General features: G+C 44.9%; 1 protein-coding gene across 3 annotated transcripts; it reads left to right on the top strand.

Annotated features, from left to right (window-relative positions):
* Positions 1 to 1011: 1011 nt before the first annotated feature.
* LOC147683784 (uncharacterized) lies at positions 1012 to 100244 on the top strand. Of its 3 annotated transcripts, none has more exons than XR_015300970.1 (5): positions 1012 to 1238; positions 49884 to 49934; positions 51674 to 51894; positions 60644 to 60761; positions 97797 to 100244. XR_015300970.1 is itself a non-coding variant. In XM_086944147.1 (5 exons), exon 5 carries the CDS (start codon positions 61885 to 61887, stop codon positions 64354 to 64356), a length of 2472 nt encoding a protein of 823 aa, XP_086800273.1. In that variant the 5' UTR covers positions 1186 to 1238; positions 49884 to 49934; positions 51775 to 51894; positions 60644 to 60761; positions 60940 to 61884; the 3' UTR covers positions 64357 to 64449. The 3 variants fall into 3 exon arrangements, 1 of the variants encoding a protein (XP_086800273.1); XR_015300969.1 differs by having other exon boundaries at positions 1186 to 1238; positions 51775 to 51894; XM_086944147.1 differs by lacking the exon at positions 97797 to 100244 and adding an exon at positions 60940 to 64449 and having other exon boundaries at positions 1186 to 1238; positions 51775 to 51894.
* The last annotated feature ends 43935 nt before the right edge of the window (positions 100245 to 144179 follow it).

The raw sequence follows: 144179 nt of genomic DNA on the forward strand, positions 1-144179 counted from the left end.
ACTATGATATAGAGGCCTATGTGAAGAAGTAGAATATTTTCGAGTAATGAAATGCCTCTCCCCTGTTCTTTAGGCCAGTAATACCCACTCATGTTTATGATACAATGCAAACTGTGTGAGACATTTCTGGTTCATACTTGGTTGCCCTATCTTAGGAATGAATTGTTTCAAAGATTTATTGCTTTATTTTTTGTCAGTGAATCTTTGTTGAGAGAGGATGGTGGTTACTGTAAACAAAAAAACAAAGCCTGGAAGAGACCGCTATCTTAATATTTTAGGAGACAGTTGTGCTCTTAAACCAGAAACTCAAAACCTAATTAGAACCTACAATTTAGTCTTGTTCAAGGATATAAAACCGTATTAAATATAAGGAATAAGCCGCAGACGGAGGAAAATTAAAAATAAGCTGTTCCTTCAATTGTCGCTTTGACACATGATCTATGCCTCATTGTCACTGATCTGGTGTTTAAAACTCCATGGTATTTACCTCTGTTTACTTTGCTATCTAGCACGTTGTGGATTTGAAAAACTGAAAATAAAGTATTTAAAAGAATAAATAAGCTGCCCAGTTTAAATGGAAAACTGACTGATATTCTGATATATTCTTTGAAATACAGATATATTCATTGAAATACAGATATATTCTTTGAAATACAGACTGCCACATCCAGTTGTCGCCTTTCTGTAAATACTCTTAAGTCCTTTACGTTGGTGTTTGGAAGATGCAATCTAAAGTGAAGGTGAAGCTATGAATACTTTTTCTATAGCAGCAAAGTGTGAGGCCCTGTGCTTGAACTGTCAGACCCTTAAAAACATTCACGTCTGTGACATCTGAAATCCCAGGTCTTTACAGGTATATATGCTTGTTTGTGTGAAATGTATTTACTGATGGAGCCTGGAGGTGGCGGTTCCATCAGCGGCCACGAGAGGGCGCTCCTCGCCTGCTGATGAAACCCACCAAGCTGCACATTGGATGAAAGGGAGAAGAGTTTCCTTTTCCGGGTCAGCGGTGGCAGAGACAGCACCAGCAGCGGATGCTGACATCACTTCCTCCCTCTGCTTCGTGTCCAGCCTGCTGCAGAGGAGGAAGGACCCCTGTCTGGTGGGCAGTTACCTCCATCTACAGATCCTCACAGACCCCCCCCCCCTCAGACCCCAGATCTGCCCCCTCAGACCCCAGATCTGCCCCCCCCCCCCTCCCCAGGAGGAGGAGAGAGCCTGGACAGGTTTCTGATCAGGTAGGAGAGTGCTAACCCACTTGGCTGCAATGTATTAATTCTATTCCTGGCATTCATGGTGACTGGAGAGCTCTGTCCAGGGATGCAGAGGAGGTGAGGCCTGTCCAGGGGTGCAGAGGAGGTGAGGCCTGTCCAGGGGTGCAGAGGAGGTGAGGCCTGTCTAGGGGGGCAGAGGAGGTGAGGCCTGTCTAGGGGGGCAGAGGAGGAGAGGCCTGTCCAGGGAGCAGAAGAGGAGAGGCCTCTCCAGAGGAGGGGCAGAGGAGTAGAGGCCTGTCCAGGGGGCAGAGGAGGAGAGGCCTGTCCAGGGGTGCAGAGGAGGAGAGGCCTGTCCAGGGATGCAGAGGAGGAGAGGCCTGTCCAGGTGTGCAGACGAGGCTAGCCCTGTCCAAGGGAGCAGAGGAGGTGAGGCCTGTCCAGATGAGCAGAGAAGGAGAGGCCTGTCCAGGGGTGCAGAGGAGGTGAGGCCTGTCCAGGGGGGCAGAGGAGAAGAGGCCTGTCCAGGGGTGCAGAGGAGGTGAGGCCTGTCCAGGGGGCAGAGGAGGAGAGGCCTATCCAGGGGTGCAGAGGAGTAGAGGCCTGTCCAGAGGAGGGGTGGAGGAGGAGAGGCCTGTCCAGAGGGCAGAGGAGGAGAGGCCTGTCCAGAGGGCAGAGGAGGAGAGGCCTGTCCAGGGGTGCAGAGGAGTAGAGGACTGTCCAGATGAGGGGCAGAGGAGAGAGGCCTGTCCAGGGGTGCTGAGGACGTTAGGCCTGTCCCGGGTGCAGAGGAGGAGAGGCCTGTCCAGGGGTGCAGAGGAGGAGAGGCCTGTCCAGGGGTGCAGAGGAGGTGAGGCATTTCCAGGGTGCTGATGAGGAGAGGGTTGTCCAGGTGTGCAGAGGAGGAGAGGCCTGTCGAGGGGGGCAGAGGAGGAGAGGCCTATCCAGGGGTGCAGAGGAGGTGAGGCCTGTCCAGGGGCAGAGGAGGAGAGACCTGTCCAGGGGTGCAGAGGAGTAGAGGCCTGTCCAGAGGAGGGGCAGAGGAGGAGAGGCCTGTCCAGGGGGCAGAGGAGGAGAGGCCTGTCCAGAGGTGCAGAGGAGTAGAGGCCTGTCCAGAGGAGGGGCAGAGGAGGAGAGGCCTGTCCAGGTGTGCAGAGGAGGAGAGGCCTGTCCAGGGGTGCTGAGGACGTGAGGCCTGTCCAGGGTGCAGAGGAGGAGAGGCCTGTCCAGGGGTGCAGAGGAGGAGAGGCCTGTCCAGAGGAGGGGCAGAGGAGGAGAGGCCTTTCCAGGGGTGCAGAGGAGGAGAGGCCTGTCTAGGGGTGCTGAGGACGTGAGGCCTGTCCATGGGTGCAGAGGAGGAGAGACCTGTCCAGGGGTGCAGAGGAGGTGAGGCCTGTCCAGGTGTGTAGAAGAGTAAGCCTGTCCATGGGTGCAGAGGAGGTGAGGCCTGTCCAGGGGAGCAGACGAGGAGAGGCCTATCCAGGGGTGCAGAGGAGGTGAGGCCTGTCCAGGGGTGCAGAGGAGGTGAGCCAGTCCAGGGGTGCAGCGTGAGGGTGATAGATAGAGTGAGGGTGATAGATAGATAGATAGATAGAGTGAGGCAGATAGATAGCTAGATAGATAGATAGATAGATTGATAGCTAGAGAGTGATAGATAGATAGATAGAGTGAGGGCGATAGATAGAGTGAGGGCGACAGATAGATAGAGTGAGGGTGACAGATAGAGTGAGGGCGACAGATAGAGTGAGGGCGACAGATAGATAGAGTGAGGGCGACAGATAGAGTGAGGGCAACAGATAGATAGAGTAAGGGTGACAGATAGATAGAGTGAGGGCGACAGATAGATAGAGTAAGGGCGACAGTTAGATAGAATGAGGGCAATAGATAGATGTGTGTGGTTGTGTCTGTGTGGTTGTGTGGGTTTGGTTGTGCTTGTGGTTGTATGTGTGTGGTTGTATGTGTGTGTTGTTGTATGTGTGGTTGTGTGTATGGTTGGGTGTGATTGTGTGTGTGGTTGTGTGTGCGATTGTGTGTGTGGTGTGCTTGTGTGTGTTCGTGTGGTTGTGTGTGTGTGGTTGTATATGTGTGTGTGTGCGTGGCTGTATGAATGTGTGTGTGCAGTTAGAGAAGGATGCATGTGGAAGAGAGAAGCAGATCAGCACAGCAGAAGAGAACAGGGAGTTAAAGAAGGAGGCGGGAGGAAGAGAGCAGCAGATCAGCACAGGAGAAGAGAACAGGGAGTTAACCCCTTCCATGCTCATGACGAGCTCAGCTCCTCATGAGGCACGGTTGAGCTGTGCTTATGACGAGCTGAGCTTGTCATGAATAAAGGAGCTTTCAAAAAAGTCAGCACCGGAGGGGAAAACCCTTAGCAGCCAAGGTGTTAAAGAAGGAGGCGGGTGGAATTGAGCAGCAGATCAGCACAGGAGAAGAGAACAGGGAGTTAAAGAAGGAGGCGGGTGGAAGAGAAAAGCAGATCGGCACAGGAGAAGAGAACAGGGAGTTAGAGAAGGGGGCAGGGTGGAAGAGAGCAGCAGATCCGCACAGGATAAGAGAACAGGGAGTTAGAGAATGAGGTGGGTGGAAGAGAGCAGCAGATCAGCACAGGAAAAGAGAACAGGGAGTTAGAGAAGGAGGCGAGGTGGAAGAGAGCAGCGGATCAGCACAGGAGAGGGCGATAGATAGATAGATAGATAGATAGATAGATAGATAGATAGATAGATAGATAGATAGAGTGAGTACGATAGATAGACAGATAGATAGATAGAGTGAGGCAGATAGATAGATAGATTGATAGATAGAGTGAGGCAGATAGATAGATAGATAGATTGATAGATAGAGAGTGAGGGTGATAGAGTAAGGGCAATAGATAGATAGAGTGAGGGAGACAGATAGATAGAGTGAGGGTGATAGATACAGTGAGGGCGACAGATAGAGTGAGGGCGACAGATAGAGTGAGGGCGACAGATAGAGTGAGGGCGACAGATAGACTGATGGCGACAGATAGATAGAGTGAGGGTGACAGATAGATAGAGTGAGGGCGACAGATAGAAAGATAGAGTGAGGGCGACAGATAGAAAGATAGAGTGAGGGCGATAGATAGATAGAGGGAGGGCAATAGATAGATGTGTGTGGTTGTGCATGTGGTTGTATGTGTCTGGTTGTATGTGTGGTTGTGTGTGTGGTTGTGTGTGTGCGATTGTGTGTGTGGTGTGGTTGTGTGTGTGTGGTTGTATGTGTGTGTGTGCGTGGTTGTATGTATGTGTGTGTGTGTGTGCGGTTAGAGAAAGATGCATGTGGAAGAGAGCAGCAGATCTGCACAGCAGAAGAGAACAGGGAGTTAGAGAAAGAGGTGGGTGGAAGAGAGCAGCAGATCAACACGGGAGAAGAAAACAGGGAGTTAGAGAAGGAGACGGTGGAAGAGAGCAGCAGGCCAGCACGGGAGAAGGGAACAGGGAGGTAGAGAAGGAGGCGGGTTGAAGAGAGCAGCAGATCAGCTCTGGAGAAGAGAAGTGAACAGGGAGTTAGAGAAGGAGGTGGTTGGAAGAGAGCAGCATAACAACTCAGCAGAAGAGAACATGGAGTTAAAGAAGGAGGTGGGTGGAAGATAGCAGCAGATCAGCACAGGAGAAGAGAACAGGGAGTTAGAGAAAGAGGCAGGTGGAAGAGAACAGCAGATTAGCACAGGAGAAGAAAACAGGGAGTTAAAGAAGGAGGTGGGGTGGAAGAGAGCAGCAGAAGAGAACAGGGAGTTAAAGAAGGAGGCGGGGTGGAAGAGAGCAGCAGATCATCAGAGGGAGAAAAGAAGAGAACAGGGAGTTAGAGAAGGAGGTGGGTGGAAGAGAGCAGCAGATCAGCACAGCAGAAGAGAACAGGGAGTTGAAGAAGGAGGTGGGGTGGAAGACAGCAGCAGATTACCACAGGAGAAGAGAACAGGGAGTTAAAGAAGGAGGTGGGGTGGAAGAGAGAAGCAGATCCGCTTTGGAGAAGAGAAGTGAACAGGGAGTTACAGAAGGAGGTGGGTGGAAGAGAGCAGCATAACAGCACAGCAGAATAGAACATGGAGTTAAAGAAGGAGGCAGGTGGAAGAGAGTAGCAGATCAGCACAGGAGAAGAGAACAGGGAGTTAGAGGAAGAGGCGGTTGGAAGAGAACAGCTGATTAGCACAGGAGCAGAAAACAGGGAGATAAAGAAGGAGGCCGGGTGGAAGAGAGCAGCAGATCAGCACAGGAGAAGAGAACAGGGAGTTAAAAAAGGAGGCGGGTGGAAGAGAGCAGCAGATCAGTACAGGAGAAGAGAACAGGGAGTTAAAGAAGGAGGCGGGTGGAAGAGAACAGCATATAGGCACAAGAGAAGAGAACGGGGAGTTAGAGAAGGAGGCAGGGTGGAGGAGAGCAGCAGATCAGCACGAGAGAAGAGAAGAGAACAGGGAGTTAGATAAGGAGGTGGTTGGAAGAGAGGAACAGATCAGCACTGCAGAAGAGAACAGGGAGTTAAAAAAGGAGGTGGGGTAGAAGAGAGCAGCAGAATAGCACGGGAGAAGAGAACAGGGAGGTAGAGAAGGAGGCGGGTTGCAGAGAGCAGCAGATCAGCTCTGGAGAAGAGAAGTGAACAGGGAGTTAGAGAAGGAGGTGGGTGGAAGGGAGCAGCATAACAGCGCAGCAGAAAACAGCGAGTTAAAGAAGGAGGTGGGGTGGAAGAGAGCAGCAGATCAGCAGAAGTTAATAGCGAGTTAGAGAAGGAGGCGGGTGGAAGAGAGCAACAGATCAGCACAAGAGAAGAGAAGAGAACAGGGAGTTAGAGAAGGAGGTGCGGTGGAAGAGAGCAGCAGATTAGAACAGCAAAAGAGAACAGGGAGTTAAATAAGGAGATGGGTGGAAGAGAGCAGCAGATCAGCACAGGAGAAGATAACAGGGAGTTGAAGAAGGAGGCGGGTGGAAGAGAGCAGCAGATCAGCCCAGGAGAAGAGAACAGGTAGTTAAATAAGGAGATGGGTGGAAGAGAGCAGCAGATCAGCACAGGAGAAGATAACAGGGAGTTAAAGAAGGAGGCGGTGGAAGAGAACAGCTGATCGGCACAGGAGAAGAGAACAGGGAGTTAGAGAAGGAGGCAGGGTGGAAGAGAGCAGCAGATCAGCGCGAGAGAAGAGAAGAAAACAGGGAGTTAGAGAAGGAGGTGGGTGGAAGAGAGGAACAGATCAGCACAGCAGAAGAGAACAGGGAGTTAAAAAGGAGGCGGGTGGAAGAGAACAGCAGATCAGCACAGGAGAGGAGAACAGGCAGTTAGAGATAGGTGGGTGGAAGAGAGCAGCAGATCACCACAGCAGAAGAGAACAGGGAGTTGAAGAAGGAGGTGGGGTGGAAGAGAGCGGCAGATCAGCAGAGGAGAAGAGAACAGGGAGTTAGAGAAAGAGGCGGTTGGAAGAGAACAGCTGATTAGCACAGGAGCAGAAAACATGGAGTTAAAGAAGGAGGCGGGGTGGAAGAGAGCAGCAGATTAGCACAGGAGAAGGGAACAGGAAGTTAAACAAGAAGGTGGGGTGGAAGAGACCAGCAGAATAGCACAGGGGAAGAGAACAGGGAGGTAGAGAAGGAGGCGGGTTGAAGAGAGCAGAAGATCAGCTCTGGAGAAGAGATGTGAACAGGGAGAAAGAGAAGGAGGTGGGTGGAAGAGAGCAGCATAACAGCACAGCAGAAGAGAACATGGAGATAAAGAAGGAGGCGGGTGGAAGAGAGCAGCAGATCAGCGCAGGAGAAGAGAACAGGCAGTTAGAGAAAGAGGTGAATGGAAGATTACAGCAGATTAGCACAGGAGAAGAAAACACAGAGTTAAAGAAGGAGGTGGGGTGGAAGAGAGCAGCAGATTAGCACAGTACAAGAGAACAGGGAGTTAGAGAAGGAGGCGAAGTGGAAGAGAGCAGCAGATCATCAGAGGGAGAAAAGAAGAGAACAGGGAGTTAGAGACGGAGGTGGGTGGAAGAGAGCAGCAGATCAGCACAGGAGAAGAGAACAGGGAGTTAGAGAAGGAGGCGGGTGGAAGAGAACAGCATATCGGCACAGGAGAAGCGAACAGGGAGTTAGAGAAGGAGGCGGGTGGAAGAGAGCAGCAGATTAGCACAGGAGAGGAGAACAGGGAGTTAAAGAATGAGGTGGGGTGGAAGAGAGCAGCAGATTAGCACAGGAGAAGAGAACAGGGAGTTAAAGAAGAAGGTGGGGTGGAAAAGACCAGCAGAATAGAACGGGAGAAGAGAACAGGGTGGTAGAGAAGGAGGCGGGTTGAAGAGAGCAGTAAATCAGCTCTGGAGAAGAGAAGTGAACAGGGAGTTAGAGAAGGAGGTGGGTGGAAGAGAGCAGCCGATCAGCACAGCAGAAGAGAACAGGGAGTGTGTCAAAGGAGATATGACAAAGGTGGTACAGAAATTGGCCATAGCCAAGGCAGCAGTAGGGGAAGTATTTGCATCAAAGGTAGCTGAAAAATATTTAGCTTGGAAACAAGACCAGTACGAGTATAGCGAACAAATTGGGCGCATTCTTGCTGTTAGAACTAGGCAGGCAGCCACTAAAGGAGAAATATTAGAGCTCGTATCGGAAGCAGGCATAACAGCTACCACACCAAAGGAGATTTGCTCAGTATTTCAGGATTATTAGCAAAAACTATACAATCAGGATAAGGGGGCGGGCTGAAATATAGAAATAGAACAGTATCTGGAGGCCGCACTAATAGAGAGGCTAACAATAGAAGATAAAAATGATCTGGAAGTCAATTTTACTTTAGAAGAAATACAGGGGGCTATTAAAGATCTCCCCTCTGGGAAAGCAGGTGGGCCTGACTGTATTCCACTTGAGTTGTATAAGACATTCCTCCCAACCTTACAAATAGACATCATGAATCTTATGGTTTTAACTCAAAGGGGGGTTGTACCGCCTAGCTCTTGGGGCGAAGCCTCAATGGTGGTCTTTTTAAAAAAAAAATAAAGATCCCACGGATCCAGGGTCATATAGACCAATAAGTCTTATGAACAGCGACACCAAGATATACTCTAAGATCTTGGCTAATCGTTTGAGTCTGATAATCTGCAAGGTCATCTCCCCCTGCCAACATGGGTTCATCCCTGGGAGGGGCACCGCAGACCATATAAGGAGGGTATTTACACTTTTTGATGGTATGGCAGCCTCACGAGACCCTATGGCTTTAATACTTCTGGACGCTGAGAAAGCGTTTGATAGGATCTCGTGGGGCTTCCTATGGGCTGCATTAAGCAAAGTTAATATCGGCAAAGTCTGCACAGGGGCCCTGAAGGCTTTATATAAGAATCCTACGATTAGGCTCAAAGTAATGGGGGAGCAGAGTGAGATAATCAACATCAAGCGTGGAACGAGGCAAGGGTGTCCCTGCTCCCCGCTACTCTTTGCCTTTTATATTGACCCTTTCATAAGAAGAATTGAGCTAAATAGGAGTATCCCGCCAATCATTCTGAACGGATATGAGACTAAAATATTAGGGTATGCAGATGACCTAGCTGTTACATCGCCTGATCCTGCCCCTGCATTAGTTGAAATAGAAAAGGAAGCTAAAGTTTATGGGTCCTTATCAGGATATAAATTGAATCAAGGAAAAACACAAATCATTACAGGTCATGAATGTTGATCAGCGAGTTACAGATGCCGCAGTGTTTCTAGGAATTACTATAACATCGGAGTTATTGAAGGTTGTGGAATAAAATCTGGGCCCTGTGATTAAATAGACTAAAGATCTAGACAGGATGAATAATCTGCATTTAACAACAATAGGCAGGTGTAACGTAATAAAAATGTTGTTCCTGCCAAAGGTTTTATATTAATTTCGGACTATTCCGCTAAAAATTAACAATAGCTGGTTTAAGGAAATTGAGGGATTGAGCAACCGCTTTATATGGGCAAAAGGCAAAACACGAAGGGCTATCAAATTCCTGTCATTATCTAGAGACCGCAGTGGTTTGGCGGTACCGGATTTTAAGGTTTACTATTTGGCAGCAGCCCTGCAAATTATCAGAGGATTATTAGGTGGGAATACGAAGGACAGGTGGAGGGATAATGAATGTATTCCAGATATATTTGAATTATTAATAGTGGACTCTAATAGGCGATTGCTCACATTCCACGAACCGAATTACTACAAAAAAACAAAATTTAAGCTATTAGGGGCCGCATTTTCAGTATGGTCAAAGGCCCGGAATAAATTAATCTTAGGAGGATGAATTTCTATACTCCTTTATATAAGAATAGTTCATTGCCAGAAGTGTTTCATGACCAGGTGATGAACCGGTGGGATATCCTCGGGGTTAACATGATAGGAGACCTTATTGATCATACAGGATTAATTACTTATGACAAAGCCCAGCAGCTATATAACCTTGAGCGTAGAGACTTTTATAAATATTTACAGATCAGGTCAGTCTTGCTAAAAAAACAGGCTGGTAACATGAAATTTAAAAGGGAAGAGGAGTCATGGAGCAATTGAGAGATGAGGAGGGCTGCTCAATCTCACAACTGTATGATGCAATATGCCAGTATAAGAAGGATGATCGATTGAAAGTATTTGACAAGTGGAGAACGAAATTAAACTTAACAGGGAATGAGGGGGAAAGATAGCTCAATTTTGCTAATACAGTATTAAAAGTAGCAAATCTAGAAGTACAGCATTATAAGACCCTGTTTGAGCTGTATTACACACCGCACAGAATAGCTCGCTGGGGCGGAACAAGTGGGATAACTTGCCCGAAATGCCAAAGCTTACAAGCAGATACAATTCACACGTTTGCCTCATGCCCCAATTTAGATCCATTTAAAAGATCGCTGGAACAATTCATGGATAGCGCATTAGGGATTTCCATCAGCTTAACAGACGAAGTAATGGTGCTTGGCATAGTGAGAGAGGGGCTTGTAATACCTCATCAAGAATTTATATTTTTGGCAATGACCTTACGTCGGTTGTGCATAGCATCTTCATGAAAGGATCCTAATCCTCCAACAGTCCAACAGTGGTTGGCTAGGCTTCTAGCCTTATATTCCTTAGAGAAAGCTCTGTATGATAAAAAAAAGGGTGGAAGGCAAACCAACTGGGGAAGCGGGTTTGGGCACCAGTGGCAGAATGGAAATTAAGAATTGATGAAAATTAGATTGGATGAAGCTGAAGGAGCTTATATCTATGCTGAGAGGGCAAATTCCCCTATATGAATGTCTAATATTATCTCTGGTTTTCTTTTTTTGTGTTTACTCTCTAATCTGCTTTCTCTTCTTTTCTCATCTCATTTGTTAAAAAAGTTTTTTCCGCATGTGCATTTGTATTGTGTTATTCTCTTGAAGACTACAAAAAGAGTTTGTTTATTTTGTTATATCAATCTTGTGGAAGATCTAATTGTTAAAGCTTAATACCTGATGATGAATAATAAAAAACAAAAAAATAAAAAAAAGAAGAGAACAGGGAGTTAAAGAAGGAGGTGGGGTGGAAGAGAGCAGCAAATCAGCACAGGAGAAGAGAACAGGGAGTTAAAGAAGGAAGTGGGGTGGAAGAGAGCAGCAGAATAGCACTGTGGGAGGGCAGGTCAGATATACAGACGCGGAGGCTGAATATATTGTCGAACAGGGACCTCTTTATTGTCAGATGGTACAAACTTAGGTTTAACCACGGGTTCAAAAGTTCCTTCTTCTGTAGATGTCTTCTTATCTAAAGGAGGGTCAGCTGATAGTATCGCGTTTTCCTCTTCACTTTGAAGATGAAGGTCTTGAAGGGATATGGATTCCGTGGTGGTGGTTTAACCCGGAGGTACCGAGAAGAAAGAAATGGGAACCCGTCAGTATATCAGTCTTGTACTTCCCTTTTAGTTCCACACTCGATAGTGCACAGAATTGGGAATAAGTGAGGGTTAAAGATAAGGGTATGGGTGGTGAAGGGTTTAGGCATGAATAAAGGCCTGAGTGGATTAAGGATAGCAAAGGGTCTAAACCAGGACCGCCAATATTCTCAATAAAGCCTGTCCCAAAACCGGTGTACTCCAGTGCCAAGGAATCAAAGAAAACGTGTCTCTTCAGGGTATTCAGTGCAAGATATTCGTGCTAATGCAGCAATTGTCCTCAATCTTAGCAACATGCAACAAATTAATTGCGCACCCTTGCAGATACAGCAACCAACACTTTTCTCCCCCCCTTTGTACTCTCCCTCCCGTAATAAAGCTCTAAACCACCTCCTCCCACAACAGTCCAAGAACAATGCCCCGTTCCGGTTTCACTCACCGGACCCGCCGTAACTCTCGAGAGTCACGGCACGCTCTCCAGCCTCCTCCGGGGGACACCACCACTCCTCCGTCCAGCGGTCCTCGGTTTCCCCCGCCTCTTCACCGACAGGAACGCGGTCTTGACTCTCGGTGTGCAGACCCAGCTCCGAGATTCGGCGTCCTTCCTCGCGTGGTCGTGTACTTCCGATCGTGGCTCCTCCTTCACGATGTTCTGCAACCCTGTTTCCTGGTTGGCGTCCGCTTTCACTGGTCCCGCGTCTGTTGCTCCTCCCCTTGCCTTTTGACCTGGCTGTGGAAAGAGACGAGAGGTGGGTGTCTCTTTCATCACATCCAGCTGGACGTGATCACTTCGGCGATAACCTAGGCGCGTAAGGGATTCTGGGTATTGTAGTCCGGGCAACTGCTGAGTCCCGCTAGCTCCCCTCTCACATCCCCTTTCCCTTGCTGTCTTGATACTGGGGTCTCTCTGGATTCTCTCTTGTGAATACCTGGATAGAAAGTCTACGTTTCCTTGCTCCGACCCCTTCCGATGTTGTGTGCGGAACCTATATGGCTGTTATGCTAGGAACCACCTCAATACTCTGTCATTATTTCCTTTGTTACGAGATAGCCATTCTAAAGGCGCATGGTCAGTGAATAGAGTGAACTCTCTCCCTTCCAAGTAATACCTCAAAGTTTCAATGGCCCATTTCATGGCCAGGGCTACCTGTTCGATGACTGCATAATTCTGTTCCCTTGGGAATAATTTATGACTTATGTACAGGATGGGTTGTTCCTGTCCTTGTCGAGTCACTTGAGAGAGTACCGCACCCATACCCTGATCCGATGCATCTGTTTGTAGAAGAAAGGGTAAAGAATAGTCAGGGCTGGCTAATACTGTCTCTGATGTAAGCGACTCTTTCAAAGTATGAAAGGCTTTTAGGATGTCAGGTGTGGGCCATTTTAAGCGTTCTTCAGCGTTGGATGCTTTCTGTAAGAGATTAGTGAGGGGTGAGGCAGTCTGAGAAAAATGTGGGATGAATCTCCGATAGTATCCAAGGAGTCCCAGGAAGGCCCTAAGGTCTTTCTTTGTCTTGGGTAAGGGTATCTGAGAGATGGCTGCTATTTTAGAATCTTGTGGTCTAATCATTCCCTCTCCTAGTAAGTATCACAGATATTTTACGGTTTGGGCTGCTAGATGACTTTTTGCTGGATTTATTTTCAAACCATATCGTCCTAATGTCTCAATGACTTGGGATAAATGAGTCGCGTGTTGGTCCCATGTATCACTGTAGATGACTATATCATCAATGTATGCTCCTGCATATTCCTCATGTGGACGCAGAATGTGATTGATGGCCCTTTGAAAAGTTGCTGGAGCCCCATGCAACCCAAAAGGTAGAACCTTAAATTGATACAACCCATTGGGTGTGGAAAAAGCAGGTTTCTCTTTATCTTGGGGCCGTAAAGGGATTTGCCAATACCCTTTACAAAGGTCAAGGGTACTGATGTATTTGGCCCTTCCTATTTTTTCCACCATCTCGTCTACCCTAGGCAATGGATAGGTATCAAATTCAGATATTTTGTTCGCTTCTCTGAAATCGATGCAGAACCGAACCGTCCGGTTTCGGTACCAAGACTATGGGTGAATTCCACTCGCTATTAGAGGGCTCTATAATGTCCATTTGCATCATCTTTTGTATTTCCTTGCGTATAATGAGGAGACGAGCCTCTGGTATACGATATGGTCGAAGTCGGACCATTTCCCCTACTGGAGTTCTGATGGCATGTTCTACCAAAGTAGTTCTTCCCGGAGTCAAGGAGAACACCTCTTGAAGTGGCATTAGTCTGTGAGTCAGCCTTTCTTTCAAAAGGGAAGAAAGGGCAGGATCTATACATTGAACAAACAAGGGAACCTCAGTCTCTACCTTTGCAGTCAGCGTAGGTATAGGTCCTTCCCATTTTTTCAAAAGATTGATGTGGTAGATTTGGGAAGTATCTCTAGCATGGTCTAATTCTATACGATAAGTGACCGGGGTAACTTGTTCTGTAACTTTGTAGGGGCCCTGCCACTGACCTAGCAACTTGTGATCAGAAGAGGCCATCATCAATAGTACCTGATCTCCTACCTCAAACTTTCTTTCCTTCGCCTTTTTGTCATATTGTTTTTTCTGAGCAGTTTGAGCTTCTTCCAGATTCATGCGGACAATAGTCCGAATCTGTCCCAGATGGGTTTTCAGGTTAGACACATAATCCACTAAGGGTTTGGTGTTGTCTGGCTCGCTCTCCCATTTCTCCTGGGCCATTTCTAGTAGGGTTCTGGGTTGGTGACCATACAATAGTTCAAATGGGGAATACCCTGTACTTTTCTGAGTTTTACAAAGTATAGCAAACAGTGCTAGTGGTAGCATATCTTCCCATTTCCTGGTTTCTAGCTCTAACAATTTTTTCAAAGTGGTTTTAAGAGTGGCATTGTATTGCTCTACCAACCACTCAGTCTGGGGGTGGTAGGCTGCAGTTCTAATTTGATGTATTCCCAGTTGTGCACATACTTGTTTCATAACCTTGGATATGAAAGGGGTCCCCTGGTCAGTCAATATTTCTTTGGGGAACCCTACTCTTGAGAACACGGTTATCATGGCCTTCGCAATATTAACGGCATCGGGACGACGTAGAGCTATAGCTTCAGGGAAACGTGTGGCATAATCTACCAGCACCAACACGTATCTACACCGACTCCTAGATGGCAGTAAAGGTCCTATTATGTCCATTCCTACTCTATTGAAAGGCTCTTCTATGATGGGAAGAGGTCGTAAGGGAGCATGTGGTGGAATATACCTGCTATGTCGCTGGCATATGGGGCATTCCCTACAGTATCTTTTAACTTGTTGAACTATGCCCGGCCATTAGAAACGCTCCATGATTTGTTTTTCTGTTTTCTCGGGTCCAAAGTGTCCCCCTAATAGATGGCTATGGGCCAGAAACAAAACTTTCTCTCTAAAGGGCATAGGCATTAGCAGCTGTGGGGTCTGATTAGGATGTCCTTTCCTATAGAGTAACCTGTTTTTTTTATAAAGAAATAGGGACCTACATGAAGAGGGTCTTCGTGATCCAAAGCATTTTTCCAAGCTTCCTGCAATACAGGGTCTTCTCTTTGGGTGGCACGAAAGCTTCTGTCGGTTTCCCATGGGTTCTCTTCGGGGATAGCCGGAAAAACATTAGGGATCTTTCCTTTCTCAGCTCTCCTCTGTTTTCGACTTTTCCTGATTTCATAGGTAGGCCATTCAGGTTTTTCTTCTCCCGAGAAGGGTGCCTCAGCCCACCAGTCTTCATTCTTTTTTTGGTCAAGCAATACCATTTGGGGAAGATGGGGATAGTCATTTCCTAGGATAACTGTTTCAGGCAAATTAGGAATGAGACCCACCTTCAAGGAATTACCAGGATCATTGTCATGTTGGATGTGGACCTGAGTAGTCGGGTATTGTTTAACATCCCCATGGACACATCGAATAGCCACCATGCCATTACTAGGTCCGATCCATGGTTCAAAATCCTGAGGGCGTACTACACTCTGATGACATCCTGTATCAGCTAATGCCTGAGTTGATTGTCCATTGACTTTTACCTCACAATGATAGGGTGGAAGTGGGTCTTCGGATGAAGAGCAGTAATAATTCCTGGCTAACCCTATTTCCATTGGTTGTTCTTTCTGTGGACAAAACCTGGCAATGTGTCCCAGACCCCCACAATGGAAGCATTGGGGTCCGGGAGTCGGGGTCCTAAAGACTGGTGTCGGGGTGGCCCCTCCGGGGAAAAGAGTTACAGGTTCAGGGTTCTTGGGAATCGGGACTCGGGGAGGCCTATGACCTCCTGTCCCACTGGGCTTCCTTGCAGTATCATCCCTTCCTTTTTGGATTTCCTGAGCCCGGTTATAAGCACTCGCTATTTCCACCGCAGCTTCCAATGTCAGATGTGCCTGTTGTCTAACCCACCTCTGGATAGGTGGATGAAGCGATGCCAGATACTGTTCCAAATAGATCTTGGACATGATGCCATCTTTATCGGTAGTAGCTGGTTTCAACCACCAATCAGTCATGTCCTTCACCCTAAAATGCAAGGTGCGGGGTGTTTCCTGAGGACCTTCTTTCATCTGTCTCAGTTTTTTTCTATAGGATTCGTCATCCACCCCAACCTTTCCATGATGCATCTTTTGATGTCCGCATATGGCACAGTCCCTTGTATGGTGGCTGCCTGATAGGCGGCTTGTAGATCTCCTGATAGAAGAGGGCCCAAATATTGGCCCCACTTATCTACTGGCCAGGCTGCGGCTGTGGCTATGCGTTCAAAGTTATTAAAGAAGAAGTCGGGGTCTTCTCCACTGACATACTTTTGCATCACCATAGAGGGTAGGGTAGTGGGTCCTCTTTGGTTCCACAGAATTTCAGGCAATTTATCCATAGCGGCTCCATGTGTTTGACTTTGTCCGGATATGGCCTTCTGAGTTTTCTCTCGGTCTTCTTCTACTACATGCAGGAACATTTCCATTACTTTGCCCAGGTGTTCCTGGTGTTCACCCATTTTTGCAAGGGCAGTCTCCATGTCTCCGCGAGATCCCACTTCTGACACCACTTGTGGGAGGGCAGGTCGGATATACAGGCGCGGAGGCTGAATATATTGTCGAACAGGGACCTCTTTATTGTCAGATGGTACAAACTTAGGTTTAACCACGGGTTCAAAAGTTCCTTCTTCTGTAGATGTCTTCTTATCCAAAGGAGGGTCAGCTGATAGTATCTGTCGAGATTGGCAGTAGTGTAAGCACCAAGAACACCACTAACCTTGTCCTGTGGCCAAGCAGAGACGATATCTGACGCTAAGTCCCTTATTTCCTCACAATACGGAACCCAGCAGAGAATATATACTACTCTGTCAGACTCCGCACCCCAGAGGAAAAAAGGGAAAGAGGATGAAGGTGTGTTCCCCCGACTTCTCTCTGGGACTTGATTTACTCTTTGGGCTGTGTCTAGTATACCTTCAAGGCTGCAAGTGGGATGACAAAACACACAATTACTCATATACTCACTGACCCCTGTTTTTCCTCTATTGTGCGTGTGCCTTTCTTCACTCACCAGGATTCCTCTATTCCCTTCCTTTATTTCCAGTGTAATCCCAGACTTATCTCACTGATGCCGATAAAAGAAAGTCCAAAACAAATGCAGGTTCAGGAGGCTAATACCAAAACACGTGCCTCTTCACAGCACTAGTCCCCTTCAAGAAAGTTACTTCTTTTTCACTCGTGCTCCCTTCTTATTGTTTCCTTCACAATACTGGGGCAGGATTATCCACAAAAAGATACAGTGTCTCTGGCACAAAGAAATAATAACGTTGGCTTTGCAGCGCTACAAATGTCTCGAATACAAAGAGCAGGCGATTATACTCCGGAGATTCAGTACCTGCTTAACTACACAAAAACCTTGCTACAAACTAACAGCGTTTTTCCATGAGCGTCCAAAATCCGGTCGCTTACAGAAATAGAAACACTGTTACATTTCTCGCGTGTTAAATCAGAAGCGTCTCGCGCCTCACAATAACATCGCGGCTACACTTACTATTTAGCAGAAACAAAGTATCCAGTTTCCAAAGCTTTCAGGACAAGTAGAGAAAAGGCGAGCCCGCGCTTTTCTCACAAACAATCAGAATGGGGTTACAATACCAGCCGGTATTCAGGCACTTGAAGTCAGGACAAACAGGCTTCCAAAAAGGCTGTGCTCTTCTCGCTGGGATCCGGCGGGGAATACCATCCGCCCTCCTTGATTCTCCAACAGGATTAATTGACAAGCACTTTCCCCTTGGAAAGGAAGTGCTTATATCCGACTAGAAAATCCCAGGGCAGTCTGGGACTTGTAGTTACCATGATTCTTCCTGATTTCTCTGCATACCTGGAATACTGTCCTCGTGATCTCAAAATCGCCACAGAACCCCCTCTCGAGGACTGCCGTCCCGGCGGTCGTCCGGGCTTCCCAGGATACTTTTCATGGAATTGCGCGACCAACTCAGGACAATTCAGATTGGCCAAAGGCTCCCACGTTCTTTCCTCAGGTCCGTAACCCTTCCACCCAACCAAGTATTGGATCCTACCCCTAACCATACGGGAGTCAAGGATAGCCTGCACCTCATATTCCTCCTGCCCATCAATGTCAATAGGAAGTGGCCTATCCAGTAGTCTTGCACCATCAGGACAAGGAAGGAGGAGGGAAACATGAAATACGGGATGTATCTTCCAGGAATCAGGGAGGGACAATCTCATAGCCATAGGGTTAATAACCTCCACTATGCTGTAAGGCCCCACATACTTAGGTTTCAGCTTGTTTTCCCCTTTCAAATGTATGTGCCTAGTGGAAAGCCACACCCTGTCTCCCACCCCATATTCAGGTGCTGGTGATCTCTTCCTATCAGCAAAGCGTTTCTGGGAAGATTGAGCACTCGCCAAGCTGTTACGGGCTGCCACCAACACCGCCTTGAGATGGGCATGATGTTCATGAATGCTGGGTACAGGGGAATGCACGGGTACCTCAAAGGGAAGGGCATTGGGATGATAACCATACAAACAAAAGAAAGGAGAACAACCCAAGGTGGAGTGTATGGCATTATTATATGCAAACTCAGCCATCCAAATTAACATTGTCCAGTCCATATCATTTTGCAGAGCAAAGCAGCGTAGATACTGTTCCAACGTCTGGTTCAGACGTTCTGTTTTGCCATCAGTCTGGGGGTGATAGGAGGAAGAGAGATGAGCATCGACGTCCATGGTCTTACAAAGAGCCTTCCAGAATCGGGAAGTGAATTGGGTTCCTCGATCCGTAATGAGCACGCAAGGAATGCCATGTGCTCTAACGATATGTTGCAGAAACACCTGCGCCAGTTCAGCTGAAGTAGGAAGACTCGTCAACGGAATGAAATGACCCATTTTTGTCAAATGGTCGACGACCACGAGGATCACGGTCTTTTCATTACAGGGTGGCATTTCAACTATGAAGTCCATAGACAATGTGTGCCAGGGTTTTGGAGGAATAGGCAGAGGCCTCAGAAGTCCCATGGGTTTGACATGGACGGATTTCCCTTGCATGCAGACAGTACAGTTTTTGACATACTGTCTCACATCATCTCTAAGGTTGGACCACCAGAACTCGCGTTCCACACCTACTATGGTCTTGTAGATTCCCAAATGGCCTCCTAGGGGGGAGTCGTGTATCCATTTCAGGACTTGCAGCTGTAAGATCTCAGTGGGTACATAGATAGCGGACCCATGGTAAGCAAGATCATCTTTTTCCATTCGATGTTCCGGATCTTCTTGTATCCATGCTTGTACATCTGACTCTGCCAGGGCTATCTTCACGTCGTCCAGAAAGTCCTGTGTAGCCAACAAGGCTATAGCGGGTAGACAACCACTTGCTTCTTTCAGGATTAGTGGGGGTTCTTCCGTGGTTCCTGCATGTTGGTCTTCAGTTTCACCTAGGCGAGACAGGGCATCCGCTTTACCATTCTGTGGTCCAGGTCTGTACTTGATAATAAAATCATAATCCGAGAAGAACAATGTCCATCTCAACTGCCGAGGCGTAAGCGCCTTCGCGGTTTTCAAGAACAGAAGATTTCGATGGTCTGTGTAGATTTCAACTGTGTGAACAGCTCCCAATAGGTAGTGACGCCATTCTTCACATGCCCTTTTAATTGCCAGGAGTTCTTTATCCGAGATGGAATAGTTGATCTCGCAAGGCGTCAATTTCTTGGAGAAAAAGGCAACAGGATGCAGTTGACCAGTGTCAGGATGGCGTTGTGATAGTATACCCCCTATTTCATATTGCAAAGCATCCGTTTCCAACACGAAGGGTATTTGAGGATCCGGATGGCGAAGGATGGGAGCTTGGGTAAACTGATCTTTCAGATACTGGAAGGAGATAGCAGCTTCTTGGTTCCATACAAACGGTGTGTTTTTTCTCAACAAGCTGGAGATGGGATGGATTATCTTTGAAAAATCCTTGATGAACCGTCTATAGTAATTTGCAAAGCCAAGGAAACTTTGAACGGATTTCACATTTGTAGGCGTACTCCATCCGATAATCGCCTCGATCTTACTAGTATCCATTTGGAATCCTTTGGCGTTGATGACATATCCAAGGAATGCGACCTCCGTGACATGAAACAGGCATTTTTCAAGCTTGGCATACAAGGAATGATGTTGCAACTTCCTGAGAACGATCTTCACATGCTCCACATGTTCATGAAGGGTCGACGAATAGATCAAAATGTCATCGATATACACGATACAAAAGGTTTCTAGACAACCTCTCAATACTTCATCCATGAAATATTGGAAGGCGGCAGGGGCGTTACAGAGCCCGAATGGCATCACTCTATATTCGAACAACCCGAACTTTGTTCGAAACGCCGTCTTCCACTCGTCTCCCTTCTGGACTCTGACCAGATGATACGCCCCTCTAAGATCGAGCTTGGTAAAGAAACGGGCACCCTTCAACTGATCCAACAGCACCTGTATAAGAGGGAGCGGATATCGATTCTTGATGGTCATTCTATTGATGGATCTGTAATCGATGCATGGTCGTAATTCGTCGCAGTCCTTCTTCGGGATGGAAAAACATGGGGGATGAGGCAGGCGATGTAGAATGCCGAATAAATCCTGTAGCCAAATTCTCATCGAGGTAATTCCTCAGATACCGCGTCTCTTTTTCAGTCAAGGCATATACTCGACTACACGGTATGTCTGCTCCCGGAATGAGATCAATACGGCAATCATACACTCGATGTGGAGGTAACTCCGTTGCCTTCTGTTTGTCGAACAATGATCGGTAAGCCTTGTATTCTTCAGGAAGAACCGTGGCGCAACAATAGTGTCCTCGGGTACACTCTGTTGCCAAACACACAGAGGGCGTGATGTTATTCTTTTCCAGGTCAGGCAAAGCTTGCCTACAATTCTCTTTACAAAAATCCGATGATAGAGTGATGGTTCGCGCCGCCCAACTAACCTTAGGATCGTGAAGGGTCAACCACGGCATTCCAAGGATGAGCCGGAACTGTGGCGCGTCAATCAGATCGAATTGTATATGTTCCTGATGATTCTGGTTCGTCTGCATCAATAACGCACGTGTATGATAGGACACAGGGCCCGATGACAAGACAGTCCCATCGACTGCTTTCACTAACTCCGGTTTGTCCTTCTTCTCGCAGACGATTCCTATCTTCATCGCATATTCTTGATCGATGTAGTTGCCTGTAGCACCTGAATCCAGTAATGCAACGATTTCCATAGCTTCACGAGAATTAACCCACAGGGTGACCTTCAGGTTCATATGAGCTACTGCGGGATGCAAGGTGTTTGCAAGTGTTGGTGAGATCGTTTGTAATTGACAACCCAAGGCAGAGACCTCTTCCTGATTTGGGCGTTCTAGTTTTCCGCCGGTCTTCCTGCTTGAATCATCGCTTGGGTATTTGGCCCTTGGAATCTTCCTGGCAAGGCATTCCTCGCCCTACAATCCTTAATGAAATGGCCTCCCTTGCCACAATACAGGCATTGCTTCAGTCTTCTTCTCTTCTCCTTCTCTTCCTTTGAGAGGGGTCCCCTTATACCTCCGATCTGCATAGGCTCTACCCCATCAGGCGATTTTGGATGCTCCTCTGTGGTATTCTTGAACCGGGGATAGAAGAAACGTCCTTCTCCTCTGTACCTATCACCCCTTCTTTCCAGAAGTTGGTGGTCCAATTGGACCGTCAGGTCGATCAACTCTTCACAGGTAGAAGGGAGCTGCACTACTTGTGCCAACACGTCTTTAAGCTCCCCTCTTAGTCCTTGATAGAAGATAGATATTCTTTTCGCCGTGGGCCACTCTGTTTCAACCACTAGACGATTAAACAAAGTGATGTAAGAAAGCAAGTCTTGAGACCCTTGGCGCAATGTTAATAGCTCTCTATCCAAGGACAACATGTGTAGCTTCCTATCAAAAAGTCTTCGTAGTTCTAAACAAAAGTCCTCGAAATTGTGCAACACAGGATCATTTCTCTCCACCAAGGGTATCGACCAACTAGATGCATTGCCTCCCATATACGACATCATGAACGCCGTTTTCGCACCATCTTCCTGGAACACCCCTGGTTTACACAAAAAGTGTAATCTACACTGGTTCAGGAAGGTCTCAAACTTACGGGGATCCCCATAGAACCTTTCAGGGGGCGCAAGAGGAATACCCGTGCTTTGTATCACATGCACGGTGGGTACAGTGTCAGGAGGTGAAGAAGTGTCTGAGGAGGACAGAGAAAACCCCCCCCCCTTCAGCTCCCTGAGAGACCGTAGATGCAGGGGGTTGTAATGTGGCTGGCTTGATGTAAGACGCCCCTCCTGTATGTTTACGTGCTAACCCTGCTACTTCTGTCCGAAGCACCCCCACTTCCTTATATAACACCTGATTCTCCGTTCTAGAAGTAGTGACCTCCTGTTGCAGAGCAGCAAGGCTGTCTACCACAGACTTCAACACACTTTCTATATTCATCGTCTAGGCCGGGCTCGTACACTTGGGCTTGTCAATCTGTCGAGATTGGCAGTAGTGTAAGCACCAAGAACACCACTAACCTTGTCCTGTGGCCAAGCAGAGACGATATCTGACGCTAAGTCCCTTATTTCCTCACAATACGGAACCCAGCAGAGAATATATACTACTCTGTCAGACTCCGCACCCCAGAGGAAAAAAGGGAAAGAGGATGAAGGTGTGTTCCCCCGACTTCTCTCTGGGACTTGATTTACTCTTTGGGCTGGGTCTAGTATACCTTCAAGGCTGCAAGTGGGATGACAAAACACACAATTACTCATATACTCACTGACCCCTGTTTTTCCTCTATTGTGCGTGTGCCTTTCTTCACTCACCAGGATTCCTCTATTCCCTTCCTTTATTTCCAGTGTAATCCCAGACTTATCTCACTGATGCCGATAAAAGAAAGTCCAAAACAAATGCAGGTTCAGGAGGCTAATACCAAAACACGTGCCTCTTCACAGCACTAGTCCCCTTCAAGAAAGTTACTTCTTTTTCACTCGTGCTCCCTTCTTATTGTTTCCTTCACAATACTGGGGCAGGATTATCCACAAAAAGATACAGTGTCTCTGGCACAAAGAAATAATAACATTGGCTTTGCAGCGCTACAAATGTCTCGAATACAAAGAGCAGGCGATTATACTCCGGAGATTCAGTACCTGCTTAACTACACAAAAACCTTGCTACAAACTAACAGCGTTTTTCCATGAGCGTCCAAAATCCGGTCGCTTACAGAAATAGAAACACTGTTACATTTCTCGCGTGTTAAATCAGAAGCGTCTCGCGCCTCACAATAACATCGCGGCTACACTTACTATTTAGCAGAAACAAAGTATCCAGTTTCCAAAGCTTTCAGGACAAGTAGAGAAAAGGCGAGCCCGCGCTTTTCTCACAAACAATCAGAATGGGGTTACAATACCAGCCGGTATTCAGGCACTTGAAGTCAGGACAAACAGGCTTCCAAAAAGGCTGTGCTCTTCTCGCTGGGATCCGGCGGGGAATACCATCCGCCCTCCTTGATTCTCCAACAGGATTAATTGACAAGCACTTTCCCCTTGGAAAGGAAGTGCTTATATCCGACTAGAAAATCCCAGGGCAGTCTGGGACTTGTAGTTACCATGATTCTTCCTGATTTCTCTGCATACCTGGAATACTGTCCTCGTGATCTCAAAATCGCCACAGTATCGCGTTTTCCTCTTAACTTTGAAGATGAAGGTCTTGAAGGTATATGGACTCCGTGGCGGTAGTTTAGCCCGGAGGTACCGAGAAGAAAGAAATGGGAACCCGTCAGTATATCAGTCTTGTACTTCCCTTTTAGTTCGACACCCGATAGTGCACAGAATTGGGAATAAGTGAGGGTTAAAGATAAGGGTATGGGTGGTGAAGGGTTTAGGCATGAATAAAGGCTTGAGTGGATTAAGGATAGCAAAGGGTCTAAACCAGGACCGCTAATATTCTAAATAAAGCCTGTCCCAAAACCGGTGTACTCCAGTGCCAAGGAATCGAAGAAAACGTGTCTCTTCAGGGTATTCAGTGCAAGATATCCGTGCTAATGCAGCAATTGTCCTCAATCTTAGCAACATGCAACAGATTATATGCGCACCCTTGCAGATACAGCAACCGACTCTTTACCCCCCTTCTTTGTACTCTCCCTCCCGCAATAAAGCTCTAAACCACCCTCCTCCCACAACAGTCCAAGAACAATGCCCCGTTCCGGTTTCACTCACCGGACCCGCCGTAACTCTCCAGAGTCACGGCACGCTCTCCAGCCTCCTCCGGGGGACACCATCACTCCTCCGTCCAGCGGTCCTCGGTTTCCCCCGCCTCTTCACCGACAGGAACGCGGTCTTGACTCTCGCCGTGCAGACCCAACTCCCGGCTCCGAGATTTGGCGTCCTTCCTCGCGTGGTTGTCTTCTTCCGATTGTGGCTCCTCCTTCACGATGTTCTGCGACCCTGTTTCCTGGTTGGCATCCGCTTTCACTGGTCCCACGTCTGTTGCTCCTCCCCTTGCCTTTTGACCTGGCTGTGGAAAGAGACGAGAGGTGGGTGTCTCTTTCCTCGCATCCAGCTGGACGTGATCACTTCGGCGATAACCTAGGCGCGTAAGGGATTCTGGGTATTGTAGTCCGGGCAAGTGCTGAGTCCCGCTAGCTCCCCTCTCACAAGCAAGGGAGAAGAGAACGGGGAGGTAGAGAAGGAGGCGGGTTGAAGAGAACAGCAAATCAGCTCTGGAGAAGAGAAGTGACCAGGGAGTTAGAGAAGGAGGTGGGTGGAAGAGAGCAGCAACAGCACAGAAGAAGAGAACATGGAGTTAAAGAAGGAGGCGGGTGGAAGAGAGCAGCAGATCAGCACAGGAGAAGATAACAGGGAATTAGAGAAAGAGGCGGATGGAAGAGAACAGCTGATTAGCACAGGAGCAGAAAACAGGGAGTTAAAGAAGGAGGCGGGGTGGAAGAGAGCAGCAGATCAGCACAGGAGAAGAGAACAGGGAGTTAAAGAAGGAGGCAGGTGGAAGAGAGCAGCAGATCAGCACAGGAGAAGAGAACAGGGAGTTAAAGAAGGAGGCCGGTGGAAGAGAACAGCATATCAGCACAGGAGAAGAGAACAGGGAGTTAGAGAAGGAGGCAGGGTGGAAGAGAGCAGCAGCTCAGCACGAGAGAAGAGAAGAGAAGAGAAGAGAAGAGAAGAGAAGAGAACAGGGAGTTAGATAAGGAGGTGGGTGGAAGAGAGGAACAGATCAGCACAGCAGAAGAGAAGAGGGAGTTAAAGAAGGAGGTGGGGTGGAAGAGAGCAGCAGATCAGCAGAAGTTAACAGGGAGTTAAAAAAGGAGGCAAGTGGAAGAGAGCAACAGATCTGCACAGGAGAAGAGAAGAGAACAGGGAGTTCGAGAAGGAGGTGAGGTGGAAGAGAGCTGCACATTAGCACAGCAAAAGAGAACAGGGAGTTAAAGAAGGAGGCGGGTGGAAGAGAGCAGCAGATCAGCCCAGGAGGAGAGAACAGGGAGTTAAAGAAGGAGGCGGTGGAAGAGAACAGCAGATCGGCACAGGAGAAGAGAACAGGGAGTTAGAGAAGGAGACAGGGTGGAAGAGAGCAGCAGATCAGCACGAGAGAAGAGAGAAGAGAAGAAAACGGAGTTAGAGAAGGAGGTGGGTGGAAGAGAGGAACAGATCAGCACAGCAGACGAGAACAGGGAGTTAAAAAGGAGGCGGGTGGAAGAGAACAGCATATCGGCACAGGAGAAGAGAACAGGGAGTTGAAGAAGGAGGTGGGGTGGAAGAGAGCAGCAGATTAGCACAGGAGAAGAGAACACTGGAGTTAAAGAAGGAGGTGGGGTGGAAGAGATCAGCAGAATAGCGCGGGAGAAGAGAACAGGGAGGTAGAGAAGGAGGCGGGTTGAAGAGAGCAGCAGATCAGCTCTGGAGAAGAGAAGTGAACAGGGAGTTAGAGAAGGAGGTGGGTGGAAGAGAGCAACCGATCAGCACAGCAGAAAAGAACAGGGAGTGTGTCAAAGGAGATTTGACAAAGGTGGTACAGAAATTGGCCATAGCCAAGGCAGCAGTAGGGGAAGTATTTGCATCAAAGGCAGCTGGAAAATATTTAGCTTGGAAACAAGACCAGTACGAATATAGCGAACAAATTGGGTGTATTCTTGCTGTTAGAACTAGGCAGGTAGCCACTAAGGGAGAAATATTAGAGCTCGTATCAGAAGCAGGCAAAACAGCTACCACACCAAAGGAGATTTGCTCAGTATTTCAGGATTATTATAAAAAACTATACAATCAGGATAAGGGGGCAGGCGGAAATATAGAAATAGAACAGTATCTGGAGGCCGCACTAATAGAGAGGTTAACAATAGAAGATAAAAATGATCTGGAAGTCAATTTTACTTCAGTAGAAATACAGGGGGCTATTAAAGACCTCCACTCTGGGAAAGCAGTGGGGCCTAACTGTATTCCGCTTGAGTTTTATAAGAAATTCCTCCCAACCTTACAAATAGACATCATGAATCTTATGGTTTTAACTCAAAGGGGGGTTGTACCGCCTAGCTCTTGGGGCGAAGCCTCAATGGTGGTCTTTTAAAAAAAAAAATAAAGATCCCACGGATCCAGGGTCATATAGACCAATAAGTGTTATGAACAGCGACACCAAGATATACTCTAAGATCTTGGCTAATCGTTTCAGTCTGATAATCGGCAAGGTCATCTCCCCCCGCCAACATGGGTTCATCCCTGGGAGGAGCACCGCAGACCATATAAGGAGGGTATTTACACTGTTTGATGGTACGGCAGCCTCACGAGACCCTATGGCTTTAATACTTCTGGACGCTGAGAAAGCGTTTGATTGGGTCTTGTGGGGCTTCCTATGAGCTGCGTTAAGCAAAGTTAATATCGGCAAAGTCTACACAGGGGCCCTGAAGCCTTTATATAAGAATCCTACGATTAGGCTCAAAGTAATGGGGGAGCAGAGTGAGATAATTGAGCGTGGAACAAGGCAAGGGTGTCCCTGCTCCCTGCTACTCCCTGCTACTCTTTGCCTTTTACATTGACCCTTTCATAAGAAGAATTGAGCTAAATAGGAGGATCTCGCCAATCATTCTGAACGGATATGAGACTAAAATATTAGGGTATGCAAAGAGATCCATCAAAAACAGATTCCACCGTTCCTGCAATTGCCGAAAGAGGAGGATGCAAATTTCAGAGGCTGACATCTCTCCAGTGACAAGAGTGCCAATCCACCACCTAATTGGAGCTGCCTGGAAGATGTTACCCTGACAGAGAAATCTGATTGGCCAAGCAGTACTCTCATAGTGTCCACGCGAAGCCCGACAGGGTCTTGGACTGTGCCCCCACCAGATGGTTGACATAGCAGACCTCCGCCTCATTGTCCATCTTCAAGAGAACCGAACATTGGACTTTCTCCTTTGTCCAAAATCTGGGGCGAAGGAGCCTGCCAACAATTTGAGGTGATTGATGGGCAGAGATTGTTCTGCGGAGGACCATTTTCCTCCGGTTGAGAAACCTATACACAGAGCGTCCCATCTGGAACTGCTGAGTTGGGACTCGATTTCCAGGTCAGGTTGGAAGCCGAAGATGGCCCGACCATTCCACACTTGGGCAATCCACCATTGCATTTCATCCTTTGCCTCTTCTGAGAGTGGCACCAACTGAGAGTATGAGAGTCCCTTCTGTAGATGAGAGAATTTTAGGCATTGTAGCATCGGGTAGTGGAGGGGTCCAGAGAAGATCGTTTGTATGGAGGATGAGATGAGCCCCACTATCCGTGCTAACTGTTGAAGGGAAAGCTGAGATTTGGAGATTGTCCTCCTGAGCTCATGTCTGATCCAGGTCAGCTTCCGTGCCAGGGGCCTGAGGATGGCCTTGACCGAGTGAGGAATCCTAGAAACTGCAAAGATTGGGTAGGGATAAGAGCATATTTCTCTGTGTTGATCACAAACCCCAAAGATTCTAGAAGGTTGATGAACATCTACAAGTGGAAGGAGTGGCTCCGTGGGCATTGGTTCATGATCTGAATTTCATTGATATACACAATCAGACGCACCCCTTGCACCTGCAAGTGTTCGACCACTGGTCTCAGCAGCTTGGTGAAGCACCAAGGGGCCGATGAGAGACCGAAAGGTAAGGATGCAATTTGAATACTCAGGAACCCCAATGGAATTGTAAAAAGCATCTGTGAGGCAGAAAAATAGGGACCGTCATATAGGTAATTCAGATCCAGACGCACCATCCAATCCAATGTCTGCAAAAGATCTCTCACACGATGGATACCTTCTATCTTTAAGTGCTGGTATAGAAGCCATCCATTGAACTTCTTCCAGTTGATAACTGGGCGTTGTCCGCCATCCCTCTTTTCTACCAGGAAAAAGCTGCTGAGGAAACTATTGGGATAGACCGTCATTTGGACTAGCACTCCCTTTTCTATCAGACCGGTTACCTCCTGATCGACCACCCTTCTCCCCCTCCGCCTTGCACCCTTTTCTACCTTGCACCATTCTCTCCTCTGCCTTGCACTCTTCTCCTCTCTGCATTGCACCCTTCTCACTTCTGCCTTGCACCCTTCTCCCTTCTGCCTTGCACCCTTCTCCCCTCTGCCTTGCACCCTTCTCCCCTCTGCCTTGCACCCTTCTCCCCCTCCGCCTTACACCCTTCTTCCCCTCCGCCTTGCACCCTTCTCCCCCCCCGCCTTGCACCCTTCTCCTCTCCTCCTTACACCCTTCTCCCCTATGCCTTGCATCCTTCTCCTCTCTGCCTTGCACCCTTCTCCCCTCTGCCTTGCACCCTTCTCCCCTCTGCCTTTCACCCTTCTCCTCTCTACCTTGCACCCTTCTCCCCTCTGCCTTGCACCCTTCTCCTCTCTGCCTTGCACACTTCTCCCCTCTGCCTTGCACCCTTCTCCCCTCTGCCTTGCACCCTTCTCCCCTCTGCCTTGCACCCTTCTCCCCTCTGCCTTTCACCCTTCTCCTCTCTACCTAGCACCCTTCTCTCCTCTGCCTTGCACCCTTCTCCTCTCTGCCTTGCACACTTATCCCCTCTGCCTTGCATCCTTCTCCCCTCTGCCTTGCATCCTTCTCCTCTCTACCTTGCACCCTTCTCCTCTCTACCTTGCACCCTTCTCCCCTCTGCCTTGCACCCTTCTCGGCCCCCCTTAATCCCCCCTGCGGACGCCCACATGGTGCTTCTAACAAGAGTGCTTCCTGGTACCTTCCTGGTCACTGGCAAGTGACCCAGACTCTGTCCCCTCTGCTTTCAGGTTCTTCAGATCTTCGATCCACCCTTGGATCCACCCGGACACTTCTCCTCTGGTCGCCTGCAGCACTTCTTTACAGGTCTCCATAGAAAACGACGACGAGACTTGACACGAAAAGGCACCTATGCACCCAGCTTCCCTGGGTGAGGTAACACGAGTACTCCGGTGCTCCCGTGGGTCTTGACTCTCGAAGTATCCTAGTCTAAAGGGGTTTTGTTGAAGTCCATCCGGAAGTGCCCTTAAACAGTAACTTTGTAACTTCTTCGTTCTCCATTATAAGTCAAAGGTAACCCCCGACTGTGTTTAGACACTGCACACGTCTCCAGTGGGCCTCCTACTTCCTAACCTTTGGTTGTTTAGTGTAGCCCCAGCGATTCCACTGGCCCCAGGCCTGCTTTCTAATCCTCTCGAGGCTCTTATACCACTATTTTAAGTATATGGTTAGTGAGGCCCCTAGGGCGTAACTGTATTTGTGCAACTTATCGTATCCTGATTGAGAATCTTGTAATGTACTTTTACTTCTGACCTCATAAAGAGTGCAGATGGGTTGTGTTTAGAATAAATACATATATATTTGATATATACCCTGTGTGGTGAGCTATCATTTCGTTCTCAAGAGATTATATATGGTAAAACAACTCGCTTAATTCGCCTACAGAACTCTTAGCCTGATGACTGCTGGTCCATGCTACCACTAGGATAGCTTGTCTATAAGGTTGACTTTACAACCCCCATCAATAAGAGTCGATTGGAGTGGTGCAAGTTGTCTCACTAGAATAGTGGACATCATATACCAGGCCAACTTCTCACATGCCTCATCTGTCATTGTATCCAGATCTATAATCAGCAAGTGACATAGCACATATAGCAAGTCAGGACTATTGGCTTTGTCAATAATTGTTAATTTCCTACGGTAATAAACAACAACTTAAGACTTTGTTTTAAGGATGTACCTCCCCGGCCCTCGCTAAAGAGTCAGAGGAACAACACCATGTGCACAAGAGAGGCCCTTACATGGAACACGTATGCCCAAGAACCTGGCACCAACAGAGCTGAGGAGGCCATGATCAAGCTTCAGGAGCGCTACACCAACAGAGCTAAGGAGGCCATGATCAAGCTTTGGGAGCGCTACAGCAACAGAGCTGAGGAGGCCACGATCAAGCTTCGAAAACGCTACACCAACAGAGCTAACGAGGCCATGATCAAGCTTCAGGAGCGCTACAGCAACAGAGCAGAGGAGGCCACGATCAAGCTTCGGAAACGCTACACCAACAGAGCTAATGAGGCCATGATCAAGCTTCAGTAGCGCTACAGCAACAGAGCTGAGGAGGCCACGATCAAGCTTCGGAAACGCTACACCAAGAGAGCTAAGGAGGCCAGTATTGGATACGAAACCGAACATACACCAAAGCATACTTCACTGTACCACCAATGAACTACATCATGCATTCACCCCACTGCTCAAGCATCCCCCTGGCAGCTTGCAACAAGACTTGGCCGATGACCTGTGTGAGGTAAAACCCATCTTGGCACCTGCCTTTTAGCACACCTGATGCCCAGAACCAGCAGGACATGGCCCTCTCCAAGCCTAGCCAGTAGACCTCTCTCGCGTGAGACAAATGCCGTCCACTGGCACCGCACAGGTGAGGGGTGCATCCTCCGGACATTTCATTCGCTTAATTTGTGTGCTAAATGATCACCCAGTGTTACTCTAAAGACCCTTGAATGTCACATGAACACACGGAAACCACAGGTCCGCAGTGCAGGACCCCAGAAACAAACCTGTCCCAAGGCCATACCCGAGACAAGTGACTTCTTCCTTCATCCTCAACCCTGGACCCTTGGAAACATGGCGAGGATGGCGAACCCCGGGTCAGAGGCCTCACCCAAGTGCTCTGGCCCTCAGGCCCGCACTAAGGGCCCTGCAGCGAGGGGCCCCATGAGGTACCATGGGGCATCCCAGAGAGAGGCAATGATGTGTGTCCCACTTGCTGGCATGACCCATGGTGCAACAAGTGACTGCTTCAAATATACTGACTCAAGAGGAGGCTGGGGCTCTTAGAACTTCTTACATCTTCGGTCAGACTGATTTGCATATGGCCATGTCTGAACTGGGGTGGCAGAGTGGGCTAAAGAACGTTGATGGATTAAACCCAGATCTCTTGACTGGGTGCGAGTGTTTGATTGGTTCAGATGCTCCGTCCATCACCACCCCCCTTTTTGTACCACTTTGGCCGCCATAAGTGTGGCAGGGTATGCTCAGACGTGAGTCCCTTGCTCACTTTGCCACTGGATTCAAGCAAGCCGGGCTGATGAACGGCTGAAATGCCAGAAACCAGTCCTCAGAAGCTTGTTTCTGGTCCAGGGAAGGCATGGCTTGGTAGTTCGGGCTGGACTGTTCCCATGAGGCACAGGGCCAGACTGATTTGCATATGGCCATGTCTGAACTGGGGTGGCAGAGTGGGCTAAAGAACGGTGATGGATTAAACCCAGATCTCTTGACTGGGTGCGAGTGTTTGATTGGTTCAGATGCTCCGTCCATCACCACCCCCCTTTTTGTACCACTTTGGCCGCCATAAGTGTGGCAGGGTATGCTCAGACGTGAGTCCCTTGCTCACTTTGCCACTGGATTCAAGCAAGCTGGGCTGATGAACTGCTGAAATGCCAGAAACCGGTCCTCGGAAGCTTGTTTCCGGTCCAGGGAAGGCATGGCTTGGTAGTTCGGGCTGGACTGTTCCCATGAGGCACAGGGTCAGACTGATTTGCATATGGCCATGTCTGTACTGGGGTGGCAGAGTGGGCTAAAAAACGGTGATGGATTAAACCCAGATCTCTTGACTGGGTGTGAGTGTTTGATTGGTTCAGATGCTCCGTCCATCACCACCCTCCTTTTTGTACCACTTTGGCCGCCATAAGTGTGGCAGGGTATGCTCAGACGTGAGTCCCTTGCTCACTTTGCCACTGGATTCAAGCAAGCCGGGCTGATGAACGGCTGAAATGCCAGAAACCGGTCCTCGGAAGCTTGTTTCCGGTCCAGGGAGGGCATGGCTTGGTAGTTCGGGCTGGGCTGTTCCCATGAGGCACAGGGTCAGACTGATTTGCATATGGCCATGTCTGAACTGGGGTGGCAGAGTGGGCTAAAGAACGGTGATGGATTAAACCCAGATCTCTTGACTGGGTGTGAGTGTTTGATTGGTTCAGATGCTCCGTCCATCACCACCCCCCTTTTTGTACCACTTTGGCCGCCATAAGTGTGGCAGGGTATGCTCAGACGTGAGTCCCTTGCTCATTTTGCCACTGGATTCAAGCAAGCCGGGCGGATGAACGGCTGAAATGCCAGAAACCGGTCCTCGGAAGCTTGTTTCCGGTCCAGGGAAGGCATGGCTTGGTAGTTCGGGCTGGACTGTTCCCATGAGGCACAGGGTCAGACTGATTTGCATATGGCCATGTCTGAACTGGGGTGGCAGAGTGGGCTAAAGAACGGTGATGGATTAAACCCAGATCTCTTGACTGGGTGTGAGTGTTTGATTGGTTCAGATGCTCCGTCCATCACCACCCCCCTTTTTGAACCACTTTGGCCGCCATAAGTGTGGCAGGGTATGCTCAGACGTGAGTCCCTTGCTCACTTTGCCACTGGATTCAAGCAAGCCGGGCTGATGAACGGCTGAAATGCCAGAAACCAGTCCTCAGAAGCTTGTTTCTGGTCCAGGGAAGGCATGGCTTGGTAGTTCGGGCTGGACTGTTCCCATGAGGCACAGGGCCAGACTGATTTGCATATGGCCATGTCTGAACTGGGGTGGCAGAGTGGGCTAAACAACGGTGATGGATTAAACCCAGATCTCTTGACTGGGTGTGAGTGTTTGATTGGTTCAGTGCTCCGTCCATCACCACCCCCCTTTTTGTACCACTTTGGCCGCCATAAGTGTGGCAGGGTATGCTCAGACCTGAGTCCCTTGCTCACTTTGCCACTGGATTCAAGCAAGCCGCGCTGATGAACGGCTGAAATGCCAGAAACTGGTCCTCGGAAGCTTGTTTCCGGTCCAGGGAAGGCATGGCTTGGTAGTTCGGGCTGGACTGTTTTCATGAGGCACAGGGTCAGACTGATTTGCATATGGCCATGTCTGAAGTGGGGTGGCAGAGTGGGCTAAAGAACGGTGATGGATTAAACCCAGATCTCTTGACTGGGTGTGAGTGTTTGATTGGTTCAGATGCTCCGTCCATCACCACCCCCCTTTTTGTACCACTTGGGCCGCCATAAGTGTGGCAGGGTATGCTCAGACGTGATTCCCTTGTTCACTTTGCCACTGGATTCAAGCAAGCCGGGCTGATGAACAGCTGAAATGCCAGAAACCGGTCCTCGGAAGCTTGTTTCCAGTCCTGGGAAGGCATGGCTTGGTAGTTCGGCCTGGACTGTTCCCATGAGGCACAGGGTCAGACTGATTTGCATATGTATTCTGAGGAAGGTTGCCAGCAAGGGATTTGTTTGGCACTTAGAATTTAACAGTGTAGCGCAGTCTATGTTGCTTAGACTTGGCAGCTGAGTGGAACAGCGACTGTTCAATTTATTATGAACCTGTTCTCCCAGATCTATGGTAACTACCACACTAGCCCCATAGAGCTAACAGATTCCGTGAAAAACTTGTAGTTTCAAACAGTAAATGAGGTATTAATTAATACCTCATTTACTGTTTGAAACTACAAGTTTTTAACGGAATCTGTTAGCTCTATGGGGCTAGTGTGGTAGTTACCATAGATCTGGGAGAACAGGTTCATAATAAATTGAACAGTCGCTATTCCACTCAGCTGCCAAGTCTAAGCAACATAGACTGCGCTACACTGTCTACCACACTAGCCCCATAGAGCTAACAAATTCCGTGAAAAACTTGTAGTTTCAAACAGTAAATGAGGTATTAATTAATACCTCATTTACTGTTTGAAACTACAAGTTTTTAACGGAATCTGTTAGCTCTATGGGGCTAGTGTGGTAGTTACCATAGATCTGGGAGAACAGGTTCATAATAAATTGAACAGTCGCTATTCCACTCAGCTGCCAAGTCTAAGCAACATAGACTGCGCTACACTGTTAAATTCTAAGTGCCAAACAAATCCCTTGCTGGCATCCTTCCTCAGAATACTTTGACTGCCCAAGCCCGCAAGGGTATATTGGGTCACCCACCACTATCACTGATTTGCATATGGCCATTTCTGAACTGGAGTGGCAGAGTGGGCTAAAGAACGGTGATGGATTAAACCCAGATCTCTTGACTGGGTGTGAGTGTTTGATTGGTTCAGATGCTCTGTCCATCACCACCCCCTTTTTTGTACAAGCTTTGGGAGCGCTACATCAACAGAGCTAACGAGGCCATGATCAAGATTCAGGAGCGCTACAGCAACAGAGCTGAGCAGGCCAGGATCAAGCTTCGGAAACGCTACACCAAGAGAGATAAGGAGGCCATGATCAAGCTTCAGGAGTGCTACTCCAACCGATCCTTAACAAGTATTGGATACGAAACCGAACATACACCAAAGCATACTTCACAGTACCACCAATGAACTACATCATGCATTCATCCCACTGCTCAAGCATCCCCCTGGCAGCTTGCAACAAGACTTGGCCGATGACCTGTGCGAGGTAAAACCCATCTTGGCACCTGCCTTTTAGCACACCTGATGCCCAGAACCAGCAGGACATGGCCCTCTCCAAGCCTAGCCAGTAGACCTCTCTCGCGTGAGACAAATGCCGTCCAATGGCACCGCACAGGTGAGGGGTGCATCATCCGGTCATTTAATTCGCTTAATTTGTGTGCTAAATGATCACCCAGTGTTACTCTAAAGACCCTTGAATGTCACATGAACACACGGAAACCACAGGTCCGCAGTGCAGGACCCCAGAAACAAACCTGTCCCATGGCGTGAGAAGGCCGTACCCGATACAAGTGACTGCTTCCTTCATCCTTCACCCTGGACCCCTGGAAACATGGCGAGGATGGCGAACCCCGGGTCAGAGGCCTCAGCCAAGTGCTGCCCCTCAGGCCCGCACTAAGGGCCCTGCAGCGAGGGGCCCCATGAGGTACCATGGGGCATCCCAGAGAGAGGCAATGACGTGTGTCCCACTTGCTGGCATGACCCATGGTGCAACAAGTGACTGCTTCAAATATACTGACTCAAGAGGAGGCTGGGGCTCTTAGAACTTCTTACATCTTCGATAAGTTTCAGAAATTGGGAGCGGGCCCATGTCACTACATCACGGCCCGAAGCACAGTGATGGTTTATCGCGAAGGGTAGGGCTTTAACATGCTCTGCTAGCAGAGTATATACATTTCACCAAACAAAACATGTAGCATGTTCAAAAGCTGAGATGTGGCCCTTTGAGGATGAAGTCATCCACACGCCCCCTCTATAGTGGACCCATTAGTCCACTAAGCCACCAGACCCGACGAGCCCTGTGGGTGCCACAGCAAGCTTGGAGCTTCCAATATTGCACCCCTCGCACAACCTCTGCAGTGACGCTGTAACCACTCAGACACGCGACTCCACTGACACAACTATCTAAGGCCAACGACCCGGCCCTGCCTGCACATCACCAGGGCGATGTGTCCTCAAACCTCAGAGCCCCGTCTGTGCCTACCAAAGTTGAAGTGTGATGCCTTCATCACACCTCAGAGCCTCGTCTTTGCCTCCGAAAGTTGAGGAGCGATGTCTCCGTCACACCTCAGAGCCCCGTCTGTACCTCCAAATGTTTAGGTGTGATGCCTCTGCCAAACCTCAGAGCCTCGTCTGTGCCTCCCAAGGTTTATGTGCGATGTCTCCGTACCACCTCAGAGCCTCGTCAGTACCTCCCAAGGTTGAGGTGCAATGTCTGCCACACCTCACAGCCTCGTCTGTGCCTCCCATAGTTAAGGTGCGAGGTGTCCGTCACACCTGAGAGCCTCGTCTGTACCTCCCGAAGTTGAGGTGCGATGCCTCCGCCACACCTCAGAGCCTCGTCTGAGCCTCCCAAAGTTGAGGTGCGATGTCTCCGTACCACCTCAGAGCCTTGTCAATGCCTCCCAAAGTTGAGGTGTGATGTCTCCGTCACACCTCAGAGCCTCGTCTGTGCCTCTCAAAGTTGAGGTGCGATGCCTCCGTCACACCTCAGAGCCTCATCTGTGCCCTCCAAATATGACGTGCGGTGCCTCCGCCACATGTACATCAGGTACGTACATCAGGTATGTATGTGTAAGGCTTATTTATTAAAAGTCAGGTCTCCCACGAACTCGCATTGAAAGAGAGACACGTTTTGCCTGCACAGCAGGCTTTATCAATATAATTGGCGCCAAAGAGTTTCAGATATATATAGACCTCCTCCTTCCTTCAGGCATGTATAGACATAAAAGATAGACTGTGCAAAATAAAAATAAAACTTGTAACAACACATGCTTATCAAAACATATGCCTTCAGTGCAAAGTGCAAATAATTAATCAAAACGAGTAACAGCCTAATGCATAGTCAGCATGTTATACCAGCAATAGAACAAAATCAGCTTCATGATATATACACAGTAGATATATTTGTATGCCATTTGCCTCTTAATATAAGCATGTCGTAATGACCAGCCAAGGTGCATACATTTTTGTCTAAATGATGGCGCCAATACTCTCAGAACATGCTGCCTTCCTGTTGATAAATCAGATTACATAAAAGAAAACTGCAAAAGTTAAAACTGTTTCAAATACAAAACATGCTGCCAATATTGTTAATATAAGTTTGCATCCACCACCACAGAGCAAAACCTGTCCGGTTTGAACAATAATGGCACACAGAGCAAATTTAAATTGTGCTCCCAAATGCGCGCAAGAACAGATACGTCAGGTAAACAAATGTTGGGCCTGTAACAAAGCCACGGGGCTCTAATTACACAGGATGTGCATAATTTCCACATAAGTGCCGGTGTTCTATCGATAGCCTCCCCCCATCTGTCTGTACACCCCCGCGTTTCCACGCGTGCGTAGGGTGTGCACAGCCAGACGGGGGAGCACAAATAGATGGGCAGAACCTGCATGTATCGCCAATGTAGGGGGTGTACAAAACGACGGGGTGAGAATATAGTTAGAACACCGGCAGAGGAGGCCCGAATCCAGCAGGGAGCAGAGGACCCCCTTGAAACCCCGGGTGAGGTCATGAGATACAAAATTTGTCTGGTGCTGGGAGGGTCTCAACCTGCTGTCCGGGATTCATTTTTGTTGTTGTTGTCTGCATCGATCGATGATTATTTTGTATCAACAATGCTCATTGCTGGAGTTGGGTCACTCTTTTGAAGGCCTCAGCAAACGTTGACATTTTTTTCACCTGAAAAGTCTGTGATGAAAAGATTGACTTGAATTCCGTTTTTGGCTTTCACCAGACTAAAGGGGGGCAGCCCCGTCAATTGAAAGTGAAAGAACACACACACACCGACTGCGCCTCATTGTACCTGGGCCTGGGCGTGCACAGCATCATCTGATGAGGCTAAAACTCCCCCAAATATGTCTCAACCTCACTAGGGCCTCAGTAACCAGGCAGCGGTCAGCCGATGCCCATCGGGTTAGCAACCATTGGCATCGCCAGTAGGTCTCGCCTTTGGGACCTTATAAGTGTTTAGTTATGCAGCACAATATCCTTGGTGCAACAACAACTGTTGCGTGGCTTAACACTTATAAGGTCCCAATGGCACGACCTATTGGCTATGCCAATGCTTGTTTCAAATGACCCTAAGCTAAAAGGAGGGACCACTATACCAATTCCATGGTCGGATCATTATTTCATCCCGTTTACACTGGAAAATCCACAGGCTCGACACACCAGTCACACAGTAACCTGGATTAAGAATAAATGGCCAAAATATCTACCTGACAACGTAAGGATTCAATTAGAGGAACAAGTACCAAGCCTGACAGATGACGTAGAAGAGGCCAACAAGATTTGGGCTGACTGGCTCAACAAAGTTGCAGCCCAACACCCACAGAAAACCAGACAAAGTAAACTTGATGTTAAGATTAAAGCCCTATGGTTCAATGATCAATTAATTCTGACAAAAAAATCATGTAAATGAATGGAAAGGTTGTGGAGAGAAAAAACTATGATCCCGCCATCAAAAGTCCATATAAGGCAGCTATTAGACAATATCATAGGGAGATGATCCAAGCACAGACCAAATTCTTTAATACGGCACACAACACACAATGCAACCTCTTACAGGGATTGTACAAGAATTTGGTCTATCCATAGTGTTGAACGCGGACGATACACAACTTGTATTATCAGTGACGAACGACCCCCACTTCCTACACAACAACCTAGGGCATTGCATGACATGAATAGCTGAATGGATGTGTAAATAGTCCCTTAAATTGAATGGGGATAAAACTGAACTTATGTTCCTGGGAAACAAAACAGTCCCCAGGAATCTTATAAGCTGGCCTACTAAGTTGGAAGAACCACCAACCCCCAAGACTGCCACCAAAAACCTGTGAATCTGGCTAGACAAAAATGTAAGCATGGAGACCCAAGCAAAGAAACTTTCAGCCAAATGTTTCAGCTTACTCCATATGCTTCGTAAAGTTCTCCCCATCCTACCTCAACAATCTCGTAGAATTGTGATCCAAGCATTAATCGTGTCACAGCTGGACTACGGGAACTCACTGTATCTGGGCCAGGGCCCGAAAAATCCCCAAAATTGTACTAGTCCTGCAGGTCTAGTACCCTGAAAAATCTCCTCGACCTAACTGCAACCTACTTGACCTCCGTCTATGAAAGCGGAGCAAATGTGACAAGATAACAAGATTTAAAGGCATTGTTATTGTCCAGTCTCGGACGGGCACAGGTGGGCCGGCCTATGTCCCGGTCTTTGCCCAGGCGCAGCCCGGGCATGCCTGCGTGTGTCCCGTGCTGCAGGAGTGCAGGTGCGCCTTTACGGCGTCAGGTGTGTGTGGCCCGCCCCTTTCCAGGAGGCATGTTGCACTAGGGGACCGAGTCCCCCCCCAGCGATGGAGGCATTGTTTGGCGGGCTAATATGGAGGGACAAAGGAAAGGGAGTTCAGCCCACAGGTGTTGGCAGCACCGAAGGTGAGTGCTTCAGTCAGCCTCTGCTCCACAGAACTGAAATTAACAATACCGTCTCATCTCACACAGGCGGCTTCCTCACCCTCACTGTAGACATGCCGCCTGCATTATGAGTCAACAGTTACCCAAGCTCTGCAAAAATTACTGGATCAAGGGGCTCCCTCCCAGGCTTGCCACAGTTGTTTTCCCTTCAGTAACGGAGTGTGTGAGGCAGACTGTGCTGGGCCCTGAACAAGTCTTCAAGGAAGTGTGAGTGTGACGAGGCTCGTTTATCAATTCACCACTTAACTAATCAGTCTCCTGCCCCTCCGTCCTAACTTAAGCCACAATTTGTAACACATTTGCTATTTTAAGGCTTGTAATAACATCACTTTTGTATATTTAAGTCCATACAGATACTGAAAACAGCAAACCTCAAGTACGAAAATGCAAAGTACAGGGGGCACGAGCCCTAAACAAAACAAAAAATTGGTTTTAGAGGGGCAGGGTTTGCAAATTAGCATAGGCAGTGACCAGTTACGTCATAGAGAGGGACATTGCACGTCTATTATGCCTCTCTTTAACCCTCTCCATGCGCGGGCGGCCCCAGGCCGTCCGACGTCAAGGTCGGCGTGTGCGGAGGACGGCCGGGGGCCGTCCTGACCACGCCCATTCATAAATCACCCGCACTGCGGCAGAATTCCGGCCGCGGTCAACGGGTTAATGGTAATGAACCGTGATTCACGTAATATAAGCACGCCCTTGAGCAGCGCATACCCTCATGTACATAAACAAAGAAGGCTTAAGTATATTTTGGTACAACAATGTGGGAGAGTTTTAATGAAACTTAAGGGGATATGTTAACATTAACCTTTATTGGGCAGAGCTAGTTTCTGGTGGGTGAAAGCTAAAATATTGTAATGCATGATATAGAATGAATATAGTCCTCTCTGAATCTGACTTGCATATCTATGCATTGCCCAGATATTATAAGCAGTAGTCTGTTATTCTTTTCCTTTTGCATGATAGCGTGCATTACAATTAGCTTATAGATGCCACTTCTTCAGCTATTTAATTCACTAATGGTGAGCATTTTTATTTTGGTGCCCATAAATATTCTCTATCTCAGTGCGACCCTGATAGTTGGCAGCCCACTAGCGATTCATTTGATATTTACTAAATACCAGGCAATTGGGGTATACCTGCTACTTGATTCCAAATGGGTGTTTGGATGCACAACAAACTGGAACAAGCATTTGCAATGCAATTGGTCTCGCATTTACGCAAGTTTGAGCTATTGGCATTGTAAATGACAATGCCTTTTATGTTTTGGTTTTCAAAACATAAATAAAATGCTTTGTCATTTACAATCTCAATAGCTTAAACTAGTGTAAATGCGCGACCTGTTGCATTGCAAATGCTTTTATCTTTTGTCTTGTGGTCTTTTTAGTAACATTAGAAAACTTAAATTTGAAGCTTTTGTGTGGGCCCTTATGGCCTAGGGCGCTGTACACACAACCATAAATTTCTAATTCGTTGTCAACAAAGTTTGAATTTGAATGATTCTGCCCAGGGTTAACCAAAAGCTGTCAGTTACTGAAACATTTTGCATAGTGTATTTTCCTGTCAACAAATAAACATGTGTGTGGCATAAATGCCTTGGTGCATGCTTACTTCCTTGAAGTACTAGTGTCCTTATAGTAAAGCCACCAATTTAATTATATTCAATATGGTGGTGGTGGATGTGGTGGTGGTGGTTGTGGGGGTAGACATGGTGGTGGACGTGGATGTGATGGTGGTGGACGTGGTGGTGGTAGACATGGTGGTGGACGTGGTGGTGGCTGTGGTTGTAGTAGTGGACATGGTGGTGGTTGCGGTGGACATGGTGGTGGTGGACGTGGTGGTGGATGTGATGGACATGGAGGTGGACGTAGTGGTGGTGGAGGTGGTGGTTGTGGAGGTGGTGGTGGTGGTGGTTGTAGAGGTGGATGAGGTGGTGGTGGTGAATGTGTTGGTGGTGGTGAATGTGTTGGTGGTGGTGTATGTAGTGGTGGGTGTGGTGGTGGACGTGGTGTTAGTGGATGTGGTTGTGGTGGACGTGGTGGTGGTGGACATGGTGGTGGTGGACGCGGTGGTGGTGGACGTGGTGGTGGTGGACGTGGTGGTGGACATGGTGGTGGTGGACGTGGTAGTGGTGGACGTGGTGATGGTGGACGTGGTAGTAGTGGACATGGTGGTGGTGGACGTGGTGGTGGTGGATGTAGTGGTGGATGTGGTGGTGGTAGTGGATGTGGTGGACGTGGTGGTGGTGGATGTGGTGGTGGATGTGGTGGTGGTGGTGGTAGTGGTGGTGGATCTGGAGGTGGTGGGTGTGGTGGTGATGGACGTGGTGGGGGTGGTGGTGGTGGACATGGTGGTGGTGAATGTGGTGGTGGTGGACATGGTGGTGGTGAATGTGGTGGTGGTGGTGGACGTGGTGGTGGATGTGGTGGTGGTGGTGGACATGATGGTGGTGGTGGACAGGGTGGTGGTGGACGTGGTAGTGGTGGACATGGTTGTGGTGGTTGTGGTGGTGGACATGGTGGTGGTGGTGGACATGGAGGTGGACGTGGTGACGGTGGTGGACGTGGTGGTGGTGGACGTGGTGATGGTGGTGGACATGGTGGTGGTGGTGGACATGGTGGATGTGGTGGTGATGGTAGATGTGGTGGAGGTGGGTGTGGTGGTGGATGTATGTGGTGGTGGTGGACATGGTGGTGATGGACGTGGTGTTGATGGACGTGGTGTTGATGGACGTGGTGGTGGTGGACGTGGTGGTGGTGGACGTGATGGTGGTTGATGTGATGGTGGTGGATGTGGTGATGGTAGTGGTGGACGTAGTGGTGGTGAACATGGTGGTGGACGTGGTGGTTGTGGACATGGTGGTGATGGACGTGGTGGTGGCGGATGTTGTGGTGGTGGACGTGGTGATGATGGTGGTGGATGTGGTGATGATGGTGGTGGATGTGGTGCACATGGTGGTGGTGGACTTGGTGATGGATGTGGTGCACATGGTGGTAGTGGACGTGGTGGTGGTCGGTGTGGTGGTGGTGGATGTGATGGTGGTGGTGGATGTGGTGTTTGTGGACATGGTGGTGGTGGACGTAGTGGTGGTGGACATGGTGGTGGGGGTGGTGGTGGTGGATGTGGTGGTGGTAGTGAATGTGTTGGTGTTGGACATGGTAGTGGTGGATGTGGTGATGGTGGACATGGTGGTGGTGGACGTGGTGATGGTGGTGGACATGGTGGTGGTGGACATGGTGGTGGTGGTGGTGGTTGTGGTGGTGGTAGTGGTGGTGGACGTGGTGATGGTGGAGGTGGATGTGGTGGTGGTGGTGGACGTGGTGGTGGTGGACATGGTAGTGGTGGACGTAGCGGTGGTGATGTGGTGGTGGTGGATGTGGTGGTGGACATGGACATGGTAGTGATGGACGTGGTGGTGATGGACGTGGTGGTGATGGACGTGGTGGTGATGGATCTGGGGGTTGTGGACGTGGTGGTGGTGGATGTGGTGATGGTGGTGGTGGATGTGGTGGTGGTGGTAGTGGTTACCTATTTACAGTATTACAAAAAATGGGACTACCCCCCATTTTTCTACAATGGATTAAAATACTATACACAAGACGGTAGCTAGGATACGGGTCAATCAATATGTGTTGGACACGTTAAGCATTACACGGGGCACTCGACAGGGATGCCCATTATCCCAGTTTCTATTTGCCATAGCATTGGAACCCCTGGTGTGTAAAATAAGGCAATGACACAAGACCACAGCCTTGCAATTTCCTCAACGCCCCTTGAATATTTCACTATATGCTGATGATATGGTGTTATATGTCCGAGATCCTGCGTTTAACCCATCACCCCATATTAGGGAATATATTAAATTCGGAGGATATTCAGGACTCCAGATAAATTGGAGTAAATCAACAATCCTACCTTTAACTGACGCTACAAGGTCCTGTCCGACGGAATTCCCATTGGAATGACAGACAGATTCCATTAAATATTTGGGGATCTGGCATCTCCGGCACCCTGCTGTGGTTGTGTGTGAAAACTGTGATGTGGTTATTAGTAAGCTAAAGGAAAAACTAGAGAGGTGGATTAATCTGCCTCTATCACTGGAAGACCGCATGGCTGTTGTTAAGATGGTTATACTTACCTCTTCAACAACATTCCCATCACACCACCGTCGTCTTTATTTCGTAGGTTGTCATCCATGATTACCTGACTTATATGGGCTGGTAAACCAGCGCGGATCAACCTATCTACACTAACTCTGCCCTACTCAGAGAGCGGCTTCAAAGTTCCTAATTTTTTAACTAAACTACCTGTGTACACAAACGCACTATGCAGACTACTGGTACCACCCAATTAGGTATCTACCACGCACAGCAGTTGAGGATGGTGACACATACCCCGTACCACTACATAATATACCACTACATAATATTCTACCACACCTACTTACACATGTGGAAAAACACGAGATAAACACAATCCGCATCACCAATCTGGCCTGGCAGAAGATGGGCAAATTAGCGAATAGATTGCCGCTATATGCACCAGCACTACCACTGCAACACCATCCAGAGTTATCTGTCACCCAAGACTAGGTGGGAATGGAAGTACTTCATAAAATGGAAATAGACAAGATGGAAGATCTATTCGACGATTTCGTCTTTATAGACCTTGATAAACTTGACTATATAAGCAACCCCACACTGCTTTTTAGATTCACATATCATAGGCTACAGGGAGCTCCCAAACAATTATACCCTACGTTCCCAGATGAACCACCCACCCTACAGGCTTTGCAAATGATCATCCACAATCTACATAATGTGCACCTTGTTAAGAAACTGTACGTCTTGCTGATATAGGCGGAAAGGTATCTAAAGCACTTGATGGGTGGAATACACACCTGGACGTACACCTTACTGAGGAGGAATGGCATGCATGCTGCTCCCCAACAGACATGCTCACTCCGAATGGTAACTTAAGAGTTATACATTAAATACATTATAAATATTTGCATCAAACATACTATACCCCGCTAAAAGTTACATACATTTTTGCTTCGAACAAATGCATACTGCCAACACTGTGGTATTAACAATGCACATTTTCTCCACCTAACGTGGCAATGCCCTGATATTGGAGTATACTGGGAAAATGTCGTAAACCTGCTTAGTAAGATGCTAGAGACATGGATAGAATGTACGGTCCGGGTTTGTCTCCTTGGATTAGTAACAAGTCTGAGATCCCTTAAATGGAAAGATGGTGTAATTGCATTGCTTTTAGATAAAAGGAGGGTATCCTTGCATTAGGGAGGAGGGGAGGGCTAAAGTTATCCTACCGTTAAACAGTGGCTTCGAGACATGGCATAATGAAGGGACACCTTACAGACTTATGAGGAGGAACTACCTTCTGGCTGCAGGCCCAGAAACTTGTGGGGACCTCTATCTGAATCGACCACACTGTGAATTGATGTGAAATGCTGTACTGTACAAGATTAATCTGTATTCATGCCTGCACTGTTTTGTTTTTGTAAGATTGTATGTATGCTTTCTACAAAAAACAATAAAAAAAGAAAAAAAAATATTTACAATTTAAATTTTTTTTGTTTGCCAGACTCTTATGCTAGTTTCCAACAGGACGTTTTTGGCACATGAAGTAACAGTAGATGGTGTAGCACCCAGGACCTCATCCTAAACCATCTGCGCCCAAAACGGATGTCAAACTTTTTCATCATTGAACGGGCACACAGAGCCCCGGTCCCAAAAAGTAAAGCTAAACCTCCTACAAAAAGGAGACTGTAGGAAATTAGCGTTTTCTGGATTTCTCATCTTTTGCTGTAATGCTATATTTTTACTCGCTTTAAATCTCTGTGCAATTTAACCCTGCCGTCCAGTGGTAAAGTGTCTGTGTTCCCCTTTTAAACATGGTCAAATTCGTATAGTCCTAAATGGAGATTTACCTTGTCTATAAGTTGCTAAAAAATTATTAAGCAACTATTTTTAACAGCCATTAAAAATTCAATCCATTGGTGAAGTTGGATTTTTAATTAATATTTATGAAAACTAACTTTTAGTTTGAACTCTTTTTTTATTGTTATTAGATTCTTCAGTATACACGCAGTTGCAGTTCTACATCGTAATGCGTGGTTAACATCATAACGTTTGTATATTTCAAATACAGCTAGCACTGCAGTGACATGTGCAATCAGCATATTGCACCCAGAGCTTGTGAAACACTCCGTAGTCGTGAACATAACCCATGGAGGTGGAACTTTCCCGCAGAAAATTGAACGATAACCCCCCCTTCCTTCCCCGCAACTGGTATGCATAGTTCTTACGTCCTTGATATATTGACTTGAAAGCAAGTACACCCGGTTAGCGTTCAAGTTCCCTCTGGAGAATCATCCGTTGCTGTCAGGCGCAGGAGGCAGAGGTATTTCGGGCAGGTAATTTCATTGAATTTGGTGGACAACAGAGACATAAGGGGCCTCCAAACCTCTTTAAATCCGGATACAGAGCCTGAGAGGGGGGCATGAATGCGATCCGTACCCAAAATGTACCACAGCCTATGGAGACATCCTACATAGGTGGGGGTTGTGTGCGTACCCCAGTGTGTTAAAATGTTTTGAATCGCCGCCCCTAGTGCTAAGCCCATCTGTTTTCCTTTGCGAGACTTCAGTGGGAACGTTAGAGGGCTGGGTAAACCTAATATAACATAGACCGGGAATCTTGGGATCCGTGTCTCGAACAGCCCATCGATGTCATTCAAGACTTTGGGCCAATATTTGGACAGTGCAGGGCAATCTCACAACAACTCTAGCAAGGTCCCAACCTCCCCGCACCCCCGCCAGCATGTGGGACTGCGGTCAGGGTTTCCTTTGTTTAGGCGCACAGGTGTCAGGTCCAATAAGTAGCAATCTTGAAAGCTGTTTCCTTGCTGGCTGTGTTTTACACAGTGTGCTTGCCCCTTTAATTAATGTCCCCCCATTCTTTCTTTGGGAGATCCCTCCCAAGCTCCGCCATCCAGCGTCTCTGACCAGGGCTAGGCTGTGTAGGGGCTGGTAAGCGCAGCATTTACTTTAGTTTCGGAAATCAACTTTTTATCTGGTACCTTTGTGACCAACCATTTTTCATATTTTGTTAACATCCTATTAACTTTGGGGCGGATGTTGGGGTGTAGAAGTCAGTGTCTAAACTGCGTGTAATGAAACCTTTACCTCTCTGGAAGTGTATAGTCCTGTCGTAGTTGTGTGGAAGGGAATAATCCCATCCACATCAAACAGGTGGCACTGCTGTACAGCTTGCCAGGCTGTGAAAGCCCCAACCTCTAACCCCGGCTTTAAGTCCTTGTTCTCCAGTAAGGGCATCATTGGCGAGGGGAATGCCATGAGCTCCCTTTTCGTCACCACCTCCTCCCATACGACCATCACCGCCCTAGTAATTGGTGACCCCTGTAGGCCCAGTGGCCTGTCAGCTTTTTAAAAAAATGGTGCTTTCCACAATGTTTTGTGTGTATGAGAGTAATGCGAGGATTGTGATGTGTGAGGGTGCACCTCTCTCCACAAATCCACTAACCCGTAGACTGGAGCCATTCTCTACCTACTTGTGAAATCGCTCCAGCCTGTGAGTATCTATTGGTCCTTGGTTCCGTCCATAACCATGTTTAGGTCCCCTCCTATGATCGTCCTACGCTCATGTCTGTGCTATATCCCGGATACAGCCAACCTCAGGGCTTTCTCCTGCCCTGTGTTTGGTGCGTATTTGGATCCTATCACTAGGGTATGTCCACCTATCTTGAATACGTGGGCTAAAAGTCTTCCTTTGATTTCGGCCACCTTTTAACCCACTGTCCCCTTAAACTGTTTGGCTACTAAAATAGCCACCCGCCTTCTTTTCCAGGGTAGATGAAAGAACTGCTAGGGAAAGAGTCATGACCTCATTCCATGCCAATCTTTGGAGAGGAGCTGTGTCTCCTGGAGGAGGCACACATCTGCCTCCATGTTATCCAGGTAGGAAAGGATGGATCTCCTCTTATTGGGATTGTTGAGACCTCTCGCATTGAGAGTGAGAATTTTCAGTGTGGGCTGGGAAATAGCGTGTCATAGTGAGTGCACCAGCTTTGGCCTGTATTTAAATCCCTGTGATCCCTCTTCCACCTGAGCTCCCAACCTCTGCCCGGCCTCCATTGCCTTTTGATCCTCTCTTCAACGCCTTTAACCTGCATACCAGTTCTCCACCCTCCCCTCCCTAACCCCAACTTAGAAACCCATTGACCTCAAATTGGCCAGGGCCCACCATTCGTGCGTGTATGTCCTTGGAAGTCGAAATAGTTGGGAATGTGTGTGGACACTTGAATTGAATTGAATTAAGCACTTATATAGCGCAACTGACACCCTCCGAGTATCCTGGTGCTTGGATTGTCGGATAGACACCACAAAACAGAATCAATTGTCAATAAGACAATCTAAAGACCACCTTTGGGAAATAGCCACGTTTTCAGGCTCTTCCTAAAACAAGTCAGGGAGGTCCAGAGGTAGCTCATTCCATGCACGCAAGGCAGTCACACCAAAGGTCCTGCCCCCATCCCAGATTTCTTAAATCTAATGTTAGTTATCAGATTTGCATTTGAAGAACGGAGCTGCCTCCCAAGGCTGTACCAGTTGAACATCTCCTATAGGGGGACAGGACCCTGACCACTTCCCCCTGTCTCTATGCTCCCCATGTCTCTACACTCCCCATGTCTCTACACTCCCCATGTCTCTACGCTCCCCGCAGACTTCTTCGCCGGCCACCCGGCCTTACAAATGTCACTTGCCGGTCCCTCAGTCGTTCACGGTGTCATCATGGGGGAATGTCTCCTTCGACAATGTCTCCAGCACTGCTAGTCTTTCTTGTGCCATGGTCTTGGGGTCCGGTCTCGTCGCTCGCTCTGTGTTACGCCTCCCGTAGACCTTATGCCATCTTTCCCGAAGAGTTTTCGTCTGCGGGCCCTCAGTCTCCTCCTGGATTGGTTTCTCAATACCCAGCACCTGGCAAGGGTCCTGCATGGATCTGAGCTGGAGGAGTTTGCCCTGACATATGAAAATCAGCCGGAAAGGGCGACCCAAAGAATACGGTATTCCTTGATTTCTAAGAAGCGTGGTTGCCACTCGGAACTCCCTACACTTTTGAAGGGGTATTAGAGTCAGGTCCTGGTACAAAGCTATGGAGAGGTCCTGATAAGTGGTTGATTGCCCCTGGCAGCACATAGTATATACTCTTTTAGTTGAAAGTCTGGAATGTAAGCCAAAATATCCGGTTGGGGCGCCTAGTATGCTCCTGAAGAGACCCTGCAGGTATTGTGTGATGTCTGGCCCTTCTTCTTTAGGTAGAACTCCCTTAACGCGGATGTTGTTTTGCCGAGACTGATTCTCCAGGTCTTCTGTGTGTGCCTGGAGATCGATCTGTTGAGCCTTGAGCCAGAGTATCTCTTGCTGTAGATGCTCCACCTCCTCTTCCTGGGATTGCTCCTGATCCTCAATAGAGGCCACACGTTCCCCAACTGCATCGACGTCCTGCCTTATCATAAGGAGGATGTTGGTGTCGTTGGGGAACGTGTGCCCTCCATCGGTTATCTCCTTCATCTCCCCCGCTATTTCACTTTTCAGCATCTGCAAGTCGCCTCGTAATGCGCCGAATAGCGACTCTAAAAAGGCGTGGGTAATTAGGGCTTCATAGGTGTCCGCATCTTGGCTGATTTGTGTCTAGGGGAGAGCCTCCCTTCTCCGCTGCTGGTCATCGGGAGCTTGGTCAGCATCTCTTTTAGATTCTGATCCTTATTGCTTCTCGCTGATTACATGGCTGCTATATCTCTTACCACATCACCAGACCAGCCTGCCTTGTTGTGGGGGTCCCAGCTCCAGTGGGTGGCTATCACCGGGTTGTCCTTCTGCTGAGCTCCACTATGCTGTTGCATGATGGTGAGGGCCAGAGGTGTCACTCCCTTTCAGTCTCGTCCGGGCCTTGCTGCCTTTGACCGTCTGCTATATCCCTGCGGAGTGTCTGCTGCTTGTTGTCAATACTCTAAGCACTTTGCGCACGAACCTGCCGCGAATCCCCCTGAAGGCCAGCAGGCCTATCTGAACCTGGACCACTGCGTCTAATTCCTGAACTATGTGCTTGCAGGCCGTGGCCTCTGGTTTCCTCTGACTTGGCAGTCAGCTCCAGAGAGACTAGTCCATGCCCGGGCCCCTCATCCATTGGCACCTTGTGATTCTTACAGCGTTACAGTTCGTATCTCATTCCCCTTATTGGATTTAGTCATTTTAGTGTCATTTTGTCCAATACATTTTACTTTATTTTTCTATTTTGGTTTGGGTTTTTTACTGTTTTGCATTTTGACTTTCACTTTTTTGGTTTCTGCATAAATATTTGACATATTATCTTAAGTTAAGCCTGCCTGTTCCGTGCTTAGGTACCAGAGGGGTTGATCCTAGGTTAATTGAATTGCTTTGAAAGTACATTCTGACAACATTTATAATTGTTCCTGGAATACGGGAATAGTATTGTGTTGCAATTGAACCTCTTAAAAAATTCAGCTTGGAGATGAACCTAGAATCACGCTTGAATGTCACAACTTTTTAAAACAAGGTAGTCAGGAAAGTGTGAGGAATATATTGCAGCTCTTTGCATTTTGGCAGCCCCAAGCAAATTTGAGAACAGAGTGGATGTATGTAGCAGAGACGAGTCTGTTCACCCAATGTGAGTGGTGATATCTGCATTGCTGGTCTGCCTGAAGTTGGGATGCTGCTGACAGTAGGGTGTCTGCTAATAGCGATGGCATGACTCGTGGATTTAGGAAGCCAAATAAGAGAAAGTTATCTCCCGACACCACAGTCTTCGTGACTGAGACCAGTAACACTGAAGACTCTTGAGACTCACAGCAGTAATTTCTCTTTTCAGAGCATTATTGCTGCAGATGGAGTGACGCCCAGAAGTAAGCACATTACTAAGGTACCAACAACGTTTAGTATTGTTCATTTATATTAACAGCTTCTCTTTTGCAGCATTTAGAAATGCATTTTCTAGTTTTGTTGCTTTTTGTTTAGTTTTTTTATTGTAGGCTGTTATCTTTGGTTTAAAGGGAAATATGTTGTAGTGTGTGACCTTAATGCTGCAGTATGCATTTCATTACCATCATTTGCTTACCCTGGAGAATCTCCAGGGTGTAGGCGGTTTGCTGTTTCAGAGTTCTTCCACTTCTGGGCAGTTGTCGCTCTGTGGTGATCTGTGGTCCTGTTTCTCTGCTCTTCTTGTAGCAGCTCCTATCAGAGCTTCATCCTCCCGCCAACGATAATAAGATGCCAGGCATCACCCAGCACAAACACAGCCTTTGATGGGCTACGTCTATCTGCTCGGCGCAGTTCGAGATTGGATAAAGTTCTCCGGACCCATCAGGCTGTGAATGTAACCTAAGGACTTCAGATGAAATGAAGAGCTTACCTCCTTCCTGAGTGGCTCCAGACTGCTGTGTGCAGACCCGATAGCTGGCAGCACCCTGGAGTATGTATGTATAAATCAGATTATGTTGGAAGTAACCTGCAATATACTGGCAGGCAGCACCCTGCCAACAAGTAGGATTTTTCATGGAATTTTATTTCCTGACACATTAATGGAGATTGTCTTTTAAAAGGCAGAAGAACAACACTGACCATACATTTTATTGGGTTTGTCTTTAAAATGACGTACACATTAGGAATGGCATTTCGTTATGCTGGAATAATAACACAAGTTATCTTGCACTCTATGTTGTTGCATGGATTTTTGGCTGCAATGCATTCCATGTTTCATTCAAACGTGCTTTCTACAGGGCACATACATGATTTGTTGCTGTTGAGAAATAATGCTCCTGTGTACTGTGGCAGACTGCGAAATATTGAAAAACTTCATGATTTCTCTTTCAGCACTTCATAGTAAAACCTTTCAATTTTTGACTCAATCATTTGGCAGAAACATAACTTAGTACCATTAAAATAGCTGTGATGGGGAACATTCATGTGGGGTTAGGACTGGCTCGACCAGAGTGATTGCTGACTTGGAGGACTAAGGAGCTGACCACCTTGCCTGGTCAGGTGTGGAACCAAGCCAGCGATGCTTTGCTGCAGTCTCATTTGCCCTGATAGCTGGTCAACAGTTTGAGGCGGAGGAGCTGAAGAGCTGGCTAAGTGTGCCATGACGCTGGCAGTTCAGTACATCCCTGAGAAGTGAGCTTTGAGTCGATGTAGTGCTCCTCTTATACCACGTGCAATTCACCCTCTCCAAAGCCTCAAGAATTCCTGGGTGAAAAGGACGGCTGATTCTGATTGAGTGCCTGATAGTTTTCCAGAAACTCATGTTTTTGATTGTTCATGTTTGTCAGTAGTTAATGAAACATGCACAGGCGTTTTATCTTTTCAGTTGACAAAAGCTGCAATAAAAGTTTCTTTGTCGTTGCAAAAAAATATGAACGGCCAACGAGCCTCTGTAGGTCAAAGAATGGAAGGGCTGGGAACTGTCAGTCATCTCACTGCTTAGCAGAGCAGTGTCATGCTTCATCCTCCGTCAGGCCTCTGATTTTGACCAACATCGCGTAGAACACTGGGACTTTAGAGACCATCCTTTTAATGAGAAAAACAAAACTACAAGTCCCATAAGCAATAGTGGTGGAAGGTGTCACGCATGACCTGGGAAAACATCCGATTCAGCACATCCAGTTCCATTTTTTAAGTATTTGACACAATATTGAATTTATAATCTTTGTTTTTTTATGGTCATGAGTCACCAGAATACTAAAAATGTGTCTTTTATTTTCAAGGTCAATTAAGTAATGGTCACCAGCTTGGAAGCTCTGTTAATTCTTCAGTATTTGTCATTGATCTCCATGTGTGGCTGATTTGGGTCTGCCCCCCTGCATCATTCCTGATAACTCGCACAGGTAAGGAGCTTGTAGCAGCAACATGATAACCCCATTTTCGTCTGTAAGAAGTGCGCTCCGAGGCAGGTATCGGATCATTTTTGTGAAACAAGCAAGCGCCAATACCTGCTATGTACATTTGTTAAAATAAAACACAATCAAATCACAGTATACTGTTCCGGAGGTTCAGTCCCAGAAATATTAACTGCAACTGAACGCAGTCACCCTAGGAAGCATGTGCTTTTAATACAAGTTACGTTCACTCACCTGAAGGTGACATGCTCCATCATTGGGCTATACACCTCACCAGGCTGGCGCTACAGTGCCTGGTTGGCACCACAACGGGGCACTTTGTCGGAGATCTTTTAATAAGTACGCCGGATGCGCATAGTAGGACAGAGGATGTTGTGTCATAAGATGTGAGATTGGTGAAAGTCTGAATATAAGATCAACTAGTGACCATTTGCTACAATATAGTTAATGTGATCTTCCTGGTCCATGTTGAGATTAAAAACGGTGGCAGAGAAATTGAGGAACTAATGACCCCTATCACTGTGTGAAAGTATCGTTCACCTATGGACCTGCTGGTAAGCTGGGGTCTATCATTCAGGTCAACCTTTTTCATGCCTTCTGTAGTCATGGAGCAATCTATTGGCATTTCATCAGGACCAAATATGGGAAAATGGGTAAATGTGACCTAATCTTCTCCAACGCGTGAGGAGCTCTGTAACTCAAAGCCCTGCACTGTGCATAGGTGATAAGGTGCCTCTTAACATCTTACTACCACAGGTGAGCACTCTCTATCAGAGTGCACTGGATACGGTAACCACCCTAATATTCAGGCCGCATCAGAGGACAACTGGTTTGAAAAGCACATGCTTCCTAGGGTGCCTGCGTTCAGTTAGAGATAATGTCTGTGGGACTGAACCTCCAGAACAGTATACTGTGAGTTGATTTATATGAAGAATGTGTATACTGGACTGTCATTTTCCTCAGCATCTCTTGTGCTATGTAAAATAATACACAACACACCTGGAGGCCAACAAATCTATCATACATTTAATGCAAAAATAGCAAAAGGCCAAGCAAACTAACAAGTGACAATTGTCTTTGCAATGGACGAGAGCATCCACCCTAAAGCAAGTTGGAGTATATAATGCTAATGCTAATGCTACACAATGTATTTTTATACACTTTTCTCCTAACACAAGTCAATGAAACATGAACACGTGATAGAAACAGTTACTGAAACGACACTAATGAGTAGGAGGCAGGATCTTCTCTCGAAAGGAATGTGAGGAGCCCGTGAGGTGCAGATAAAAGATACACAGAAAAGCTGCAGAATTCAATATTCAGTTTACTACAAGATGCAGGAAAGAGTGCAGATGGACTTCACTAAATAAAATAGTTCTGGGCCCTAATAGAATCATATAACTTTGCAGGCATATTAAGGCGAAAAGTCACATCAAATTAATATAAGAATATTGTAATTTGGTAATGTAATATATTAATGCACGTTGTGGCATTCATGTGTAACCAATTATCGGTATTAAGGAAGCCAGTACATCCAGTTATGCTTTCTCAATTCCTCCTGCGTCCGGTACTGATACCCTCTTCTTCTCTAGGGGCATTTAGGAGTATAATGAATATAGTATAGGTGCAGTTCTGTCACTCCAATCACCCCAATGCATGTACAGGTTGATAATCTATTCTAGACCTATGATCCCCTGCTTGAAAAGTCCATGCTGGTGGCGAATATTGAGGAAATCGCTCATTTATCACTCGTAGACGTATGGTTTCTAATTCTAATTATGGTTATTTCGAATTCTTTTACAAGAGTCTTGACGATGTTTTCATTCTTTTATTCCCTCATGCCCAGTGTTGATGAAAGACTTGGAATTGACCATAAGTAATTTTGCCTTTGTATTTCAACATTTCTATCGTAAGACCATAGCAATATCATAATTATCAAATTTATCAAACTGGTCGCCATTGTTCTTCGTAATTATATACGTTGATTACTACAAGAGATTTAATTATACTTTTTTTCTTGTATCGTATTTTGACAATTAGATAATCCTTTTGACTTGGGACGTCCATTTCACTTTCCATTTTTAGCTCAGTTGATATAAAAATAGCCAAACCCCCACAAGGTCTGCCATAGTTACTTGTTCTCTTAGCTAATGAGTAATAACCCTATACCCTTCCAATCTAAAAGGAACTAAAGCCCAAGTCTCTTGTAAACAAATGATTTGAAAACAGCACAGAGTAGCTAATTCGTTATTCTGAATCTTTGCAGGAACCCCATTTATATTCGACAAACATAATCTGACCCTTTCATTCATAATTGTTGGCCCCCTTAAAGGAACTTCAGATTGTAGATGTCAATCCTGCCTGACAATATGGAGGGCTGCTGTTAGCCAACCTAATTTGACAGTGTCAAATAATAGGTCTCCTATTTTTACGTCCAATGATTTTAAAAGATCCCCGTTGGTCATACCTATGGGGTTTTTAATATGGAGTATTTCTTATTATTGGTTCTCATTTGGTTATGATTTTGTAATTTTGATGAAACAAAAGGGCTAGTATAGGAAGGTTGCAGGGGAGTTGTTATTTTTATTCCCCAGTCCTGAAAGAGATTATGTTCTTGCATAATAAGGCTGGCGGCAGTAGAAGATGTCCAAATTACTAATGTCGATTTGCGATAATTATTCTTGATGTGTCTAATTCAATTGATTCTATGTCGGTACATTTAATTTTCTTTAATGAGGGTACTGCATTACACAATTTATTTTAATATGTTCCCACAAGTCAAGATATCATTATTACTCCTAGATTTATATTCCGGCGTAAAAATTACCTGCACCACTCCTTCTTTTTGATCTGGGTTATTTTATTTAATTTGTTGCAGGCTATTTTCACCTTGAGCATGCTCAGTTAACCTTCCATTATGATTACTAACAGTTTGAGACCATGATTGTCGATGTTTATGTAACTGCTTTGTTTCGGTTCCCAGATCTTGTGGTAATTTAATATCCTTCCAGGTTTTTAACAAACCTCTATTCGTTTCATCCCCTCTGATACTCTCCCTCTTTGCTCTATTTGCTTCCAATTGTGATGGAGAAGTGTGGATCACTGGTTAGAGGAGGCAGACCTGGAAGCAGAGGTCAGCCCGGGACCAGGGTTCAATTCCCGGCTCGGCGGGTCTTGAGTCCTAAAATATCCACGGACTCGACAATTCTCGCTCCGGTGCCTACTCGATTCATGGGTTCACACTCTGCGGCTCTGGGCAATAGCTTGCTTAATCTCCACAACGGCCCCTCGCGGTGGGATGCCTGGCTTTCACCTTGTGAATACCCTGCCGGGGTATCTCACAGGGGAATACCAGGACGGGTTCCCTAAGCAAGCGCTTAGATACCGGGTCGGTGATTTGTGCTATATAAATACATGTACATTTACATGGCTTATTTTCCACCAGTTTATTAATTTCCTCCACTTGCAGCATTTCTAAGGACTGAATTTTCCCATTCTCTATCATTTTTATACTATCAGCTTGATTGTTTAGGTCAGTGGTTCCCAAACTTTTTTGACCCGTGGCTCCCTTGACCTAATCGGCAGTTGGCCGTGGCTCCCCTCCGTTTATTTTTTTTTACCAGTGGGCGGGATGTAAGCCCGACCTCGGGAGTACTTCCTGTTGTCTTCCGTAAAGTAATTGGGACGCAATGAAGGTATTATAATGATATTAGTAACAAAATATGCATGCAGGCGCCCTGGGACATGGTGGTCCCTGGATCAGCCACACTCCGTTTACCCGTCACTAGTTTCACCAGGGAGTGACAAACTCGCCCTGCTTGGGGCCTTTTTCTCAGAGAAAACCATTTTTTTCTGCATGTGTTCGGGAGCCACCACCTCCTCCCAGGCCTCAAAACTGACCTCAAAGTTTGCCTCCTTCAAAGACACTTCCAAATGTAACTCACGCCCTCTCTATTATCTTAAGGAAGACCTTCCAGTACAGAAAATTATTTTCTCCATGACTATGGAAGTGCCTTCCCAATGTGTTCTTGTGCTCGAGTGTCTGCCATTTATTGCAGTATTATACCTCTACTTGTAGTTTGTACGTTTTTGCAACTTGCACACATGTCACTTTAACCCCCTGTAATGTACCTTTTGCTACCTCTTGTATTTTGTTTGCTCATGCAACTTAACTTTTGCTTTTGTAATTTGGTCACTTGTAATTTTCTCATGTATCATGACTGTTCCTATTGTGAAGCGCTCTGACATCTTCGGGCATTCCACGTAGGTCCACAAGTGCCTGACCTGTGCAGCACTTTCACGATAGCCATGTGAGGTGAAATTACATATAATGATGCCCTGATTTTGAGCAGGGTGGCATAGGATGGGGCACTTAATGCACCTGCAAATACTGGAAGATGAGGATCGGGTATTTACTGGAAGTGGTAAATACCTCCAAATTCTGAGCTCCACTCCATGAAGGTAGCATTAAAGCACCAGACTGTTGTTTTGCCTTTTTACCCGGAGTTTTTGCAAATACATTTTTGGAAACCCATCAGTGGAAAGCTGCAAGGGTGCAGTCATGACTGCAAAATACAGATGTTTCATTTGTGTGTGCTTTGCTTTGTTCCCACCTGTCCTGGTTAATTTCGGACTATTTAACACCCCCCCCCCCTAGAGCTGCCACCGTGCGCCCCCTATAATGTACCTTTTGCTACCTCTTGTATTTTGTTTGCTCATATTACTGCCTCATGTAACTTAACGTTTGGTTTTGTAATTTGGTCACTTGTAATTTTCACATTTATCATTACTGTTCCTATTGTGAAGCGCTCTGACACCTCCGGGCTTCCCACGAATAACTCCCTTCACACTATCTCTCACTGAAAAGCCGGGAACACACGGGTACAAGGAAGACAATCTGGAAAAAGACTTTGAAAAGCCACGGTTCTGATCATCTGGCTCGCTTTTAAAGCTTGGCATGAATCTCGCGTTACCAGCAAAATCGAATGGCTTTCATGCGGAGCTCAGTGAAATCGCGCGCCACTACACTACTGTTCGTTCAAACGATTGAAAAACTAAAAAGCATTATGATGAGACATTCCTACATTCATGCATTCGTCTGCGACACTTACTTACCGATTTGAACAGGGTCAAGCGAGGCACGGCAGCGCAGGGCAGGGCAGGGCACAACACGGGGTCACCAGCAACGTTTCTCCGACGCTCCAAGCTTGCTAAGGCAGTAATGGTGAGCCTACACAGCTTATGTACAACGTGTAAATGCGTGCATACGTACGGAAGCGTATGGCCGCAGTGTGCTGGGCAAAACCTTTCCGAAGGTGGTATTTTAAACCCCCCTCCGCATGTTGGGCTGCAATTTATATCACCTACTTCCTGCATGGCGGCGCGGCGCCCCTGGCTGCTCATCACGGCGCACCAGGGCGCCGCGGCGCACACTTTGGGAACCACAGGTTTAGGTATTTATTTTTCATAACTAAAAGGGTTTTGTTGGAGACATTTGTTTACCCTCACCTTCACTATATGATATTTGGTCATGATTGTTTCCAGTGTTCAATCTCACTATATCTGATGCATTTGTATTTTTTATACTTTTAAAATCTTTATTTCTTGCTACTGTTGTTTTTTCGTTTCTCTTTTTGATAGATGAACTTCCGGAGCTGCGTCTGTCATTGTTGATTGTGTCGAGCATAGGTTTATCACTTCTTGATCCTTTGTTTTGTCATCTATTTTTTCTTTAACAACAACAATATTGTCTTTACATTTTATTGTATCTTTAGCGGGGCAGTCGGTCTTGATGGGTTGAATTCCCACATTAGGAAAATTCCCTTTTACATCGTCAATTATTGTTTTTAAAATATCCGGAATGGTAGCTAGTTTGTTAGTTAGTAGGGCACAACTACACTCTGCACACGTAGATATTGGCTGAGATTGCACCCTTACTATTAGATTATTTTGCGTTGTTATCTTCTGCTCAATTCTGGTAACAGAGGATGCCATAGCGCTCGAGATCTATTTGGACCTCCATTTTGTTGGACTGATATGTTAAAGCTTCCAGAGTTAATTGCGAGGTTTTGAAGAATAAATCCCAAATTGTTCCTGCGTTCCCACTTCCTGGTGCCTGAGTACCTGGGCTACGGTGTTGCCCATTTTTGAATGATAGGTCCTTATACTCCTCTTTTTGTGGTCCATGAAAATCATGTCCCTCTTCACAAGAATTAATGAATTGTGGACTACTATTCAAAACTTTTGATACAGAGTACTCCAGCGCTGCAGAGTTTCTGGGTTGCAGTTGTATTCGTCCTTATTAATTTGAGATGCATTATTTTGATTACATTTCAGCTGGTCCTGTTTTTTAGCTGAATTTATTTTAGACAGAGTAAGATCCGATTTCAGTGAGGTATTGGCTTCCCTTATGATTTTCACCCCACCATTTAGTTAATTTGGAGCTTCTTGCTCTCGTTGATTTATTTGGCCCAAATTAGATGGTTCCCCTATCCCGTTAGCTTTTCTGATTTTTACTTGCACTTCTATTGGCCTTGGCTGCCTAGTTTGTAGTAAGTGCTGAGTATCTCCCATTGTTAGATTCGTGCATTTTGCGTCCTCTTACTGTGAACAACCAGTAAGTGGAATAGTTAACATCTCTAGGTCTTTTATTTGACCCCAATGGTTGACTTGGTCCTTAGTTGAATTTGACATTCGTTCGACTTCAGCTTCAGACGTAGGGTGGCCTGGTTCACTTACTCCTTGCTTAGGGGATATAATATTTGTTCTACTCAGTGGTTTAATTGGAATTTGAAGATTACATGGGTTAGTTAGCAATGTTAGCATAGCACCAGTTGGATCTTTCATAAAATCAAACTTTGACCGCGACTTTCCCAGTATCCTAAATGTATGGACCTTAGATGATTCAAAGGATTATATGTCTCCTGCCTGTTTTTATTTTAAACGTATCTAGTATTAGTGTTTGTTGTATTTTTCTTTTCCTTTTGATAGGAGGGAAAGGTGGCCGCTCCTTTCTTGGCCTCATAATACACCCTCTAAGGTGAAGAAGTCTTGCTTCTTTCAGAGAATCAAAGGGGCCGGTGACAAGACCAAAGGGTGCTTTGATAGGACAAAAACACCACCAAATAACTCCAAAGGAAAATACCCCCAAAGCACACCTCGGTGCAGAATCCGCTGGTACTGCTGGTTTCTTAATTAATTAATTAATTAATTAGCCGATTCATTAATATCCGGGCTCCGGGTAGGGCTGTAGTCTAGGCATCCAGAGTATTTCAGGGGTCGAGGGGTGCTTCAAGAGGGTCAAAGACTATTGTCACTTTCCCCTTTGCATACTTTCTCAGATTTTGTATTACAGACTTATTACAGACTCCAATGGCTCAGCGACTTACGGACCGATCAACTTTAGCTACCCGCCACATACCTCTTGCCACTCACCACTAACTGTTCATTGCTTGTTCGTTGCTATTCATCGCTGACCAGAGTACAAGGGAGAATCCTGGCAATCGTTTAGGAGCAAGAACGGGATCCAGAGCCAGTCCCTCTACAGACGGCAAATGTAGGCACTTCCCTCAACTCCTCGACTCAGCTCTGCTCTGCTCAATGCTTAGTAAATACGTAAAATCAGATGGCAGGCAAAGGCTCCTCTGTGCCCTCTGCGCTCCTCTGTTCTCCTCTGTGCCCTGCTGCAGCCGCCGCACCAGCAGCACCGCAGGCCAAGGATCCTTTAACCCTTGCAGCGGCCGCCGCACGAGCAGCCCTAGCAGCGCCTTAGCACCGCGGCGCTGGCAGCGGCCGTTCCTGCCCCCACAGCAGATCTGTAGAACTTAAAGCGCCCGTATAACAAGACGCGGGTGAAGCGGGAGAAACTTTCGGGAGCGGGAACTGGTCACAAAACAAACCCGGGCAGTCGTCCCAGGCTCCGCTTGCTCATCAACTCCTGCTCGGCTCTGCCCCTCAGCTCTACTCGGTACGCTCTGCACTCAATGCCGAATCACAGGCCGACAACGACTTTGAACACCAACAGAGGGAAGAATTATGTGTTTCCCCCAGTTAGTAAAAATGACAGCATAAGTCTTGGCTGCTTCTGCTGCACCCAGAGTATTATGCGTCTTTGCAATCTAATTTTTCTGTCTGGAAAAAAATTGTGCAGAAAAGCACCCAGTAAGTCCAGGTGCAGAAAAACCTAACAACTGATAATCAGGTGGAATAAAATGAACACATGAAAGTACGCCTTAATTTCACTGCCCATGATTCATACTCTGGACCATAGTTGAGGTATTGGTCTAGGCATAGTCCTCGCTGCACACAATAGATTTGCTTGTGGCAGAGGCCAAAACTCAAGTCAGGATGCCAGATACAAGTAGGTGGTCACTCAGGGCAGGGGAAAACACCTTTTGTCCGTGGACGAGTAATTCCCGTCCCAGAAATCTACATTACAAATTAATTAATAGTATTCTTTTTTTAATATTTGTTTGGTGCCAGTCCATATGACTTCAATATCTGCCTTTGGGATTCTATGTTACAAGTCCATAGGGTACATGTATCCTTTGTGAGCTTAATAAAATGTTGAACATTCTACAAATCCTCACTCCTACATCCAAGTACTCTCATGCTACCATTCTACACTCTGCTGTGTCTGAAACACAGCTCAACATTTTCAAAATTCTGCATTGATTTGGCTTGTAAATTATATTTTTGGAAATGTACATGTATTAACTATTTAATTTTAATACTATAGGTAATTGAAATTACGGACGAAGAAAGCAAGATTTAGCACTAGGCAACTGAATGTCAGTGCCATAAGAAGGATTATTTTGAAAAACTGAAGGAAATCCAGCGAGGAAAGTACAATACCTGTAAGTGAAGTCTCTAATTTTGCATTTTATTAACCCAGAGCAAAGCCATATCTGTGCACACAGCATCAGAAATAATGTTGAAAGACCACTTCAGCATCCTCATCTGAAATATTATCAGAAAGACAAATTACCTCAGCATGACAGAATAACGTTCATCTAAAGCATCATGTAATTCCAGAGAGGAAGCACACACTGCATAAAAGAAAGTTATAAGAAAAGGTATCTTCTACATATCATCAAAGAAAAGACGCTGAAAGAAGACTCCGAAGCTGACACGTTAACAAGCTAAAGATTGGAAAATCACCTTTGTTCAACAACCGCTTTTAACCAGTTACGCAAGTTTGAGACTATATGCCTCGAGATATATCACCTCGACCCACTCTGCTCACTCTTGCGAAAACCTTAAAAATTCACCACTTTATTGTGTTCATGACCATCTCAGAATGTTTCCTTTTTCCTTTTTATTGTGTACTGTTCTGTAATTCTATGTAAATCGCCTCAACATTATCTGTTGTGCATGAGTGATATGTAAAACTGTTAAATATAAAAATGGATTACATGAGCACCGTTGCGCTATAGGTAATGTAAATAAATCCTTGTCTTCAGAACTACAAACCTTAACCTTACACCAAACATAGAAAGGGTAAAAGGAACTGATGTTCTGCGACTGGTGAGCCACAATAGTACTGTGCACATTCTAACTCCCTCAGTTACTGCCTTTACATCAGTGCAAAAAGGTACTTATCAGTTCAATCATTAAATTTCAGACCAACACCTTATTACTGCATTGCTAAGAATCTATATAAATTGATTGGAGAAAAACTTCAGTCACAAAATAATTTGCTGCCGGAGAGGCTATTACCTAAAGACTATTATCTGCTAGAACAATTTCAACAGGTGTTTGCTCAATTCAAGTGTTAAGAAGATTACACACAGTTTATTTTAGAGAAAAATGCTGAACATTATCTAAACAAGCCCGACTCTAAAATCAGGTTCACTCTTACCGTGGTATATAAGTAAGAGAACCCGCCTCAATTGAGGCAAAATAACCGAATTTGGGGACAAAGGTTGCTTGTGCCAAAAAAGATACAGCCATAAATCGTATCTCACAGAATTTGACAGAATGCATACTGGGGGAAACCACTCTCAGTGCAATGTATGCCGAAAAAGTTTCAAGCGTAAATCTTATCTCACTGATCATATGAGAATCCACACTGAGGGAAACCACTCTGCGTGCAAAGTATGCAAAAAAAGTTTCAGGCGTAAATCTTATCTCACTAAGCATATGAGAATCCACACTGGAGAAAAACTTTATCAGTGCTCTGAATGCCAGAAAAGGTTTAGTACCAAACCGAGTCTTTATCAACATGCATTAACCCACTCTATGGAAAAACCTTATAAGTGCGCTGAATGCCCAAAAAGTTTCAGCCGTAAATCTCATTTCACTGAACATATGAAAGTCCACTCTGGGGAAAAACCTTATCAGTGCACCGAATGCCAGAAATGTTTCAGTCAAAAAAACAATCTCAATCATCATATAAGAACCCACACTGGGGAAAAACCGTATAAGTGCTCTGAATGCCAGATATGTTTCATTACAAAAAAAAGTCTCACTGAGCATATAATAACCCACACTGGGGAAAAACCTTATCAGTGCTCTGAATGCCAGAAATCTTTCATTTACAGAAACAATCTCACTCAGCATAGAAAAACCCACACTGGGGATAAACCTTATCAGTGCTCTGAATGCAAGAAATCTTTCATTTACAAATACAATCTCACTCAGCATAGAAAAATCCACACTGGGGAAAAACCTTATCAGTGCTCTGAATGCCAGGCAAGGTTTTGTTACAAAGACAGTCTTTCTCGACATGCAATAACCCACACTGGGGAAAAACCTTATCAGTGCTCTGAATGCCAGCAATGTTTCAGATACAAACAAAGTCTTTCTCAACATGCAATAATCCACACTGGGGAAAAACCTTATCAGTGCTCTGAATGCCAGCAATGTTTCAGATACAAACAAAGTCTTTCTCAACATGCAATAATCCACACTAGGGAAAAACCTTATCAGTGCACTGAATGCCACAAATGTTTCAGTCTTAAAAACAGTCTCAATCATCATATAAGAACCCACACTGGGGAAAAACCTTATCAGTGCTCTGAATGCCAGATATGTTTCAGTCATAAAAACAGTCTCAATCATCATATAAGAACCCACACTGGGGAAAAACCTTATCAGTGCTCTGAATGCCAGATATGTTTCAGTCATAAAAACAGTCTCAATCATCATATAAGAACCCACACTGGGGAAAAACCTTATCAGTGCTCTGAATGCCAGAAATCTTTCATTTACAAAAAGAGTCTCACTCATCATATAAGAACCCACACTGGGGAAAAACCTTATCAGTGCTCTGAATGCCAGGAAAGGTTTTGTAACAAAGAAAGTCTTTCTCGACATGCAGTAACCCACACTGGGGAAAACCCTTATCAGTGCTCTGAATGCCAGAAATGTTTCAGAGACAAACAAAGTCTTTCTCGACATGCAATAACCCACACTGGGGAAAAACCTCATCAGTGCACTGAATGCGACAAATGTTTCATTAAAAAAGACAATCTCACTAAGCATATAAGAACCCACACTGGGGAAAAACCTTATCAGTGCTCTGAATGCCAGATATGTTTCAGTCATAAAAACAGTCTCAATCATCATATAAGAACCCACTCTGGGGAAAAACCTTATAAGTGCTCTGAATGCCAGATATGTTTCAGTCAGAAAAACAGTCTCAATCATCATATAAGAACCCACTCTGGGGAAAAACCTTATAAGTGCTCTGAATGCCAGATATGTTTCAGTCAGAAAAACAGTCTCAATCATCATATAAGAACCCACACTGGGGAAAAACCTTATCAGTGCTCTGAATGCCAGAAATCTTTCATTTACAAAAAGAGTCTCACTCATCATATAAGAACCCACACTGGGGAAAAACCTTATCAGTGCTCTGAATGCCAGGAAAGGTTTTGTAACAAAGAAAGTCTTTCTCGACATGCAATAACCCACACTGGGGAAAAACCTAATCAGTGCTCTGAATGCCAGAAATGTTTCAGAGACAAACACAGTCTTTCTCAACATGCAATAACCCACACTGGGGAAAAACCTTATCAGTGCACTGAATGCCACAAATGTTTCAGTCAAAAAAACAATCTCACTAAGCATATAAGAACCCACACTGGGGAAAAACCTTATAAGTGCTCTGAATGCCACAAATGTTTCAGTCAAAAAAACAATCTCACTAAGCATATAAGAACCCACACTGGGGAAAAACCTTATAAGTGCTCTGAATGCCAGATATGTTTCATTACAAAAAAAAGTCTCACTCAGCATATAAGAACCCACACTGGGGAAAAACCTTATCAGTGCTCTGAATGCCAGAAATCTTTCATTAACAAAAAGTATCTCACTCATCATATAAGAACCCACACTGGTGAAAAACCTTATCAGTGCTCCGAATGCCAAAAATGTTTCAGCCATGAATCTCATCTCACTGAACATGTGAGAGACCACACTGGAGAAAAAAAATTATCAGTGCTCTAAATGTCAGAAAAGTTTCAGAGGTAGATATGGTTACAAGCGCCATAAGAAAACACACCATCAAAATAATTCAGTTCTCCGAATGCCAGAAAAGCATAAATTTTAAACTAAATCTCACTCTACATGAGCAGACGCACACAGGGGAAAAACATTACCAACGCTGTGAATTCCCGAAATTCCTATTTGATAGGCACAACCTCACTAACCATAAGCGACTCATACTGATGAAAACCTTATGAGTGCTCTGAATGCCAGAAAAGCTGCAGAGAAAAACGCTATCCCACCATGAGAAACTTCACACTGGAGAAAATCCTTATGCCATAAAAACTTTAATCTGAAAGACAGTGTTATGCTTCATGAGAGAACCCACTCTGGAGAAAAACCTTATGAGTGCTAGAAATGCAGGGAAAGCTTACAAATTACTTCTCACTTGACATGAGCAAACTCACACGGGTTGAAAAAAGCCTTTTGTGTGCTCTGAATGTCAGATAAGGTTTAGTCTTGAATACAATGTCATTTCACATGAGAGAATTCACACTGGACTAAAGCCTTATACAGGAGGGGAAAGCCAGAAACGTTTTACTCAGAAAGGAGATCTAACTAAACATGAGATATGCATCTTCTGTGTCTGTTTGGCGCTGAGGCTGCTGTCCTTTTCCCTGTTGCCTGCTGAATTGCTGGGGCTGTTGTTGCCCGCTCGCCGGACCCGCTGCGCGGGTCCCGCTTCGCGGATTGTGAAGTGGAACTGTCAGGACCTGTGGAGTGCGAGGGCTGATGTACGGGCTGCTGCAGGGCTGCGAGCGTTAACAGGGACTCCGAATCCCAGGAGTCCCTGTGGAGACCAATTCGAACCACCTGGTCTGCTCTCCCTGCCTGACACGCCCCCCGCCCTCGAACACTGAAAGGCGGGGACACCTGGAGTTACAGCGGGAATCTTCTGTGTCTGTTTGGCGCTGAGGCTGCTGCCCTTTTCCCTGTTGCCTTCTGAATTGCTGGGGCTGTTGTTGCCCACTCGCCGGACCCGCTGCGCGGGTCCCGCTTCGCGGATTGTGAAGTGGAACTGTCAGGACCTGTGGAGTGCGAGGGCTGAGGTACGGGCTGCTGCAGGGCTGAGAGCGTTAACAGGGACTCCGAATCCCAGGAGTCCCTGTGGAGACCAATTCGAACCACCTGTTCCGCTCTCCCTGCCTGACACGCCCCCGCCCTCGAACACTGAAAGGCGGGGACACCTGGAGTTACAGCGGGAATCTTCTGTGTCTGTTTGGCGCTGAGGCTGCTGCCCTTTTCCCTGTTGCCTGCTGAATTGCTGGGGCTGTTGTTGCCCGCTCGCCGGACCCGCTGCGCGGGTCCCGCTTCGCGGATTGTGAAGTGGAACTGTCAGGACCTGTGGAGTGCGAGGGCTGAGGTACGGGCTGCTGCAGGGCTGCGAGCGTTAACAGGGACTTCGAATCCCAGGAGCCCCTGTGGAGACCAATTCAAACCACCTGGTCCGCTCTCCCTGCCTGACACGCCCCCCGCCCTCGAACGCTGAAAGGCGGGGACACCTGGAGTTACAGCGGGGATCTTCTGTGTCTGTTTGGCGCTGAGGCTGCTGCCCTTTTCCCTGTTGCCTGCTGAATTGCTGGGGCTGTTGTTGCCCGCTCGCCGGACCCGCTGCGCGGGTCCCGCTTCACGGATTGTGAAGTGGAACTGTCAGGACCTGTGGAGTGCGAGGGCTGAGGTACGGGCTGCTGCAGGGCTGCGAGCGTTAACAGGGACTCCGAATCCCAGGAGTCCCTGTGGAGACCAATTCGAACCACCTGGTCCGCTCTCCCTGCCTGACCCGCCCCCCGCCCTCGAACACTGAAAGGCGGGGACACCTGGAGTTACAGCGGGAATCTTCTGTGTCTGTTTGGCGCTGAGGCTGCTGCCCTTTTCCCTGTTGCCTGCTGAATTGCTGGGGCTGTTGTTGCCCGCTCGCCGGACCCGCTGCGCGGGTCCCGCTTCGCGGATTGTGAAGTGGAACTGTCAGGACCTGTGGAGTGCGAGGGCTGAGGTACGGGCTGCTGCAGGGCTGCGAGCGTTAACAGGGACTCCGAATCCCAGGAGTCCCTGTGGAGACCAATTCGAACCACCTGGTCCGCTCTCCCTGCCTGACACGCCCCCGCCCTCGAACACTGAAAGGCGGGGACACCTGGAGTTACAGCGGGAATCTTCTGTGTCTGTTTGGCGCTGAGGCTGCTGCCCTTTTCCCTGTTGCCTGCTGAATTGCTGGGGCTGTTGTTGCCCGCTCGCCGGACCCGCTGCGCGGGTCCCGCTTCGCGGATTGTGAAGTGGAACTGTCAGGACCTGTGGAGTGCGAGGGCTAAGGTACGGGCTGCTGCAGGGCTGCGAGCGTTAACAGGGACTCCGAATCCCAGGAGTCCCTGTGGAGACCAATTCGAACCACCTGGTCCGCTCTCCCTGCCTGACACGCCCCCTGCCCTCTCCACGCCCTATTTAGCAAGACCAGTTTACCGCTGCACGGGAGTGCGCCGGGAGAAGCCCGGGACAAGGGCGGGACCGTCTGTGGCTGTCCGAGGCCGGAAGAGACTGGACTGGGCCTAGGCTCTTTACTCTCGGTTTTCCCCTGAAACTATTGTGTCAGTACCCTTTGTGTGTCTTAGTTGTTAGATCAGCGCGGGGGTGTTATTGACCAGCCCAGTTGTTATCTCGATATAATTTATTTGTATAATAGTGCCTGTGGCTCCCGCCACTCCTGCTCTTTGTTTTGGCAAGGATTATGGAGTGTCGTGAAACCAGAAGCATGGCAGCTGCGGGAGGGAAAAAATTGACCGGTACGCTAGATAATTTCATCGTGCGCACCAATTCTTTGATTAATGAGGGTATTGTACTGTGGAAAGAAGGGTGTCTCACGAACTGGCATTAGCTAAGAGATCGTCGTTGGGTCTTATTGGCTCAGCCCGCACCCCAGACAAATCCTTACATATACCTAACCCAGTCCAGGTTCTGGTTGATATTCATAACACGAACAGCAGTCAGCAAGACCCACTAGATTTATTGCTCCTTAATCCCCAGGCTGAGTCTTTTATCCCTACGGAGACCAGCACAGGGCAAATTCAGACAATACCTCAGGTAGTCCCACAGTCGGTATGCACAGATGAACAAAGAAGGGGGAAGAGGGAGGGGGCAATTCCTAAACGAAAGCAACCATTTGTTAGTGCATCTAAAGCCAAGAAAGCTCGTTTTACTCAAGCTAGGAAAACTAGCGAGGACATAAGCAACACGGGCGGCTCAGTAGAGGTAAGAGACCCTGTAACGGAGCCTACCGGACAGACAAGTGGGGCAGATCAAAATGGCTCTGACACTGTCAGTTTACCTTTGACCATTATTGATGACACTATTTTGGACGATTCCCTGGCGGATATTCTTGAGGACAGCACCATAGTTGATTTGTTAAAGGCTGATACACCCGGGGTAATTAACGGGGAGGAGGAATCTATAGGCTGCACCATAACTAAAATCATCAAAAGCTTACTTGCACCCCTAGAAGCCAAACTGCATGGCATTGAAAAAGTGCTTCATGACATACACAAAGACATCAGGTTTTATGATAGCAGCTACGCTAATAGGGCCACCAATGTCACTACTGCAGCCACTAAACCCCGGTCTGCGGCTAAGAGTATAGTAACAGAAAATAAGAAAACGACAAAGAATCAGAACCCGAATCCACCTATCCCTGTGACTAACAAAGTAAGTTCCCAAGCTCAATTTCAAACAGCAAATAAGCCTACTGTTCAAGCTAATCCTAAAACTCCCACAATTCCTGCCCCACAAACTGACCTTGCCACTACCGAAAAAAACCAAACACGGCGTAATATTCACCTCCCGCCAGACGCCTGCCCGTATGTGATGATCCTGACGGGGGTAACAGAACTGGTCCCCTCACATTCAGAAACCTTTCAGGCACTTAAAAATAAGGTATGTCATTGGCTTATGAATAATTACCCTCTACCACCAAATTTTTGTGGTAACATCTTAATGGTTGAGAGAACGCCATGGGTAGGTCATAACCGGAAAACAATACAGGGTGATTGCATAGTAGTGACCTTTGAAGATCCACATGTTGTAGAATATATTTGTAGGGGGAATCCCCGTAATCACAACGGGTCTTTGGTCACGGCCAGACCCCAGTCCTATTTTTATACGGCCAAAGACCAACAGGATAATAGATGGAGTTGGCTTAAAAAGCCAACCTATCATAAAGGAGGTATGAGGCAAGAAGTTCCCAGGGAAAGGAACCCCTATGGCTGGGATAGGGCCAGTGAGGAGGGGTGGAACCTAGTTCAGCGTAGAGGAGGCAGGCATAATCAAGACCCTAGATTCCAAGTAGATAGGCGTAGGGGCAATGGCGTGATTGCCGGTTACAATTATAATTATGCCGAGGTCCCTCATTCTTTAAATTACCCCTACAATGTTCCGATGGCAAATCAGTATGAGTGCCTGACTGACCTAGATTGGGTTGATTGACAGCAGGTGGCTACTATATCAGACTTGGATAAGCGAAATAAGGATAATCCAGTTTCCCTGATCAATATGGGCTCGGAGGCCAGGGCTACAGACATAGATAATCGGGTATTAGCCCCAATCGCCCACGAGCCTGGCACTTGCAAGGCCTCAAAAGCTAGCTCAGTAAATCAACCTGAGTGCAGGAATGTCCTTAGAGATAGAAGATATACTAAGGTAGGAACTTGGAACATTGCCGGGCTTAGGAATAAAATCGATGATCCTATCTGGAGGAAATTTGTAGGTTCCGTCGACATCATTGCTCTCCAAGAGACTTGGGACACTAACAACATACTTACTTTGGATGGTTATACCACCTATTTTCTCCCTGCGGTCACCACTACTAGAGGTAGAGCAAGGGGAGGTCTGGTAACTTTAGTGGCAACTAATATTACAGGTAAACACACAATGATTGACTCAGGTTCTCCCTACTGTTTGGCAGTTCAAATCATTTGTAAAGGTGCCCAAAATGTGTTAATTGTGAATTTTTATAATTCTTTCGATAGAGCTACCTCAACGAGTAAACTGACAGCATTACATTCCTTTTTAGCAGACTATAAGGAGCTTTCAGACAATGAATGTTATGTAATTCTATTGGGGGTTTCAATATTCACAGATGCCCAGATAAATGTCCGCCTAACGATCCTTTTGCCCCCCTTGAACAAGCTGACTCTCACTTTGAGCACACGGAACAGGGGACATTATTGGAATACATCTTGGCGGAAAATGGGCTGATGCTGCCTATGGGGGATGACATCAATATACCAACTTTCAAGGGTAATGGCAGCGGGTCCACTATTGATTATAACTTTACAAGCCTAACACTAGGGCGTAATATTGTAGACTACTCCCCGGTATGGTCCCACTTTAGTGATCATAATCCTGTCTTTTTACGAGTCAGTGGAGTCCTCAGCAGATCTCAGATGAAATCAAACCGTGGGAACAAACTGGATATCCGGGCCTCGAGATCAGGCCCGGAGAATTAAATGGTGTAAAATCATCCCGAGGATTTCCTAGGCAACCTTTTCCACCGTAGAGGTGAGGAGATGCGTATCTGTATGGATAAGGAAGCAGGGGATAGGTAGGTAGTGGAGGCATACTAAATGGTTTGCCGCCAGATCATGATTGATCTAACAAATAATGGTAAAGTTAAAGAACCGGGATCCGTTGGCTGGTTTGATCGCAACTGCTCAACCTGTAATCGTAAATTGAAGGAGGCCCTGAAATGTAAGCCCCTTGATAGGAAACGAGTGGCATTATTAAGGAAAGCTTATAAAGGAGCAGTAGAATAGAGGAGGCGGGAGATCAGGGAAGATGCTTGGGCAGAACTGACCTCTATAGACGTCATAAAAAATATCGCAAAATTTTGGGCAGTGATCAATCAACCCTATTTTCCAGATTCATGTAATAATGTTTTAGATTGTGGTATTCAAGAGGACAAGTGGTGCTCCCATTTTAAATCAGTCTATGAACACATGTCCGTAGAGGGTGATAATTCAAGTATGGGGGTTACCCATTCTTACACCTTAGTGGTGAATGAGGCTGAGGTGGCTGAAGCCATCAGTAAAATGACTAGCAATAAGGCCCCTGGACCGGATGGCGTACCAGCCGACCTCTTCAAGTCCGACATAGCAACATGGTCCAAAGTTTTATCTAATATTTTTAATAGAATTTCGACAACTGGTATCCCAAAGACCTGGTCGCAGTCGGTAATTGTACCCATTTTCAAAAAAGGCAATAGAGGAGAGCCGAGCAATTACCGCCCAATTTCTCTCATAGATTCCGCAGTGAAGGTCCTTGGCAGAGTGGTACTGTGTAAACTATCCGACTGGCTCGAGGATACCATTTCCCTGTCGGCTGTACAGTACGGTTTTAGAAAGGGACGTAGCACCATAGATCAGAGCCTTAATCTTCAATTGTTAATTGGAAACTATACCTTAGCGAAGCAAGGTTGCTTGTACATAGCTTTTATGGACCTGTCCTCGGCCTTTGACCGAGTAAACAGGTCCAAGCTATGGGAACTGCTTCTTAAAATGGGCATTGACGAGAATATAGTATACTTTCTTGCGTAACTTCACCGGGATCTCACTGCTACAGTGAGATATGATCGGAAGGGGAACTGCACGGGCAAAATAGGAATATCCAACGGGGTCAGGCAAGGTTGTATTTTAGCTCCATTATTATTTACTATATATATTAATGAGTTAGCAAGCGTTCTGGGAACAGTTTGTAAAGATATACCAAAGGCAGGCAAGTTTTCTCTACCCGCTTTGTTATATGCGAATGATGCCGCACTTATATCACGTACACCAGTGGGCCTACAAAGTCTCTTAAATTCATTTCACAAGTTTATGTCTGCATTGGATCTTGGCATTAATTACACCAAATCTCACATCATTGGTGTGGGCACAAAGGGCAGGAATAGGAAGCTGATGACCTTACACTGCAATGGAAAAAGGTTATCTAGGGTAACCAAATTTCCATACGTAGGGGTGGTTTTTGACGAAAATTCCACCTGGCTTCCCCAATTGTCCGAGAAAAGAAATGCCTTTGTAAGGTCCATCTCCGCTGTTTTGAGTTTTTCTCGTAAATTGGGGGTAAAACCATTAGAAGCAGTGTTAAAAGTTTACGACGCCAAATGTGTTTCCATAGCAATGCACGGTGCAGATCTATGGGGTTTTAAGAATGTCAAGCTGTTACAGGTGGCTGAGTATAAATTTTTAAAGTCTATTCTTTCTGTACCACAATCAACTTCAGGTTTTATTATTCACCAAGAATGGGGGGTGGGTTATTTAGAAGACCGAATTGCCATTGCCCCCCTCTTAAAGTGGATCATGGTGTGGTGAAACCCAGAGGTTGAGGTAAACCACGAGATCCTGATGGATTGCCTTAGACTAGTACATTGGGGTTCTATACCATGGTTAAGTTATGTGAGAAATATTGCAGTCTCATTGGGACGGCCAGAATTATTTGAGGAGCCATCTAAACTGGTTAAAGAAGATATAAAATGGGTCAAGACTAATTTTAAACTACATAGAGAGATGGAAAGAGAGGGTTCCGAGTTGACTAAGCCAACTGTGAGAGCCCATCAGTTAGTCGTAACATCAGAAAATGACCTAGAATTATATCTGAAAGTTGTTAATAATGCCAACCATAGATATCTATTAACAAAGTTTAGATTAAATAAAATTCATCTACTCATATCTGGGAGCCCATGCTGGACTAAGGATATAGACTTGAAATTATGTACTTGTGATGGCTTTTCAATAATGGATACTGTCCACTTTATGTTCTTTTGTGGTCACTTTAAAGAGATACGGAAAAAATGTATTGTACCGCTACCAAAGGACAAAGGGTTTAAACAAGTGAAACCTGCGCTTTTATATCCCCAACTGTTGTCCAACACGTGGGAAATTTTTAATGTTGCTACTTTTTTAAATATAGCTATGAGATTGAGGGAAAAATCAGTTAGTTTGAGATGATACCCTGGAAATTGTTAATTAATGATTTCTTGTTTTTCAACCTAGAAGAATTGCTCCTGTTTAAAAATTCTTCTGACATTTTTTTTTCCCCTGTCTAATGTATTGTTGCTGTTGGTTAATCATATTGTATTGTGAATGTTTTTCCCCTTTTTTTGACATGTATACTTTTGTGGTTTTTGTTATGAACCGAATAAAGTATTTTGACTGACTGACTGAGATATGCATCCACATGAGGTGAAAAGTAAGGCGTATCTTGAGTTGCAGAAAAGCTTCTAACAACCTGACTTTACATGAGAAAGCACATATTGTAGTTGCAATAGGATTCATCAAGTAACTCTTTCAGGATAACTTAGGCTGCCCACATGCAACCTCCAAAGAAATTTCAGGCCTGGAAATATTTTTAATTGCAATTGAATCCACAATTTGAGTATCTGAAAGTTACAAAACTCTCAAGGTCTTTACTTTACATAAAGAAGTGTTAGTGCTTGCATAAATCAACTAATTGCCAAAAAAATCACAATAATAATGTCTTAAATTTTACTCCACCCAAAAGGTATCTATTCAACCTTGTATGACTGATATCTTTATTTTCATGATAAGATTAAGCCTATGTGGAGTTCCTCAATGAGGAACGGCGCACAGTGACAAAAAAACTCTGGCGGTCTACGCGGAGTTCAGCGAGCAGCGGAGTGCGTAAGGGTCATGCCGTTTGTAGTGATTTTGATCTCCTGGTGTTTGTCCCGCCCTGTAAAAATAATCGCGAATGGCACCATGTGCAGCACAAGAGGGTGCAGCTGCTTCTTCAATGCGAAGGAAGTTTTTCTCAACGCAAGAGGTTGTGACCTGCTGCGACCCTCCCCAGGAGGTTGATTTTGCTCGCCAACTAGACTACGGCGAGCGCGAGCAAGGAAAAATCTCATTAGGAGGTAGATTTTCCCCGCTCAGGCACATGACGTTGAAGAGCGCGAGCGTAGAAAAAAACCTCGCTACGCTCCTTGGAGCAGATTTTTTAGGAGCTATGCGTGCTCCGCAAGCAGAGTTCACCACCCAGAATGAGATAATATACGACAGCAGGAAAACATAACAAACCAGTTTCTTGCCTTCGATAACGCTCTTTCTGGTGGATACTCCTTTACCTGCAGATTCCTTACCGTGTGAATATTCCCCACACACCAGACTGGATCATCAAACTTTAAAGCAGTCCTGCTGCACGCAGTAGGAGATATCATGCAGCTCAGTGTCGACGTCATTCTGCTCCAGAAGTGACAAGCGTAGATGAATAGAAGCGCTTCCCATGCGCAGTGTGAACAACTACAGAGGTCTCTGAGTTCATTATCTCACTGGTCTGTATCCCATATGGAGGCCCTGGGCAGATATTAATTCACCATTTTTATCATGATTGGAATTCAGATGAGGCCTTTTCATTTCCAAAAATTCTAATTGTATTCTCAGCAGCAAGTGTATATATTAATCGTTGAGTGATGACTGTGCAGTGCTCAAGATGAAAGTGATATGATGATAAAATAGTCCGATCCACATTTTGTTCACAAAAACGGCTGTAAATTACTTTTGTACAATTCAAGTTAAGCAAAGGCGATTCTTAGAAGACATAATTTATATGAAATAGTCCCTGTTTAGTCAATGTTTCAACCATTCCAGTTAATTAACGTGGACTCATCAGGACGGTAGATCACCGTCTCCCCCATATGCTTCTCAAACTATATTCAATACAACCCAGTAAGGATTCTTCTGTATCTCTGGGCAGCATACCCAGGAGCCAGTGAATCCTCAGCTCGCTGTCAAACACGTTTGTGTGACATTTCCTGATGAGACCACTGTCATTGACTGCCTTGTCTGTGAGAAGCTGCACCCACCCTCCTGTGATGGTGGGCAGGAAGACCTTCACCGCCAAGGGAAATGCTTGCAACTCTAACAGCTTGATGTGGAGTTGGGTCTCTGCTGGTGATGAGGGTTCCCTAATCTGTCTCCCATACGGCCTTCCCATCCCAGACGTGATACATCCGTCGCCACTGTTAACTCTGGGTGGAATAGGGAGATGGGTCTGCCACTGGCATAATCTAATTCACTGGAGAATATGTTGGATATTGCCTATAATAGAGTGAGTCAGTGACTGGCAGGACACAAAGAGGTTGTACAGCTGCACCAGGTCACGCAGTGGCATGATGTCCTGGACGTTGCCTTTGTATACCATGGCCATGAAAGAACTGGAAGACCTGCTGGGTTTGCAGCAGGGTCTGGCGCTGGCAGTGTTGAAAAACCCTACTGTAGCCAAAAGGGGACGAGATTTGTGATGAAATTGCGTGGCGGTGGCTGACAGACCCAAGGAATCTGTCTGGGGCGTAGTCTGCTTTCTTGCTTAAAAGGTGAGAGCCATCGAATAGCTTGTACATTAACGATGCTCGGGTATCTTTAGAGAAGCATATAGACCTAATCCAGGCAATGCACTGAAGTTCCACACTCATGTTATGTTATGTTATGTTATGTTATATTATGTTATGTTATGTTATGTTATGTTATGTTATGTTATGTTAGGCTAAACTTGTAAAGCGCACTGACACCATAAGTTTCCTGGCGCTGATGTCAATCGCCTGACCAAAGCAATTGGCTGTGTCCAAGTCACATCATATTACAAGCTTTACTGCAACACATCTATCCTGAATAGCTTGTGTTCACCGGCAGATTTTAGGCCACTGTTTCCCACGGGGCATGATTATATTTGGGAGCATTGTCATTCATATCCTCCAGGATTTAGCGATGTGCAAAAAGAAATTGCCAGTTTTGTAACAAGCCTGCACTTTTCATAAAAATGCCAGTGAATGCTACCTCATCCTTGCATTGAGCCAGCGCTCGCCAATGGGCCAATAAAAGGAGAAGTTTCAGCAGCAGGCAAGTGATGTGTTCTTTGTTTATTTACTCCTCACCGGCCTGCCTGCTGTTTTGCATTCATCTGAAGGGCTTCGGACTCCACCACCTGCCGCCTGACCGGAGGACCTTCCTGGCTGCAGCATGGACTCTTCTCCAGGCAGAGGAGAGAACAGACTGTACGTCGGAGAACGGGGCACCAAAAAGAAGATCAGGTAGGTTATACTGGCATGCTGCAGCAGTGTGCATCTGTCTCCTCCACTCCTACAGCTTGCCCGTTCTTCCTTATCCTCGCCCAGGGCTGTGGGTGCCCTAGGCAAGGAAATGGAAGGGGGCATGGGCTACCCAGTGTGGTGGCCCCTGAGAGGGGGCAGTATATTACTGCAGGGTTCCACCTCCCATGGGGGATGTGGTGGGACCTGGGACAAGGCAAGATTTAAATGTAGTGGAACACCGGGTCCAGTGGGCCAATATTTTCCTGAAGGGGCCCACCAAACGCGCCAGTGCCCCGTCCACTGCTTTAAAACTGATTGAGCCCTCTGGTCTTTCTTTGATGGCTCCCACTCACCCCTTCTCATCCAGCTTTCCCTCACTAGTGTTTTGGTGCTGAGGGTCCAGTGTTTTCAGGATACAATGGTGAGGGTCGTGTTTGGCAATAGGGACAATGGTAGGGTAGGGGTCAGTTTGGGTGGGGGTGGCAGGATAGAGGGCAGTGTTATGGAAAAAGCAGACAGTGTAGCCATGTAGTGTTTTGAGGGTAGGTTGCAGTGTTGGGGGAGTAGCTTTAGGGCAAGCAGAAAGGGCCAGTGTTTTGTGGGAACGGATGATGGCAGTGTTTTGGGGAAAGGAGCTATGGTTTTCAAGCTATTGTGGTGGGGTTGGTGGCAGTGCTGTGGGGTAGGGTGACATGGAAAAGGACTAGGCTATTCTAACTTCTTTTTGTTCTTGTGTAGAGTTTTGGAGGGTAGATTCTGATGGTTTTAGATCTCTTGGGCTGTCTGGTAACTACAATATACTCTTGCTGTTTCAAGGCTCCGGTCGGTCTGGGGTTCAGTACACTTCTGAGAAACTCAGAACCTTGTGGGTTGGATCCATATTTTTGAACTCCAACTTGAAAAGGGTGGAGGTAACATATGTGCCCATGTCCCTTTCATAATTTGCATCATGCCTGTCCTATATCCTAGACAATTATTGCAAGTGTAAAAACGAGAGCCCCTTTCACAGAACTGGCCCAACGGAAACTTTGTTTTGTAGCACATTTTGTTTGCATTTTTCAAATTATTTGATTTTGGGGATATTAAGTGTTTACAACAGGCGTCTTCAACCTTTTCTGAAGTGAAAGCCACTTCTGATCAGTGAAAATCTTGAGCTGCTTAAGGCTAATCATCTTGCACATTGTTACCAGACAGTTTGTCAAGTAGGGCCTTTTAGATTGAAGACTAACCGTCTGTCTGCACCTTCCATGCCATGGTACTCCTATGATCTCAAGAAATGCCAAAGAAAATGTAGGCACCAATAACAATTTTGGAGGAAGAGTTACAGCCTATTGTTTAACACAGTTAAATCACTTTCATCCTTTGGTTATAAAAATGTAGCAACTCACAGCCGAAAAGCTGTGACGAACTAACCAAATTCTTTTTGCCAAATTACATAAAATATTCCTGAATTTTAAGATAATACCAGATAATCTTTAGGGACAGATACAGTGGTGTAATGTACGGTGAATAAACTAACTTACCATTTCCTGGTAATGTGTACATTCACCCCACTTTCTGAAGAGAAAGTCTCTAATCTTATCAACACTATGAAATGTGGAGCCTTGCAGATTCTTGCCCTCCATTCAGTTTCAGCTACCATTTCTGCTCATCTCACTTTGTTAATACAATGGTGCTCAAATCCGGCTTTTTCCAGAGGCTTGGAAAAAGGCATCGATTTTGCCACTTCTAAAGAATCTTTCCCTCAATCCTTCAGATCTAAAGAACTACAGATCCAAATTAGTCCTTCAACTTCCTGCTAACATTTTAAAAAAGGCCTACTGTCTGGATCCTGCTCAACATGGGTTTAGACCCTACTACTGTACAGAGTCAACCTATCAGCAGCAACTGAAGAGATCAGATCCATTATGAATTGAGGAGATTAATGCAGCCTTGATCTTATTGGATCTTTTGGCCACATTTGATACGGTTAACCATTTCTCTTTGTTAAGCCGTTTAGAAAAAATAAGCATCAACTGTACTGCTCTCAAACTGACCAGGTTCTTTTTGTCAAACAGAGGGCAATTGGTATCTTTGGAAGATTTTACCTCTGCCCCATTTTCACTTCCTTGTGGGGTTTCGGGGATCTTCAATACGTCTGACTTTGCCTAATGCATACATCACTCCATTCATTGAACTAGTTCGATCCTGATGGTTCTCTGCATTCTTTTATGCCAATGATACCCAAATAGTGGTATTGGTTACTGCAGAACCTGAAAAAGTGGCAAAAGATTTTAGAACAAGTATGACTAGCATATGATATGACTATCATGCAGGTCGGAGACCTGCTGTAATCCTACCATTGACCATTTTTTCGAGGCCTCCAGCCCCTTCGGCGGGCATGATAGGAGGAACGTCCTACATTCATCAAATCATTTCTTATGTAATTAACCCTTTCGCTGCGGCGGCTATTCCGCCGCAGCGCTAAGTGGGCGGGGCGGCCGCTCGGCGGTCGCATGCTGGTGACAGAACCGCTCCGTCACCAGCCGCGGTTGAGCTGTGCTGGTGACGGAGCGGTTCCGTCATGACCCGCCCCGCTCATTAAAACTGCCGCGCAGGCGCGAAATCAGCGCCACGCAGGCGCGGCGGCCGGGCCATGACAGAACCGCTCCGTCATCAGCACAGCCCAACCGTAGCTGATGACGGAGCGGTTCCGTCATCAGCAGGGGAGGGGTTTATGATTGCGCTCCTTGGGGTCCTGATGATGTTAATGATAGTTGGTACCACTGCTACGGTCTGGATTGATTACTGTACAACTTTGTAATGTGATAAAATCCAATAAAAAGGTTTATCAAAAAAATAAGTCGCTAATTGGATGCAGAAGGATTTCTTAAAATTGGATGCAGAAAAAACAGAGTTAGTGCTATTTGGTAAGGATTCCTCTTCTGGAACACCTTTTGGTGGCCACACAGTCTCCGAACCCCTTCTACTCCCAGTACAGAAGGCTAGAAATGTGGGTAGTTGTCTTTGACTCAAAACTCACTTTTATTGATTACTCCAATCAGGTAACCTCTTCCTGTTTCCTTATGTTAAAACATTCAAAGAAAATCTTGGCCTTCTTTCCCATGGAGCCTAAGAAAAGTGTTATCCTGGCTCTTGATGTATCTAAAATTGATTATTTTATTGATCTTTATATGGGCTCCCAGTTGTCTTCTCAATAAGTTGCAAACAGTCCAAAATGTGGCAGCAAGAGTGCTGAAGAACATCCCCAGGTTCTGCTCAGCCTTTGAAGCCATTTAAGACCTCCATCGGCTGCCTATTAAGGAAATAATTAAATTCAAAGCCTTATGCTGTGCCCATAAGGCACTGCATTAGGTTGGCCCTCGCTTCCTACAAGATGCGCAAATGATATGCCCCTTCTCGTACTCTATGGTCCAGCAATACTAGGTATGTGTACCCAGAATAGAAAGTGTCCATTGGGGAGGAAGACGTTTCTCCTACTCCGCCTCCAAATGGTGGAAATCTATCCAATCATTTGAGGTCAGCCTAATCTATTGGAGTTCAGGAAGGAACTGAAGCCTTTTCTTTTCAGACCATAGTTTAATGTTCGCATCTAACTGCTAGGCAAATGTTTAGGTATTTTTATATCCCATAGTGTCAGGTTTCAAATGACACTAGTGCCAAGATGCCTTTTTGGTAATCATGCGCTTGGTAAAAAAGATTGCATTTACATTATCAGACCCTGCTAGCTGCAGCCTGATGATAATAATATAAAATAAGAGTTACTGCCGTCTTTCTTCCTCACATTCTTTCTTAGCCCAAGCATGGGCCCTTTTATACCTCTCTCCGTCCAAACTGATTTCTGAGATGTCCTTCGTGAAGGATATCGACGTGAAAGTCTGAATTCCGTATTAAACCAATTATTTACTTTATGAAAATTCTGTTTATGGCCATTAATAGGGACTATAAGGTAGTACAATATTTTCTTGAAGTTGTTGTAGAAGCAGTCATTGGCATGCCACACTCTTAGTTCTAGCAAATAGATTTCCCGAAGGTAGTGATAGATTGATCTTCCCCTCGCCAGATGACCAAAATATCGCTGATACACACATATAACTGAAATCCCAATTGGCACATACAAACCCTGGGAACAAAAGCAGTGATTGGGATAGGACAGGGCCTGAACACCATTTTCCCTTGTCCATGTAGGATAGTCCCAAATCTCCATTGGTTGCAAAAGGAACAGGGGAGTTGTCCCTTCTCAGATGAAGGGGGGCCCTTTAGATTTGACCTTTTCCACGTGAGCGATTTTTCAGGGTGTGTGGTGAAGTGCCACCGGTCACCTAACATACAAGAGAATACGTATGGCTAACCATATAGAACTATGACTCCTGATAACCAGGTGCCTTAGAATTAGTGCGAGGGACACTGCCTGTTCTTTTCTATGTTTTCAAATATATCTTTATTTTTATTATATTCTCATAAGCTCAGAAGAAGATTACCTCCACCAGATACCTGTAACAGGCAGTCCATTGGAAATGGTCCAAACATCCTACACTTATCCATACAAGATTGAGCACTCTGATTCGGGTGCACTGACCTCTCTATACCCTTAGACATATGGGGCTGACCGCTTGCAACAGGATACATGCGTAGTACAAGGGGCATGGTTTACACACAAATCACTAATTTCTACTATGGGCAATCTGGTTTTCGGGTGTGCTGATTTAACTAATGGGTCTTTTGCCCTTGGGTATACAGCGCTGACTCTTTAAAAACACATGCCAGTACATCGTGGTATTTGCATTTAACTTCGATGGAGGTCCGTCTTTAGTGGTTCTATTCCACGTGAAAAAGCGGCTGTCTGTGACAGAGGCAAGAAAGACTTCAGCATTTAGAGCGCGTTCATTCAGATTCATGCTGCCTACATGGGACTACATTTCCCAAGTACTCGTGGTCACGTGACTGCATCAGAGTAATGCGATTATACAACCTGAGTGAGTAGCCACACACCAAATTCGGCTAGCCAAATTAGCTAGCCCCAGATCCTCTATTCGAGCAACAGCAATTACTCCGGACACTGTCCTCCATCTGCTGTGGTATAACGGATTGCTGGCTCCCCGTATACAGGTATGAGTCTCTGACATTACGTTTGTTATACCTGTAATTTTTTCTGCACTGAGGCAGCGTGTTCCCTGTATACAGGAATGGATCCCGGAACCTACCTTTTTCTTTAACTTGAATCTTTTGTGCATTGAGCCCGTCTTTTCTTTTTTCCTTATTACGAAAACGTAAAGAATGCTGCATTCATGTTAAAGATATGGAAGTTTCAAAGCACACTCTCTCATGTCGTAGGAAAGTTCTCAGTGCACATGTGGCAGGTGTTTTGAAAATAAAGCACTCTGCACCCATGCGGAGATCAACTATTTTAAGCCCATTTCCTTCACTGTATCACAGCTTTGTTATTGTAATGCACATCAAACGCGTCCGCAGTTTTCAACTTGAAGAATGCTGCATCTATGTTTAAACTAGGCAGTGTTATCATGTGCCTTACCGCTGCATAGTTTAATGGGGCAGTTGCTTCTGAAATCTAAGCACGCTGTACTTATGTGTTAGGCCAACTAGCTCTAAGAGTCTTTTTTTTCCCCATAACACCACGTTTTCTTTGGAAGTTACTGCACTAGGTTCTGCCTTTGTTCACCCTGTGCTGCCGCAACACACACCTGTTATGAGGCATGAGCCATCAAAAGCATTGATACACGAACTTCAAGGCAGACACACAACTGCCTCCAGGGATTTGGCTTGTCTCTCCCTAGTGTTAAACACCATTACGCTGCCCGCTTGTCTCGATAAACCTTAGTGACATCTGAATACATGATTGGGGAAACTATTAGGGACTTCACAGCCATACGAAAATACCTCAGTCACTATTGCAGACACCGCCTATGAGTATATGGACAGTTTTTAATCTACATGGGCACATTTTATCTTTACACTTGTTCTGAAATGCTTAGAACTGTTACAGCCTTCCAGAAGATTTATTTTCTTACCATGCACACCTTCCTATAATTCTTTATTAGGGCGGAGAGTCACCCTGAGCAGCATGCCACGGTGAGTTGAGGCACATTTCCTGATGTCAGCGGATTAACCTTTCTACAGTATATTGTTATTGAGGTGAATCTTGTTGTCTATAAATTAATTTATTTTTCACCTATACTAAGAATAACAGACATTGACTATACAGTATATGGTTGTGTCCCGTTTGGACGGGTTTGTATGTCCTGGACTGAATAGCTTTGAAATGTAACGCTAGCACAGTTGTTCAAATGTCTGACCTAGATTTTTTCAAATCATTCTTATTCTTCCTATGTATGTATTCTTTTAGGTACCACCAGTGAATTCACCACTCTATGAAGATTAATATGATCACTAGATAGTTTTGTATATTAAAACCTTTCTTTATACTTATATTTGTTCGAACACCATTTTTAGGTCTCGCCTGAGCTAGCGCGCATGCGCTGCTCTGCGAGGCTTTTAGTAAGGGCTTTAAACTCTGAACACACGCTGGGGTGTGTGCCTATTTATCCTTGCTGTCTCTCTTTATCTGTAAACCATAACATCCTACTGCACCCATTCAGCGGGAAGGGGATGTCAGGAATGGCAATCACCTGGTTTAGGTCCTTTCTCTCCGACCGCTCATTCCAGGTATTCGAGAGTGAAAGTACCTCCCCCAGCAAACCCCTGAATTGTGGGGTACCGCAGGGCTCCTCTCTAAGCCCTACCCTTGTTAATGTTTACATGAGCCCACTAGCTGAGATCGCCCGCCCCTTCGGAGTAAAAATCGTCACTTATGTGGACGATACTCAGCTAGTGGTGACTCTAAATCCCTCCCCTAACTCACCCCATGGCCTGAAAAACTGTCTGGAAGCAGTCACCAAATGGATGACATCCTCCTGCCTCAAATTTAATGGGGACAAAACAGAGCTCATGCTCCTTGGGAGCTCCATTAATAAGACCATTGATCCACTCTGGCTCCCCTGTCTGGGACCACCCCCTGCACCCAAAGATTCGATCAAAAGCTTGGACATCTGGCTAGACGAGTCACTCGACTTTAACCACCAGGCGACCGAACTATCAGCCACTTGCTTCGGCCTTCTAAGACTCCTGTGCAAAATCCTCCCTCTCCTACCTTTTCACGCCAGACGGATAATGGTCCAAGGTCTCATTCTGTCCCGCTTAGATTTTGGGAATGCCCTATACCTTGGGGCTCCCCAGCCCACCCTAAACAAGCTACAGATAATCCAGAACTGTGCCGCTAGAACCCTCCTTCAAATCCCCCGGTGAGTCTCGGTCAAATCCAGACTGAAGGACCTTCACTGGCTCCCAGTAAGGGCAAGGATAGAATTCAAGGCTTTGTGCATTGCACATCGATCCTACTGGGGAACAGGCCCCATTATCAATCGCCCCCTGATAACCATCCCACCAGACAGCTCAGATCAGGGTCCTCCTTCCTTGCCGTAATACCCAGGTTCAAGATAGCTAGGTGTGGAGGCCGCTCATTCTCCCATTATCTCGCTAAGCTCTGGATTGCCCTCCCTCTCTCACTTAGATCAGAGCCCAAACTGCTCGCCTTTCACAAGCTCCTAAAAACCCTGCTCTTTAACAAACCAGAGTAACTCTTATCGGCTCTGTCACAGGCGTGACCTCTGCAGCGCTGGGACGCCTAAGGGTAGCCACCACGCTTTACAAATGGTCTTTTCATTTCATTCATTTATCACCTTCTCCTTTTCTGCCTTTCCCTCTCTTTCTTTGGGACCTGTTCAATGTTTAACAAAAAGCTGTAAAACCTGTTGACCGATCTTTGTTGTTTTAATAAGGCGCTTTTTTTTATCACCCTGTACCTGGAAGCTGTGGCAGATTGGAGTACGACAAACCCATGAAAAATGGACCTTGTCTGCCGGTTTCTGAGCTTTAACCAAGGAGAAATGTATTGCGTGATAGCTTGGAGAGATGAACTGACCAGTCAGAGATCCCATGGCAGCTCTGTGGAGACTCAAATTAACGAGCTCCTTCTTGCAGGGAGTTATGGGAACCAAATCATGCACGCCATGCCCTCTGCCCTTTTGCAGGCGACATAGTTAATTTTAAATCCCTCCTTGCACAAAAAATTTCTGAATGCCTAAGAACCTATTCTTTTAAGGTATGGAGCATGGGTCTGTCTTCTATATCTATGCGTTTTAATACAAAATCATGAAAGCGCCTAGATTTTTGCACCATATAAGTCAAGCTAGTTTATGAGAACTCTGCATGCCCCTTGCATCTGTTCCCTGTGGCACGTGCATCATTCCAGGAATCCGACCCAGAGCTGGAGACTTCCACCGCATTCCTGTGCTTTGGTAGCCTAGTTCATCGAATTGTTGCCTTCTGAAACATTTAACCCCGGTTTGTCCAAAATGCCTTCATTATTGATACGGAGCCTATTTATTCCTTTGCATTTACTTTCCAGTTGGCCCAGTAACATTTTCTTTTTGGGAGGGGGTATGTTTTTGATAATTCAAATGTAACTCCTGTAGAGGCACACATTTCCACAAAGGATATCGCATTCACAGTGTATCCTTCCTGCTACATGGGATATGGGTGTGGACCGGAGCATTTATCAAAATCATCCTATTTTGTTTAGTATTTTTAGAAAGCTTTTTTCCTATCCTTGTGCTTGCGAACATTAATTGTATTAAAAATACAAGACTTGACTGAGCCAATAGACTCTTCAATAGATATTGTTTGCTGTGTTTTTCTCTGCCAGGCGCGCAACATATAGACTGTTCACAGACTTTCTGTAGTACGCTTCATTCTGGGCAGATCAACTCTAAGCCCCACTCTACTTCTATCCTCGTGTCAGTGCATCCTGATATAAACAGTAGTTGTAATGTATTTGCATTTATATAACGCTTACTACCCCTGACGAACATTGAAGCGATTTTTTGGCGAGTAGCACGCTACTTCAGTACCCAAAAATGGTTAGTGATGAATTAGTATAGAGAAATATAAACTACATTTGAGAGCTGACATGTTGGGCTATTAGTTTGGTTGAAAAAGATAGTGAAGGGATAGAAGAGGGAAGGTTTTGCATTTATATAGCGCTTGCTACCCCTGATGAAGTGTTGAAGCGCCTTTCGGCGAGTAGCATGCTACTCCAGAACCCCAAAAGATTAAAAGATAGATCAATTATGGTGGGTAGGTTGTTTTATTATATACACACAACTGTACGAAAATTAATAAAATTCCGTTTTAAAGTTGTATCCAAGAGACCAGTATAGTCTCTTATAATAATGTATACAATACTGATAAGTGTTAAGTTGGCTTGCCATCAAGACTGATGCCCGTAATGTTGATGCAAAGTCATCTGTGCTGGAGTATCTTAGACTCTTGTTGAATTGTAACATTCACCTTGTAGGTATTGCTATTTGTATCAGGTCCACGTCGTAGGCAGACACAAACACCTAAATTGTGCACTATTTATATTAAGCATAATGTAGGTGAGCAGATGACAGTAGCCACTGTATACGCTGTATTAGGTGCTTAAAAGTAGAGTGACATAAAGGGCAATAAACACTCCACTAACACTCTCACTCGCTTAGTACAGACGAACACCAAAGGCCCTCGTACATAATGAAGCATCAGAGTGCCCCCTCTTTCTGCGTTCTATGGGCATTCTGGCTTTTGTTTTACAGAAGAGGCTGCAGACACTTCCATAGCCCTTTATGTAGTGTGGATCACGTAGGAGAGATTCTAAGCCGGCATGCTTTCCTTTGTATTGGGCATGGCCACATTCAAATGTGAAAAACCTTTTGTCTTGCGACTGCACTGTATTATTATTTTTTTGGGACATCTTTTTTATTATTAACAGTGCTCATAAGACCATACAATTCAATACTAAGTACAAATAGCCCATTACGGAACAGTTCAGGCATCATCTGGGATTACACATCAGGGAAACACAAGTGTCTTTCATGAATACAAATTGACTCCTCCCCAAGGACTGCACTGTATTATTGACACAGGCGAAAAGGCAAACAAGCAGCCAGGAGGCGCACCGATTGTATACCCCCCACTTGACAGGATGGTGACAGCCCCAGCCACCTGCAGGGGAAACGTGCCACCTCATTTAATAGCTGCCAGACGCCTTACTATGTAAGCAGACTGGTGGTTTACAACTGCGCCTATGTTAGGGCACCACATGTTTTTTCCAGCATGATCTGGTGTACTCCCCCTGTGTGGAATGATAGCACCCACTGAAAACTACACTGTGTGTAGTCTGGGACAGTCCACCTTCCATGTAATTCTGAACTGGGCCTTTAAATAGGGTACTATATTGTGTGCCTATTTAATTCAGGTATACAAAGAATGTTGTACTATTTGTATACTAGGGAAGGAAAGGAAGATTGAATTTCTAAGATGGCGGAAATGTTTTTGTCAAAGTGCTTTATCCCCTAATCACTCTCCCCTACCCTGAACATAATGAGATTACAACTCTGCGTGCCTAATGCTGCCATTTGCATTTCAAGACCAGTGATTAATGTGGCCTTATCAAGTTCAAAGCCATTAGGCGTTACCAACCTGTCTTATACTCGCATATGGAAAAGATGGGTCATTTGTAACCTAAAGATAAACATATTCCTAGGTCACGATTTAAGTCTGCATCTAAAATAAAACTGTAAATTAGGAGAGGTTAAAAGGCAGCCGCTAATCGAGCAGCATTTGTACATAAGCCTTCCTATATTATGAGATCTATTCCTGCTTCAGTCTTTAACCTCATCATTGCTATTGTATATTCCCGTGCTGTGCTGCAATTTTTAAAATCTCATGTTATGTGACAAGGTCAACTCGTCATAAGCACAGCGCAGGTAACACCCAAGACGAGTTGACCTTGTCACAAGCATCGAAGGGGTTAATTGTGATGAATACTTTAATACCCAGGCATGAAGTCATCATCGAGCTGTTTAAATAATCCACCTGTCTCGCCACCTCTTCCCCACTGCATCCTTAACTAGTGGCCTAGCCAGTGTGCCCTGGGCCCCAAGGCAAGAAAGGAAATGTGACCCCTGCCCTTTATTTGGGCTGTGGAAAACAGCAATAATCATTGCTCTGTGGGCCCGTCAGGCCTCTGTTTGAACTGTGACAAACAGCAATTATCAGGGTTCAGTGGGCCTTTAGTCGCATGAAAGCAGCATGCGGGAAACAACTATTTTCTGAGGCAAAGTCAACCAACTCCTTGTCTGTTCCAACCTTAATCCATTTAAAACCAGGGACAAAAAACAGTTCATCGGCATTCCTTGCTTATCAGAAAGGAAAAACAGATTCATCTAACATTACAGTGTACCACATACAACATTGTGATTGTGTTTACAAATTAAAACTAGCATGCATATTGAAAGGGGAGCCTTTGGCCAAAATAGGCATTTTCCCTACCTATACTTCTAACACATCTTATACAAAAAATGCTAATTACATTGTCATCCGGAAATAGTCATTATCGCCTACTCATAAGCAAATGCCGCTTAGAATTGTCTTTCACTTCAAGCTTTCAAAAGTAAATTTATATAAAAGCAGTATGAATTTTTTGACATTGTGTACTCTTACCATAATTTAGAGCATCAATTTTATGACACACCATAGAAAAAAGGAGCTGTTTATATATACTAAACCTCTAGAAACGTTCGATTAACCAGTTATAAAGTCACGTCTAGCTTAGTTTATAGTCTTTTTTTAATAGAAATTATTTCACATTGTTAATTGGATCTGCATGGCTAAACACTTATAAGGTCCCAAAGGCAAGTCCTATTGGCTATGACAATGCTTGTTATTGATTGAGTACATTGAGCAGTAGAACTTTGGATTAAGTCCTAAAGAATGCCGTAAACACCTCTTTGGAGGGTTAATAGGCTGAAACATGTTGACCTCTTATTGACTCTAAAAGTGAATATATATTTCTCCCACAGTGCCCTATTTTTGATCCTGGCCCAGGGGCGTACAAATAATGTAAACCACATACCCTTTAGCAAGTTTTAACTTTCACTCTGCTGCCCCCACTACCCTGAGCTCATTATTGTGGTATTTAGTATACCTTTCTCAATAACAAAACATGCCTGAACTCCTCCCTCTCAGTGAGGGGGTTGTATCACGGTGCAAGGAGATTCCCAATAAGGAAGCATGTCAACTATGGTGGGTGAGTGAAATCGTCCTTTTAAAGGGATATTTCATCTTAGCTAGGTCTTCATTTGCAACAGTAATCCTCAGAGACCCAAGGGTTTCTTGATTATGGTAGAAATACATTTTTAGCCTTTCATTGTTTGTTGTTTGTTCAAGCACAGACCATTGCATGAAATGTTGTGATCTATGTAGGGAAAATACTCTGTGCACCGAGAAAATGTGTTAAAGTAACAGAAAGTTGATAATCGCATTTAACACCTTCTCAAACCTGGATTTATCTAGAAGAGAATTCTGTTAATTCTAGAAGATTTTTGATACCACAAGGTATAAGCAATTAAGGGATCTTTATCTGATATCTTTATCAGTAAATTATCTGAAATTATTGAACATAAACTTTTGCAAGTATTATTTCTAAAGATTAAGGAAGTTCTATGTTGGTCTTTCCTAAACTAACCCCAGTGCGTATGACTACAATAACCACCGCTCTCAAATCAATATTGTGCTTGTTTTAGTGAGAAAGCTAAATGATCAAGGAGAAACCAGGAACTGGCGTCAGTGTTTTTCTTAGGAAGCTTCAAGTTAGAGAGTGAAAACACTTTTTAGAATGCCCCAAAAATTGTGATAAAGATATTTCAATATGTTTGACAAAAAGAATAGGTACATTTCATGACAATATTGAAATGGGAAATACCAGGAACAAATATTTACACAACATTGCAAAAATATTAGAGACTACATTTCAGCAATATAGGAAATACTGAGGTTCATTTACTAATAATCCATTTGGTAAAACGTGGTTGCTTGTAGAGTCAGCACACGACTTTGTCTGTAATTGCTTTTAAATAAAGGCATTTTTCAATGCACCCCATTTTACTTTCAGATTCACAAATGTCCCCTTGGGTTACTAACTCCTGTTACTGTTTTTCAGCCCACATATGGTTTCAAAGCTCAATACATACCTTAACGATGTATTAAATATTCAGAATGGAAACTATTAACATTCCCCTTCCAAATTCTGAATTGTTAAATGGGTTTAGTACAAAAAGGGGTGTAGCATTTGCAAACCGTGTGAATTACTGAACCAGTGGATTTTTTTAACAATAAAACATGAGGCCATTTTTCTCAAATCCCTCCAAATTAAGTTTGCTAATAATGTTAGTTGAATGATAACCGGTGCATGTACCTATTTAGTGTTAGTGTTGCATCAGCTCAAATAATAACCATCACACATAACTCTTACACAATAATTAAAGACAGAATTACTGACATCCAGCTTTCAACTTTTAAAAATAGGTTTATGAATTTATTGTGCATACTCCATATTGCGTCATGTTCACTGCATTGTTTAAAGACTATGGTCATAATAAACATACATTTGACTTGACTTGACATCCAGCTTTAATGTTTTGTTAAATATATTTGCAAATGTTGTCACCTAAACAGGAAAGCAGCTAAAGCAGTCTCTGGACATAAAATAGGATGTAATCATAATCTTTAGATACATTTTCTGAGTTTCACGAACAATGTGTGTCTTCTGGGTTTACTCTAAAACGCTATAATAAACATATTCAATGCTTTTAGATTTAATCTGTTTGTCCTGGTTTCTATTGCTGACAATAATCTAGATTTAGACCAAGAATCAATTCCACCCATGGCTTTTAAAATCTATTTATCATTGATCTCTATTGGTGTTAACGCAACTAAAACTATAATAGAACTGATCTGAGAGACGGGCCTTCAAGTATTATGCTCAGTCAATTTATTGAACACACTGTGGAGTTAAAATCTGAATATATTAGATCCACAAGCATTGCCTTACCACTGTATTTCACACCAATAGATTACTTATCAGCACATTTTCTCTAAGTACAATTCACTCATCTTCTATTTTCACGGAGTTCGTGCTGGGTCTATTTAAACTCTTTTAAAATATGACATTTAAATGTCCAAAAGTTCCGGAATTCTAGTTTCTAGCCTTGTAAAACCAAATGAATGCTACACCAAAAGATGCCCTTCTGTTCCTACATTTTATTGTGCACCATGATTCAGAAATGGCATGTTTTTGCTTTCGGAGGTAAAATTCTAAACATATTTATTGTTGTTGCAAACCAAAACATTATTACTTATAGGTAAGGTAACAAAAATTGATCTTGTGATGCTTGCTGGAATGGGAAGTGTTTAATCAAAAATTTGATTGAATTCAAGTTTAGGTGACAATTGTTTAAAAGTGTATGGATTTTGTATATATTTAAAATTGTTGATCTCCAAAATGTCCTAAATCAATAATTTGAATTGAAATTCAAGTTTATCGTTTTAATCCTATTGTTGGAAAATATGTCATTTTGAACCCCATGAGGTGGTTCCTTTCCAGAAAGCATTCAGGTTGTAATCATGAGTCAAATAATGCGGAGGAGGTTAAAATATTCAAATTGAATTCAAATTACATATGAAATGTTCATTGTTCAATATATTTCTCTTCGTTTTTTAATGTAAGGACTTTATTGCTTAAGGAAAATAATTAGTATTTGTTTTTCTATATGTAGGAAGCATTAGATTAATGAAATCACTGTATCCCACCTTCTTTGTTTCCTTTCCTGTTCTTTATGAACGTTTCTATTGTTGAACTTTAAAGATTGACCGAAATTAAGAATTGTGCTCTACATAACTTTGCTGCGTTACAGTATGTTGATTTTTATGTAATACTTTTGTCTCTTATCTGTATGGCTACTGATGTTTTGTTTTGCTTTAATAATCAGCTTATGTTTATTAGGTTTTATTATTCAATAAAATATTTCAAACACAATAAATGGTAGTTGATATGTATTGTATGTATTTACAACTGCAGCATTGTTATTGTATAGTCAGGGAGAGGTTTGGGCAGGTGATTAGGGGTACATGTAAGGTTGGAAGTAGGGGGAACAAAGCATGCACATTGTGTGGACTGTGACTCCTGGAGTTATTGCGAGAGATACCATGCTACCCTGTAAATGAATCCCGTAGTGTTTATTATCAACAAACTTTATTCGGTTTTGTAAAAGAAAAAGATCTTCCAAGTTACAGATTGACAAGTATAATATGTCCAAGTTAATCAGAGCACAAGATAAAAATTCATGAATTACAGTACAGAAGTTAATAGCAGCTTGACCTGAGGCTAACAGCGACTCGTAAAAAGTTAAGCGTATGCAAAACAGTGTCATTAGAGAGCAGTTGTTAAAAGATAAGAGCTGGTCTCACCCTCCTAAAACCCGTTTTTTTGAGAATGGGAATAAGAAATAACTTTCTAGGGACAGCATAAAAACTACAAAACATTAAAAAAGTGCATCATGTCCTGAGGAGACACGCCTTTGCAGCCACAAGGCATGAGACACAAGGCCTCTGTGGGAGCCACAGGGTGTGCCAGGAGGTAATGGAAGAGGTTGAGCCGAAACTGGGTCAATAGAAAACAATTATGGATGTTTTTAAGCCCTAGAAAATAAGGTTCAGTGGTTGGTACAGTGTTTAACAAAATCTACTTACGCACACTAGGCTTCCACAGCTCATTTCCCTCTCTATCACAGCAGCTCATTCTTAAAAAACACTCTTTGACCAGAGAAAGGTCCCTCTTACATATGCGCTCAGGGTTAGCAAATAATTCCTACCTACCCTGGAGAGGCCAACTCTTACATACTTAAGCCATCGGATGCTGAAGACATGGTCAAGAAAAGGCATTCCCGTAGGCCATCTTTGCTAAGTGTATTTGCTTAATTAGCCCAAATGTTAAGCCACAAAGCCAGGGGACGGAAAGCCAGTACATCTGAGAGGAAAGGCATCCCCAACTCTTCGTGCACAACATAAAACGGGGTGCTTTGTGGGACAGAAAGGGCCCATCGCAGGAAAGAGTTTTCAGCACTTTGCACTGCCCCTACCCCAATGTAGCCCCATACCTCACTCCCAAAACTAACAGTTGAAATATATTTGGCTTCATATATCTTCAAAAGATCCGCTATTGGCTTCCCTCCCACTCTGCTGGCACAGTTACAAACAGCTGCAAAAGCTTTCCCTAGATCCCCTTTCTTCCACGTAAGCAAAGGGCACCTACTCAAGGAATTGTCAAACACAGCTCCCAAATAGGAGGAAACATTGGTCTTCGGTATTGACGAAAGTCCGAATTTAAAAGTGAACTGCTTAGCTTTACGAGGTCCCACCTGCATAATGAACGACTTGGAATGATTAAACGAAAGGTCCAAGTCCTTCATAAAAAGGGCAAAAGAATTCAGAAGAAGTTGTAGGCACCTAGCTGTCCTTGCCCAAGGACTGCATCGTCTGCGTATAGGAGGACTGGCAGGCTACGCTTGCCTAACTGGGAACAATCCGTTTTTTTGGCCAAGAGGGCCTTCTCTAAAAAATTAATATATAGGTTGAAAAGAAAGGATATTAAAATGCACCCTTGACACACCCCTCTCTAGATGTCAAGCTGACTGGACACTTTCAGATCCTTTGAATAGCGGACAACCGCGGTTGAATCGCGGTGAAGATCCCTCAGAAACAAAATGATATTACTGTCAATGCCAATGGAGGACATCAACTGCCACAGCTTGGACCTATTGACACAGTCGGATGCTGAGGAAAGGTCCATGAAGGCTAGGTATATGGGGCTGGAACGAGCCAAAGTGTATTTGTTCAGAACCACGTACAGGTTTAAACACTGTTCCACAGTGAAATGACCTGGGCGAAAGCCGTATTGGATATCGGATAAAAAGTTGTTTTCATCAACCCAAGATACAAGTGTGTCAAGTACCATGCGACCCATCACCTTCACCACAGAGTCCAGAAGAGAAATGAGCCTATAACAATACGTACTGTACAGATCTCCCTTTTTAAATACCGGGACTATCTCCAGCCCAAGAATCTGGGCGGCCAACTGGACTGCAGCATTGATAACAGTTGTGAGGACAGGCACCCAGGTTTCCATGTCGGCGATGTAGAGATATGGCAGGATCTCATCTGGCACAGGTGCCTTGTTTTTAGACAGACCCAGAATACTGGCTCTCACCTCTTGGGTGGTGAAAATGAGTTCCAACTTGCCTTCCACCCTTTCCTGCCCCTCAGTTGGCGGGGTATCCGACTGGAATATACTCTTGAAATTATGTACTCAATTGTCCTCCGTGGTATGGGCATCCAGTAAATTAACATTATTTCCATATAGAAATGGGCTGTTAATAATGCCCCAGAACTTTGAGCTATTACACAGTGTACTAGCCTCCACTAAATCAATCCAGGCCTCCATCTTCAGGGCAGACTCGCGAGTTGCTAGAGCAGCCTTATATGCTCTTTGTAGGCCTTTGACCTCCACCCGGTCTCGGGGCTTAACACCCAAGGCCTGTCTCAGGTTCCTGAAGCCTGGGAGCACGCCGAACCATCGTGGACCTGGTTACTTGCAGCCCCCACCGAGGCCCGTAGTAACTTCATTATGACAGTAGACATGGATCCAAATACACCCATGATGTCCAGAGCGCTTGCCTCATCATCGAGACAGGTTACAAACTCGCCGCGACCCTGAGTTAAAAGGGACTCGTGGAGTAGCTCTGGGACAATACACCCCTACTGTACGCTCCTTCCCGCTTCTACCACTTTAAGGGGGACACCAGCACCCCCGCCCCCCTTTGTATGTCCGAGTGTTCGGGTCTAGCCTGATAAGGCACAAATGGGGTTGGGGTTACTACATTCACTCGCCTGCACAGAAAAATCGGTAACCAGAGAATAAGGGGGGTAGATACAAAGGTGAATTCAATAAAGGTCTCACACCCACTTCCAATAAAGGTGGGAGTAATGTCTGTTTTCCCCAGAGGCAGCTTATTCATTACAGATGTTAGAACAAATTCAAGCAAGATGGAATTAGGCTCAATACCCTGGGGAGTATGTTCCATGTGCAAGCCTGCTTGTCGTGCACAGCCCATAGCTTCACTCCTCCTTGCCTGATGTCCCAACACGAGTGTTAAAATCCCCTGTTAGAAACATTTAGTGATAATTCTGACCTTTCAAGATGCTATCCTGAAGTACAGACCCCAGCAGAGTTATATAGCGCTCATCCAGGTGCGTAACTCCAGCGTTGTAAAAGTTTACCAGAAGTAGCTTGCTCTTTCCACCCGACAACAACATCACATGTAAATTGGGAGAGATGTATAGTGAGGTAGCGGAGATGCCAAGGACAGCTAGAGAAACAAAGGTGATAATCCCCCCCTTGGCTCTCCCTGACCTGGATGGGGTAGCTGGAATGAAGAGGGTTTTATAGCCATCAAGGTGATAATTATTGTCTACAGCCCATGTTTCCTGGAGGCATATCACATCAAAATTCTTAACAAGAGTTAACCATTCGGTGTTCTCAATCTTGCTCTTCAGCCCCACGATATTCCAAGAAAGTAATTTATATCCTCCATTTACACTCGATGCCTGTTCCGGGGGCGATACATTTCCCTGGGATGTGGGTGCCACAGGGTCCGAGAGACCCACACATCGTCAATCGCAATCTTCCACTGAGCTCAGAGGACTAAACCTATTTGCTGTGCTTACCCCTATTAACCCCTCTGCACGGCCCCTATGACCCACCTCTTGGAGCTGTTCATTCTGGGACCGGAGTTCCAACACATGTAGTTAGACTGGGCAACCGTGCTTAAGGTTCGGTGTACCATGACTGGATTGTTAAAATTGATGATAATACAGTCCCCCAACCAGGATTTCTTGGTACTACCAACCCACTGTGTCCGGTGCACCATGAGAATTTGGTTTTCCACCCTAAGCCTAGTGACAATGTTGGAATTGAGCCAGTGCACCACCTTATTGTTCAGCTGGTAAAAGTCTTCGTTGGTCGTGGGGTTGAGGCACGGTACTGTAGTTAACACCACAACAAGCGGAGTGGACTCAGGTAGGAGATGAACAGAGCCCGAACTAGGAGAATAGTTATTGAAGTCCCTCGGTAGCATGGCTTCCATCCTTCCCACCTATCATCGGAATTGTAAAATCGGCCCACTTTGAAACCCTGAGATTGCAGAGACTGAGAAGAAACTGGGTTCAGGGTGACCCCGCCCCTCTCCAGTTGGCTGGACGGTCTTTAGGGTCAGTCCTGGGCATAATAGGTGGCGTTGTATCTCCTACCATGTGACTAGGCTGCTTCGTGATAGACACTGCTCTGTCTCCTGCTCCCATGCCACTACCACTGGGACTGGAAATAGTGGTCGAGATCGTAGGCCTTGTAGGAGGGATACTTGTGGAGAGAAAGGCATGGACCCCTTGCAAGGAGGCGATCAGTGCAGACAGGTTGCTTTCCAGTGTAGAAAGTTGTAGTAGGATGGGGTCCAATTTAGTTCAAGTGCTGACAGCAAGGCCGCTTTGAGCATGTCTAATGAAATATCATCCAGGTTAGGCACTACTGGGTGGACTGCTGAAGATGACTGTGATCCAATGTTCTTTCTGCGTTTACTAGGGCCCCCAAACGAGAGGCGCTTCCTTTTAGTGCCTCCTGGGCCCAACCCATTGCCTCGGGTCATGTCAGGGGCTGACCTGAAAATTGGCAACTGGGCACCGACCCATGTGACAACAACTGGTACAAGGGGGCGATACCCCCAGCCTGGTCTAGAGGCATATCTTGAGGCATGTCCACTAAGCCTACTTGAGGGGACTGAGGCTGAGTATGGGAAAAGCATATGGAGCAACAGAATGAACCACTAGGGAAGAGTGGGATGGTGAGCGAGATAATCGTCTGATAGCCAATTTAATCTCCTTGTCCAGAACCCCAGCAGCCTGCTGCAAAAAAGCTTCCTATGTATGACTTTTATGTGTTTTTTCTTTTATAAAAGGGATAAAGTTTGTTGAATCCCCTAATGTTTAGAAAAAACACAGATTAGACAGTACTGGACCTTGATTGGTATGAAATACAATCTTAGGCTGGTTCTGGCCAACATGGGGCTGCCACAGTATCTACTATCCTTACTAGTCAGGCTCCATCAGGACAGCTTTGCCCAAATTAGGTGGGGTTCTGGAGGGGAGAAAACGGGCTGTATTCCGGTCGAGAGAGGGGTCCGCCAGGGATGTGTTCTGGCTCCCACCCTTTTTTCTTTGTACATCAATGGGGTGGTTGAGCATCTACTTAAATCTCCATCTGACGAACCATCCCTGGCTGGGACACGCATACCGACCCTCCTCTTCGCGGACGACACGCTCTTAATCTCTAAAACCCCAATGGGACTACAGAAACTCTTGGACAATTTCCAATCATTTTGCACTGACCGGGGCCTGGTAATAAATACCAATAAAACAAAGTACCTGGTCCTCAATCCCCCTAAACAGCAAGTGCGTCCCCCCATCTTAAACACTGAGCCCTTAGAAAGGGTAAAAGTATTTGATTACCTAGGGATACGCCTCTCAGACAAAATGGATTGGACGCCCCATCTAGACAAGATGCTGCTGAGCCATAAAAGGATCACAGGTGCCCTCTTGAGGGAGCAACGTTCCAGTTCGTTCAAACCAATAGGAACAGTCCTCGAGATCTACGCTGCCAAAGGTGTCAGCTCTGCCCTTTATGGAGCTGAACTTTGGGGCTCTGCATCTACCGAAGCTCTACAAAGATCTGAGAATAATTTCTGTAGACAAATAATGTCCCTCCCTCAAAGCACCCCACTTTTACCCTTATTCATGGACCTTGGCTGCACCCAGATCGGCGAAATTGCGAAATTTCGCCCTCTCTTACTATGGGCCCGTATTTGGCGGGTAGAAGAACTTAGCGGCTACGCCAGAGGTCTTGAAGAAATAATGGCATCACCACACTGGGCCAGAATCAAATGGTTAAAAGATATGAAAATCCTATTGTCCAACTTGGGCCTACTCGATTCTTGGTCAAGCAGAACCTCACCTCCAAAACAAACACTCAAAAAGCTCTATCGGGATTGGATTTGCTCCCAAAGACACTCCAGCACGTCCCTTGGCAGGCTTACAGAGGACTTTTTGATGTTTAAAGACTGTCCCAGGCGAGAACCCTACTTAGACATAATCGGGAAACCTTTTGCCCGGTCTTTGTATTTTAGATTTAGAACGGGTACTTTGCCACTGAATACCTTTACCAAAACATGGAAATCCTGTACAGGCAAAACTGATTTGTGTCCATCATGCTTAGCTCACCCAGAGACATTAGCCCATTTCTTATTTGTCTGTAAGGAATATGCTAACCCAAGAAGGGTGTGGTTGAAGAATCTATGCCGTCAGCTGGGAACTAGGAGCCATGATGTGGCAATTAGGATACTTGTTTCGGACAGCTATGTACCCTATGTGTGTGCCCTAGCCAAATTTTTATCCTGGGCTTGGGCTATTCGAGCCAGAAAGCTAAAATACTCTGTTTAATTCCTTTTTAAAGAATATTTATTCTAGTATTGTCCTACTTCTTGTCATCAACTGGCTATGTGTTACTAATTTTACTGTTCCGCTTTTATGATAATGAAATTTTATCGAAATAAAGCTTTTTGACTTTGACTTTGACAATCTTAGGCATCACTATCTCCTCATTCCTTTAGTCTCTTATCTGTAAACACTTTGAGTGCTTGGTAACGGGCTCTGTTAAAGTACACAGTGCTTTAAAAAATCCTTGTGAATCCCCAACAAGGTGTTTAGTTTACTGAGTTGGGCAGCCACAAACTTCGCTCATTTATTCCTGGCTTGACCTCTTTGCCAAGATATTGTGGCTGAGAACTCTCTATTAAAGGTCTGGGTAGCTCGCACTCAGTGGCATTTCCTTGATAAGTCCCCGACGGCGTCCCTGTACTTCAGGGGCGACCCTCAAGGCACAGCGTGTTGCCGCCAAATGGCGTTAAATCCTTATGGTCACAAAGAATAATTTCAACGTTGTGACTTTGGAGTTAGTTAGTTTATTAGTGGAGGCATGTACAATGGTACATTTCATTTACTGTGACACCCGATTCAGGCTAAGAACCTTGATAACACATTGATGCTCGTTTATATTTCAGTGATACCCACAGGGTCAAACAATTGATTGACCATTAAGAGATAGGAGTACCTTTGTGTTTGATTTAGAAGTACCATGTGCATTTTGATATAGTGAGTATTCGGTGTGTGTCCTTAACACACTTCATGTTTTGATTTACAGATTCCCCTGACAAAGTACGCTGGACGCACGAAATGCATTGGGAATATTGGAAATTGTGTGACACTTTGATTCATGTTATGGATTAATTGGATGATAAATCTGCTGATATTTACTGATTCATATTGGAAATGAAATTCATGAACTAAAGTTATGAAATAAATAACTGAAGAAATCCATACAACTTTGAAATTATTCTTTGTGACCATAAGGATTTAACGCCATTTGGCTGCAACGCGCTGTGCCTTGAAGGTTGCCCCTGAAGTACAGGGACGCCGTCTGGGATTTACTGCAATACACTCTAACGGTCTAGAGAGTGATACCTCGAGTGCACGCTACAACATTTGATCTCACTGAACAAACTGCCTGTGCTCAACCACTTTTCGCTTTGATTTCCTTGATAAGAACAGTCCCGGTCCCACCATCACAGAAAGTGACATCCATGGTGTGTAACAAATAAGATGGAATCTATAAAACAAGGAGATTTGTTTTTCCTAATTCTCAGCCTACCCTTGTGACAAATTGTGTTCTCAAGATCTACCTCTTCGTTTTTAATAGTTACAGGAATCACTTAAATCAATCTAAACATTTGAGGTAAGTTTGTGATAGAAAAACAGGACTGTAACCTTGTCTAATCTTAGATGCATACTTTGTATCATCCCACTTGTACCATACAGCAAGCGGCAGCTAAACCGCCACCCGACTGATTAGCCATCTTACACAAGGCCTTTGAACACTGCACAAACGTGCATGTACACTCTGCGGCTGCCAGCTGCATCCCACTTATGTTGTAGGTCTTCTCTGCCATGTTTCGTTAACCAGAAGCCTCAATGATTTATTAGTTCTTCAGAAATCAAACGTGGAGTTTTGAAACTTCTAGTGAATATATGAATCCCTCTCTTTTTCTTATACTAAGGGGTCCATTAGGATGGCGGACGGATCGCCAGCACCATGCAGGCGGTGGAGATCCATCCGCTATCCCTGCCCGTCCGCCACCTTTTTTCCCCCCGCCATATTACAATGGTGGGGGGACAGTGGTGGACGGGAAGACTGCCCGCCGCTTTTCCGCCACGACCGCTGCGGAAAAGGCCTGATATGGTGGCGGTGTCTATCAGACACCGCCAGCCGTATTAGGATGGCCTGAGGGGAATGCCTTTCACGAAAAGGCATACGGTTCCTGCTTTGGGAGCCCGTTGCGGGCCCCCAGGGTGAAGAGGGTGCACATGGGGGGGTACCTATGGTACCCCCCTGCGTTTCACAGCACAACATGGTGCCAAGCACCGTCCACCGCAATGATAAAAATGCGGGATGCACCTGCCACTGTGGAGGGTGCATCCTAATTGGGGGCACGGTTCCTCCGCCCTTGTGGCGGACGGTACCTGCCCCAGACAGGATGGGGGATGGACTTTGTCCGTCCGCCATCCTAATCGACCCCTAAGTTCTTTGACTCTAAGTTCCCTGACTGATTGTAACAAAATGTAAATTGTAGCTAGGACAAGTGGATACTGTCCTTATAGAATCCCTTTGGGATCATAAAGAAGTGCCGCACTCAGCGCAACTTCCTGCAAATTCGTTTTTCTACTGCCCTGCACTGAAAAACTAGAAAAGATTGTATCAAAGATGGCATTATGAACTTTAGCACTGGATCTTATATTGCGATCCTAATTTAACTAATTTTCCTAATTAGGTTACCTTGCCCCATGGACAAAACATTGATCTACAGTTTTTATCTCATCCCGGCTGGGAAGTGAGTCTTAACGTGCTTTCTGCATTTAACTAGCCTCCTTATTTGAATAACATTAGGCTAACAAGGGCTTTTATTCCCATTCAGGGGCCTTGTTAGGTCTCGCTTAGGTAGCGCTTGCGCTGTATCTTTGTGACATGCTGTATTCAGGATATGGGAGTGAAGCTCCACCCACTTTCTGCCCATCTTTTTAATTGTCCCCTGTTACTGTCTTTTGTAAATGGTGGCTTTTCATTGGTCAATAGAATACACAGGGTATATGGAACGCACTCCCTAGAGTCCTCCAATGCCAACGCTCCTTCTCCTGCTTCAAAGGGAACCTGCAACTCCTTCTCCTCAACAAATACCTTACCACACACACCAACTGAAGTAGGCTCCAATAGCTCACTCTCTCCATGACTCAATCGTTTGGGGTAGTTAGTTATTTGATTGTTTCAGCTGTCTAGTATGTCATTCACTTCTATAATTTATGCTGTTCTAATTAGTCACTGCAAACACACCTTTTTTGCCTGATTCTCTTTATCTCTATTAATGCTGGCTGGGTAATCTGTAGTATAGCATCCTAAGCAGAACTATGTTATTCTATTTCTCATTTTATGCATCCTATGTAAAGCTACATTATGCTATTTCTTTTTATGTAAACGCTCTGATACCTTTGCGTCTAGCTTACGCTATATGAAATTTATAAATAAATAGGCTTAGTACTCCCTTAGAGTCACCTTTTCTCATGTTGTAACCTCCCACTGGGACTGCCCCCTTGCATGTGTTGCTTCTCTGTATGTTTTATTTACATTCTGGAGCACTGTTTTCTTATAAGACTTTCTCCAACCTTCTGTTGCAGGCACAACACGTTCACCCACAACTAAATAACTTTTTTTTTGCAATGCAGCATGCCCTGCTTGGACTTTAATAATGGCGGCCGCTCGACTTTTCTTTTGTCGTGCGTGTCTCGTCTCAACTTTATTTTTGAAACATTGTAAGTTTTTTTTCTCCCAGCGTGTCACGATGCTAATGGATCCCATGTGTCTTCTTTTTAGAATCTGAGGCTGTACTGACATGAAACTGGATACTTGATCAAAAAACATATATATATGATGTGATGTCACTGACCATGTCATGAGTGATGTAATATGTGATGTCATCAGCAGTGCATTACACGCGCAAGTTATAGTGAGTCCAACTAACTATAACGTGGGAATTTCAATGGTTTTATGTCAGTAAAATTTCCAGGAAACTATAACTGGTGTGAAACCTATGTTTTTTTCAGTGAATTTAATAGGTTTTTTAAATGCTAATTCCTAACTTTAACTGGTGTGAAACCTATGGTTTTTTCAGTGATTTTCATAGGTTTTTTAACTGCTAATTCCTAACTTTTTATAGGGCCTCATACCTATGTGTTTTTTAGTGAATTTCTAAGGTTATTTTTTCGCAAATATCCATAGCTTAGAAAGGTATGTTTTTCTAAAAATGAATCCTATATTGTATATTAATATAATATATATTTTTTTTAAGTATATTCATTTTTTTTTATATTTCACTCTGGAGAGCTCCCATGTTTAAAGTGATGCATCGGCGGCACAAGGCAATCATAAATAAGGGCCAAATGAAAATACCATTGATTTGCCCCCAAAATCGTTTTTTGAATAACATTTTAGAAACACAGTGAAGATCCTATGTACAAGCACTCAATTTCACTACTGAACCCTCACTATTTCACAAAATACGAATCCTCTATCTTGCAAATGTTGATATCAAGCATTATCAAAAAGCAAGACAAAAACCAACAACAAAAAAACTCAGAGCCTTATTTATGAAGGCCTTGCGCCACCAGTGCGTCACTTTCTTCCCATGTTAAAAGTAACGTACCGGCACCACAAGGCAATCATAAATAAGTGCCAAATGTAAATACCATTGATTTGCCCCCAAAATCGTTTTTTGAATAACATTTAAGAAACACTGCGCAGAACCTATGCACAACCACTAAATATCACTTTTGAAACCTCACTGTTTCCCAAAATACAAATCCTCTATCTTGCAAATGTTCATAGCAAGCATTATCAAAAAGCAAAAAACAAACCAACAGCAAACAAACTCAGGGCCTTATTTATGAAGGCCTTGCGCCACCAGAGCGTCACTTTTTTCCCATGTTTAAAGTGATGCACCGGCAGCACAAGGCAATCATAAATAAGGGCCAAATGAAAATACCATTGATTTGCCCCCAAAATAGTTTTTGGAATAACATTTTAGAAACACAGCGAAGATTCTATGTACAAGCACTCAATTTCACTACTGAACCCTCACTATTTCACAAAATACGAATCCTCTATCTTGCAAATGTTGATATCAAGCATTATCAAAAAGCAAGACACAAACCAACAACAAAAAAACTCAGGGCCTTATTTATGAAGGCCTTGCGCCACCAGTGCGTCACTTTCTTCCCATGTTAAAAGTGACATACCGGCGCCACAAGACAATCATAAATAAGAGCCAAATGTAAATACCATTGATTTGCCCCCAAAATCGTTTTTTGAATAACATTTAAGAAACACAGCGCAGAACCTATGTACAAGCACTCAATTTCACTTTTGAAACCTCACTGTTTCCCAAAGTACAAATCCTCTATCTTGCAAATGTTCATAGCAAGTTTTATCAAAAAGCAAGACACAAACCAACAGCAAAGAAACTCAGAGCCTTATTTATGAAGGACTTGCGCCACCAGAGCGTCACTTTTTTCCCATGTTTAAAGTGATGCACCGGCAGCACAAGGCAATCATAAATAAGGGCCAAATAAAAATACCATTGATTTGCCCCCAAAATCGTTTTTTGAATAACTTTTTAGAAACACAACACAGGACGTATGTACAAGCATTCAATTTCACCACTGAAACCTCACTGTTTCACAAAATACAAGTCCCCTATCTTGCAAATGTCCATAGCAAGCATTTCCAAAAAACATGCCACAAACCAATAAAAAAGAATCTCAATCTGCTTCCAAATCTGAGATAATGCAAGTGACATCATTCTAAAAGGTTCAAATATATTTATTTAATGAAGCAAACACTATTAATTACTTCTCAAAAATATAAAAGCCATTCTTTTACCCCAAAATAGTTTTTTAAATAACTTTTTACAAACACAGCACACGTCCTATGTACAAGCAATCAATTTCACTACTGAAACTTCACTATCTGCTTCCAAATATTCTCCACAGAGCAAACAAGTCTCTATCTAAATTAAATTAATCATTACTTACCTTACAAATGCTTTGGGAGATTGAGAACAGTGTCAGACACACACACCAATTTTTCTTTAGCAGAGCAAAAGGTGTGCACTCAATACACTGAAACCAAGACTGGCATAGAAAATCTCTAATTCTACACACATATGCCTTATTTCAACCAATCAAAAGTCTTCCCTCACTATTTTCAAACCAACACCCTTCCCCCTCTCAGACCTTTCTATCTGTTACCATAGCAACTCCCTCCTAACTGAACTCTCAGGTTCAAAAGTTTATTCTACAATGTTGCAAATTAAGTCAGCAAGGATGTTTGACCTCTCAATACACCAGCTTATCCAGGGCATTATTGCTTTTAGTGACTTTTTCTTAACCATTCCAATTGCTTCTTACACACAACACAACCATGCACCCTATCTTTCAGTTTTCAACTATCTGAATCCACCAATCATTGCTTGTGATTCAACAGCAGGGAAACTCCACAATTATTTTTTTGTAAACTCCTACTGTCCCAACTGCCATTTCATTCCCACACTTCATCTGACTGCACCAGAACCTTCTCTCATCATGTATTCTGTATGGATTATTGGACATAGCTACATCCACTGGGCTCAAAGGTATGCAGCAAGCAGAAATTATCACAACCTTGATTTATCAAATGTGGAAATCAAGTAGATTGGCCAGAGAGGATTGAGATGTCACCAATTGATACCATTGGTGAAAACCTTTTTGCATTTGCCAAACCCTGACATCTTAATAGTGCACTTTGGTGAAAATGACTTGGGCACTATGACTGGGGTTGGTCTGGAAATGCTTTTAAAGGACACCTTTGATCCATTGATGACACTTTTTCCACAAACTGCCTTGGTATATTCCAATATATGCCAAAGACAGAAATCTAACCAATTTTGTCCACAATTTCAGAAAGCACGGAAACATGTGAATAAATCTGTTTCTGCTTACATGAGAGACTATGGAATGGGTTCAATATACAACAACAACTTGCGTTACAACATGCAAGACATCTACAGAGGAGATGGTGTGCACTTCTCAGATGAGGGGAATAGAATATTCCTCCTGAATTTAAGACTGTGCATTGGAACCTACTTGTAGGTACTTAAATCAGCCACAGAACCCAAAAGCTCTTTTCAGAGCTACTCTACCTCTGATCACTCATAATGATTTTCTTTTTCAAACTTTTTTCACTATTTTTCACCAAAGTACGCTCCCCGGTACGCTCCCCGGTGCGCGTACCGGGCGCTCCCCCCGCAAAATTATTATTTTTTTTTTTTATTTTGGCCTATATGGGCCTCCTAAACTCCCCTCAGAAAACCTAGAGGGTCAGGGGCTGTCTACTGTGCCCCCTTCTACCCATTCCCAACATTGTTTGTCCTCCATCTTGTATCTCAATTCTACCGAAACACAAAATGGAGGACTCCCGTAACGCTGCCGGTGCGCGTACCGGGGCGCGCACCGGTAAGCGCTCCCCAAAAAAAGGTGGGAAAGTAATTTACAGAAAAACCACTGGAGCCACTTACACCAAATATATAATACGCCCTACTACATAGCAGTCCCTACCATTTACCCAAATTTGGTGGTATTCCATTGAACCATTTGGGCTGCAGCCCTGTCTAAATATCCTGAGGTAAATTACATGACAAAAACACATATGAAACTGTTTGAATTTTCAACCAATTAAAATGTTACTTACATTTTGTACTTTTATGTACTGACATTTGATTGGTTAAGTACATGAATATATATGAAAAATAAGAGGGAAACAGCCATTTTCACTAATACTACCTGAGGTACATTTGGAAAAAAACTTTGACAGAAAACTTCAACTAATTTGAAAAAGGTAAGTTGTTAATTTGAAAGGAGAACTATGTTATGCACTTTAAGTTAATTTGGGAAAACGTTTTCAGATAGTTATATACTGTCTCTCTGTAAGAGTTAGACATTGAGATAGGCTTGTCTATTATAATTATGCTTCTCTGGTATAATTATGAATTTACTTAGGCTTCATTACAGGCACTTTTTAATAGTTCTACTTCCTGCCTGAAACCATACACTGCCCAAAGATAACTTCACTGTTAAAAACTCACAAGTACCTGTCTGAACTTAAACCCAACAGTGCCCTATCTCTACTAATATATTTATTTTTTATGCAATTTACAGCAAGAAAATGGAAGGACAACAAAATGAAATTAATATTTCATTTGAAATTCATATGGAAAACAATCCTAAAGAAGACATTAATGAATTAGACTTTTTGGATCACTCTCTGGACCAAGACTTAGTTAATTGTGTAGAAGAAATTGAATCATGGAATCCAAATGAAGACATACCAGATGAATTAATGTTGGAAATTCTTTTAGATTTTGAAAAAACACAGCAATAAATGTTTATTTCAAAATTAAAAATTGTTTGAGACATTATTCTTTTTTATATGTAAATTATGAAATAGTACCAAAATAGATATAATATAAAGTGAGACTTAAAAGATACTGTGCAACTTTTTTGTGTTACATAGTAAGTTTGCTCATAGTTACTTCCTTTCTCCCACTATATTATCTCCAATGTGTATTTAACATCTCTTTATCATCTCCTGCCTCCATATTGTTTCTGCTTTCCTGACAGACTATGGTATGAATTCCATATACCACAATAACTTCTGAAACAACATGCAAGATATCTACAAAGGAGACGGTGTATATTACATTTTAGACTCTGCATTGGTACCTACATGTTGCTACTTTAATAAAAAAAACAGAAAAAAACAGCAAAAAGAACAATCAATAAGCATTCAATATTTGAAAAGTCTATTATGTATCTCCCATCTCCTTGGCTATTAAACGTGACCTACTTTGGCTCCCTTTGGTAACATATCTCTCTCCTACCACCTTTGGCTCCCTTTGGTAACATATCTCTCTCCTACCACTTCAGTTCCTACTTCTCCTGCTCCGGACACAGTTGAAGTCCGCAAACCCCCATGACTTCCTCCGTCATTGTTTATTCCTACTAATATTTGATTATTGTTATTATTGTATTCATATATATTGTATTTTTGCCTTATGTATTCCCGCCTATATGATATGCTCACGCTTTTCATGCTTGTAATGCCTATTTTTATGAAGTTTTTACTTTAATATTTACTTCTACCACCTGCTTATTGTAATTCTTCTCTTTCCTTCCCCTTCCCTTCCTTTTCCCTTTATTTCTCAATAAATCAGACTTAAAAAAATTTTAGACTCTGCATTGGTACCTACATGTTGGTACTTAAATTTAAAAAAAACAACAAAAAGAACAATTAATAAACATACAATTTTTGAAAAGTCTGTCATCCTTTTTTCCCCATAGTACGCTCCCCGGTCCGCGCCCCGGTGCGCGTACCGGACGCTCCCCCCGCAAAAATCGCATTTTTTTCTTTTTTTTTTTGCCCCGTGGGGCCCTTTTAAAGCCCCCACATCAAACCTAGGGGGTCAGAGAGGGTCTACTCTGCCCCCTTATGGTCAATTCCCACCTTTGTTTTTGCCACCTCTTGTTTCTCGATCCTACCGAGACACAAGATGGCGGCCACTCCGGACTGGAGGCACTGCCATAGATATATATATTTTTTTGAACCTAAATTACTCAAAATCCACTGAAGCACATATCTTGAGACATAGCAAAGGCACATCGGGCTACCAGTCCCTACAATTTTGCCAAGTTTGGTGGAAATCCATTCAGCCGTTCGGGCTAAAAGTGAGATCGACCGCCCTATGGAAATTAACATGGGGAAAACACGTTTTGGGAACCCCCTTTTATCTCAGACCCCGCTTGACAAATCCCCCCCAAACTTTCAGGGAAGGACCGGGGCGCTGCAAGGCCATTTTGAGGAAATTTTCAGGCAGATTCGTCAACCGGCGCCAAAGTTATTCCAAATAGAATTTTGAGATTTAACATTGAAAAAAATCCTAACTATAACTACCTATTGGCAACCAGGTAATATATATATATATATATATATATATATATATATATATATATATATATATATATATATATATATATATATATATATATATATATATATATATATATATATTATTTCCAAATGTATCATATATTCCAAAAGAGACAGCCTCTGCTTCCATAGGCAAATAGAGACCCGAGCCGGTGTAGTTGTTTAGAATCCTGTATTAATTAGTTGGAAGGTTCAGCATAACGCGTTTCAGCCTCCTCTAGGCTTTTTTTCATATACATCTTGTGATGTGGTCACATGATCTGTTTTTAAACCCCACTGGTCATATCAACACTAAAGATGGACAACGAGTGAAGTTACATACATTTGTTTGAATACTAAAGTAGTAGCTTTATTGGTACTCTGGTACAATTTTGACAAGTTAGAATATTTATATCTTGTATCCAAGCCAATAATTGGCATCTAAATCAAGGCTGATTAGCAAACCATGTGCCAGTTTGTTTTGTCAAAACCACAGTAATTCATCCCTTTTCACAGTTCTTACTTTTATTACTTGCCTGTTCTATCACTTTCTTAGAGTAGCCTCTTTCTCTGAATCTCACTTTCATCTTAATCATTTCATCATAGAGAGCTTCCTCGGAGCTACAGTTCGTTCTTGCCCTAAAAAGTACTCCGTATGGTATGCTGTTAATTACATTTGTGGGGTGACAGCTATCAGCATGCAGGAAACTGTTGCCAGCTTTTTTTGCGAAATAATGTGCTTTCCAATTCGTTGTTTACAACCCCTATTTTTACATCTAGAAATTAATTTTCATTTGCATGTACTTCACTAGAAAATCTAAGATTAAATTCATTCCTATTCAGGGTTTCCACAAAATCATTAGCATCCATTTCTGTTCCTCTCCAAATCCCAAATATATCATTGATATACCTTACCCAGAAGATGACATGTTGGTCAAAGGCGTTGATGTTATTGGCCACCTACTCCTCCCCCCAGCGTAGGTACAACCCTGCATAGCTAGGGGCGAATTAGGTCCCCATTCCTGTTCCCTGGGTTTATTTGTATATTACATGATTGAAAATTAAGAAATTATTTGTCAAACATGTCTACATCATGTCTAAAAACATCTCAGTATGCATGAAGTATGACATGGACCGTGCTCTTAAGAAATGGTGACCAGCATTCATCCCTAAATCATGTGGTATGCATGTGTACAGGCTATTTACATCCAATACCATCATCCACAGGCTTTCTTTCCAAATTATATTGTTGATCAACCGTAAGAAGTAGCCTGTATCTCTTACATAGGATGGAAGAAGTTGCACAAAGGGTCTCAAAAAGTAGTCAATATACTTTCAAGTATTTCATTTAGGCTACCCATGGACGAGACTATTGGTTTCCCAGAGGATTATCGTTATCCTTGTTGATTTTAGCCAACATATACATTGCTGATAGATTCGGAAAATCTCAGCTAAAGAAATTATACTCTTCCATTGTTATTAAACAATCATCTTTCCATTTTGTTAGATTGGCTCTGTATCTCACTTCGCCTGTTCCAATTTGGCTGCTTTCCACAGTTTGTCCTATAATTGTTTTTTTGTTTGGAACTCACTTGGCTTCTCACCCTTGGTCATATCCTTAGACATGGGGGCAAACCGCATCTCAGCCGCATATCGTCTCTTTGCATCTCTATTCGCTGCCATAATGATTTTCCAACTCGGGGTTTGTTATCCCAAACACAACCCTCTCCTGGTATTCACAAGCACGTTACACGCTTTATTCGGCTGTAGCTGAACTTGTTCAGCCATACTGATTTCGCCAGCCTCTCTACGTTCATTTGCAATAGACGGATTTGGGACTCCTCTTACTGCTCCGGTGAATCAGCTGATCGACAGATTTCCTGAAAACTCCGCTACTCGCCTCACAGCTGTTAGCGTTCACGGGTTCCTTTATAATCCTGGTGTTATTTCAAACGTAGTGGTGGGCAGGATACTTTATTAATATGTGTCATAGCAATTTTGCAAGTTCTCCTGCCTCTGACGGCGTCGGGCTCACGGCGAGGTAGCGGACCTCCAATATCATCTCATTCGTTTCTTTGTGCAGAAACCAATGCCGAGCCCAATTCCTTTAACAAGGATGTATTTTTATTTTATACAGCAAAAACACCTGACGCATTGGACATGAATATCAACTATGATGTGGATGATTTTGTAGTCGTACTTCAATGTTGGTAATTATGTGCACTATATGTGAATGGTGGTAGCAAACATTATTTGACCTATGACCAAGGAGCGGCAGCTCCGAAACGAATCTGGCGTTTTCGATGTATAAAATAAAATACATCCAACCTTAAAGAAATTGTTTTTTGTACAAAGAAACGAAGGAGTTGATATTGGAGGTTCGCTACCTCGCCATGTGCCCGCCAACGTCTGAGGCAGGAGAAATCGCGAAATTGATTGGACATATATATTCACTGAAAAAAACATAGGTTTCTCGGACGTTATAGTTAGTTGCGCATTTCACTCGTATAAAACCAGAAAAATTAGACCGTTATAGTTGGTAGGACTACCCCACAATGTACTGCTGACAACGTCACATATTACATCACTCATGACATGGTCAGTGACATCACGGATGACATCAATCATGACATCTAAAATGACATCACTGATGACACTATCCAGTGACAGAGTGTTTCTAAAAAGTTCAAGAATGTATATATATATATATATATATATATATATATATATATATATATATATATATTCACTGAAAAAACATAGGTTTAAGGCCTTATATAGTTAGGAATTAGCATTTAAAAAACCTTTGAAATTCACTGAAAAAACCATAGGTTTGAGGCCTTATACAGTTGGGAATTAGCTTTTAAAAAACCTTTGAAATTCACTTAAAAAACTATAAGTTTAAGGGGTGTTATAGTTAGCTGGACATTTCACTCATACAAAACCATTGAAATTGCACCTATATAGTTAGACTAACTATATTTTGCGCACCCGCATCCACTGCTGATGATGTCACATATTACATCATTCATGACATGGTCATGTGATTTGAGATGTCATCAGTAATGTCATCAGTGATGTCACTGACCATGTCATGAATGATGTAATATGTGACATCATCAGCAGTGGATTGCGGGTGCGCAAAATATAGTTAGTCTAACTAACTATATAGGTGCAATTTCAATGGTTTTGTATGAGTGAAATGTCCAGCTAACTATAACACCCCTTAAACTTATAGTTTTTTGAGTGAATTTTAAAGGTTTTTTAAAAGCTAATTCCTAACTATATAGGGCCTCAAACCTATGTTTTTTTCAGTGAATTTCAAAGGTTTTTTAAATGCTAATTCCTAACTATATAAGGCCTTAAACCTATGGTTTTTTCATCGAATTTGCAAGGTTTTTTAAATGCTAATTCCTAACTGTATAAGGCCTGAAACCTATGGTTTTGTCAGTGAATTTGCAAGGTTTTTTAAATGCTAATTCTATGAGCGAATAACGTTTAAATATGTTAATATCCTTGTGGGACCACCTGAGCAGGCCTAGGGGGTCAGGGTGTTTCTACATATATATATATATATATATATATATATATATTTATATATTTATTTATTTATTTATTAAGTATGGGCGCAAAATCCGTTCCGCTCGTGGATTTTGCGGATTTTGGGCAAATTCGCAATCTGGGGGCAAAAGTTCAAGCTTCAAGATTGTACCTGTTTTAGGATGGCGCCGGCAAGCTGCCAGCGCCATACTAAAATAGTTACTAAGTTAGCTTCAACAAGAAGCACTAATAGATAAAATGATACAAAAGGGGGGGGTGGTGATGGACGGAGCTTCTGAACCAATCAAACACCGGTCCTTGATAATATGCACCTAAGTTTACTGGTCAAAAATAGAGCAATGGGCCATATTATCAACAAAAGGCGATACATTATCGTTGCTTTTATTGGCAGGAAACTGCTGATAAAGCGGAGATAATGGGCTTGATAATATGTACTTGTGAATAACCATAGCAGCCTAGGTTAGGATCAGAACCTGGGCTGCTATGGGAAGTTACAAGGGCCTATTATCAAGCACATAATAGCCGCTTTATCTGCAGTTTCCTGTCGATAAAAGCGGCGATAATGTATCACCTTTTGTATGTAAAGCTTTCCTTTTTTTTGGTGTAGCAGTTGTACTCTCTTCGCATGCTCAGCGTCGTTTCGAAGTTCACGTTTTCTTTTTCTTTAAGTTCAACAAGCAAACCTTTGTTTATATCAGTTAGTAAATCTGTCGCTTTCTTTTCCCGGTTCGTGTGATTCATCCGGTGCTGTACTTTTGTACAGTATTAATAGTCATATTTTTTATATATTTGAAAGGTAGTGCCGAGGTGCCAAATGTTGATTACTTACTCCGTCCACCGCCATTTTAGTAGTTTCTCACCGTTGTATTTATTATATCAGTTAGTTAGAACTCAGTAGTTTTCAATCCTAGTCTTTAATATCTTACTATAGTATTTCAACATTATTTTTATTGTGGACCGTCATACCCCTCCCCCACAAAATAAAAGAAGTATGTAGTTTTTTTAATTAACTTTTATTAAACAATAAATATAAACGAAACTCAATTATAACTATATTAGAACTGGCAAAATAACACACAATGTTATAAAGAAATTGTGAAATGTATTCCAAAAGGTGTCCGATTGGTAAACTGCAAAAGGAAAAAGAAAATTAGAGTTTAGAAATATGTAGATGTGAGTAAATGAGCTGAAGCATTACAAGTTGTGGTAACTCTACAGTTTTACGTGTGCAGTGTGCCTCGTATATTCCTGTTCTGTTATAGTGCTGCGTTCAAGTGGTGTCTATATGGAAGTGTCTACTGCGTTACTGACGCCCGTTATGGCGACTTATTTCTAATGCATTCCTATGAAGGATTTGCAGATCTAGGCCTCTGTGCTTACCGTTGTGTAAACTTTGCGCCAAACACATTAGGAAGGGGAGTTGACAACTTAGGTTGAGCAGATCTTCTACACGTCCAAGCAGACAGCAGTGTCTAAGTTTAAGAGAGAAAGAGAAATTATGTCACAGAGAGTGAGAGAGAGAGAAAACAACATTAAAACTGTTGTAGAGTCTGGAGTTGAGATTTTTTGTTGAACCAGACTTAGATTTACTAGCTTAGTTGTAACCTATCTGTTGTCACTGCTCGGAGGTAATTATAGATTTTACACAGAAGCTGCTCTACACTACGCACTCTGGGCCATAATATCAAGCCTGGGTGACAAAATTATCACCAGTTTATCGGCAGGAAAGTTTTGCTAAGGTGGCGATAATGAGTTTGATAATATGCTCTATGGAATTTCAATTGAAGGTCATGTCAGATGTCCTTCACATGTAACATGAGTTTCGATTGGAATTCCATAGAGCATATTATCAAACCTATTATTGCTGCCGTTAAAGTGGCGATAATTTTGTTGCCAAGGGTTGATAATATGGCCCTCTCTCGTTTCACAAATAAAGCTAACACTACAGTTTTATGAGTGCAGTGTACCTGGTACATTTTACTTGTTGTATTGCCGCGTTCAAGTGGTGTCTATATGGAAGTGCCTACTGCGTTACTGACAGGGCTATAAGTGGGATTAAAAAACTGGGGGGTCTCTCAAAGGGGCGTAGCAGTGTAATTAGGGGCGTGGCTTTAAAACACTTATGCTAAAAATCTGTGTTTAGCATAGTGTGCCGCCCGACTTGTATTTTGCTGTTTCTGCCATTGCATCCAGGTATGTGATACAACAAGTAACATCGTACCTACAACAAGTAAGGACTATTGGCTTTGTCAATTGTTATTAGTTGCATAAGATAAATAAGCTGCAACTATGGCTTGTTACATATAATATTGAAAACGCTTCCAATTAAAGCCCTGGTGAACCTACCACAATGTTGCTGCTCTTGCGTTTCAGAAAGAGAAGGGAAATCCGGAAAGAAAATGACTCTTTAAAAGGATTTCCCTTCCCCCACAACCCACACCTGGCATGACGACATGCGGTAACTTCTCTGCTAGTGAGAAGTGAGCAGTGTGAGCAGCGCACATCGATGTGCCTGCTCTCTGGTAATGGGTCTCTATCGGGCTGTTTTGCGCCCTGGCTCTTTTTTCCGGACTGGAGTGACAGCACTGCAGTCCGGAAAAAAACCTACCGCCTGTGACAGGGCTCAAATTGAGCCCGATAGAGACCCGTTTCGAGGCCCCTTTTAAAAAACTGCTGGTGCTCAGACCCCTGGAGACCTGGCCCACTTAAAGCCCTGGTTACTGACGCCCGTTATGGCGACTTATTTCGAATGCATTGCTAAGAAGGCTTTGTAGATCTAGGGTGCTGTGCTTACCTTGTATAAAGAGTGTGGCCACCGGAGTTCACCATTCGACTTGAAGTCTGCCTATACGTCAAAGTATATTCAATAAGTTGCGGAGAATTCCATTGCTCTTGCTCGATAGGCTGTGGTTGCTTTTGAACGATGTTTGGTGAAGGAAACAAAAGGACATTTTGATTAGTCATCGTAAACTGAGTTGCGTAACTACTATCAAAAGTGGATTTTAATGTGGGTTCTTAATATTCCATAGTTAAGACTGTTGCTGCTCCAGCAAACAAAGGAAGATCAATAAATTAATAGAGGTCTGGGACGGCCTCGTGACGCAGAAAAGAAAATAGTATCATGGACGCACAATTAATATTAATAGAGGCCTAAGCACGTGGCGTAGTACAGAAATACGACACAGAAATGTATGCACTCACAATATTTAAGATTAGAGGTGTATAGGACCTCGTGACTTATAAAGAAATAGTTCAATTATGTAAGTACAATTTAAAACCATTGAGGGGTAGGAAAGCCATATGAAGGATAAAAAAATAGCATTATGTATATACAATTTACAGTGGAGGCTGATGTTGTGACGTCTTCTCTTACCTTTGCTTCTGTCATCTTTTTTCGTGTCTTGAAAGGCTGTGGTTTCGCTGAGTCTGGCAGTCTGTCTGTCACCGCATCACAGGCAGGCAAAAGAGAGCGTGATCACATGTGCCCGCATTATATGGGAACCGCGGGGCTGACCAAACCAAGCCCAGGGCCGTCATTGGTAGCGTTTTCGCGGTCTGCAAGAATGATGGCCCTGGGGGACATGCCATTGGTTTAATGTATTGGTTTCCAAGCTAAATGATAGCAAGCATGCTAAGTGGTGGCATGTGGATAGTGTGGGCGGGCACCACGTATGTGCAAGTATGAGTGTGTGCACTAACCATTAACAACAGAGAGAGATGGGGGCGGTGTTATAATGTACGCCGAGGCAGGCCCAGAATCGGATCTGCAATGAGTCAGCATTTCTAATCATTGTCCTTAGCGCGCCCTGAGCTCTGATTTGTCACTGAGAGGGTGATCGCACCATAGTTTGTACTGCTTATCAAACTCAGCTTGTACCCGCGCTTACAGTACGAATATGCTTTGACGTTACGCGTCGCATTAAAGCTTCGGTGTGACGTCATGTACGGCGTTCTGTACGCGAAAGGGGGCAATGTTTCTACTTGGTTTAAAACATGTATGTATTTAATGTAGATACTAAGGGCAGACATTTGGGATAACTATGATTTTTTAAAAATACTTTTACAAATCCTATATTACTTTTAAAAAGAATTACACAAATCGCGGTAGAACATCATGCATACTCGTATTGAAAGAGCCGCACAAGCACATCATAAGCGTACGCAAAGCCATGTGACTTTAAAAGTAGAGATTTGATTGGTTCGTAACTTTCACTATTGCGAGTTTTGAAAGTTCCATCCCATTATAATTATTCGACTTTGACTTTCTAAGAAGAAGCATTTGTTGTGAGAATCTTCTCATATAGAACGAAGATCACCATAATAAGAGCAATGGAGTCATCTTCCAGCAGTTCTTCCGATGAATATTTAATTCCTGAAGAAGCTCCAAAGAAGAGGAAAGAAGCTCTAATTTGGAAGTTTTTCACTTTTCCAGCAGGTCAAAAAAAAATTAATGCTGCAAAATTAACCTGTGAAGTTTGCCAAACAACTCTTTCAAGGGGTGATCCATGTAAAAAATACTCCTTTGGCACAGCAAATATGGTGCGACACTTGAAGAACTAGCACCCCAAGAACTTTGCTCGAGCTGAAAGACGGAGGTTGCACGAGATCCCACCTGCTGCTACACCAAGCACATCAACGGCGGCAGTATTTTCAGCAAGCAGTCCACACCCACATATTGATTCTGACTTTGCTAAAGTTAAAATTCTTTGCATTTATTGCGATAAACCTTTGTATTATGGGGAACAGTCTATAGACCTGATGAAACGCAGGATACAGGTTCATTGCTGTCCTTGACATTAGTTGTTCTTTTTTTCATTCTTTTGTTCCACTTGGAATTTGTTGAGAAAACACAAAAAAAATACAAAACAAAAAAAGCAGTTATTTTTAGAACTACCTTCACTGGTCAAAGAAAGAACTATATTTCTATGTTAGTGTGTAAAAGTTTGTCAGAATGAATGTGTAGATAATGAATGAATGAATATATTACTAGTGTATGGAGAATGTGAAAGTGCAGAGCTATAAGGAAGTGCTACAGCATAAATCTATAAGGTGTTTACCTATAGTATACTGTAGTATGTGCGAAGCTCTTGAATGTAACATATGTACATAAATATTTTAGAAGTCTATGCTTCAATTTGCGTTGCTGGTGAAACTGCCTGGGTGAATTTGTATGTGTAAGGGGCGGATTTACAATCCCCTTGTGCCTCTTTTACACAGCCGTTGCGTCACATTTGTGACACAGCGGTGGTGCAAAAGATGTGCCATGGTATGTGCTATTAACAATGTGACGCATCTGGAGGGTGCATTACATTGTAAAGCCCTGCACCAGAAGAGGCTTTCCTGTGCAGAAGGGGGTGCAGCAACGCCTCCTACAAGTGACTGCGTGAAATGTATAACATTTCATTCAGTCACTTTTGAGCTTATGCTGCGTCACAACCTTGCACATGCTTGAAGCAGGTGTAAGGATTGATACAGCTTTGTGAGCATAGGGCCCCAGAGCATTGCTGGAGTTGTGTTATACTTGCAACCGAAGTCAAGCAATAATTAATCCAAAAATTGCTTTGCAATTTAGTTTTGTTATTATTTTAAAATAAGAATATGAAATATAATCTAAAAAATGTAATACATATAAATATTTATATTAAAAATATAAGAAATTAGTATAAAAAGAAAGACATAATAATGAATTCATTTATAACTTATCATTTACAAAACTTTTAAAATTCACTGAAAAAACCATAGGTTTCACAAACGTTATAGTTACGAATTAGCATTTAGAAAACCTTGCAAATTCATTGAAAAAACCATAGGTTTCACACACGTTATATTTAGGAATTAGCATTTAAAAAACCTTGCAAATTCATTGAAAAAACCATAGGTTTCACACACGTTATAGTTAAGAATTAGCATTTAAAAAAACCTTGCAAATTCATTGAAAAAACACTAGTTTTCACACGTTATAGTTAGCTGAACATTTCTCTCATGCAAAACCTTTGATATTCCTCCGTTATAGTTAGCTCAGCTAACTATAACTTGCGCGTCCGTAATGCACTGTTGATGACGTCACATCTAACATCACTCATGACATAGTCAGTGACATCACTCATGACATCACTGATGACATCTCAAATGACATCACTGATGATATCATCCTTGTGAAAGAATGGCAGACCTCCTTTTGGCGTAATATAACCTTTGATACACACCTTCAGAAATAGAAAGTAAAATTTTAAAAAAAAATATGGAGATACCAATACCAATACCACTTACCAACAACCTATTCAGTAATTCCGCCATCTACATACCCATTCACTCATTCACCAACAGTTCTATATAGTCACTTATACATGTACTCACTCATCATATGTACTCATATACTTATAAATACTGTTACACACCGACACTCATCCATACAGTTTCTCACACACATACTCGCACATGCAAATAAACTATCAAACATCCATTTGTTTGCATATACAGCTATACACACACCACTACACTTACTTTTACAGAAACGTACACATACTTACTCTCTTAAACAATCAGTGATAGAAACACATACCTATTTATACAGGAACTTTTTGAATCTGTCACTGTCACATATCCTTACTTATATACATCGATACTCACACATACTTTTCTAAAACATACGTACTAACTCATAAAGACACTATTGAGGCAGTCATTCACTCACTAGCACACCCATACACACATTCATCCACCCGTGCAGTCCTGCACACATGCTGTCTTCAAAACACATACAGTGAGTCAGTCATTCATGCATCTGTGCCCTAAATAATACCCGCCACCAAACCATACCAAACCATACAAACACTCATTCTGATACTCAAAAAACAAACTAATAACCCATATAGACACTTGTGTAGCTACTCACCAACCCATGCAGCCACTTATACACAAAGTGAGACACTGATACAGATATTTACATATTTAAACATTACTCGCTAATACATGTATTCACTAAGATACACTTAATAGGTCAGTTATACAATGAAATTTACAAACAAAAAACATCCATTTAGACACTTATTTACCCATTTATTCTTCCATCGACCTTTAGATATACATATATAAAAATATTTATTTTTCAGAAAGACACACATTCAGTGGATGATGTCATCAGTGATGTCATTTGAGATGTCATCAGTGAAGTCATGAGTGATGTCACTGACCACGTCATGAGTGATGTTATATGTGACGTCATCAGCAGTGCATTTCGGGCGCGCAAGTTACAGTTAGCTGAGCTAACTATAACGGAGGAATTTCAAAGGTTTTGTATGAGAGAAATGTTCAGCTAAGTATAAAGTGTAAAAACTAGGGTTTTTTCAATGAATTCGCATGGTTTTTTAAATGCTAATTCCTAACTATAACGTGTGTGAACCCTATGGTTTTTTCAATGAATATATATATATATATATATATATATATATATATATATATATATATATATATATTACCTACTGGCGGTCGCCAGTAGGTATATATAGTTAGGATTTTTTCTCTATGGAACTTTTGAAAATTCTATGTCTAATAACTTTGGCGTTTGTGGACGGAATTGGCTGAAATTTTCAGGAAAATGGCACATTTTGTTTCTGAGCAGCCCCTGAAAATTTGGGGGGGTTTTGTCAAGGGGGGCCGAGAAAAAAGGGGGTGCCAAAACGCGTTTTTCCCATTCATTTTTCCATAGGGCGTTTGGCCTCACTTTTAGCTCGAACGGCTGAATGGATTTACACGAAACTTGGTAAAATTGTAGGGACTGTTAGCCCGATGTGCCTTTGCTGGGTCTCAATATATGTGCTCCAGTGGATTTTGATAAATTAACATTTAAAAAAACAGATATATCTGTGACAGCGTCCCGGATAGCGCTCCAGATCGCGTACTTTTCGCATAACGGAGCTTTGCGAAGCGAAGCTGATTGGCTCTCCGGTGTCTGTCAACATTCTAAACAGTCCGGTGCGGCCGCCATCTTGTCTCTCGGTAGGATCGAGAGACAAGAGGAGGAGAAAAACGAAGGGGGAATTTAATGAAAGGGGGCAAGGTAGACTCCTCTTGACCCCCTAGGAAAGATGTTGGGGTTATTAAAGGGTCCCGTGGGGCAAATAAAAAAAAATTGATTTTTCGCGAACCGGGTCGCAAACTGGTAGCGAAACGTGAATTTGCCATTTTGTGTTTCGATTTAATTAAATTACTAGATGGAGGAAAAGCAATGTGAGTATTGGGTATAAGGGGGTATGGGAGACGTATGTTTTCTGAGGGTGGTTGAGGAGGCTCATATATGTTGATACTTGTCTTCCAGCGGTTGCGCGTGAGCGTTTTTTTTTTTTTTTTTTGCCGCTTGACTTCTGTTAACGTTCGATTCGAAGGAAATCAGGAAGTGTTGACCGCCATTTTGACACTGCGAGTAAATATACTGTTAAAAATAATTGTTATAAATTAATCCGTATTGATAAACATTGTCTGCGCCATCTTGCTTTTTTTCCAATGCCACACTTTTGTCGTGCACGGCAGCCATTTTAGATGCCTTGACCAGACCCACTCTCTGCACGCCGCCGATCCTCAGCATGGCTCCCCACCCTCTCAAGCATCTCCTCCACGCACTGGTCACCCCTGCTCTCTCTCTCATGCATGGGCCATAAACCTCCCCCCATCTGCGCTGCTCTTCCCTGAGTATCACACCCTGTGCCCGCCGACACCTCCCTTTCACCCTATTCACTACCGCACCCTCTGACACTCCTCTTCCTCTGTGTCTGATTGTCCAAGCCGGTCCCAGGCTATCACCTAGCCCTGCGGCTGTAGTTTATGGCCTCAACTGTAAAGAATCACCCCTGTTCAAAGGAGTTACAGTAGATCAAGGCCCCCACCTCATGAGATCCGTCACACCACACGCGTTCCTACTATCTGATAACGATCCTGTATTGTGATTGGGGAGGGGATTCTCACTGTAAGGGTGTGTGGGACCGAGCCTGAAGCGGAAGATTCCAGGGATGCCTTTTTGTACATCAAAGTCTTCACAATTATGTGTCACATTAAAAATATATAGCACTCCAACAAAGTAGTAGGATTATAACACTTTAATAACTTATAAATATATACAACGCTCCAACAAAGTAAACACGTTAAAAAAAACTTTTTAAACAACTATTTACATGACATTTTTTTAACCAGGATAGACAAAGAAATGACACAGTGATGTAAAAGTTTCTGAAAGAAATGCCAAGAACGTCCCATGTGAAAGTGAATTTTATCTGGCAATTTTTTTCTTTTCCTTCTCATGAAAAGAAAGTTAATGCCAGGTTTGTTACCTACCTCATCTGCAAAAAAAAAACTCTCGAGAGGGACCGAAAAAAAATATAGCTATGCTAATCATACCATGCATCGGCACATGGAGAGGTGGCACCCTCTTAATTATTCTAAAGCACAACTTCGAGATTTGGTGGATAACCCCCGACCGGCAAAAACATCCACCAATGACTTAGCAATAAGTGAGTCAGAGGCAAGGGAAACGGTCTCAAATCTGCAAAAGAACTTTGGGCAGATGAGATTGACTTGTTTAGGATGTGGAAAATTAATTTCATGCGGAGAGATGAGTATTACTTTAATAAATAGATCATATGAAAATCATCAATGTCCAAAACGTCCTAGAAAGTAATTTTTGTCATTTTTGAGGAAGAGAGATAACCTACAGTGGTACGGGGTCGTTTTCGTTCGTACTAGGGGGGCCAGGTGACATTCCTTCGGGGTGGCTTAGGGGCATTTAAAACAACTTCCCTGATACAGGTAGCATATAAAGTAGAGGCTAAATAACAGGATCTTTATCGATTGCTTTATGCTGTACAAAAATGAAAAACACACAACAAACCTGGACCATTCATATTTTCAATGTTTCTGCGTACTATACTTTTTAACCCTTAACTAATTGAGCTGCTTCATTTCACCTGCTTTTTAAAAATAAAAAATAAAAAATCGGAAACAATGGCCATTTATTCGAAACTTACCAATCTACGCGTTACAACTACGTTTGCTTTTTCAAAAACCTTTAATACAAATGTTGGTGCCCAAATACGGGCCTACAACCCCGTGGGCCGGCCACGGAGCAGGCTGGAACTGTAAATGGGGGGGGGGGGGGTATTTATTTGTGGAAAACATAACAGAGAGTCAGTGGTCGTTGATTTCATAGTAGAAAGTGCGACAAGTGCAACAAAATCATATCGATAATTCATTGTGAGCAAGTACCAAAAGTGTCGACAATTCGAACCTTCAATAATAAATACAGTAATCAATGATGCATTAGAACTTAATATCAATTCATTGTTCGAACGTGTAATCAGTACCCGTCCCATGTCAATTCATTTTTCGAATGTATAATCAATACCCATCCTGGATCAATTCATTGTCCGAACATATAATCAGTCTTATCCCATATCAATTCATGTGCTAAAAACTGCATACATATCTCATGATATCAAGGCTGAGCAATCGGGGCACAACAAGGAGTTGAGAGTTTCATTTGTACCGGCGCCATTTTGGGTGAGGTCAGGAAGGTCCAAGTATAGTCAAAATGTCTCCACCAACTCGTGGTTGGACCGGGACCTCTTTCGGCAGTCCAAAAGTTTTCGTTGAAGGGTAGCAGAGGGGACTGCCGACATGAACCATCAGTCAAAGTGGGGTGGGAGGCAACAATCTCTCCTACCGGGTCATACTGGTGTCCCACCGGAACTGATCAAGTTGGTAGTCTTGCAGGATTTTGGTCATTTCAAGACTGAGGCCGGCGCCGGCATGAGCGCGCCGACGTCCCGCGGCTATGTCGTGGTCGTTCCGTGGGTGATCATGGCAGTCATTCCCCATCGGGGGTGTCTGCGGGGGTCGGGGGGCCCCGTGGCTCTTATAGAATCTTCAAAGTTGAGGAGAACGTTTCTGGACGCAGGACTCATTTTCTAGTTGAACTCAGAAGCGCCGTTGCACCGCAACAGTGGACGAGACCCCCGCTGGGTGTGCGGAGCATCATTGCCTCGCAATAGTGGACGAGACCTTTTGTCGGGTGAGTGCAGCGCCGCTGCATCGCAAGAGTGGAGGAACCCTTTTGTTGGGTGAGTGGAGCGTTGGGGGTGCAGCTGAGGGGCCCCCACCTGGGGGGGTGGATGAGGCTCGTTCGCGCAGCCTCTCCCTCCCAGCGCACCCCACACCGACACCTGGCGTTGATATCCGTGATGTCCGGACCAGGCGATAAGAGGGGGGGGTCGGAGGCAGAGGCAAGACATCCCCCCCCCCGTGGCCTGCAGGGCGCCGCTTCAGGAACGAACGGGGAGCTCATATCAAGCCGGGGCCAGACCAGAAGATACGAGGGGGGGGTCGGTGGCATTTGCAAGACATCCCCCCCCAGTGTTGTCGCAGCCATTATTGAAAAAAGAAGAAGATACCGTCGGCCTCGGCTCCTCTCCTGGTCCACCTTATGCGACGACCCTTTTGTTGGGTGAGTGGAGCGATGGGGGTGCAGCTGAGGGGCCCCCACCTGTTGGGGTGGGAGAGGCTCTTTCGCGCCGCCTCTCCCTCCCAGCGCACCCCACGCCGACATTTGGCGTTGATATCTGTGATGTCCGGACCAGGCGATAAGAGGGGGGGGGGTTGGTGGCATGTGCAAGACATCCCCCCCCGTTGTCGCAGCCATTATTTTAGAAAGAAGAAGAATCCCGTCGGCCTCGGCTCCTCTCCTGGCCCACCTTAGGCGATGACCTCCCCGGCCGACGGCTGCCAGCAGGACCCGCCCTACACGTGCCGAAGGCCTCGTCTTCTGGATGGGCGTAGCCGCGAACCTGTTGCACTTCGGGAGTTTCCGGAATGGGGGTAGGTATCTGCTGATTTGTATCTATTTCATGTTACCGTTATTGGCCGTGGCGGGCGGTGGGACAGACATGCTTGGAGCAGTGGGGGGTGGCGGAGCCTAGCTACCTCGTGGCTGCCGTAACGTCAAGCTTGGCTTCTTTCACCACTTTCATGTTTCTTATTTCTAGCGAAGTCAAAAACTCATCAGTGGCCTACTGATTTTGTTCGATTTCTTTCCCTTCCTTTTCAAGTGTGTTTCATGCTAAAGTTTCTGTTTAACAGGATACAGTGATTACTTCGTATTTTACATATGTCTTCTTTATTAGGGGTACTCTCCGGTTGAGCCAGATGATGTACCTCTAATAAATGGTCCGGGTGGAACTAGTTTCTCAATCAGTGGGGAGTAGATGGGCATGACATATTACAACGGGGGACAAAGGTCCGCATTACCCACCCTTCACTACTTGCAAAGACTAGACAGAATATTTCTATTCCACGTTATTTGCAAACAGAGAATACCTCAAGAGAACTATTCCTTGAACAATAAATGTCCAGCCAATCAATCAATTAGTGGGGAGAAAAACAGGCATGACGGATTACAACGGGGGACAAAAGTCCGCATTACCTATCCTTCACTATCTGCAAAGGGAGACAGATTATTCCTATTCTTCTCTGTTTGTAGACAGGGAATATCTCAAAGAGCAATAATCGATAAAAAATTAGTAGGATTATAACACTTTAAAAAAGGTATTGGTGAATTATACTTCTCCGGAAATTTAAAACTCACAAATGTTTTATTTGTGTAATCATTTCAGGTCAAACGGATTGTGGGACAATGTTAAGAATGGAAGAGTCACCAAAAGGCAAAAAGTACACTCACGTATAAAATCTTACTATTAATGCTTGACTGAGGCCAAGGAGATCAGAGTGCATGAGTCTCATGCTCAATCGATTGAGCTAGCCGGATCGGGCAACAAAAAGTATAAAATAGTTATGTAAATAGTTATTTAATAAAATGTTTTACCCTGTTACTTTGCTGGTGTGTTGTATATATTTATAAGTTATTAAAGTGTTATAATCCTACTACTTTGTTGGAGTGCTATATATTTTTAATGTGACACATAATTGCATAGGGTTTGTCGTTATTTTGGGTGGGGTGGGTGGCGGAGCCGAGCTGTCTTGCAGCCATCATGGTGTGGAGCTAAGTTCATCTCACTAGTTTCGTATTTCTCATGAGGGGTTGTTCTTAATGTTTCTATTTTAGCGAGGTCAAAAAGAGATCCCATTAGTGGCCTACTGATTTTGCTCGATTCCTTTTGTTTTTTTAAACGATTTTTCACTATCTGCAAAGACTAAACAGAGTATTGCGATTCTGTGCTTGTTTGTAAATAGAGAATGAACCAAAGAGAACCAATTCTAAAACAGTAAATGCTTGGATAACAATTAGTCAAATAGAGAGGGCAGCAGGCACGACGGATGTCATCAGTGATGTCACTGACCATGTCATGAATGATGTAATATGTGACATCATCAGCAGTGGATTGCGGGTGCGCGATATATAGTTATTGCAATTAACTATATATGCGAATTTCTATGGTTTTGTGCGAGTAAATTAAGGTTTTGTAAATGCTAATTCCTAACTATATACGGTCTATAACCTATGTTTTTTTCAGTGAATTTTCAAGGTTTTGTAAATGCTAATTCCTAACTATATATGGTCTATAACCTATGGTTTTTTCAGTGAATATATATATAATCATGTGATCAACGCACTTCGGTGCTGAAATGCGTAATGGCCAAATAAAGGAAATTCTGTGCACTGAATGGTGGTCCGTGCTCCAACTTTGTGTTACTGCAAAAGCCGTCTGGCAGTGGAGTTTCCAAGATATATATATATATATATATTTAAATGCTATTTATTAACTATAACGTCCTGATGTTTTTTAAGTGAATTATTAAGGTGTTTTTAAATCCCAATTTCTAACTAAAACGTAGCAGTTGCATTAGTAGAGTGGTGCAGAAAGGGGATTGAGCCTCCGGCTAGCGCTCAGGAATTCTGCTGCGCAGGACTTACAGGAGGTACCAGGAGGGCTTCTTGGCCTTCAAAGTCTCTCAGGAGCAAAGTGGACTTCATCCCCCAACCCGTAATGTGCCAGGAGGCGCATTTGCAGAGAGGTGGAGAAAGGGGGCTTGGCCTCCGAAGACGTCTTACTGGAGGTAACAGGAGGGGTAGTTGGCCCCCAAGGACAACCTTGGGTGCCAACTACCCCTCCTATTACATCCAGTACATCCCACACAGCAGTTTGGGAGGGTTCTCAAAGCAGGCCACGCCCCTTTGCCCTCCAGTCTGTAAACAAACTCTCTGCCGCACTATTGGATGGGGAGTAAAGTCCCCTTTGCTGCTGGGGGCCTTATGGGCCAACTAGCCTACCTTATACCACCAGTAAGCCCCATATAGTGGGATTACTGAGAGGTGGACGGAGGCAATGCCCCCTTTCTGTACCATTTTGTAAACGCCCCTCCTGGCGCTCTTGGTTGAGGGCTTAAGTCCCCTTGCCTCCTGAGGGTCCATGGGGGCCAAGTAGCCCTCCTGTTACCTCAAGTAAGCCCCACACAGCTGGATTGCTGAGAGTGGTCCGAGGCCATGCCCCTTTTTACACCACTCTGCAAACGCGCCGCCTGGAGCATTGCTGCTTGGGAGATGAAGTCCACTTCAGTCCTGAGGTTCTCAGGACAAAAGTGGACATAATTGCCTCAACATCAGTGCGCCAAAAGGCAGGTTTGCAGAGTGGTGTAAAAAGGCGGCATGGCCTCTGACCACTCTCAGCAATCTGTTGGGCTAGTTGGCCTCTAAGGACCCTTAACATTTTAGGGGACTTAATCCCCCAACCCAGAACGGGCCAGGAGGCGCATTTGCAGAGTGGTGCAGGAAGGGGGCGGGGCCTCCGGCGAAATGCCGACTTTTTAAAATGTATTTATTTTAGAAGGGGGGCTGTGTGGCCCCCTTCTCTTAGTAATGTGTGGACCCTGGGGACCCAATGCCCCAGGGCATGGGCGTTTTAGGTCTCGCCTGCCAATGCGCTTGTGCATTGCTGACGAGATTATAGTAAGGGCAAAAGAACAGTCTACCAAAACGGCAGTTAGACACAGTTCATGTGAGACAGGTGCTTGCACGAGGCCAGTCACGTCACACACCACCATTTGTCTGTGCCTCGCATCAGACTTTAAGGGCTGCCGCTCCCCCATCAGACTTCAAAGGCTGCCGTTCGCCCGCATCAGACTTCAAACGAATGCGCTACCACTCCCCCGCCCTCCCGCCACAGCAATGCAGAGAGCTTGTTTATGTTCACTCTCGTGGCTCTCATTTCACGGTCTCCGTTCATTCCAGACCTTGCACTTTTATCCCTTCACTTAACGTTTCCTCAACAGGGCTTTAAAAAAAGAATACATGTTTTAAATTATACTTGTTACCAAAGTTTGATCGATCAGCATCAAGGGAAATTAATAAAATAAAATAAACCATTACCTTCCCAGGCCCCCATGATTCTGGAGCACACCATGGGCAGGCTTTTGAGTAGATACTACCATCAGACTCGGAGGAAGGGGGGAAAAATCTTCAAATCCCCACCACATCACTCTGGGACACCACCACTTCACTCTGGGACAGATATATGTCGTTACCACGTGCGCGTTACAACGACCTACCATTACAACGCAGTTGTAACAACGCAAGTCGTTACAACAATTTGCGTTGGGGGGGCGCAAATTTAAAACATTTAATTTACTATTCCAACACCAGTCCCCGTGGATAGTAGGGAAGGTGTTGGGATAGTAAATTAAATGATTTACTATCCTCGAGCGCCCACCAGCGCAATGCGTTGTAACAACGTTTGTTGTTACAACCGCGTGGTAATGGTAGGTCGTGGTAACGCGCGCGTTGTAAACGTTGCGCACCCTCTGGGACACCACCACATCACTCTGGGACACCACCACATCACTCAAGAACACCACCACATCACTCAGGAACACCACCACATCACTCAGGGGCGCCACCACATCACTCAGGGGCACCACCACATCACTCAGCCCAACCCCATCAACACTCAGCACCACAAAAGCACTGTCCTTGCTTGCTACCAACAAACATTGCCATAGCCAATGGGACTCGCATTAGGAAAGTGTAAGTTATTGGCTTTGTGAATAACAATGCTATTAATTTATATATTTTCAAAGCCAACACATATTAAAAAAATGTGTAATTTACAATACTAATAGCTCACACTTTCCTAATGCGAGACCTATTGAATTGCAAATGCTTGTTCGGCCTGCCTGTGCTCTTGTCCTTTTTTGGCCCTGTGCTCTCTTCCTTTTTCAGCCCCCTCTGTGCTCGCGTCCTTTTTCGACCTGCCTGTGTTCTTGTCCTTTTTTGGCCCTGTGCTCTCTTCCTTTTTCGTCCTAGTGCTCTCGCCCTACTGGGCACCCCATGCTCCTGTTATTCTGAAAACTTGCACTTTTCCTGCACTTGTTGTACATGGTCTATACAGGGAGACTGTACTTGTGATGTCTCTTCTGCTGTTCCCCTTCTTTTTATAGGAATCAAATCTGTCTATTGATATCACATTGTATACACAAACAAAACAAATGTCCAAAGTCCAAAGGCTGATGTAGCAAAACACCAAGAAAAAATTGTTTAGGCTTTAACCAATCCTCCACTACCAAACTAGTTTTCAAACGTGCCATAATTCTCTTTCTAATTTGTTTGTCCTGAGCACAGTCTACCCTCATATGCTCAATCGCATCACCTCAGCCTCATCTCTTCTCCTCTGGACTATTTATGACCTTTCAGGGGGGAATATTTGCAGCACTCTTAACTAGCACATGCATCAAAAATGTCATTTGCGATTCCTTATTAGCGGAAAATAAGGATTTGCTAATAAGGAATCGCAAAAGCCTATACCTGTAGGAATCGCTAAAGAAATAGCGATTCCTACAAATTCCATAATCGCACATTGCGAGTCAAAATTAAGGAATGGCTTCCCATTCATTCCTATGGGCCTAGGCCCATATGAATGAATGGGAATTGCAATTACAATTTGCGAGTACCCATTAGGTACTCGCAAATTGGGCATGCAATTTCAAGGGTGCCAAAAGGACACCCTGTTGCTCCCCTGAACTTTTAATGCAAGCCCATGTTATCTTATCTTTATCTTAATAGTCATTTGTTAAACGCACGTACACCCTTGGGTTACTTGGCGCTATAGAGTCAAGACAACAACACCATTCTTAAGCATAAGCCTGTTGGAATAGCCAAGTTTTTAAAGATTTTCGGAACGTCAGTAGATCCTTGCTCTGTCTGATATAAAGGGGGAGAGCATTCCAGAAGGAGGCAGCCAGATGGTGAAAGCAGATGCCGCCCTGGCGTTTTTTTTTTAAATGAGGAGACATTTGCAAGAAGTAGATGTTTAGAGCGTAGGTTGCGCGAAGGTGTGTAGTTGGTAATAGATTGCCTGATAAATCTAGGGCCATAGTCATGGAGCGCCCTAAAGGTGATACATCCTGCTTTGAAGGCAATCCGCTGGGCCACTGGCAGCCAGTGAAGTTTTTCTAGCCCAGCTCTGATTGATTGCCACTTTGGTTGTTTCCAAATCAGTCTTGCCGCCTGGTTTTGGACAATCTGTAGGCGTTTTAGTAGTCCCACCGGAAGACCTAAATAGAGACTGTTTGAAAAATCTAACCGGGAGAGAACAAGGGCAATCACCACTTGAATGAGTGCAGAGTGTGTTAAGAGATGGGCAATCTTTCTAATCTTTCTAAGTTGCTAGAAACTAGCAGAGACTACCGTTGCCACCTGTCCTTTGAGGGATAGATCCTCATTGAGTGTAATCCCCAAGCTTTTTACCGATTGGGTCTTTGTAGGGGGGGATCCCATGTCTGTTGGCCAGCACAGTTGCCCCCAGCTCAGTCCACTTTCCCCAGGCAAGATCAATTCTGTCTTGCCTGGGTTCAGTTTAAGATGGTTATAGGTCATCCACTTTTGTATGTGTGACATTATGGCTGAGCATTCTGTTGCGGAGTTTGGGGAATTAAGAGGGATGATCAGCTGAAGATCATCAGCATAATTAAATAGGGTTAAGTTGTAATTTTTTAAGGAATAAATCAGTGGACGGAGGTAAAGGTTAAATAATAAGGGGGAAAGTGATGAACCTTGGGGGACACCACAGGTCGATGACATCTTGGGGGCTGTAAATGATCCCAAACGCACCGATTGTGTGCGGTTTGTGATAAAAGAGGCAATCCAATTCCGAGCGGGCCCCTGAGGCCGGCCAGTCGACACGGTTGATCAAGATGTTATAGTCAACCATGTCGAACGCGGCCGACAAATCAAGGAGCACCAGGGCCTGGTGGATGCCTTTGTCAGCATTAGATCTTAATGTGTCTTGAACAGCCAGAATGACAGTTTCCGTGGAGAGACATGGCCGGAATCCTGCTTGGTTTGGCTCCAAGTATTCAGAGCTTTCAATGAAATTGGAAAGACATCTGGAGACATGAGCCTCCAGAAGCTTAGAAAAAAAAGGAAGAAGGGAAATGGGTCTATAATTAACTAAAGTTAAGGGATCAGCTCCTGGTTTTTTTAATAGTGGAATCAAGTTGGCATTTTTAAACCCGTCAGGGGCTTTGCCCTGATTGAGTGATTCGTTCAGAAGAGGAAGAATTGCTGATGGAATTGCTAGGCACACTTCCTTTAAAATGTGCGGGGGCAGCTGTCAAAAGGCGAGCCTGATTTGATGCGTGAAAGAAGTTCAACCAGGGTCTTCTCATCGATGGGGGGGAGTGTGTCAAGTGTGGTTGGATTGAAGTAGATATCTTCAATAGGTTCCCCATTAGAGAGACCTTGAATGTTCTTTTTGATAGTGGCGATTTTCTCTATAAAGAAGTCATTCAAGGAGTCGCAAAGCTCTTGTGAGGTCGCCAAGGGAAGCGCAGTCCTTTCACTGTTACACAGGTCATTTACAATGTTAAAAGTTTCCTTTGTTTTATTTTGGGAGTTTAATATTTTTCCAGAGAAGTAGTTAATTTTGCTTTGTAGGATAAGCTTCACATATTTCCTACGGGCTATAATATATTCCTCCTTATCTTGAGGTTTATATTTTGCTCTCCATTTCCTCTCTTTTTGGCGTACCTCGAGCTTTAGATGTTTAAGATCCGAGGTAAACCATTTGTGTGCATCTCTGGTGCGTGCACGTGTAAATTTTGTGAGAGGAGCATGAGAGTCAGTTGCCTTTGAGAGCCAGTGTGTAATGTCCTCTTCCATAAGATTTAAGTTTACCTCCTTTTTGAACAATGGTACCGTAGATGGTAAATCTATGGCTTTCCATTTCCTGGTCTCGCTGCCCGCCAGAGGTGGATTTTTTATATATCCATCGATAGTTAGCATGAACTGGATAGTAGCATGGTCAGACCAAATGCAAGGCGTTATAGAAGTTAATGTACAGGAGAGATTATACGACCAAATTTGGTCTAGCGTGTGGCCTTTCTCATGCGTAGCTACATGTATATGCTGTATAAGATTAATGTTAGAGAGTAGCTCTGAGACTTCCAGTGCCTGAGGGTCACCCGAAGTGTTGTCGAACCAGTAATTTAAGTCCCCGATCAGAAGTACATTTGGGTATTTAGTCACCAAGTGTGCCATCTGTTCTGCTAACGACATAGGGAAGGTAGTCATGATTTGAGGAGGTCTATAAATCAAGACAAGTACTAGTGACCCCCCAGTTGTATCCATTTTCATTACTATATTCTCTGTATCATTCAGAATAAGAGGGGGCAGTTGTGAAAATTTATGCTCTTTGCGGATAATAGCTGCCACTCCCCCACCCCTCTTACCCATCGGACGATTCTCAGCTAGAATATAGTAATCGGAGGGGAGTGCAGCGAGGATGTCTGGTAATGAGTCCTGGGAAAGCCAGGTCTCTGTAATTAGGAGGATATCCGGTTTGTCAGTGGAGAGTAGTAGAAAGATGTCAGTTTGGTGCTTAACCATAGATCTGGTGTTGAGGTATTTGCACCGTAACTTAGTCTGGGAACTATTAACCGGTGAGGCGATGCGGGGCATAGCAATTGGATGGGCTGCCAAGTCTTGTGAGATACCATACATGGCCGTACGTCTCCGGATATGAGAAGCAATGGGAGAGCAGAGGTGTGATAAAGGTCTGAGGGAGGTAAGTTCCTCTGCTGAGTAAGTCGTTTTTTGACCATAATCTCTGGCCCCTGGGCGCGGACGGGCGCAGACGGGCTTGCCTTAGGCGCGTCCAGTCTTTGCACTTGCTTTGTAGGGGCGTGAGGCGTGGTTGTGGGGGCGTGGCTGACCATAATGGGCGTGGCCTATGGGCTTCCCCAGTGACGTCGACCGACCAGAGGAGAGGCGCTGTAGCGATAGATCCGCTACGCGTGCTACTTCCTTAACGGCCGTTTTTAAGGGGTCCGAGTGCTCACAACAGAGTACAAGTTAAAACTAAAAGAACCAAAGTATTTACACACAATTTCAATATAGCGAGCTCACTCCCCGCTGTGCCTCAGGAGGTGGGTGTCAAGGGCGTCGCGCTTTCTAAACAGCGCTTTTATTCAGCGTGGTTGTGGGGGCGTGGCCGACCGTAATGGGCGTGGCCTATGGGCTTCCCCAGTGACGTCGACCGACCAGAGGAGAGGCGCTGTAGTGATAGATCCGCTACGCGTGCTACTTCCTTGAGGTCGTTTTTAAGGGGTCCGAGTGCTCACAACAGAGTACAAGTTAAAACTAAAAGAACCAAAGTATTTACACACAATTTCAATATAGCGAGCTCACTCCCGGCTGTGCCTCAGGAGGTGGGTGTCAAGGGAGTCGCGCTTTCTAAACAGCGCTTTTATTCAGCGTGGTTGTGGGGGCGTGGCCGACCGTAATGGGCATGGCCTATGGGCTTCCCCAGTGACGTCGACCGACCAGAGGAGAGGCGCTGTAGCGATAGATCCGCTACGCGTGCTACTTCCTTGAGGTCGTTTTTAAGGGGTCCGAGTGCTCACAACAGAGTACAAGTTAAAACTAAAAGAACCAAAGTATTTACACACAATTTCAATATAGCGAGCTCACTCCCGGCTGTGCCTCAGGAGGTGGGTGTCAAGGGCGTCGCGCTTTCTAAACAGCGCTTTTATTCAGCGTGGTTGTGGGGGCGTGGCCGACCGTAATGGGCTTGGCCTATGGGCTTCCCCAGTGACGTCGACCGACCAGAGGAGAGGCACTGTAGCGATAGATCCGCTACGCGTGCTACTTCCTTGAGGTCGTTTTTAAGGGGTCCGAGTGCTCACGACAGAGTACAAGTTAAAACTAAAAGAACCAAAGTATTTACACACAATTTCAATATAGCGAGCTCACTCCCGGCTGAGCCTCAGGAGGTGGGTGTCAAGGGCGTCGCGCTTTCTAAACAGCGATTTTATTCAGCGTGGTTGTGGGGGCGTGGCCGACTGTAATGGGCGTGGCCTATGGGCTTCCCCAGTGACGTCGACCGACCAGAGGAGAGGCGCTGTAGCGATAGATCCGCTACGCGTGCTACTTCCTTGAGGTCGTTTTTAAGGGGTCCGAGTGCTCACAACAGAGTACAAGTTAAAACTAAAAGAACCAAAGTATTTACACACAATTTCAATATGTTGCGCACACTCATGCCCCAAGGGCATGTGTGTGTGTAACATATAACTTCGAAAAATCCATGTTAGTTCATTTTTCAAAGTTTTCGCTAATTACCATCAGGTATAATTTTACGGTAATTAGCGGACCCTATTTGCGAAATTGCTATTTTAAATGGCGTCTTGCATTGATTCAAGGCATCGCAATTTACAATTCATTAAATTCAATCGTAATTTGCGATTTTTGCATTTTTGGATGATGCATCCCAAATCAAAAATACCGGTCGCAAAGGGGCAGATTCTGAGCATCTGCCCCTTTACGACCGGTTTTTAGTTTGATGCATGAGGCCCAAGGAACCTAGGACAGAGGTGCTTCTTGAATGGCGTCGGTAGAAAATCCAAGAAAGGTGCCAGGCGTTTTTTAAATTTTGCACAGCCCCCAAAAATTGCAAGGGCTGATTAATCAATTTCCAGTCTATCCCATAATCGGTGGCTGTGTTTTACCTCGAAGGATTACGACAGCCTTTTTTGCAGAGCACGGGGCTATTGTTTTCCCTGTAGTGAGAAAACTGAGAAAGATCAGTGTTAGGCAGACCCAGAAATGTGTTTGTAGGAAATCTGATTGCGTTTGTATGGAACATAAGATCTATTGCATCTACGATGTATTACAAATATGCCTGGAGTTTCAGGCATAATCACACTATTCTGGTATGTCAAATTCCCTTCTAATAATGTATGTGTGCTCAGATTGAATTTTGGTATTATTGATCTACCTGCAACATCTGTGCTTACCTGGCCCACATCCCTCAGGGAAATCTGAGATAATAATTGCTCCCCTCCTCTCTTGGATAGCTTTCTAAGACCATGCATATCTTTTATCAGTAGTTTTGTCACCTGGACTAAGTATGCCTCTCCTTGATTTCCATAGCATGCATATGACAGGCAGTCATTTTGAGGGTCCATTGATCCCCATTGGTTCGATCCTAAGATTCTTCATGATTGATAGAGCTGAAAAGAACTTTGTTATGAGTAACAAGGATGTTTGCTAGATTTGTCACCTTTGTAGGACCTGCTCTGCCATGTACTCTGAAGTCGCGGACTTTCTGAAACAAGTACTCCACCCGGCCCCCCCCCACCCGCCAACTATAACTACTAGCTAAAAGTTAACAAAGCCAAAAGAATGACACTTCACACTGTATACGAGTATCATCCAGGATTTCCTCTCTTGGTGACTTTCCACTTACAGTAATAATGGTGAATACCTATTTTAGACTAGTCCCCACTGTCGTAAAGAGTGAAATCTTAATTTCTAGTATGATTTATACACAATTGTAACTGGTTGTATTCCTAATTGAGGGAGGGAGAGGGTTTCAAAAGTCACTGACCTGTCATGAAAGTACAACTCCTTTCTGTAAAGTGGAAAGTTTAGACCGGAGTGCAATGTCGGGTGCAGTTTTCCTAGAAGTGTATTTGGAAAACAAATCATTGCTGAAGTAAATTTTCGATTACAGTGCTCAAGCAGGGCCCAGCTTCTGGTTGTTGCTGTCCACATCTGCTGTACTTTATTGTATTATTTATTAACATGCCCTGGTAGATTTGAATATCTTATCTCATTGCCGCCAGAAATGCAGATGGTGTTTCATCCGGTTAGTTTTATCTGCTGGTTGACATCTTTCCTGTTTGAACTGCTCACAGTCAGGTCAGCTTTTTTTTGGGGGGGGTGCAGTTTTTTTATAACGCAAACTCGAAAGACTCGAAAATAATGGATCTTTTTACATGAATAGAGTTCACGTTTTTAAATCTCGCTGAAAGCCATCCCGTTAGGGATGCTTTGGCGAGATTAAAGTAAAGGCTTTCAAAAGTGCACCCAAAGGCGGATTGCCTATAGTGCATGTGAGCTGGGCGTGTGCACATAGCACACCATTTGGTCAGCTTGTGTGCCTCGGCATCAGACTTCAAAGGAATCCGCTCCCCCCCCCACATCAGACTTCAAAGGAATCCGCTCTCCTGTACCCCCGCCATGCAATGCAGAGAGCTTGTCATTTATATCCTCTTCACTGCTCGTCCTGCAGTTCTCTCTAATCATCTCCAAACCTTGTCTTCTCTCTTCCTGTCCCTCTTCCCCACTGCCTCACCCCAACTCCTGCATTCCATACCCTACTCACTTCTGTCCTTCATGCAGAATTCTTTCTATCCAGCTCTGCTAACTTGCTGCTATGCTTCCTTTTCTCTAACTACGCTTCTGTCTGTTCAGCCTCACCCTGTCTCTCTTAGTCCTCGCCCGAATTGGTTGTCCAGATTCCTGCAGGCTTACCATGTTTGTCTGTTTACATCCTCTCCCTCCGTGCTTACTACGCTAATTATGTGAGTCCAGCTCTCCCTCCGTTCTTACCATGTTTGTCTGTTTACATCCTCTCCCTCTGCGCGTACCATGTTTATGTATGTCTATATCCTCTCCCTCTGCGCGTGTCATGTTTGTCTGCCTATATTGGTACTAGTTATGTGAGCCCACTTCTCCCTCCGTGCTTACCATGTTTATTTATGTCCACATCCACTCCCTCTGTGCTTACCATGTGTATGTATGTCCACCTCTCCCTCCATGCTTACCATGTGTATGTATGTCCACTTTTCCCTCCATGCTTACCATGTTTATGTATGTCCACCTCTCCCTTCATGCTTACCATGCGTATGTATGTCCGTCCTCTACCTCCATGCTTACTACGCGTATGCATGTCCACTTCTCCCTCCATGCTTATAACACGTGTGTATGTCCACCTCTCCCTCCATGGTTACCAAGTTTATGTCTGTCCACATCCTCTCCCTCCATGGTTACCATGTGTATGCATGTCCACCTCTCCCTCCATGCTTACCATGTGTATTCATGTCCACATCTCCCTCCATGCTTACCATGTTTGTCTGCCTGTCCATCTCCCGCTCCTCATCATTCTTCTTTCTGTCCATATTGCTCAGTCCTCCCCATGCTCCTATTGACCCTCTCACTCGATCCTCAGACATCTTACGTGTGCCTATCTTTGTCAATAATCACCATGCTTTTGTCTGTCCATAACTGATAAACCTCATTCTGATTAAGGTGTCCATCTCTCTCTCATCCTTACTTTGTGTCCGTCCATCTCTCCCAATCCTAGTCTTTCTTCTTTCCGCCCCACTCTCTCACTCCACATCATGCTTCTGTCAGTCCCTGTGTGTGTCTCTCTCTCTATATCAGTCCTCTCCCTCTCTCTTAATTCCTTAATGCATCCATCCACCCTCCCCTCCCTCCTACCCTTCCTTCCTTCTACCTTGGTTCCCCTTTCTCCATCCCTCTCTAATGTCCACTCTCCTCGCTTTCGCCCTTTCATTCTCAATTCTTCCCTCTCACTGTCTCTTCTGCCTCCTTGCTAGTTCAGTTATCTCTGTCTTGCAATGCTGGCTGGCTATTATTGGGCTTGTACACAGGGAGGTGTGGGAATGAATAGCCGGGCCTGTGTAGGTATTACCCTCACAGAGCCCATCATTCTTCTGTCAGTCTCCTGGGGTGAGCGAACACGGAGAAGGCCATTCATCAGTCAAATTACGAACTGGGGGCTATGCAGTCACTGGACCAATTTCGAAAAGCACAGCAAAGGATTATATCTGCAACGCCTCTGCCTGTACTCACCCACCCTTTCCCCACACGTAGACATAGAGTAGCAGCCGAAAGATTCTCATTTCAAAGCTCAGAACAGCAACTTCACAAATGATCAAATTTGGGCAACTCGTCTCATGGTCCTGCACCTCAAATAATTACTCAACACCAAAATGGGAACCAACCACTCATAAGCATCTGAATCTGCAGTGTGTACTATAAAAACACAGCACCAAATTGTCAATGGTATCCTCGTGCGGGCCTGGCAGCCATTTTGTGAAAGACTGTCTGCTCACCATTCCTTTTCTGGGCATTGGCTTGTCGAGACTCTTAGCTGGGCAAATCAGAGGTGCTCTGAAATTTGCTAAGTCAAAGCCAATCTTTCTTAGTGACCTCTACAAACATATAGCGGGCCCGGGTCCACCAACACTACGTCCACCACCACTACGTCCACCACCACCACCACATCCACCACGTCCACCACCACCACGTCCACCAGCACCATGTCTACCACCACCACGTCCACCACCACCACCACATCCACCTCCACCACGTCCACCACCACATCCACCACGACCACATCCACCACCACTACGTCTACCACCACTACGTCCACCACCACTACGTCCACCACCACCATGTCCACCACATCCACCACCATGTCCACCACCACGGCCACCACAAGGACACTACCACGTCCACCACGTCCACCACCACCACGTCCATCACTACCACATCCACCACCACGGCATCCACCACCACGACATCCACCACCACCACGTCTATCTCCACCACCACCACATCCACTACCATCACCACCACGTCCACCACCAAGTCCACTACCACATCCACCACTACATCCACCACCACCACGTCCACCACCACCACGTCCGCCACCACCATGTCCACCACCACTGCATCCACCACCACCACATCCACCACCACCATATCCACCACCATGACCATCACCACCATGTCCACCACCAACACCACCACATCCACCACCACATCCTCCACCACCACCACGTCCACAACCATCACATCTACAACCACCACGTCCACAACCACCACCTCCACATCTACCACCACTACCACCAGGTCCACCACCACTACCACCATGACCAGGTCCACCACCACCATGTCCACCACCACCACGCCCACCACCACCACGTCCACCACCACCATGTCCGTCAACACCATGTCCACCAACACTATGTCCACCAACACCATGTCCAACACCATGTCCACCACGTCCACCACCACCACCACACCCACCTCCACCACATCCACCACCACCATGTCTACCACATCCACCACCATGTCCACCACATCTACCACCACCACCACCATGTCCACCACCACCATTTCCACCACCACCACCACCATGGCCACCACCACGGCCACCACGAGGCCACTACCACATCCACCACCACAGTGTCCACCACCACGACATCCACCACCACCACGTCCACCAAAACCATGTCCACTACCAACACCACCACATCCACCAACACCACCACATCCACCACCACCACCATGCCCACCACTACCACGTCCACCACATCCACCACCACCAGGTCCACCTCCACCACGTCCACCACCACCACTTCCACCACCACCACGTCCACCACCACCACACCCACCATATCCACAACCACCACCTCCCCCACCACCACATCCACCGCCACCACATCCAGCACCACGTCCACCACCACTACTTCCACCACCACTACGTCCACCACCACCACGTCCACCACCACCATGTCCACCACATCCACCACCATGTCCACCACATCCACCACCATGTCCACCACCACGGCCACCACGAGGACACTAACACGTCCACCACCACCACATCCACCACCACTGCGTCCACCACCACGACATCCACCAACACCACGTCTATCTCCACCACATCCACTACCAAGTTCACTACCAAATCCACCACTACATCCACCACCACCACGTCCACCACCACCACATCCACCACCACCATGTCCACCACCACTGCATCCACCACCACCGCATCTACCACCACCTCATCCACCACCATGACCACCACCACCAAGTCCACCACCAACACCACCACATCCCCCACCACATCCTCCACCACCACGTCCACCACCACCACATCCACCACCACCATGTCCACAACCATCACATCCAGAACCACCACGTCCACAACCACCACATCCACCACGTCCACAACCACTACATCCACCACCACTACTTCCACCATTACCATATCCATGTCCACCACCACCACCACCCCCACCTCCACCACCACCATGTCCACCACCACTACCACCACCTCCACCACCACTACTACCACCACCTCCCGCATCACCACAGCATCACTCAGCACCAGGTCCACCACCACCATGTCCACCACCAACACCACCACATCCAACACCACCACGTCCACCACCACAACGTCCACCACCACCATGTCCACCACCACCACATCCACCACCACTATGTCCACCAACACCATGTCCACCAACACCATTTCCACCACCACCATGTCCACCACCATGTCCACCACCACCACACCCACCTCCACCACCACCAAATCCACCACCACCATGTTCGCCACATCCACCACCATGTCCACCACATCCACCACCATGTACACCACCACCATGGCTACCACTGTTGTAAATAAAACAGCGATATGATTATGCATTCGCTGAAGACATAAGTTCTTCATGTACGAATTACGTTTTCTGCTTTATATTGACTAATGTTCAGACTCCATTTTGTTTAGCTATCCGCCATTTTGTATAGCTCATGAAACCGCGTGCTCAGCACACGGAAAGTCCTATCTCTTCGCTAGTCACCCCTGAGATCTGCCCAGCAACAGTCTATTAATAACTCCATCGTGCGTCTAACGCATGCTCAGAACTGACCACATCTGTTACTGATTAGGCTCTTGCTTGAATATGTTTTCGTGGGTCTCAGGAACCGTTAACTCCGCCCATGTATTGATCATGCACTGGACATTACCATATAAGGCAATAAACTCTGCTCTGTGTTGTATCCGCCTACTTATGAGCCCCTCTGTTGTGTATCAAAGGGGACCATGTGCACAAGTTCTTTGTGCTACTCTGTACAATACTGTAGAGTGTTGTGTAGGTTGTAGGACCACCTTTAAAGGTTAATAAACTTTGTCTTTGTATTTGCAGTTTCGGTGCCAACTTCCTTCAGTACTTTGTATGCAGAAGGGCGAACCTTTTGTCCTTGTGGGCCTAGCTGAGGCCTAGACTCATCAATTGGTGCCCAACGTTGAGCCCATCGACGACTCGGATGCTTGAAGGATTGGTTGTGACGAAGGAGTGGAACCTTGCCGGGGACGTGATCACTGCCAGCGGCGTCTTTAGTCCTTGCATCCCGAGGTTTTCTTCCTTCCTTCCGAGCTGACCATCTGGGTGGCGCCGGTCTTCGACTGAGATCTCTTCTGTCGGTTTGCCGTGCAGTAGCCGTTTGGGCGAATTCGGAACTTGGCAGTTGGAACCTGGACGCTCTTGATTGGTAAGAACCGTTGTACGGTACTTGCTGCGAGCGTTTGAAGCCTGGGTTGGCAAGGCAGTTTTAGGATATGCTTGCTGTGGCTATTTGATTTGATTTGTGATGACCGGTCATATTTGGGAATAAGTAATGTGAAAATATATGCGTTGCAACACATATAGGCAGGCAATGCGGAGAGATTTCTCCAAGACTGTTTGAATTTGAACGGCGCAACGTTTAAGTGCCATTTTTTGTGTATAATATTGCATATTTTGCACTATTTTTGAGCATGCCTGCTTTGAGCGCAAGTGGTGCTGCTGTTTTGGAAACCGGTTAAGACTTGAGGAATCAGAACCAGCTCCCCCAGAGGGGACTCCTAATAGGGACATGTACGTGAAGTATGGCCTTTCCCCTATAATGTACAGCACATTGTGGATGAAATACACCAAGAAGGACCCTGAGTTACGATGGCCTTTGTATGGATCGTTTGATATGCGTAAGATTGAGTATGTGGAACAGTGTCTATGTGAGCGGGGTGCGAGACAAGACATGTTTGAATGTATACGTTGGTGGGTGAAAGAAGTGCGTGAGCGCGAGAAACGTGAGAAAGCGCTGATTGAAAAAGAACAACGGAAAAGTGACCACGTGAATGCACAGGAAGCGAAAAAACGGGAGGAAAAGGAATTGGCGGAAAAACAAGAGCATAGGTTGCAAATATCGGGTCAATATGCTGTTCGGCAGCCTCTTTATCCTGTCCTTACTAATCTTGAAGATGATTTTTCTCTATTAGATCGTTTTCCGCCACCTTATGCTGGCCCGTCCGCTCCGGGAGGCAAGGATTCTGGAGTATTCACGAATAAGGTAGACACGCGGTCCATGTTATCAAACGATCGCATGAGTGAGCTTCTGAAAATTTCTACTCGTGCGGTTAGAGATAAAATATCTTTCGCTGACCTATTGCCGTCTTTGGAGGCATGGCAGGATAGGGAAAAGTTATATTTTACTGAAACTATTTCTGATGAAGTGATCACTGCTTTTCGGAAATATTCTGAAGTCTTTGAGCCTAAGGATATAGTATAGGATGCTAAAGCATTACGTAACAGTGTTCTTTTTCCCTCTCAGGTACCTGATGCGGTTCGGCGACTATTTTCGTTGCGGGACGCGATGCTTCTACTCAAGGAAAACGCGCGCCAAAAGAAAGAGGAGGAGGAGCAATCAAATCCAGATGGCGGCAGCGGGAAACAGTCATCTATCTTTCATTCAGATAAGATTGAACTAGTGCATGCTAAACTTATGCGAGAGGCAGCGCCTATGTATATTCCCCCTAAAGGTGCTGGTAATAGTTCGGATAAAACTTCTCCCGATGCTAGAGGTTATTTTGTCTATAATTGGGTATATACTCCTTGGCATAGAGCTGATGTTATGGCTTTGAAAAATGCATTGCCCGATCCACGGAAAAACCCTGCTGCCTTTTATGAGGAAGTTGAGGGGGCTCTAAACTTGTGTACAATGACCTTAGCTGATATAGATTTGTTCTTTGGTCTCATCTTACCACCGGACATGTGGAGATCTGTGCGGAAAGTAGATGATTTAACTGCCTTTAAAGCAAAATGGGCCGACATAGAAGATGCGGATAGGGAAGGAAAGCCCAGGCAACAACCACCCACGCTTATTTTAGAACTCCCAGCTGCTATTTTGGCTAGGTTAAAAACGATTATTCCCCCTAAAAAGATTGATTGGAATATGTTAGCCTCCTGCAAACAGAAAGCTGATGAATCAGTTTCTGATTTCTTTACGCGGTTTGAGGAAACATTTCATGATTTTAGCGGTCAGTCACTTACAGATGACACGGGTCGGCATCTTTTTGTCGATAAATATGTCTCGAATTTATTGCCAGGAGTAGCAGCTCGATTAAAAGCGAGTGAAAGCTCTTGGACGACATCCTCTCCGGCATCCCTCCTGACGATGGCTCAATATTACGAGCGTCAGGAACAAGAAGCGAAGGGCAATGAGGAGAAAAAGACGAAAGATTTAAAAACAAAAGTGATGTTAGTGCAAGTGTACGGTCCGACTCGCCGAGGTGCTGAGAGGGGTGGAAGAGAATTTTACGGTCCTTCTTTTGGTCGTTCAGATGTGACAAAGGATCAGTGTGCATAATGTAAGCAAACAGGCCACTGGGCTAGGGATTGTCCGGTATTGCAGGCACAGCGTCAGGGGCGCGGCCAGGGACCGATGAGAGGTAGCGAAGGTTTTTCGGGCCCTAGAGGAAATTCAAATGACCGTGCTCGATTTGATTTTAATGTACGGCCACGTGATGGGCCTAACGTCTTTGATCGACGAAACCAGTATCAAATGTCTGATAATGAACGCCCTGAGTATCATGATTCACAGCATGCATAGGATTGCGTAGGATGGGGTAAGAAATCAGTTGAAGTTCCAGTAGATCAGAGGGGTCCTTATGTTACAGCACATGTGTTGGGTTCTACTGATCGGTTTCTGGTTGATACAGGAGCTACACGTAGCGCTCTGTCCAAACAATTGGTTCTGCGGGCTCCCCTGTCTGGCCTAATGGTTACATCGATAGGGTTCGATGGCACACCTTCTCTTAGCCCGCTATCACAACCCCTTGCATTCCATGTAGGCACGTTTTCCACACCCTGTCTGTTTTTGCTTTCCCCAAACACGCCCGATAACATTGTGGGTCTGGATATGCTCAAACATTTCAGAGCCACAATTCGTTGTTCCCCTGAAGGAGTGCGTGTAATCTTGAACGATAATTATCCAACGACAGGAAGGATGTGTGTGGTTGCAGAGGATACCGCATTGGCTTCTCTGCCCCGTACTTTGTGGGCTACCTCGGATACTGATGTGGGACAGATGGTTATCCCTCCAGTACACATCAGTGTAAAGGAGGGAGCTGTACTTGCACGCCTACCTCAATATCGCATTTCACAGGAGGGGGAGGAGGCGCTCACACAGATAGTGCAGGATCTCATTAAGGTGGGGGTAGTGGAGGAAGTTCCATACAATGTTTGTAACAGTCCTATCCTTCCGATCTTGAAGAAAGACACTGATACTAGGTTTTATCGCTTTATTATTGACTTGAGGGAGGTTAATAAGATAGTGATACCTCAACACCCAGTGGTTTCTGACATCACGACCTTGCTTACTCTGGTCCTGCCAACAGCGACTACATTCTCTGTGATCGATTTGAAAAATGCTTTCTTTTCGATCCCTATTCATCCTGATAGCCGATACCTTTTCGGCTTCACTTTGAATAATCGTTCATTTAGATTTTGTAGAGTTCCTCAAGGCTATACAGAGAGTCCTTTGATGAGTTCTGCCTGGAGCATGGCCTTGAAGTTAACGTAGGCAAGACCAAGTTGATGGTTTTCTCCCGAGGATGTAGACCTCGCCCCAGGATACACATGAATAACACCAAGCTTGAGGTAGTCAGGGAGTTTACCTACCTGGGGGTACAAATAGCAAATAGCCAAGGTTGGTCCCACCACATAGAAAAAGCGGTCCTGAAACACCAGCAAATATCGGGGGCCCTGCGGGTGGAGCACAAAAGGTCAAAAACAAAGCCCATAAAACCTGTCCTTGCTGTATATGACGCAAAAGCAATAGGGTCGGCCCTATACGGGGCAGAGCTGTGGGGCTTTGAAAAGCTTACTTCCCTACAGATAGCAGAGAACAGGTCCCTCAGGGGTATTACGGGACTTCCCCAGAGCACCCCACTAATTCCGCTTAGTCTTGACCTTGGGAGAAGATCTGTTAGCGATCGAGCTAGATTGCGTCCCATCCTATATTGGAGACGACTCTGGTCCACTCCAGAGATTAAGCACTATGCAGACGGGTTTCTGGCAATAATCAAATCTGACACCTTCCATAAAATATCATGGTTGAAAAACTTAAGAGTCATGCTAGGTGAACTGGGTCTTTCCAGCCTTTGGGATAATCCTGCGGGGGAAGTTCTCCCAAGCAAAAAACACCCTCAAAACTTTATATTGGGAGTGGATAGACGGTAGGCTTTGGAGGGGGGCAAAATCTGACTCAATGAGTGGCCGTTTTCTGGAAATCAAAATGTGTCCCGTGCTGGAACAATACTGGGACAGTATAACTGTCCCCACTGACAGGAAGTTGTTTTTCCAGTTAAGATCTGGCTCCCTTCCCCTGAGATATTTAACAGGCAGGTGGAAGAGTTTGAATACCCTGTGTTGCCCTGCATGCGGTGCAGCCAATGAAAGTGTGGGTCACTTCCTATTTGCTTGTAATGCCTACGCCACCCCAAGAAGGGTATGGTTAGCTCCAGTTTGCAAGAACCTCGGGACATCTAGTGCTGTTGAGGCACAGAGAATTATCTGTTACACCACTGAGGAGCCTATTGTTATGGGTATAGCTAAGTATCTGGGGTGGGCCTGGTCCATTAGGCGGAGAGCCCTTTCCACAAATGAGATCTGATTATTGTTTTAAATGTGTGTTAATTTTTTATACTGATTAAGCTTGCACAACTGTCTTATAAATATGTATTTGATCAAATGTAATTTAATTATTAATTGTGATATTTTAAAATGTATGTTGTGCTTTTATGAGTATGCAACTCGAATAAAGCTTTCCAATAAAAAAAAAGAGTCCTAGTATTTACAGTCAAGCATTAAAAACACAGTTAGATTCCCTTGTCTTGCCCGAAGGGGTGGCCCTCATACAATATGTCGACGACATCTTGTTGGCGGCCGATACTCCTGAGCAATGTGAAACATGCACGTTATCTTTGCTTTCCTTTTTGGCATCACACAATCACAAACTATCAAAGAAGAAGCTGCAATTCTGTAGACCAAAGGTAACCTACTTAGGTCACCTTTTGTCTAAGGTGGGGCGTGCACTCACATTAGATCGCATTCAAGCAATTTTGGACACACCAGTACCTTCCACACAGAAGGACGTGCGTGCATTTTTGGGTCTCACTTCCTTTTGCAGGCAATGGATACTGGGTTTTTCACACATAGTTAAACCACTGTTGGCGCTTTTGACAAAAGACACTCCATTTCCCCATCCCTGGTCAGATGAGTGTGAGAATGCTTTTCAACAATTACGACAAGCCCTTTGTTCAGCACCAGTGTTAGGCACCCCCGACTATACAAAGCTCTTTACATTGTATGTACATGAAAGAGATGGATGTGCGTTATCAGTGTTAGTGCAGATGCACGGCGATAAGCAGCGCCCTTGTGCATTTT

Source organism: Lissotriton vulgaris, chromosome 11, assembly GCF_964263255.1.
Source record: "Lissotriton vulgaris chromosome 11, aLisVul1.2, whole genome shotgun sequence".
In the NCBI taxonomy this organism is placed as follows: Eukaryota; Metazoa; Chordata; class Amphibia; order Caudata; family Salamandridae; genus Lissotriton; species Lissotriton vulgaris.

What these genes read in the sequence shown, in the direction of transcription:
- LOC147683784 (XM_086944147.1), top strand. Translation starts at nt 61,885, where the DNA reads ATGCATACTGGGGGAAACCACTCTCAGTGCAATGTATGCCGAAAAAGT.